The 117,454-nt window shown below is 34.2% G+C and overlaps 4 protein-coding genes and 1 long non-coding RNA gene across 8 annotated transcripts; 1 reads left to right on the top strand and 4 right to left on the bottom strand.

Annotated features, from left to right (window-relative positions):
* Positions 1-993: 993 nt before the first annotated feature.
* Positions 994-9,144, bottom strand: dgcr6 (DiGeorge syndrome critical region gene 6). The gene is made up of 6 exons (XM_058785916.1): positions 8,968-9,144; positions 7,896-8,008; positions 6,617-6,777; positions 6,401-6,501; positions 1,496-1,636; positions 994-1,419 (listed from the first exon to the last, which is right to left on the bottom strand). Exons 2-6 carry the CDS (start codon positions 7,994-7,996, stop codon positions 1,339-1,341), a joined length of 585 nt encoding a protein of 194 aa, XP_058641899.1. The 5' UTR covers positions 7,997-8,008; positions 8,968-9,144; the 3' UTR covers positions 994-1,338.
* A 1,075-nt stretch (positions 9,145-10,219) lies between these two features.
* LOC131546368 (rasGAP-activating-like protein 1) lies at positions 10,220-48,259 on the top strand. 2 transcript variants are annotated; one of them, XM_058785922.1, is made up of 22 exons: positions 10,220-10,395; positions 10,503-10,686; positions 11,961-12,017; positions 13,626-13,739; positions 15,523-15,584; positions 22,164-22,293; positions 22,480-22,561; positions 23,636-23,776; positions 24,492-24,583; positions 25,546-25,663; positions 27,074-27,227; positions 34,330-34,394; positions 34,473-34,585; positions 38,099-38,291; positions 38,362-38,499; positions 39,801-39,945; positions 41,642-41,814; positions 42,008-42,145; positions 43,706-43,841; positions 44,105-44,225; positions 45,449-45,525; positions 45,610-48,259. In XM_058785922.1, exons 2-22 carry the CDS (start codon positions 10,610-10,612, stop codon positions 45,747-45,749), a joined length of 2,466 nt encoding a protein of 821 aa, XP_058641905.1. In that variant the 5' UTR covers positions 10,220-10,395; positions 10,503-10,609; the 3' UTR covers positions 45,750-48,259. The 2 variants fall into 2 exon arrangements, with proteins under 2 accessions (XP_058641905.1, XP_058641903.1); XM_058785920.1 differs by having other exon boundaries at positions 10,220-10,686.
* On the bottom strand, positions 43,870-45,500 carry LOC131546369 (uncharacterized). Its single transcript, XR_009272667.1, has 3 exons — positions 45,377-45,500; positions 44,246-44,303; positions 43,870-44,173 (listed from the first exon to the last, which is right to left on the bottom strand). It is a non-coding gene; the product is annotated as an uncharacterized LOC131546369 (long non-coding RNA).
* A 3,348-nt stretch (positions 48,260-51,607) lies between the features above and the next one.
* Positions 51,608-96,988, bottom strand: dtx1 (deltex 1, E3 ubiquitin ligase). 3 transcript variants are annotated; one of them, XM_058784527.1, is made up of 10 exons: positions 95,845-96,988; positions 93,658-94,374; positions 78,362-79,088; positions 72,559-72,620; positions 71,452-71,613; positions 70,154-70,215; positions 69,885-70,043; positions 65,319-65,480; positions 62,835-62,924; positions 51,608-60,221 (listed from the first exon to the last, which is right to left on the bottom strand). In XM_058784527.1, the coding sequence occupies exons 2-10, from the start codon at positions 93,911-93,913 to the stop codon at positions 59,997-59,999; spliced, it is 1,905 nt and encodes a 634-aa protein (XP_058640510.1). In that variant the 5' UTR covers positions 93,914-94,374; positions 95,845-96,988; the 3' UTR covers positions 51,608-59,996. The 3 variants fall into 3 exon arrangements, with proteins under 3 accessions (XP_058640510.1, XP_058640509.1, XP_058640511.1); XM_058784526.1 differs by lacking the exon at positions 95,845-96,988 and adding an exon at positions 95,589-95,789; XM_058784528.1 differs by lacking the exon at positions 95,845-96,988 and adding an exon at positions 79,757-79,780 and having other exon boundaries at positions 93,658-93,770.
* Positions 96,989-106,187: 9,199 nt separating this feature from the next.
* On the bottom strand, positions 106,188-109,346 carry LOC131545987 (thyrotropin-releasing hormone receptor). The gene is made up of 3 exons (XM_058785246.1): positions 109,273-109,346; positions 107,769-108,593; positions 106,188-106,588 (listed from the first exon to the last, which is right to left on the bottom strand). Exons 2-3 carry the CDS (start codon positions 108,543-108,545, stop codon positions 106,232-106,234), a joined length of 1,134 nt encoding a protein of 377 aa, XP_058641229.1. The 5' UTR covers positions 108,546-108,593; positions 109,273-109,346; the 3' UTR covers positions 106,188-106,231.
* Positions 109,347-117,454: the final 8,108 nt, after the last annotated feature.

The raw sequence follows: 117,454 nt of genomic DNA, 5'->3' as shown, positions 1-117,454 counted from the left end.
CATTGACTGACATTATATGACTGACAGAGTGCAACGGTTTGAGTTAAAAATCTACGTTTGTGTTCTACTGAAGAAACAAAGTCAACTACATCTTGGATGTCCGGGGGGTAAGCAGATAAACATCAAATTTTCATTTTTGGGTGAACTATCCCTTTAAAGCTGAATAAAAGAATTATATAGCCAATAATACATTTATGTAGCTCTAGAGCTGTATTGATACAGGTGACACTTATACTGTGGTAGTACCATAGTACTCTACTCCAAGGTATTTCATTATTGAGGTGTGTCAAAACCTTTGCCTTATATAAGCAGCTTGTTCTTTGAATTCAGAGAATTTTTTTTTTTTAAATTTAAAGTACATGTGTCTTATGTTTTCATTACTTAATTTTAGTAGGCAGAGTGACAAAGCACATGCACATTAAAACGTTTTAAATTAAACTTCTCAAGCAAATATATAAATATAAAGAGGCACAGTGGAGTTTCAAATGTGTTTTAATATAAAATGTGTTTTAAACTCCTTTCAACACATCCTGTCATCACCATATAAACTAGAGCGCAAACAACTTACTAACCACTAGATGGCATAATAAGAAAATCTTGGGGGGAAATGGGCCTGATTAAATATCTTTAATACTTATATAGTTTTATTTAAAAAAAATAATAATATATATATATATATATATATATATATATATATAAAATTGATTGTATTTATTTTACTAACCACATAATATATGAAAATCTGATTTAATTAAATATTTTAAATACTGTATATATAAATTAATACTTTTAAATACTTGTATACAAATTAGACCCTATATACAGTATTTACTTTGTATATAATTATTAAAAACACTAATGTAAATTGAATTTACACTAAACTGCACACAAATATTTACATACTCTCTGAACATTCAATAAGGCAAACCTGACACTAAGTTTTTGTGATTTAATGATGCAAATCACATTCAAAGAAATGAACGAGCCGATAAATGCGTTAAATGTCGTTTTTAGTAATTATTCAAGAATAAACAAATATGGTTCCTTGACAAATCATAACATATCATAACAGCGCATTAATGTGTGCAAACAAGCTTAGTTGTAAATTTTACATATATTTACAAAACAATATTTAATGTCAAAAGAAAAGCGGTGGGCACGTCTTCAGTGTCGTCCATTGTCATGTTATAGACATTTCCAGTGCATTGTCATCAACTAAAAGAGATTCTTATAAAACTTCCAAAGGTCCAACGTCCTGCTGCAGTCAAAACAGGTCATTCACACTTATTTCATGTTGAAACTGAGAAGCTGGACTGGTGTCCGGTTCTTTCACCGTCTTCAGGGCAGAGATCCAGACACCGTCTCTTTCTGCTGCAGCTTCAGGACCAGTTCCAGCAAATTCATCTGCATCATCACCTCCTGTGACGGACAGAGCAAACAACGTTTGAAAGAATCAAAGCAGACGACGCTGAGTGTGAGAAAGAGCGAGAGTGACCTGTGGGTTGGTGGTGATGTAGAAACCCGGCACGCCTGCTTTCTCCAGCATGTTCTGCTGATCCAGAACCTTCTGATCCATCTCAGCCACAACCTTCTCATCCATCATCCTCTGCTCTTCTTTCACCCGCTGATCAAGAGCCTGAAATAGTGACGGAGAGTGTTTGCTGAGGGACTAGTGCAAAAAAACACACTAGAGTGGCCATTTTGTCCTAACAATGCTCATAAATGTGACCCTGCAGCACAAAAGCAGTCAGGTATATTTGTAGCAATAACCAAAAATACATTGTATGAGTCAAAATTAAACATTTTTCTTTTATGCCAAAAATCATTAGGACATTAAGTAAAGATCATGTTCCATGAAGATATTTTGTAAATTTCCTACCATAAATATATCAAAACATAATTTTTGATTAGTGATATGCATTGCTAAGAACTTCATTTGGACAAATTTAAAGGCGATTTTCTCAATATTTTGATTTTTTTGCACCCTCAGATTCCAGATTTTCAAATAGTTGTATCTCAGACAAATATTGTCCTATACACCATACATCAACAGAAAGCTTATTTATTCAGCTTTCAGAAAATTGACCCTAATGACTGCTTTTGTGCTCCAGGGTCACATATGTCTGGGTTTTGGCTTTGTTTTCCTAATGCATTATGTGTGTATTTGCATTGCTTTGACCGTTCTCTGTAGATCCCACCTTCTGACATGCCATGATTTTGGTATACTGTGTACATTTCTGAACATTTCACTGCATTATAGATGGATATGTTGCCTTGGCACTGAGTAACTGAAAATTACTAAAAGTAAAACTGAAATAAATACAAATTAAAGTTTATAAAATAAAAAAAAGATTCAAAAAAATACAAATGACAATATTAATATGACCAACATGACATAAAACACAAAAATATAAAACGAAACCTAACAAAATATGAATCAATACTATAACAGTGTATAAATACCACCAAAATAACAATTGTCACTAGTAACACCTAAATTACGCATTAATGTGCCCATCAACTGTAAACACTCTACATGTTGCGCGGTAGTGGGACATGCTTTTACATCACAGATGTAACAGTGTTAAAGAAGATGTGCTGTTCCGATCTAGAAGTGCTCTTCATTAACTGTAAGCCTTTCTACTCGCCGCGGGAGTTTTGCTCGTTCATTCTCGTGAGTGTTTACATTCCACTCCAAGCGCACGTGAGCTCAGCTTTACAGAAACACGCTGATCAGATCACAGACACAGAACAACAACACCCAGACTCTGTTTTAATCATTCTCGGGGACTTTAATAAAGCCAATCTCTCCCGTGAACTGCCAAAATAAAGACAGCACATCACATGCCCCACCAGAGACAGTAATATATTGGATCACTGTTACACAGCAATAAAAGATGCATATCACTCTGTCCCACGGGCAGCTTTAGGACTCTCTGTTCACTGTTTGGTTCATCTTATACCGACCTACAGGCAGAAACTGAAATCAGCTAAACCTGTTTTAAGGATTGTTAAAAGATGGACTAATGAAGCAGAGTGGGATTTACAAGCCTGTTTCAACCTCACTGATTGGAGTGTTTTTGAAGCTGCTGCCACTGATCTGGATGAGCTCACAGAGACTGTAACATCTTATATCAGTTTCTGTGAGGATATGTGCATTCCTACCAGGACTCATTTAACCTACAACAACGACAAACCGTGGTTCACTGCAAAACTCAGACAGCTCCGTCAGCTTTGCGAAGTCCCTTCATGCTTCAAACGCTCCACCATCATCCCCATCCCAAAGAAATCCAAAATTACAGAACTTAATGACTACAGGCCTGTGGCTCTAACGTCTGTTAGTACTGGGCGGTATGACCAAAAATTTATATCACGGTATTTTTCAAAATTATACCGGTTTCACGGTATATGACGGTATTTTTTTTTTCATGCATGACCGGGTGTTAACCACATTTTCTACTGATTGAGGGAGGAAAAACTGCAGTAGATTGACTTAGAATGCCCTATTTTACTGTCATGATGAGCAAATATTTGGATGGCCCATTAATACATGTTAACCAGGAGTCACTCTCATTTATAATTGCGACATCGTCTGATAAAATCAACATGCATCTAACGTTACACTAAAGAGCGGCTATGCAGCGCACTGCCTGCGTCTGAGTAACAAACTAAAAAATAAACAAACAAAAAAAGTGCATAATATTAACAGACAAACTATGCTCATATTTATAATTCCAAACAGTCAGTTAGCAGCAAGTGCTTGGAAAAGCTGTTTTGTACTTATTTACTGACGAGTCTGCGGCGGTACGACTGCTGAATGCGGTGCTTCTCAGCCGCTTGATGCACAGAACAGACGCAGAGAGAGGCGACACTGCGCCGGGAGAGTCAGACCTCACGCTCGCGGGGCAGCACTGGCGATATCTTCCAACTGAACCATAGCTAAGGTTTATCCAAAAATGTCGCTAGGTTTGTCAGTTTGTATATTCTATGGAAAAAAAGCCGCTAAAAGGGTCTAAAAATTGCTAAATATAGTGGTAAAGTCGCGCTCGTGTGTGTGAGATGTGGGAGCTGATGGCAGCGGGCGGTGGATATTGTGGATGAGGTCTTTTGAAAAACTGGTTCTGGCTTATCTGAAGGACATCACTGGACCCCCTGCAGTTTGCCTACAGAGCAAACAGGTCTGTGGATGATGCAGTCAACATGGGACTGCATTATGTTCTGCAACATCTAGACAGACCAGGGACTTATGTGAGGATCCTGTTTGTGGACTTCAGCTCGGCCTTTAACACGATCATCTCAAACCTCCTCCTGCCCAAACTAACTCAGCTCTCCGTGCCCACCTCCGTCTGTTAGTGGATCACCAGCTTTCTGACAGACAGGTAGCAGCTAGTGAGGCTGGGAAAATACACATCCAGCACCCGTACGATCAGCACTGGTGTCCCCCAGGGTTGCGTCCTCTCACCACTGCTCTTCTCCCTCTACACCAGGCATCCTCAAATCTGGCCCACTCCTGCAGAGTTTAGCTCTAACCCTAATCAAACACACCTGAGCATGCTAATCAGAGTCTTCAAGATCATTAGAAAATCACAGGTAGGTGAGTTTGATCAGGGTTGGAGCTAAACTCTGCCGCAGATTGGCCCTCCAGGGAAAGACTTGAGGAACCCTGCTCTACACCAATGACTGCACATCTAAAGACCCCTCTATCAAGCTCCTGAAGTTTGCAGACGACACCACACTTATTGGCCTCATTCAGGACGGTGACGAGTCTGCTTACAGACAGGAGGAGCTGGCTGTCTGGTACAGTCTTAACAACTTGAAGCTCAACACTCAAAACTGTGGAGATGAACGTGGACTTCAGGAGAAACCCCCTGCTCTCCCTCCACTCACCATCATGAACAGCACTGTGACTGCAGTGGAGTCATTCAGAAGGCAGCACCATCTCTCAGGACCTGAAGTGGGACACTCACATTGACTCCATTGTTAAAAAGGCCCAGCAGAGGTTGTACTTCCTTCGCCAGCTGAGGAAGTTCAACCTGCCACAGGAGCTGCTGAAACAGTTCTACTCCGCCATCATTGAATCCGTCCTCTGCACTTCAATAACTGTCTGGTTCAGCTCAGCTACCAGATCTGACCTCAGAAGACTACAGAGGGTAGTCCGGACTGCTGAGCGAATCATTGGTACAACCCTCCCCGCTCTCCAAGAACTGTACTCATCCAGAGTGAGCAAAAGGGCTGAAATCACTCTGGACCCTCACATCCAGCACACTCCCTCTGAACTGCTGCCGTCTGGTCGACGCTACAGAGCTCTGAGCACCAGAACGACCAGCACAGGGACAGTTTCTTCCCTCACGCAATCCATCTCATGAACACTTGACAATAATTGTGGAACACACACTACTTATACACTTATTTATCTAACACACATACTTAGTCTACATTTAAATTTGCACATAATATACCTGTACATACAACTGTCTATTGTTATATACCTGTACATACAATTGTCAATTTTATTTATTAAAACACCTTTTATTTATTAATTTTTTTTTTAATTCTTCTTTTCATTATCTGTTTTTTTTGTTCTGTCGCTGTCATTCTGTTGCTCTGTGGAAGCTTCTGTCACGAAAACAAATTCCTCATATGTGTAAACATACCTGGCAATAAAAGCTCATTCTGATTCTGATTTAGGATAATAAACAATGTTACTTATTATGATTGTGGTAATTATAAGTCAAATTATTAATCAAAAATAATTAATGTGTCAAATTAGTATTCGTCAAAAATAATTCATATAACAAATTCAATATATTACCAACATGTACTAAAATAAACAAATCAATAGAGAAATATCACTATAATATAATTTCACAAGTATTTAATAATAATAATTTTAATTTATATAATAATAATGTTTTATTTATTATTATTATTAGTAGTAGTAGTAGTAGTATTAATGTAGTAAAATTACAATAATATTTTTGATTGTTTTTTCTTTTTTATTCAAAAAGTAAACGATAGAGCTTTTATTTTGGCGGAAAACAGCAGGGAAACTTCTCTTTTGATGACAACAGGTTTATAAACCATTCTCATTACAAACTTGAGAAGATGTTTGGCTCATGTAGCATTTTCAAATGCATGCTATAAGTGACTCAAACTCACAGCGTTTGCAGATTTGATAATCACTCGAACCATATTGTGTTTTCAGGCATCGTCAGAATTAATTAAAAAAATAACAAACGGTTTCACACACTCACCAATGCTGATTTTTACTTGCATTTGGGGCATTCATTTTCGCACTCGCATTCATTTTAGGCCCAGTCTGCACACTATTGGTCAAAATTACTTTTTAGTCATCACCTTCAACAAGTATGAAAACAAAGCCCAAGCACAGACATCGTACCTCAGTTTCTGCTCTCTGGTTGGTTTTCAGAACGGCCAGATTGTGAGACTTGCACGTCTGCAGAGCCTGTTTGTGTTTCCGAACCAAATCCTGCTTGAGAGCTGAAACACACACACACACACACACACACACACACACACACACACAGTCAACATCTTACAGTGTTCAGCGTGGTCTGAAACCCTCACACACACACACACACACACACACACACACCTCTGTGCTCGCTGTGCAGTTTCTGTCTCTGGTTGTAGAGGTTTTTCTCCGTCAGGTGTTGAATGTCCAGCAGCCCTTGAACTATTTCATACACCGTCCCGTCGATGAGCGCTTGAGCCAGATCACTGAGCGTGGTGTAGGACAGACGCTGCTGAAACGAGCTGAAACAAACCTTTATCACTCACAAAACCCATCCAATTACATTTAGTGGATGCTTTTATACAAAGCGACTTACAAATGAGGACAACAGAAGCCATCAAAACCAACAAAAGAGCAACAACATGCAAGTGCTATGACAAGTCTCAGTTAGCCTAACGCAGTACACGTAGCAAGGGTTTTTTATTATTATATTTATAATAAATAAAAAGAAAACAAGTAGAATAGAAATAGATTGAATAGAAAAAGAGTAGAGAACACTTGTGTTACAGGCTGTATTTTTAAATAAAAAGAAAACAAGTTTTGTAAAGTGTGCAAGTGTTAAAGGATCAAGTCTTTTTCATATATAAATAAATAAAAAGAAAACGAGAGAACAGAAACAGAATAGAGATCACTAGTACTAGAATTAATTACAAGTACATCAGCAAAGAACGTGGATTTGAAAGGGAACTACCAAATCTGTTAATGAACTAGGTGGAAAATAGAACGTAAAAATGAATCAGATGTTTTCTATACACTGTTTGACATTGTAATGCATTTTTATATTTTATTAAATTTCTATACTTTTCTTGAATTGTTGAACCTGTACACGGTTCCTGCAGGGTTTTTGAAGGTAATTTTAAGACTTTTTATTTTAACAACAATTAGAGAAAAATGTAGGGAATAAATTGAATGGAACACAATACATCAATATGGTCTCTAAAGGTATTGTGGTCTCTTGTATTAGTGACACTTCGCAGTTTGAAAATACAACTGAATTCAACATAATTCAGAAAAACCAACTTAAGTTAAGTTTTCATAGCCATTGACAGATATTTGTTCTTGTTTTAATCACAAACTCACTCCATTTAGTTCGATTTGCATCTCAAGTAAACGTATCTTGATGATATATATTTATTTTTTGCAATGCATGTAATATTTAATGCCACGGCTTCATGAATTTAAGACTTTCTGCTCTGATTTGAGAGCGTTTCAAGGCCTTAATTTGTGGAAATAAGACTTTTTAAGACCCACAGAAACCCTGCAGTAACTTATAACTTTCTATTTTTTGAGCGTGCTTCAATAACATTTCTTTGGCGTTAATCACTGCTTCATGATGTATTCTGTGATGTGATGTGTGCACCTGGGCAGGTCCTTGACGAGCGCCTGCAGCTCTGAAAGCAGGTAATAGTGTCTCTCCTGTTGTCTGGCAGCATCAGACTGATCGTCGATGTACGTGTCCATCCCACATTCAGCCTGCACATCATGGAGAAAACAGCTCACAATTAAACAAATAATTCCCCTTTAAAGTCTGAGTGGATGATGTATTAAAAAGAGTTTTTGTTGATTGAAATGTTTGTTTATTTTCCTCTTATCACCTTTCCAGCATCTATAGCTATATTCATGGAGAGAACCATATACAAGTCTGTTATACACACAATTTTGTTGATTGAAATAAAGCTGAAATGAAATAAAATGCAAATATTAGATGAAAAAGTAACTTAGAAATTAGAAATGTTGCTTTGGCAACTGACTAAAATAAAACATTTTTTTAAATCTAATACTTAAAATAAATATAAATTAAATAAAAAAATATTTAAAAAAATTAAATGACAATATTAATATGACCAATTTTGACATAACATACAAAAAAAAAAAAAAAGGAAAATATAGATGTAAAACCTAATTTAAAATATTAATAAATACTATAACAGCATAGGAATAACGCTAAAATAACACTGGTCATGCTCACCTGCGCCAAGTAACTGTAAACACTCTACATTTATGATAATAACTAATGTTATTTATTAATTATTATGATTATGGATATTATAACTCAACAAAACATTAGTCAAAAATCATTTAAAATAGTAAAAAATATATATTCATATGATTATTAAAGATAGGTGTGGAATGTAGACTTTTTTTTCTAAAGAAAAGAAAGATTAACATCCAACTAAATATAATCCCAACATGTACAAATAAATAATAAACTGCTGTAAACTAGTAGAAACTGATATAAAGTCATAAGCTATGCAATAATAATGAGAATACCTGTACATAGATAGTTCTGCATATGTACTGACTGCAAGAGAAAATACGTAATCGATATGAATTCTTTATTGATCGTTAGTGTCTTTTCAGCTTTTAAGGTGGTAAATATTTGGTCGAAGAACAGCACTAAAAACAGAGATTCAACTGAACCAAACTCTCACCTGCTTTATATTTCATCTTCCGGAGAGGAAAAGATTGATGCTTAAGGCGTCTCGAGTTTAAATACGAACTTTCGTTTGATGTTTATGATGTAAATATCACAGACTCGAGTAACAATTGTTTTGAACAGTGCGTGCAAGTTCGCGCATGCGCATGAGCGGCGTCCTGAGGTCCTTCAGCACGCTGGGCTGCCCTTTCATATGCCTAGAAGTTTTCTTGTAGTTTAAATCATACACATAATTTACTTCTACTGTTAACCAAATTTCACATTCATAAGTGTAAATTTACCAATAAGAAACCCAATGATATGGTTTTGTTGACTGAGATATGTGCATATATATATATATATATATATATATGAAGAGTTCAGATGCAAAAGCCTCTAAGTGCCATCTGAAAATTTCATCTGAAATGAGCATTTTTTTTTCAGGCTCCCATGTGTAGGTTCAGTAATTTTACTCTAATGACAGTGTATAGGTCCTTTTCTATGCAATTAAAGTGAAATAACTGAACATAAATATAGGAGCTTGATAAAAATGCTCATTTTAGAAGAATATTTCAGATGGCACTTATAGGCTTTTGCATCTGAACTCTTCATATATACACACATATAGATAGATAGATAGATAAGGATATAGATATAGGCTAGATATACCGAGAAAGCTGTAAGAACATTGAATTATAATTGAATTATTATCTTGTCTTTGTCTTTTATAATTACCTCCCCTGGCGACTGTTTTATCTGTTGTCATTTATTTTTCTATCTTTTTCCTTTTTCCTTTCCTTTTCCTCTTTTTGATGTTATTTCTTGATACGACATTGTATGTTATTGTTTTTGCATAAAAAGTAATAGACATAATAGATTATTGTGTGCATGTTTTAAGTAATAGGCCTATTAATCATCTGTATTTTAGTCGAAATTATTGTTGATTTATCATTGTTTTATTGCATTAATCATTTTCTTTCTGTTACCTACAAAAACAATTCCTCTTAATGTTGTCTTTAATTCCATTTAATAGTTCAGAGATAAAATAATAAGATGTTGTAATCCTTGTCTATTACCTACAATAATAATAAAACATATATGTACTCTGCGTTAGTTTTTATTGAATATTGTGTACATAAACATTATTTTTCCATAAATATATATTTTTGGGGTTGTGATGCACTGCGCGTCGCTCACCAGCAGATGTCGCCGTTCACTCAGTTTCTCATCAGCATCACTCATCATCATCATCTCATCATCACCTGAGAACAGACACAGCGGCATCACGACTAATGCATTTACATCATATAATGACTACAGGAAATATAGCCTAATTAACGCCATACAGCAACTGATCAGATGGATCGATGGACACCCGGATCCGAAGCCGGTGGGAAACTCCAGAGTGGATCTGATCACATCCTCACCTGAACATCATGATACAGTTATTCTGCTGTTTTTTCTCTTTATGCTATCATAGCTTCTTTTTGGATCTTGGAGGCGACGTTATCATTTCATGAATGCCAGTTAATTTGGGAACTGCTCTTTTAGATGAGGTTTTCATCTCAGTGTCTTCAGTCCTCCTCCTGACCTGAGCTCCAGTTTTCTGATCATGATGTTTCTCGGAGCAGCTCCAGATCTTGAAGATCTTCAGTGACATGAGGCTGATCATGGCCAGAAACACTTCTCTCTACTTTCGCATCGTCGAGGGACGAAATCTGCCTGCAAAAGACGTGTAAGTTGACGCTGAACAAAATTACTTTCTGTTATGATATTCATTATGTCCCCAGCTAACACAAAATATGTTCTAAGAACGTTTTGCTTGAACGTTATTTCTAACTGTTCACTGAACGTCCAGTTTTTTTTGTTGTTGTTGTTGTTGTTGTTTTTTTTAGAGACAACATTCCATTTTACAGAACGTTCCATTTTATAATTTTGCAAACATTATGGGAACGTTACTTTTTAATGTCCTCCTAGCGTTACAAAACAAGTAACGTTTAATACGTTACTATTTTGAGAATGTTATTTAAATCCAGAAAACATTGAATGAACGTTATGTTTATGTTACTGGAAAACCATTTGTACATGACAGAATGTTCTGATAGGCTAATCTTCCCTTTGAGTTATTAAAGGTTGTTTTTTTTTTTTTTTTTTCAGAGAAACATTCCCTTTTACGGAACGTTCCATTTGATAAAATTTGCAATATGGGAACGTTACGCTTTGATGTCTTCTGAACGTTACAAAATAACTAACGTTTAAAAACCGTTACTATTTCGAGATTGTTATTAAAGAACATAACACTGAATAAACGTTCTATTAATGTTAACCTTTTGTACAAAACTATGACGGAATGTTCTGATAATCTATGAAAATGTTATTTCTGACTGTTCTCTGAACATTCAAAATATTACAGTTTTGTTAATGATTAACAAACATTAGAGGAACGTCCCACTAAAACGTTTCATGAATAACGTTTTTGTGCTAAAATTTTGAGAAAGTTATTAAAGACCAGACAGCTTTCTATTCAAGTTAAACCTTGTTCATAACTTTTAGACAACCTTGTTATGAAAATGTTATTTCTGAACATTCAAATTGTTAAAATGTTTTTTTTTTTTTCTTGGTTTAGCGAACATTACATTTTATGCTTGTGAAAACATTACAACAACGTTATTTTTGAATGTCCAGTGAACATTCTGAAACAATTAGTAAGTACGCAAGTAACATTTTTAAAACGTTAGACGAACATCCAACTAAACGTTCAAAAAAAAAATAATAATATATTTTTTTTTTATTTAATCATTGTATAAGTAATGTTTTTCTGCTAACATTTCAAGAGCATTTTTAAAATAACTTTAAACAAATGTTCTGTTAAAGTTTCTGGAAAACCGTATGTTTATAACTTTGAGAGAACCTTGCAGAACGTTCTGAGAACGTTCTCTAGTGTTTGATCTAGTACTCTGGAGTCATAATGCTGTTGACATGAAGATGATGTTGTGTGTTTTTGTCAAGTTCTGGGGCCAGTGATCCGTACTGCATCGTCAAAGTTGACAATGAAGTCGTGGCCAGGTGAGTGTCACATTCTCACCTGTGTGTGTGTGTGTGTGTGTGTGTGTGTTTACTTAAGAGAACACAATTCTCCCCAAAAGTTAGAGATACAATCTGACTTTCCTTACAAAAGCATACATATTTTGTTAAATATTTTTTATATAATTATGAAATAAATAAAGTCTGACAAAACTTTCCTTAAAAACAATACGTTTTTAAATAAAATAATCTGACAAAACTTTCCGTAAAAAGGTAAAAATGTTTTTTGTTTTTTTAAAATAATTTTTTGCAATTGTGAAATAGGTCAAATCTGACAAAATTTTCTTAAAATATATATATATATTTTTAAATAAAGTAAATATATATATATATATATTTTTTTTTTGCAATTGTGAAATAGGTCAAATCTGACAAAATTTTCCTTAAAATATATATATATATATATATTTAAATAAAGTAAATATATATAATATTTTTTTCTTTTTGCAATTGTGAAATAGGTCAAATCTGACAAAATTTTCCTTAAAATATATATATTTTTTTAAATAAAGTAAAAATATATACGTTTTTTTTTTTTTTTTGGCAATTGTGAAATAGGTCAAATCTGACAAAACATTCCTTAAAAATTTAAAAATGTTAAGTAAAGTAAATAGTTTTTGTAATTGGGAAAGTAAAATGTTTTTTTTTTTTTTGAATGAAGTAAATATATATATATATATTTTATAATTTTGAAATAAAATAAAAATAATCAGCTAAATCATTTTACATTAAATCAACTGACACCAGCAGGTTTGTGTGAGGTGGCAGTGTTAATACAATTCTTGAAATGAAATATAAAATCTCACTAATTTGGCTTCAAGTATCTGTGCATCTCTGAATAATTTAGTTTATAATTTGGGCACATAAATGTCTCCAGAAGTCAATTAAATCTGGCAACACATGCCAGCATTAATGGCCTGGTTTCTGTAATTCTAAAGATGCAAAAAGTTTTCTTTTACAGTTAATTTATTGCCAGTTAGTCTGAAAAATAAATAAATAAATAAATAAACAGCTGTATGTAAATGTGCACAAAAGCCATGTCTCTAAACAAATAGGTAATTTATTGCATTTGTTTATGTTTTGAAAGCTTAATAATAGTCGCTGATTTATTGATTGCATGCATGATGATTAATGGTGCTGTATTGGTTATTGATGGAACTGATCTGTTTGCCACTGACGCTGTGATGATGGGATGCACCATTGCACTTAACAACATCAGCTGGTTACCATGGAGAACAACTAACTAATCACAAGCCCCTCGCAGAAATGATGCTGTGTGTGTGAAGGAGTCAGTGTTGCTTTCAGATGCTGTATTGTGATAGTTTGATGAACAGCACACCTGGTGTGGTGCATATTTAAAAAGCGTTGTGTCTTTTGAAATGGAAATGATCAGGCCTCCCTTTGAGAAATTGGGTGAATTGATTGATTGTTTTCCATCCTCGTCACTTATGGCCGTTTAAATTGTTCTCTGTATCCAGGCAGATTCTAATTCAGGCTCGAACGCATGTATTAAACGTACGCAAATTGGCTCCGTGCCACATGAAGCTCAGTGAAGTGTTCATTAAATCATGCGTTCTGTGTCCCGTCCAGAACCGCCACCGTCTGGAAGAACCTGAACCCGTTCTGGGGCGAGGAATACACCCTTCACCTGCCGATGGGCTTCCATACGCTCACCTTTTACGTCATGGATGAAGACACCATCGGGTAACAAACGTGCCGTGATCTCAGATTCATGATAAACATCTCAGAAGTGAAAAATGCATGAGGTTAGATGAGAAAACCGACAGCAATGTAGCTTATAAAAAAATAAACATTAAAATTATTTTCACCTAAAATTGAACTTTATATGAACGTTCATTTTTTTTCAATATTCAAAGAACACTTATATGTCCAATTTTCCCGTCGCTATAATAATGTTATTTAAAGGTTATAAAAAATGCTTCTTACAACATTCTACTATTTTCACCCAAAAATATAACATAATAGTATAATAATACGTTATTTGAACATTTATTTTTAATAGTTTAAGAATGTTAAAATGTCCAGTTTCTTGTCGTGATTAGAACGTTATTTAAAGGTTCTTTCTTAAAATGTTCTTCCAACTTTATTTTCATCCAAAATATTATTTTTAAGAACATTAAAATTTCTAGCTTTCTTGTTATGATTCGAATTTTATTTAAAGGTCACAAAAATATTTCTTTACAATGCTCTGCTAAACGTATTGTCACCCAAAATATATTATTTGAACGTTTATTTTTATTATTCTAATAACGTTAACATTTCTAGGTTTCTTGTTGTGATTATAGCGTTATTTAAAGGTTACTAAAACGTTTCTTAAATGTTCCAATCATTTTTTTACCCAAAATATAACATTATTTGAACATTTATCTTTAATATTCTAAAAACTGGTGGGTTTTTTGTCGCGATTATATGTTTCTTTACAATGCTCTACTAACTTTATTTTTACCCAAAATATACAGTTATTTGAAAGTTTATTTATAATATGTGACCCTGGATGACAAAACCACTCTTAAGTGTCAATTTTTCAAAATTGAGATTTATACATCATCTGAAAGCTGAATAAATAATATATAATAATAAATAATATTTGGCTGAAATACAACTATTTGAAAATCTGGAATCTGAGGGTGCAAAAAAAAATCAAAATATTGAGAAAATCGCTTTTAAAGTTGTCCAAATGAAGTTCTTAGCAATACATTTATGGTAAGAAATTTACAAAATATCTTCATGGAACATGATCTTTACTTAATATCCTAATGATTTTTGGCATAAAAGAAAAATCTATAATTTTGACCCATACAGTGTATTTTTGGCTATTGCTACAAATATACCCCAGCGACTTAAGACTGGTTTTGTGCTCCAGGGTCACATATTCGAAGAACATTAAAATATCCAGTTTCCTTGTCATGATTAGAATGTTGACAGTTACAAAAAAATGTTCTATTCATTTTTTTTTACCCAAAATATAACATTATTTGCACAATTATTTGTAATATTCGAAAAACTTTAAAGTGTTCAATTTTTTTTAGAATGTTCATCGAGTACAAATAACATCATAAGGACATTTTGAGAATGTTGTTTGAAAAATAACAAACGTTATGAGAAGGTATATCAATAAGGTTATAAGAATGTTTTTTGTGCTCACATTATTAGCATTGGTTCTGGTCTTCTGCTGGTGTTTGTGTTGTGGAGCCCGTCATGTGATGAACTCACGCAGTGTTTGTAAATGAACACATTCACATTCACACAGCAGAACATTTGCACACACAAACACACAGATGGTGTGATGACCACGTCTGTGATTCACTCGTTTCTCCTCTTTGTTTCTTCCGCTTGACTGTAGATCTGTTTGTTTATCTGTGTTTCATAATGCCTGTAAATGTAGAGTTGAGCTCATGCTGGTGGTTTAATGTGGAAATCTTCATGAAAATTAACATGAATCTGGTGTTGTTTCTTTATGCCGCAGTCATGATGATGTGATTGGTAAAATCTCCCTGAGTAAAGACGTGATCGCCGCTCAACACAAAGGTAATAACTTTTCTACTTTTCAAGAATAACAAGTGTGCAGAAAACAGACCCATTCAGCACAAATTAAAATAGCACAGGATTATCTAATTAGCAGAACCAATAAAGCAGTAAAATTACATTTAAATTGAAATAAAACAATTAAAATGTATAGAACAAAATTACTAAACATATTTCTAATATATAATACAAATATTTATATAAAATAATAATTGTTATTATATTTTAACAGATAATTGATATATCATTTGAAATTAATATAAAGTAATAATTTATATATATTACATATAATATGTAATACTTTAAATATTACAAAGTCTAGAAACATAAAATATCAATAAAAAATTAAAATAGAAAATATACAGTAGCTGACAGTAGATTTGTATCAAATGTAATGTCAAAGGCGTCCTGCAGTGTTTGAAATATTTCAGTCTATATATCGATTTAGACATTTTCACAGCCTATGCATGACGATTTTTTTTATTATCAAACCCTTGTATTCTGTGAAAACAGATTGTTGTTATCAGAAACACCAGATACAGATTTATTTGTACTGATTTGCATTCATCCTCCAAACAAACAAGATAAAATACACAAAGCCTTTAATACTTTTAATCTCACTTTCTGTTACTTTAAATATAAATCATTTTAACATCCCTAAGAAACTTACTGTACAAGGTATTCTTCTTAAGATTTCAGAGCTCACAGAACCAGCTGTCTTTGCACAAAAAAAAATATATACATATATATACATACATTTCTTAAAGATAGAAGAGAAATGAAGACCCATCAGCATGACATGCTGAACAGCTAAAGAATAATAGAAATCAATCAGTTAAATTAAAAAAAAAAAAAATCATGAAATTATTGCATAATACATAAAGTCATGGATTCAAATCAGTGTTATTTTAGTATTATTGAGGTCACTTTTATATTACTGTTATGCCACTTTTGTTTTTATTTATTTATTTTTATGTGCATTTATTTATTTACTATTTATTTTACTGTTATAATCACTTTTATATTACTATTATGCCACTTTATTTATTTATTATAGTCACTTTTATTATGCCAGTTTTATTTTATTTTTTAAATTAATTTGTTTATTTATTTATTTTACTAGTTAGTCACATTACTATTATGCCACTTTTGTTTTTATTTATTTGTAGTTTATTTATTTATATATTATAATCACTTTTATATTACTATTATGCCACTTTAGTTTTTATATATATTTTTATTTGTTTATTTACTATTTATTTTACTATTACAGCCACATTTTCTTCAGGTAATGTTTATTTCAAGTAACAAAATTAACTACAGTAATCCTGATCACCATGGCAACAGGAACAGTAGAATAAGCCAGAATCAGAGGAATATGTTGAGTTAAAACTACAGAAAGTGAAATGACTTGGCACAGTCTTTGTGCTAAACCATAAAACATTAACTATTAAATTGAACACAGTGTTTAAAATCACCCGGGGAGCAGAGCAATGATTATTTTCATCCTAAAGTAATTCCCTCCGCTGAAAGGCAGGAGTTATGGGTTATTACGAGCACATGCGTGATGTATGAGCGACCGCGCCGCCCTGCAGTGGGTTTCATGTTCTCCCAGCATGCACTTGCCCTGCATGATTCACTGCAGCCTGTCAGGACTGACTCACCCCTCACCCACGGGATCATGGGAAGCGTTGGGCTCTGTGAAACTCTCCGATGAGAGATGATTTACTGTAATTGCATCCTCCTGCTGTACCTGCTCTGCTTTAAAATCATGCTGCATGGCCCCGTTCACATTTCTCTGCAGGATTATGTGAATTTTATGCATGCACATTTACAAAAACCAAATACACCATCATTTTGTGTATAAACGCAGCCAGAGCATAAGCATACATCTATGCATTAGATACTGTATCCCACAATGCACCATGCACGACTTGACTTTCCATTTCCATTTCCAGTCTGACAAATGAACTGCAAATCATAGCACTATTTTTGACATCACCTTTGTTGACAAATTTTTTTGATCATGCTGTCAAAGTCTCTGAAATGTGACAAAAACAGATTTACAATGCAAAACATTTTTAGAGCCGCTGCATTTAGCATGCAATAAATCTAAATACGGTTTCTATATAATATGTAAAAAGTATGCACTGATAAACATTTAAACAGTATTATGCTGTATTAAACCTACGACACTGCATGCTTGTTTCAGTGTGTGGCATCCAGTTATCATCTCAGAAATATTGAATATTAAAAATTAAATGAAATATTTTGTATTTTTAATTCAATATAAAATAATGAGTCAAGATGATGTTAAGATTGACACCAGGTTTATTAAAGTTAACAAAAACAGAAACTAAAACCATTAAAAACAAATCTTTATGAAATGAAATAAAAAAGGTAAACTGTCAAAGTCAAGTCAAGTCAAGTCACCTTTATTTATATAGCGCTTTTACAATACAGATTGTGTCAAAGCACTTAACAGTATCAAATTGGAGGATAGAGTGTCAGTAATGTATAATGATAAGATTAAACACTCAATTTTCAATTTTCAGTTAAAGGCATTTCATTATTGAATTCAGAGATGTCATTGTCTAGCTCAGTTTAGTTTAAATAGTATCTGTGCAATCAAATCGGCGATAATCGCTAGAAATGAAGTGTCCCCAACTGAGCAAGCCAGAGGCGACAGCGACAAGGAACCAAAACTCCCTCTGTGACAGAATGGAGAAAAAAACCTTGGGAGAAACCAGGCTCAGTCGGGGGTCAGTTCTCCTCTGACCAGACGAAACCCGCAGTTCAAAAGTTTATATTTCTATTTTAATTTTGTTGCAATTTCTAACAATAGTAGTATTATGTAGTTAGGTATTTTATTATATTTTTGTTATTTTGTTATTTTTGGTTGATATATCTGGGGATATATCTCTGGGGGTCATCTGGGTGTCCTGGTCTCCGCCGACGATCAGGGCCGCAGACATCACCTCCCGGCGCCGACCCACCATCTGATCGGATACGGACTGAGAAACAGACTAGGAAAGAAACAGACAAATATTAGCGTAGATGCCATTCAACTTACGATGTAACGAGTACATCGTGTGTTATGGGGAGTGTTCCCGGTTCCGGTTGATCTAATTAATGCAGCCTAACAATCCTTTAATGGATTTGAATAATAGAAGCGTATTAATGTGTTATGTGTAAGCCAGGCTAAAGAGATGTGTCTTTAATCTAGATTTGAACTGACAGAGTGTGTCTGAACAGTGTTAGGTAGACTGTTCCAGAGTTTGGGTGCTAAATAGGAAAAGGATCTGCCGTCCGCAGTCGATTTTGATATTCTAGGTATTATCAAACGGCCGGAGTTTTGAGAACGCAGCGGACGTGGAGGACTGTAGTGTGATAAGAGCTCGCTCAAGTACTGAGGAGCTAAACCATTCAGGGCTTTATAAGTAATTAACAAGATTTTTAAATCTATCCGATGTTTGATAGGGAGCCAGTGCAGTGTTGACAGAACCGGGCTAATATGATCATATTTCCTGGTTCTAGTAAGGACTCTAGCTGCTGCATTTTGGACTAACTGTAGTTTGTTGATCAAGCGTGCAGAACAACCACCCAATAAAGCATTACAATAGTCTAACCTTGAGGTCATAAACGCATGAATTAACATTTCTGCATTTGACGTTGAGAGCATTGGTCGCAATTTAGATATGCTTTTGAGATGAAAAAATGCAGTTTTACAGATGCTAGAAACATGGCTTTCAAATGAAAGATTGCTATCGAACAGCACACCTAGGTTCCTGACTGATGAAGAAGAATTGACAGAGCAGCCGTCAAGTGTTAGATAATGTTCTAGGTTATTACATGTGGGGTTTTAGGTCCGATAATTAACACCTCTGTTTTTCAGAATTTAGCAGTAAAAATTACTCGTCATCCAGTTTTTATATCGACTATGCATTCCGTTAGTTTCTCAATTTGGTGTGTTTCACCGGTCGCGAAGAAATATAGAGCTGAGTATCATCAGCATAACAGTGAAAGCTAACACCATGTCTCCTGATAATATCTCCCAAGGGTAACATATAAAGCGTGAAAAGTAACGGCCCTAGTACTGAGCCTTGAGGTACTCCATACTGCAAAGCAACATGTTTCATTTTTTTATTGAGTTTAACTTGATGAACTAATATAAATAAAGCTGCAATAAAAACATTAATAAAAATATTAAAAACTATATAAACATGACAAAATAAAAATGCAAATAAACATGACAAAAACACACAACTAAAAATGTAACTAAAATTAAAATAAAAACTTAATATATAAAAATAAAAACTTAATATATAAAAATAAAAACTATCAAAGTAAAAAAAAACTCTTAATAATAATAATAATAATAATAGTAGTATGCAAATGATACTCAAATAACATTGATTCACAGCTGATGTTACTTTATATTTGTCACACTGGAAATGAAAGGTTTGCATTGCATTGCATTGTGGGATACAGTCTCTTCAACTTCAACTTTTATTTATTTGTATAGCACATTTTAACGCAATTTTATTGCCCAAAGTGCTTCACAATTTAAAAGAAAGCATATACAAAGATTAAAACAATGACATCTGACATAATTAGTAAGAATAAACCACTTGATGAACCAACCCACATGTGACAAATACCCTTTATCGGGTGTTGTTCCTCTATGAAAGAACTCTACGAAGGTCTTTTCTCTACGAAAGCTAATGTAAAAAGATGAGTTTTCAACTGAGACTTAAAAACTTCTAAGGATGGAGCCTGGCGAATATGAAGTGGAAGACTATTCCACAATTTGGGAGCCACAACCATAAATGCTCTATCACCTTTAGACTTTTTTTTAGAACGAGGAACCGACAGTAACAGTTTATCTGCTGATCTCAGTGTCCTAGCTGATGTGTGGTACTCTAAAAGATTAGTGATATAACTTGGGGACATGTTATGAAGTGCTTTAAAAACCATCAATAAAATCTTAAAATCGATCCTGTACTGAACTGGTAGCCAATGGAGAGAGGATAATATTGGAGTAATATGATCTCTTTTCTTCGTGCCTGTCAAAAGTCTGGCTGCAGCATTCTGTACAATTTGCAGACGAGATAGTTGTCGCTGACAGATCCCAACATAAAGAGAATTGCAATAGTCCAATCTCGAGGTAATAAATGCATGGACTACGGTCTCTAAATCTTTAAAACTAAGAATGGGTTTTAACCTGAAATCATTCTAAGTTGGTAAAACTACTTTTACTACCGATTTTATTTGATTGTCAAAGCTAAGAGTTGAGTCGATTATGACACCCAGGTTTCTTACACTGTTTTTTACAATTATTTCTAAAGGAGCAATAGTACTAGAAATCATCTCTTTAAATTTTGGTTGACCAAAAATAATTATCTCTGATTTCTTTTCATTTAGCTGAAGAAAATTTTTAGACAACCAAATTTTGACCTCTTCCAGACAGAGTATCAGGGACTGTAGCGAGTGCTCGTTCCCGACTTTAAGTGGTAAATATATCTGAGTGTCATCGGCATACATATGATATGAAATGTCGTGGCGATGACATATAGATCCAAGTGGGCACATGTACAATGAAAATAATGTAGGGCCCAGAATAAAACCTTGAGGAAGACCATATTTTAAAGGAGCCACAGAAGATGAAGTATTTGCGAAGTTAACAAAACATTTTCTATCATGCAAATATGAGTGAAACCATTTTAAAGCTGTTCCTTTGATGCCTACATCACACTCCAAACGTTTTAAAAGGATCGAGTGATCAACAGTGTCGAATGCTGCACTGAGATCCAGCATAATTAAAACAACCCCCAACCCAGAGTCAACTGCCATCAGTAAATCGTTCACAACTTTTACCAAAGCGGTCTCTGTACTATGACCAGCTCTAAATCCAGATTGGAATTTATCCAGAATATCATTTTCAGTTAAAAAAGGAGTAATTTGAGAAAGAACAACCTTTTCTAAAACTTTAGATAAACATGGTAATTTAGAAATTGGGCGGAAATTATTCAGCTCTGTAGGGTCAAGGCCTGATTTTTTAAGTAAGGGAGAGACCACTGCTTGCTTAAGACAGGGTGGAACAACACCATTAATTAAAGAGCTATTCACAATAGATAATATACAAGGACCCATAATTTCGAACAGATCCTTTAAAAAGTGAGGAGGAATGGGATCTAAAGGAGTATGTGACAGTTTCATATGTTTAACAATGCCCTCCAGAGCTGGAAGAGAGACAAGATCAAAGCAATCAAATATACAAGAACTTGGCATAGAGGCTGCTAGAACACTATGAGAGGATACAATATCTTCTCTGACTGACTCAATCTTTCTTATAAAAAAGTGCAAAAAATCCTCACAGGTATGTGAAACTCTGCAGTGCATGCTGGCTGTATACTGCACACTTTGGCAAATGCAAACTGTATATGGTTTACAGTATAAATACTGTATACTGCAAAACCAAAAAAATAATATGCATGCTATTCTGAACACATCCAACGACTCTTTTGTAATCTGTTGAAATAAGTGAAGTTTCAGCCCTGTTATATGTGTGTTTTCCTGCAGGTTTGGATAACTGGCTGAATCTGACGCGTGTGGATCCAGATGAAGATGTTCAGGGTGAGATTCATTTGGCTCTGGAGCTGCACAGAGACGCTCAGAGAACCAGTCTGCACTGTCACGTCATCGAGGCCCGGTGAGGACCACATCCAGCCTTCTGATAAACTTACATTATTACAAATATTATATGTTCTGTAACAGACTGCTTTTCTTCCTCTATTGTAAGTTGCTTTGGATAAAAGTGCATAAATGTTAAATCTATGCATCAGCTGTTTCTCAGTCAGTCTGAATCGTGAAGCGTTGTGTGTTTGTGTGGTTACAGTGATTTGGCTCCACGTGATATTTCCGGTACCTCTGATCCGTTCACCAGAATCATCTACAACAACCTCAGCACTGAGACATCGGTGAGATCTTCTGTCTCCATCCTTACTGTTACCAGAGTCTCTCAGGCTACAAAACACGCCATTAAAGCACGCTTCTGCATGTTCAAAACATTGACAGTACACGCCAGAACCAGCCGTTTGGGTGCAGTTTTCACTTCCCTCCTTCTTCTTATATTGGAGCAGCATGATTTGGAAAAAAAAACAAAATCTTGTGATTTTTTGGATAAAAATGAGCTCCATGCTCCTTGTTTGCTGTGCTTGTTTGTAGCGATGCAAAATTTGTGCTTATATATTAATATGATTATAAAATAATAATAACAATCATCATCATTATTTTTGTATTATTATTACTAAATAAAATATTAAGCAATATAAGAAATATTGTAATATTTCATTGAAAAATAAAAAATTAGCATTTAAGTAAAATATAATAATAATAATAATTATATTTTTTTCTTTTACAGTACAACTGTAAAATTACAATACTAATATTTATGACTTAATATGTTGTGCTTGTTTGTAGATCTCCACAATTCGGCCCAAAATTGTGTGAATATATATGAGTATGGCTTAATAATAATAGTTATTATTTTTATTATTATTATTACAACGTAAATAAAAATATTAAACAAAATAACAACTATTGCTATTGTAATATTTCACTGTAAAAAACTGAGTATTGAAGAAAAGTTTTATAATAATAATGATTTTATTTTACAGTACAACTGAAGGATTATAATACTAATATTTCTGACTTAATATATTTTCTTGTGCTTGTTTGGTTGGCTCCACAATTTGACCCGAAATGTTATGATCAATAATAATTATAATAATTATTTTATTTTATAGCACAACTGTAAAATTACAATATTAATACTTCTGACTTAATATCTTTTCTTCTTCTTCTTCTTCTTGTTAGCATTGCTAAATAAATATGAAACAATATAAGAAATATCACTATTAAAAAGAAAACACTGAGCATTTTAGCAAAATAAAGTTCAACAAAGTTCTTGCATGATCAGTATGCGGTATTAAAATGAATTCCTGATGAGCGTGTTCTGCTGTAAGTGTCATAATACCAGGCTGTTTCATCAGATCATAAAGAAGACGCGCTTCCCGCACTGGGATGAGACGCTGGAGTTGAGTTTGGATGAAGGTGACGATGATGATGGTGGAAGCGTGACGGTGGAGGTCTGGGACTGGGACATGGTGGGCAAGAACGACTTCCTGGGAAAGGTGAGCCGACAGTCGTCGATTGTTTAAACTATTAATTTAAATCATTTTAAATAACTAGCTGACATTCACTGCAGCAATGAAGTGTCACTATGTTTTCCATGCATGCATTTTTATGTGAAATTTGGGATATTGCATTAAAAAAATGCTGTGTGGAAATGCTAAGATGTGCATACAATCTTAAGATTTGCATAAAATAATCGATTTTTGTGCATATAAACGTCAAACTAAATATGATGGAAGCAATCTGTGTTTCCATCCATGCATCTTAGTATACATATGCGAAATAGAACATATTGCATTAAAAAAAACACTGTGTGGAAATGCCAAGATGCGCATAAAATAAACAGTTGCAAAAAAAAAAAATAAGTGCTCAACTGAGGCAGATCATTTTTTGTGCATAAACATAAAACAAAATATTATGGAAGCAATCTATGTTTCCATCCATGCATCTTTGGATACATATGCAAAATTTGGGATATTGCATTAAAAAAAAAGATGTGCATAAAATCTTAAGATGAGAAAAAATGGGTATAAACTGAAATACATTAGAAACACATAGGGCATTGTTCCCCTAAAAATGATCTTTTACTCACCCTCATGTTGCTTGAATCCAGTATGTGTGGTTGTTTCTTCTGCACGTGTACATGATGATTATGATGGTAGCACTGGTGTTTTTGGGTGAACTGTATTGATTGTGTGTTTGTGGGTTGTACAGGTGGAGATCCCTCTGTCGTGTCTGCACAGATCTCCTTCGCTGCAGGGCTGGTTTCGCTTGCTGCCGCTGGGAAACACGGAGGACGACGCTGGGTGTGTGTGTGTTATACAGTCACATTCATTAGTCACATTGTGTGTGTGTGTGTGTGTGATGGCAATTTAATTTAATGACAAGCTGTTTTCACGTCACATTAAGGAAGAGAATTGACCAGGGTCAGAAATTAACTTTCCATTAAAGGGCAACATTTCCCCCCTGATATTGATTTCCAGGGACATTTATTTCATTCAAAAGGGCAGTTTTGTAATTACCTTATTAATTGTATATGTGTTGTCTTTCATGTCAAATACGTAAACTTAACCAATTACTTCAATCAATCAGCTTAAACTGTTACCAATAGCAACAATCTGTTTAAAATTGTATATAAATGATATATTTAAAAAACAGGAACTCATTATAGGGTAGGTCTGTTGTCCAAATGAAGTTCTTAGTAATGCAAATTACTAATCAAAAATTAAGTTTTGATACATTTACAAAATATCTTCATGGAACATGATTTTTACTTAATATACTAATGATTTTTGGCATAAAAGAAAAATTGATAATTTTTGGCTATTGCTACAAATATACCCCAGCGACTTAAGACTGGTTTTGTGCACCAGGGTCACATTTTATTTGAATCACGACAGCAGTAACAGATTTAATTTAATTGTGCAGGGGCAATTTTTGCCCATTTATCTTTATTTTTTGCCTCTTTATCCTTAAATTTGTGGGGCATTTTGTTCATTTTGGGGGTTTGATATTTGTACTGGAAAATGGCAAGTTTTTCATTGTGATAGCTTTTTCTCAACACTAGTTTGTGTTTGTGAAACTCTAGTTTAAAGGGATTGGTAATGATGCAAACACACCCCAAAAAATACTTGTTGCACACCACAGTTTCCCATCTTACAGATCGGTTCTATTTTAGGCTGAAGAGAATGAAACCCAAACAGTGAAAGCACTATTCTAAAGCACACAGTCAGACGCATGACTGACCGTCTCTCTGTCTGTTTCTCAGAGGTAAACTGGGTGCTCTGCGTCTGAAGGTGCGTTTGGCCGAGGAGAGGATCCTTCCGTCTGTGTATTATCAGCCTCTGATGGAGCTGCTGGTGGAAGCCGTCCTCTCGCCGTCTGAGGTGCATCACACACCTGAACAATCGCACACAGAGACTGTTTAACTATACATTCAGTTCTGGTGCTTCAGCTATTCCTCATTAACAGATGAAACCTAGAACCAAAAATACTGGCACTAAAACACTGACGATGAACCACAGTGATGTCACGTTTGTCAAATTTAGTTCCAAATCAACTAGTTCCTCTTCTATCTGCCAAACAAGGTTGTGCTACATTGTAATTAAGAGTGTCCGTTAAATTCCTCGCCTTGAACAGAATGTGAATTGGCGGCGGCAAACAAAATGCAGAATTTTAATTTAAATTTGAATTTCATTTAAAATACTGCTATAGTGTAGTTTAATAATACATTTCATATAAATGTTCTCACATACACAACATATAGACTAGCTCAGAAAATATTTCCGTTTTTTATTTGAATTTTTAAGATATATAGTTGTGTTAGTTTTTTTTTTTTTGTGATGCCTATATAGTTTTTATTCATTTTATTTCAGTTCATTTTAGTACATCAAGTTAAATTAAATGAAAATGAGAAATGCATGAATGTATTATTAAATGCATGCATATTTAATAATACATGAAAAATCAATGCTTCAAATGACTAGAGGCATTTACGTGTAATTTAAACACTTTGTTTCACTATTTTTAATAAATTTACTTTAAATTTACACACAGCACACTGCATTTTCTAGAAATCTGTAATTTTCTGTTTTCTTTTTAATTTCACTTCAAATTTTAGTAATTTAGTTGTTCTTCTTTTTTAATGTAAATAGTTCTTATTTCAGTTCTAGTTATTTTAATACGTCAACTAAATTAAAATGAGAAACGTTTCCACAAAAAAACATAATGCAGGCAAGTGTTATTCTAGTATCATTGAGTTACAATTAAAATTGTATTAATATTTTAAATTAGTTTTTATTTTTATTTTTATTTTAATATTTTAATATTTTAAACTATTTTTTTTTGTGCGTCATTTTAGAACTAAATAAAAATGAGAAATGTTGCATTGGCGACTAAATGAATTTTTTTTATTTCAGTTAACATTTATTTTATTTCAGTTAATGAAAAATAATAACAGGTTTTGTTATTTATGTTTGCACTATTATGCACATTGAGCATTGGGCTCGGAGAAACGCAGTTTCGTTCTGCTGGACACTTGTAAGGCTAGAATGACAATAAAGTATTTGAACTTTGAACTAATGGAAATGCTTTTTTATGGTTTTGGTTTAGTTTCAATTACACATAATAACCCTGATGCAGGCCCAAAAACAGAAACCTTTAACATAACATCTAAGACGTAACTTGTTCTTGTCCATTCTTGTCCCAAAATCGATTGAATTCCTCTTCATCATTCCAAATCATCCTCCTGCGTGAATTGCACGTTCTCACGTAGTGAATTGTTCCTCTGCTGTCAGGTGGATGAGCCCACGCCGCTGACTCTGCTGGAGGAGGTGACGACGGTGGAGAGCAGGCAAGACGTGGCCATGACGCTGGTCAAGATCTATCTGGGTCAGGGTCTGGTGGTGCCCTTCCTGGACTACCTCAACACCAGAGAGGTCCACAGCACCAGTACGTGAATGTGTGTGTGTGTGTGTGTGTGCATGGATCGCGGAGCGAACCTAAAGATGGGGGGCAAAATAATATGTATGCTAATTTACTTGAGTTTCTAACAAAATGTTTTATGTAATGTTATAAACGAGTCTATTTAAAAATATTAAAACGTTATGTAAAAAATCATTTGAAATAAACGAATGAAGATTTTTACATTTTAACAGTCACTGGTCACCACTTAAAGGAGACCTATTATGCCCCTTTTTTACAAGATGTAAGTCTCTGATGTCCCCAGAGTGTGTATGTGAAGTTTTAGCTCAGAATACCCCACAGATACATTTTTAGAGCTTATTAAAATTGCCACTTTTAGGGTATGTGCCAAAACGCGCTGATTTTGAGTATGTTGCTTTAAATGCGAATGAGCTGTTGCTCTGGAGAAGAGGGCGGAGCTTCAAGAGCTAAAGCTTCGCCATTAGCAGTGCTAGCCTTTGCAAATAAACATCCCACTATTAGGGGTGGGCGGATCGATCCTAATATCGATAGTATCGATACCAACGTTGGTATCGGTATTGGATCGATACTAGCCTGATTAGATCGGTACTTTAGGTTAATTTTCTCTCTTCTACACTTAATATATTGCTTAATACATTCAACAAAGAATAGACATGTCTGTGTGTTTATATTCCGCTCTTTTCATGTCTTGTATGCAGACATTACTGCTCCTCCACTTCTTTAGTGTTTTGTTATGCCATCACGTGACTCAGCGGCTCCAAGCGCAAGCGGATATTATTGGCTACAGCGAGAGATGGAACTGTAGAAATTCGCTACTGTGGCAACAGCACCAAATTTATTCACCTTTTTCAATGTGGAAGTAAGCTTTTTTCATAGACTGAATGTGCGAGACTTCCACTTCATTAGGCACGGTATTGAAATCATGAGAAAAATAACAGTGCAATAAACGGTAAAATAGTTTGTGCTATCCACCATGTGTGTTTATAATTAAGACAATTCATTTAAATAATACGGTAAGAAACACCAGTTTGCAATACCAAGGAAGCAGCAAAACAAGCTGTTTTGTACAGTTAAAAATTGCTGGAAGTGGATGAGACTGGAAGCCAGACCCATTAAATTTACCGAATTTGGCCTTTTTATACAGTATTACTGTCTTCCACCATTAAGCCACGTTGTTGTTGTTTTTTTGTTTTTTCTTTATAAAGGTTTTCTATCAGAGGAAAACACTTAACATGCATGCACTTTGCGTTCATATCCTGGGCTGCTTGCCTGCATATAGTTTGCATCATCAGTATACTGAGTTGGCCTTTCAATATTACTTTCTTAATGCATTAGGCCACGTTATGTTTTTTTTTTTCTTTATAACTCTTTTCTATGGGAGGAAAATGCTTTACACGAAACTTCATATTCTGGGCTCCTCTGCTTGCACACTCCTTTCAGAAAGGCAAATAATATCCAAATAGCTTTAAGGTGAATGTAATATTTTAGTCATATCACCATAAGTTATTGTTAATTTTCAAAGTGTAATTGGTCATTTAAATGTATGTTATTAAAAAGGAAAAAGTATCGGTATCAGTATCAGTATCGGCGATACTTGCCCTGTATTTACTTGGTATCGGATCAATACCAATATTTGCAGTATCGCACACCCCTACCCACTATTAGTACAAGCCTGTTATCTTTACAGAAAACATACTCTTGTTTCAAAGTCATCTGATCATACTGTGCATAATAAATTCGCGTTTATGAATTACACAGACGGGGAGCGTGGCGGGATAAAAATAACAACATAGCTGGTCTCAAGCAATCACAAACTTTATAAGTCCCACTTCTGATTATGAGCTTGACAACTTCAAGCGATCGACTCACATTGCTTTCATATGCAACTTTTAACTACCATATTCCTATTTAAGATCATTCTGGCAGCACTTGAAGGCAGCATCAGTGAAAACAATGATAGCTTTAGCAATTAACCTTACAGAGTGCCAAGAAGCTTTCAGAAAGGCAATTTGGAAAACAAATGCGTGATATTTACTTTGTCTGGAGCTGATGTTCGCGCACGAAGCGTTGGTATTGATTCCTAAACATTTAGGGGACGTTACAGATTTTTTTCCGGGATATTTCCTTCGAAAATTTAATTTAACCACAGTGTCCTCGGCTCAGATGGGGGAGATTATGGCGACTCCTATGTTCATTAGTGCATCCCAAAACACAACACTTGTAAAGCCTCTTTGGTGCTGACATTGTATATAACTCCAGTGATGGTGGACCGCAGGTTCTCACTCAGGCCTCGGTGATGTGAACAGAGGGAGAATCTGAAACAGCTCGTTTGGGGAGATTGTTCACGATTTATTGGTTTTATAAAAAAAAAAATTAGTTGGTGGATTTTTTACATTATAGGCTCGTTGTTTTCACACACTGCAGCTGTGATTTTTGCATAATAGGTCCCCTTTAATGGCATAATTGTAAAATAATATTTGAAGTGTAACATTAGTTCCAAAGGTCATTTACTCATTTTGATCATCAGAGCTTGTGTCCGGACTATAAAATTTTATCCCAATACTTTTGTTATTATTTAATGTTTGCAATACAGAAATGTAGCCTGCTGAGTAGACTGATTCAAACATGAGCGCTGTTCTCTCTGGATCAGCAGCTGTGCGAAAGCAGGTTTAAATATTCCGATGTGATTGTAATTTGAAAGGTTTAATTAACAGCGGAATCATCATTTAGAAATAAGATTGCGTGTGTTTGAATCCAGATCGCGATCATGATTTCTCGTGAACACTTATGAGCCTATATAGCCTATGTATTTTTGTAGCCTTTGTCATATATGACCATGGACCACAAAACCAGTCATAAGCTGAATAAATAAGCTTTCCATTGATGTATGGTTTGTTAGGATAGGACAATAATTGGCTGAGATTTCAACTCTGGAATCTCAAAAAATCTGGAATCTGAGGGTGCAAAAAATCTAAATATTGAGAAAATTGCCTTTAAAGTTGTCCAAATGAAGTTCATAGCAATTGTAGCAAATCAGCTCAAAAGGGAAATGTATATAAATAATTACAATTAATTATGATTAATTGCAATTATTTATATTGGCTGACAGTAATAACTGTAGCAGAATTCAATTGCCATCAACTGATCTGTTCATCCAGCGAACATTCAGTGTAAGTTCATATCAACTCTAAGAAAGGATATTTCTGTGGCCACAGAAAATACTTTCCTATTAATGCATTAGAGCATGTAGCTAGAGTCCTGCATTTCAGCCCGGGCCCTATGGGCCCTGACTTTTTTAAGCCTCTAGGGCCGGGCTTCGGGACAATTTTCACGTCATAGTTCTGATGCGGGCCGGGCCTCGGGCCTGTTTTAGGCTTCTCCTTATTTTTGTATTTTAGACATCCATCAATTAGTGATGAAAACAATTGTTGCGATGGTGGAAACAACACGAGACAGTCAACAGTGTTTGTCCCGCCAGCAGCAGCATGTTTGGTGCGTGCCATCAGCGCAGCTGAAGAGTTCTGTGTTCAAATACACGCAATAGGCTTAAGCTTGTCGCAAAGCCCCAGCAAAAGTAGTTACTATGAATGTGTCCGGGGGGAATAGTAAGGAGATATTTGAATTATTTACTAATAAACTTGTGTTTTCTGAGTCCGTTTCGCAAGGATGAAGTTGCCGATCCTGACTCGCCGTCTCCTCATTAGACATGCCTTTAGAGAAATGCATCTTTATGGATTGTGATTATAATGAAAACATTTTTGTTTTCTATTTGTTTTATTTCGTTAAGTATTTAAAGCTTTCTATAGATATATGTATCATGTCTGTGAGGCATGTATTCGCTGAGGCATGTAGGCTATTCATTTTTGTGAAGCGATCCTGTTCAAGACGAGACGGCAGAAAGCGCATCATGTTTGTTTTCTTTATTTTAGAAAAGCACAACGATTTATCGATATTGTGAGTGCACACAAATAAAAGTAGACCTTTTACAGTTCCGAATGATGTATTACTCTTACCTTTATGAGCAAAAATGACGGCATAACTATCCACTGAAAACAATGCAAGTGATCGCGCTGGCACCTCCATGTCCTGCAAAGCTCGCTTTAGATTCCACTCTCCGCACAAACTATTGGATACAGCGCACATTTATCTAGGTTTAATGTTTAAACATTGTTATGTGCTTGAATTGTTTTATATCTATAGATTATATTTTAGGCAAGTCGTGATGATTTGAGAAGGCTAAATTGATCAAATATAGACTATGATCAGCTTACTGTATGCCGCTGGCCGCTTGGTCGTTACTTTAAAAAAACAAAACCGTATATTTAACGAACAAAAAAATGCTCCAAATGTTTTTCTAAATTAACTTAAAAAAACAAAACGAAATATAATCACTTTGCCATTAGGCTACATACAAAACTGAACTATTGTAATAGCTGAAACGGTAGTATAAGCTGTTTTGAGAGAAGGGAGAAAAAAGACGGGCTCGGGACGGACTCGGGCCGGTAATTCTGATGAGCTGTCGGATGAACTGTGCAGGGCTCTACATGTAGCGAGGGTCAAAATTGCAAGGCCTGGCACAAAAACTTAAGGGTCCAGGAGAGTTCTAGCTCACATCCTCATCTTCTCAGAATCTGAAAGATTTGCAGACTGGACACTGGTCACTGATGTGAGAGCTTTATCTGATATAGAGATCACACCTCTGGGGTGTCAAAGAGCCAATGGTGACTTTCAATTTCGGAGGGAAAGTTTATGACTCTTTGTCTCTGAGCATGGTAATTTGCATATGAACTGGATTGGAAGTTGATATACAAACTATTAAAGATTCTTAGAACACCGCATAGGTATCAACATACACTATATTGCCAAAAGTATTGGGTCACCCCCTTCTAATGAACAGGTTTGACTACTTTAGTCATTTCCATGAGTACAAATCTTAATGCTAAAGCATATAATGATATTCTAGGGAATTGTGTGCTTCTAATTTTGAAGCAACAGTTTGGACAGGACCCTTTTCTATTCTAACATGACAATGCCTCTGTGTATAAGGTAAGGTTCAAAAAGAAATGATTGATTTAGTCGGTGTGGAAGAACTTGACTGGTCTGCAGAAAGCCAAGTCCTAATCCAAGCTGAACACCTCTGGTGTGACTTTAAATGCAGATCTTGAGCCAAAAACTCTTTACCAAACACCAATGACTTGTACATAAGGGTACAGTCATTTTAGACACTTCCAAAACTTGAATTATGAATTATGTTTCCATCTTTGTTGCCACAGTTTTGGAAGTGCCTTTTTCTGTTCTAAAAAGGGGTGTGCCAATACTTTTGTCCATATAGTGTATGTACAAGTCATTGGTGTTTGGTAAAGAGTTTGGTAAAGAGTTTTTGGCTCAAGATCTGCATTTAAAGTTACCTGTGCTACTTATAGCCAGGGTCACATATTTGTACCAGACCTCAAAAGTAACTTCCGCGACTCATGTATATGTGTGTGTGTGTGTGATCAGTGCATCTTCTATGTGTAGGCGACATGACGACTTCAGTCCAGCTATATTTACCCAGAGTCAAGTCATCTGAACTTCTCCTCTCTCATTAATAGTGTTTTGTGTTGGGCAAGCGCGTGGGTTTTCACACTCGGCTGGGGTTTTGTGTTGCGCAGATGACAAACACAGTGCTTGCGTTTCCATAGCAACTCCACAGGAAGCAGCTTCAAAAGGAAACGGAACGATCATAAGATGGGAATGTTCGTCAGCGAGCGACGGAAGATTAAAGAGAGAGAAAACCGGCGCGCAAATTACAGCTCCAGCAGAAAGCATTTTAATGCGTCTGTATCTGTCAGATCAACCATATGGGGTCATGATTATTGACTTAAAGTACCTCTGAGATTGCAATAAAGATGATATTAAATATTAAATATTAAATTGAATTACAAGGCAAGGCAAGACACCACAGCTCAATAAGTTAAAATAATACTAATAGAGAATCAAAATTCTTTCCCTAATTGATTAATTATAGTATATCAAGACAATTGTTTTGGATTACAAGTTTCTGAAATGTTATGTTTGAATATGCAAATTAGGCATTGTATAATTAATTATGCACTAATTTGCTTACATTTCCAGAATAGAAATCTAAACACTCAGCCAAAGTCAAAATTATTTCATTTTGTTGACATATCAGAATTAAAGGTTTTTCCAAAGAGGAGTTTGGAGTTCTCTTTTTATCACTCAATAAAACTGAATATACTGTCAACTGACAGAAAAAAATTACATTTTAATTTTTACTTACTTTTTAATGCAATGTAAATTGGATTAAAGCATCTGCTAAATGTATGAGTGTAAATGTAAAAATACTGTAGTATTGGGGAAAATTTGAGTTATAGATAATAAATAAGTACAGTATAATTTTGATAGATTTAATTTTTCAAATTTATGCATGATTACTCATAAGGTTGCATGATTTAGGAAAAATCTAATTGCGAGTTTTGTAAGAAAAAATGTGATTGCAACTTCAAATATGATTTAAAAAAAATCAAATCCAGTTATAAATGATAAAAAATAATAAAATTACAAAACAAAATAATAATAATAATAATATACTACTATAATATATTAATATTATAATAATAATATTAATAATAAAAATAATGATAATGATCATTTATAAATAAATAGCTGCTATTATTATTATTATTATTATTATTAAATAAAACTCAAAATAAGAAACTACTGACTAGGTCTGCAGTTTGGCAAAGTTATATCAGTATGGCTATAAAATAATAATATTGTTTCATTATTATTATTATTATTATTATTAATAAAATACAAACATTTCTAAAAACTAAATAAGAATGTTACTATTATATAATACTGCATTGTTTAAAAAAGCATTGTCATTATTTCATATAATGATTTTTTTTTTACACTCTAGCTGTAAATTTACAATACAATTTTTTTTATAGCAGTCTTAATTTCTACAGTTTTTACATGTTAAACCATCAAACTTTTATTTTGATGTGAAATATATGCACAGATGACAGACGAAGGCAGATTTCTGGTTGTGGTTTTTTCTGAAGAAACACATGGACAGAACCTGTTTTCTGTTTCTCCCCAACAGCAGATCCAAACACACTCTTCCGGTCCAACTCGCTGGCCTCCAAAGCTATGGAGCAGTTCATGAAGGTGTGTGCAGATCTTCATCTGATCTTCATCATGCGCTTGTGTTTTCAGTGTGTGAAAGAGGGCTCGTGTGTTTCTCAGGCCGTCGGGATGCTGTATCTACACCAGGTTCTGAAGCCCATTATCAACCGCATCTTTGAGGAAAAGAAATACGTCGAGTTGGATCCATGCAAGATAGACCTCAACCGCTCCAGGTGTGTAGAAACACACACACACACACACACACACACACAACAGTAGTTCATTCATGCAGTATATCATTAGTTGAAACAGCCATGATCGGGAAAAATAACTGTGTTGCCAGGCAACAGCAGTGAACTCTCCAAACTTTGGCTTTTAGATCTGTATATAGCCTGAGAAATGTCACTGAGCACCAAATGTCTCCAGGTTTTATATTTGAAATATATCACATACACCACCATTTCAGAAGTTTGGGGTCGGTAAGATGTTTTAATGTTGTTGATAGTCTCTTCTGCTCACCAATATTGCATTTATTTGATCAAAAATACTGTGAAAATGTGTAATATTATTAGAATATTTTTTTTTCCATGTGAATATATTCAATTAAATTTAAGTTTATTTGTAAAGCACTTTTCACAATACCAATCGTTGCAAAGCAGTTTTACAGAAAACTGTAAGTTTCTACATTATATTTAGGTTATTAGTGGCGACTATGGCAGAAATGTACAGTAAGAATCATGCAGTTAGTTACAAATTACACATAATCAAACAGACGGTGAACACTATTAATTGCAATGATTATCTGTTGCGATTAAACTTTACGATTGTGATTTAAATGTTGCAAATATATATTGAAAAATGTAATATATTACTGTGATGCACAGCTGAGTTTTCAGCATCATTTCTTACTAAATTTTAATATTAAAATTAAAACAAAAAAAATTAAAATATTAATATTAAAACTATATAGATATATTTTAATTAAACTAATATAAAATTGCATATATACGAAACTTCACAAATGACAAAAATATTCAAAACTAATTGAACTAAAATTTAAATGAAAACAGAAAATATAAAAAAATAATTTGAAATATGTATAAAACTGTACAGATGTATTTAAATTAAAAAATTCAAAATATTAATAAAAATAGTATAGGACAGTATAAAACAGAATCTGAATATTCTAAATATTTTTTCATTTATTTGTTTATTCTTTAAATTTACAACTCTTCATGCATACACCACTGATTTTTTTAATGTTTTTGAAAGCTGTCTCTTCTGCTCACCAAGGCTGCATTTATTTGATTAAAAATACAGGAAAAAAATTAATAATGTGAAATATTATTATGTTTCAGAATAGCTATTTTATATGTGAATATATTGTAAAATGCAATTTATTGCCGTGATTAAAGCTGAATTTTCAGCATCATTGCTCTGATATCATTACTAACTGTGATACATTTTATTTTTCAGGATGCTTTGATGAATTTTAAAGTTCAAAAGAACAGCATTTGTTTGAAATAGAAATCTTTCATAACATTATAAATGTCTGTACTGCACTTTTGGTCAATTTAATGCATCCTTGATGAATAAAAGTATACTTTCTGACCCCAAACATTTGAACAGTAGTGTATATTCATACATTTTTATGTGAACCCAATAATAACAATAATCACAATACAAGTAAGTGCAAGAATATCTTGTTCACTTGCTAATAAATGTCTCAAACAAGCGGGGAATTCACTAAGAATGATATTTTAGCAAATCAAGTAATGACACAAACATGCTTTCAAAATTAGCGCTGATCGCAATTTGCATGGTGCAGTTGTTTCCTATTTATGGAAACGAGCGAGCGGGATAATTTAGATCATTTAGCACTAGGCTAAAAAAATCTCAAAATTGACCAGTGCATGAAAACACAATTATTTTGCCTGTAGCATTTATCATTCAAAAATATCATTCAAAAAGTCAATTATCATTAAAAAAACCCACCCAGAACACCATAGCAACCGCATAGCAGCATGCTAAACATCAATAGTTGTAAACAGGGTTATTATAGTCAACTAAAACTAAAATCATCAAAAAAGCATTTTCCTTACAGTAACTGAAATAAAATAAAACTTCTTTGTTTCCCAAGGCAACATTTCTCATTTTAGTTAAACTTGATGTACTGAAATAAAACTAAAACTGAAATAAAAAAATAATAAAAAACTATACAGACATATTTAAAAACAACAAAAACTAAAAATAGTTAAAAGCAACAAAATTACTAAAACTTTAACTAAAATTTAACATGAAAGCTAAAACATCTCATTCTTAGTGCATTTTTATTTCAATCCTTTATGCATTTATAATTCATGCAAAAAATTATATTCTGTATTGTTTATTTTACATTTATTTTATATCATTTTAATTTCAGTCATTTACGGTATGCATGTAAAAATTATATTTATTATATTCTACATTGTTTTCTACATTTATTGTTATATAATTTCCCTTTTCAATAATTCACTGTATGCATGCAAAAATCATATTTTTATTACAATGTATTTTGTTTGTTTTTACGTAATTTTCAATTCAGTCATTTATTCATGCATTCATGTTGAAAAAAAATCCCAATTCTTATTACATTCCATATTATTTTACATTGATTGATTTCCATTTCAGTCATTTATGCATGCAATCATGTTGGAAAAATCTTATTTTTTATTATATTTTATATTGTTTATTTTACATTTATTTTATATTATTTTAATTTCAAACATTTATGCATGCATTCATGCTGTAAAAATCATAATATTTATATCCTATATTATTTGCTTTCTATTTTTTATATAATTTTATTATGTTAGAACATAATTATTTTGCATAAAATATAAAACATGAAAAATGAATGATTATCTTTCCAGTTCTTCTTGTCTATAAACTCTTACATACATAATACCTTAATATTATCGCAGTACTGCACATAAAAATCATTCCTTACCATTGACAGCAGACTCGTTGTCACCACGGGTCACATCATCACATCACATGTGTCATCTTCCAGTTGCAGTTCCAGTTGTTTCCAATTGTAAATACGCATAAAGCTGCAACAGTAAGCAGATACTGAGAGAGAAATATGATGTCAATATGTCATCAAAAATTACTACAATTAATACGAAAGCTAAAACATCTCATTCTTAGTGAATCCCTGCTTGTTAATTGCAGCAAATTGCACTGGAGTTTAAATTCTATAAACAGCCTTGTGTTGCATAGAAAGGAGGCGTGTTTGCCGAAAAAAATGCAGCTGGGTAATATTTAAAGGGGTCATGAATTGAGAAATCAAATTTTCCTTGATTAGAGGTCATTGTACTATAAAAACATCCTCAGAACTCAAAACTTCCTTGTTACTCCAAAAACAGCTATTATTGAACCAAGCTCAGAAAACGACTCGTTTCAGATTGTATCACATTATGACATCATAGTGTGACAAAAGCCCGCCTCTGCAGAATCAGATCAACGCCTACTTCTACATCGTCACGCCTTCAGCCCCGCCCACTGGAGCATTATTGAGATGTAATGTAAAGAGCATTTCATATGCAAAGATGTCAGCCAATCAGATCAGTGGGCGTTTCCATTGACGGCTCACAGCAGACACACCCCTTCCAATGGAGCCTTCAAATCAGAGGCTAAATCATTTCTAAATTATGATCATTTTTGATGTAAAATTATACTGACTCTTAAAATGATACTCTCTGCAGGCGTATCTCGTTTAAAGGCTCGGCGTCGGAGGCTGAGGTCAGGGAGAGCAGCGTGGGGCTCCTGCAGACGTATCTGAGCAGCATCATGGAGGCCATCGTCAGCTCTGTCTCCCAGTGTCCTCCTGTGATGAGAGTCGTGTTCAAACAGCTCCATAAACGCGTGGAGGAACAGTTTCCAGAACCTGAGAACGAGGTGAGGACCTGATGATGATGATGATGATGATGATGATGGTGTGGTTTTACTCACGGTTTGTGTCTCGTAGGATGTGAAGTATTTGGCCATCAGCGGCTTTTTCTTCCTGCGTCTGTTTGCTCCTGCGATTCTGACGCCCAAACTCTTCCAGCTGAGAGACCACCACGCAGACACCAGGACCAGCAGAACGCTGCTGCTGCTCGCTAAGGTACGGTGCACATTCACATCGCAAATTCAGCTTCAGAAAATTTATCAAATGTGCAATTGACCATTAAATGCTCTCTTAAATGAAAATGCACCTGGAAAGCTCCTGCTTTTAAGTTGGGCATTCGTTATTACAATATGTCATGCATTCATGTTGGAAAAAAATCATATTTTTAATTTTTTCTATACTGTTTATTTTACATTTCTTTTTCATTTCAATTATTTACGCATGCATTCATTTATATTTATATCCTATATTATTTGCTATCTATTTATTTTTTATATAATTTTCATTTCAGTCATTTATGCATGCATACATGTCAGAAAAATATGTTTTATTATATTCCATATTGTTTATTTTCATTTATTTTATAGAATTTTTATTTCAGTAATTTATGCATGCATTACTGTTAGTAAAAACATGAGTTTTATTATATTCCATATTTTTTGAAGCGCTATATAAATGCCTCATTCATTCATTCATTCATTCATTCATTTTTATTTACTTATTTTTAGATTATTTTCATTTCCGTCACTTATTTATGCATGCAATTTTTTTGGAAAAATCATAATTTTGATTATGTTCTATATTGTTTATTTTTCTACTCATTTTATATCATTTTCATTTCAGTAACTTATTATTTTATATCATTTCATTGCAATCATTCATGTTGGGGGAATAAAAACATGATTTTTATTATATTATATATATATATATATATATATATATATATATTTAGATAATTTTAATTATCTGTTACTTATTTATGCATGCATTTATTTTGGAAAAAATCATAGATTTACTATATTCTATATTGCTTATTTAACATTTATATCATTTTAATTTCAATCATTTATGCACACATTCATGTTGGAAAAATCATACTGTTTAATTATTTTGACTATATTTACCTTTTTATTTCAGACATTTATGTATGCATTCATTTATGCAATCATAATTTTTATCATTTGTTATTTTGATTTTCAACATGCCCTGTTTCTACAGAAAATACATAAACTCCGGAAAATTAACATGCATTTATCAGTGCATTTTCTGGGATGTTCAAGGAATTAGTTTAGGAATCAATATTGTCATAGTTTGCCTTTAAAATAAAGGGTGGTTGTTGAATTTGAAATGCAGACACATGACAGAACTTTGAATGCACTTTAAAAACACAAGAGGAGCTGACTGAATGCTGTGACTGCTGTGAGCGTCACAGAACGAGGGTTACTATCTGCACACGATCAGATCTGAAGCACTAGGATGTTCAAACAGACAGTGATCTTCACTCACACCTCTCTCAGGCTCTGCAGAGCGTGGGGAACCTGGGCCTTCAGCTGGGGCATGGGAAGGAGCAGTGGATGACCCCTCTGCATCCCATCATACTTTGCAGCGTGGTGTCCGTCAAAGATTTCCTGGACAAACTCATAGACATCGATCATGACAACGGTGAGTCGCCATGACGACTGGCCACAAATATCACAGCAACTTATTACCATGATGTCAGACCAAGAGAGACTGTTAATTATAGACTGTTTGCTAAAAATACTGAACCATGGTTATCATCATGAGCTTAAAGCATTTTCACAACATGAAATACAATAAAATCCAAACATATTTTGTAATTGTTTTTTTTTTTTATTTGTTCTCTAAGGATGTATATAGTTTTTCTTTGTATTATATGTGCAAATATGTTGGTATGTTATGGTGCATATATCAAAACTTTACAAATTTAATAAAAAAGTTGATCGCAAAAAAAAAAAAAAAAAGCAAAAATAATGCAAAAGGCGATGATTAAGAGCAGGTGTGTGTGTGTGTGAAGGTTGACTGAGAGATCACATAGCCATATCTACTCTGACACCGCGCAGAACACGTTCTGTCAAACACCGCTTTAATATTTAATGCATGTGTGAATACATTACACACGGAGTATAATAACAGTCACACCTGCAGCTCTTACACTCTTAACTCCTTCACTCCGCAGCGTCTGTGTGTGTTTGATCTGTTAAACGCGTGAGAGACAAACATCAGTTCAGTACATCCAGACTCTGGAGCTTTACTGTAGTCTGTTTGACTGTGTGAGTGAAATATGAGCCTCTGTGTGTCTGACTGTAGTCCAGAGCGCCACCTGCTGTCCTCACTGCAGCGCTGCACAACAAGCTCCAACCACTGCATTCAGTGCGCTCTATCTGATATTAAATTAATAGACTGAGATGGATTTTAGATAGAAATTATTACTGTAATAATATAGTTTCTCATTGTCTCTCTGTGCATTTTTATTATATTCTATATTGTTTATTTTTTATATAATATTCATTTCAATCATTTATGCATGCATTCATTTAAGAAAAATTTCCATTTTTTATTATATACTATATTTTTTATTTATTTTTATTGTTTTCATTTCAATCATTTATGCATGCATTTATGTTGGAAAAATCCTAACTTATTATATTCTATACTGTTTATTTTAATATTTATTTTGATATAATTTTCATTTCAATCATTTATGCATTCATTCACATTAGAAGAAACATAACTTTTATTATATTTAATCTATTGTTTATTTTAATATTTATTTTAATATAATTTTAATTTCAACCATTTATGCATGCATTCGCATTGGAAAAATCATAACTTTTATTATATTCTATATTGTTTATTTACATTTATTTTATATCATTTTCATTTCAGTCATTTATGCATGAATTCATGTTGGACAAATCATAATTAAAACCTAAACCACAAGGATTTTAAATATAAATGATTACTGTAATTTAATTTGTCGTTGTTTCTGTTTCTTATATTACATTCTCTTTTTATTTTTCTTTATTACTCTTCTTTATTTTTTATTTTATTTATCTTTCATTTCAATCATTTATGCATGCATTCACGCTTGCACATGTGCTTTTTATTTATTTTATATTTATCTGTATATAATTTTCATTTCAATCATCAAAATTTTTGGAAAAATTCTAGATTTTTATTATATTCTGTATTATTTACAGTGTTTATTTTTTAAATAATTTCAATCTTTTATGCATGCATTTACTTAGGAAAAATCATGATTCAAACCTAAAGCACATGTATTTTAGATTTAAATGATTACTGTAATAATCTGGTTTCTGGTTTTGTCTCTCTGCAGTGTGTGAAGCTCCTCAGCGCGCTGTGTTTCTGCCGTCAGTCATTGTGAAGGAAGGTTTTCTGCAGAAACACAAAGCTGAAGGACCTCAGCTGCTCAAACGCTTCGCTTTTAAGAAACGATATTTCTGGCTGAGTTCAGAGTCGCTGTCATACGCCAAGAGCCCCGACTGGCAGGTCCAACACACTTTCCTTCCCTCTGTGTGTGTGTGTGTGTGTGTGTGTGTGCGAGCGACTCTTTCTTACTTTTGTGTCAGTCTGAATAAAGAGATGCTTAATATAGAGCACATGCACTATAGGAAACAATATAACTGTCTGTCTAACCCTGGAGTTCACAGACACATTCAGACTGTAGTGTGTGTGTGTGTAGGTTCGCTCCCCTATTCCCATAGCGTGTGTGTGTGCGGTGGAGCGCGTGGATGAAAACGCCTTTCAGCTCCAGAATGTCATGCAGGTCATTACACAGGACACGGACGGACAACTACACACCACATACCTGCAATGCAAGGTGACACACACACACACACACACACAGTATCCGATCACACACACGTACAGTATGACATCACCTGATACTGATGGACAGATGCTGTAGTAGTTCAGTGTAACACACATTAACACACACTACAAACTATACTGACTCGAGGAAGATCCTCTTTATGAACTGAGAACATTTACTGCTCTACTGCACCATATTTACAGAGTTTAGCATTTACACAATGATAATGCATCATCCAATCCAATATACTGAATCATTTAGCTGCTATTGCATGAAATAGAAAATCATGAACTATTTTGTAGTAATAACTGGTATATAATATTAAACATAAAATGATTTTACATTGTTCACGTTCAGTAAAATATGTGGTGAGATTTAGTAATGGTTGCATGTATTTGATAAAAAATACAGTAAAAATGTGAAATATTATTAGAAATTAAAATAGCTGTTTTCAATGTGATAAAATAAAATGTATTCCTGTAGGGGTGTAACGATGCAAGAATCGCGGTTGAACGATTCACAGGCATTTTCCAAATGGAAGTGGTCATCTCTATCCCCTTGGAGTGGGGACTTGGGAGTGAGCAGGGCACGTGCGTGTCATTATGTAGTCGTTTGGAACGCACGGTGAAGGAGCGTAATTTCCTCATTATCTTCAGCTGGGATGTTCCCGTGACAACGCAGCACGGTGTGCGTCAGCAGATTCGCTGACGGACAACCGCATAAAAGAAAAATACATTTCATAATTTAAAAAGTTGTATATATATTATTTTTTTTATATATTATATAGCATATTTTAAAAACTTTTTAAAATATAAAATGTATGTTTATTTGCAACAGTTATGCTAACAACAATAAAAAGACTATTGACATTTAAACAGCGACATCTGCTGACGCACACCGTGCTGCGTTGTCACGGGAACATCCCAGCTGAAGATAATGAGGAAATTACGCTCCTTCACCAAGTGCATTCCAAACGACTACATAATGACACGCACGTGCCCTGCTCACTCCCAAGTCCCCACTCCAAGGGGATAGGGATGATCACTTCCATTTGGAAAAATGCCCGTGAATCGTTCAACCGCGATTCTTGCATCGTTACACCCCTATATTCCTGTGATAAAGGCTGTATTTTCAGCATCATTACTGCAGTCTTCAGTGTCACATGATCTTCAGAAATCATTCTAATATGCTGATCTGCTGCTCAAGAAACATTTCTGATTATTATCAATGTTGAAAACAGTTGTGCTGCACAATATTTTTGTGGAAACTGTGATACATTTTGTTTTTCAGGATTCACAGATGAATAGAAATTTCAAAAGAACAGCATTTGTTTGAAATAGAAACCTTTTGTAACATTATAAATGTGTTTACTGTCACTTTTGATCAATTTAATGCATCCTTTATCTTGATAAACAAAAGTGTTCATATACTGTATATATATATATGTATATATATATATATATATATATATATATATATATATATATAAAGAGTAAATAGAAAGTATATATAGTTTCCATTAAATTTCACTGAAATAATAATGTGTGTGTGTGTGTGTGTGTGTTTCAGAATGTAAATGAGCTCAATCAGTGGCTGTCGGCCATCAGGAAGGTCAGTATTTATAATGAACACATGCTGCCATCGTTTCACCCCGGAGCTCATCGAGGAAACAAATGGACCTGCTGCCTTCAGCCCGACCGCACAGGTGTGTGTGTGTGTGTGTGTGTGTGATACGGTACTTAACAGTGACCTCAGACTGATTAGATCACAGTGGACTGTTAGGAGTTCATGGATGTTTTCAGTTGCAGTGCTTCATTATTTCTCATGACCGTAAAGCACATTAAAATAATGCTGCATGTATTTTATCATTGCACAGTCAAGATCAATAATATTAGATGTGATGGGGAGAGAGAGTGGAGGATGTGTTACTCACGGTGGTCTGTGTGTGTGTGTGTGTGTGTGTGTCAGCGTTGGGCTGCAGTCGGACTCATTCGGCCGTGACTCTGGGCGACTGGAGCGACCCGTTAGATCCTGATGCTGAAACACAGATCATTTATAAAGAGCTGCTGCAGGGCCGAGACAAACTCAGGTGTGTGTGAGCTTCTTTACCTGATCGCTGCGACTCCTGTGACGCTGTAATACTCTGAACGCCCAGCAGATGACGCTGCTGTATGACAGAAATCAAGGAGTACTGTCATTATTAAAACACTATTATTATTATTATTATACATTCAATGCAGTCTAAGTGACTTTGGATAAAAACATCTCCCAAATGCATATATATATAAAAATGTACTTAATATTCTAATTGCTACAATGCAAATGCAATGCTTACTTTTTCTAAAAATTAGGTTTCCTTTTCTTTAATGCCAAATATAATTTTATTTATTTATTTTTATATTTATTTAATTAATTGTATTATTTATTTCTAATTCTATTTACTCTTTATTATTATTATTAATGTACCTTGAATGCAATGTAAATCTCTTTAGATAAAAGCATCTGCCAAAAGCATAAATGTAAATGTGTTTTACTATAATTTCTCCTTTATATGCTGGGTGAATGTCGTGAAGAAATGTCTGTCGTATTTATTTCACATTAAAGTAATTAGAATTTGAGGATTAAATATTTTTGATAATTAATATTATTATTATTTGTTACAAAGCAAATGCAATGCAATCTTAATTGTTATAAAATCAGTATTATTTTAGTATTATTCATATGTTATAGTATTTTAAAAAATATTTTGAATTAGTTTTGTATTTTTATATTTTATTTTTAGTTAAAGTTTTAATAATTTTGTTGTTTTGTCATTTTTAAATTTTTTATTTTTAAAGATGTCTATATAGTTTTTATTCATTTTTATTTCCATTATCGTAATTTTAGTACTTAAAGATAAATTAAATAAAAATGAGAATTTAACGCCCTGGCAACTAGTTAAAATAAAACACGATTCAAATATTTTTTTCTATTAAACATTAAAAATTGTATTCTATCTCAGTTTACACTTCAAGTATACCTAAAATAATTTTTCATGGTTTTAGTTTTTGATAATGACAATAACCTTGTCTAAAATTAGATATGCAAAATATGTATTTATTTATTTATCACCCATGTTTTGGACAATCATCATAACATTCACTATGTTGCATGAACCACCACCAATAATCAAACAACCATTTTAATTATGATTTCACAGTATGAACAATAACTGCAGTAACTCAGGTACTTCATAGTTACCATGGTAAATGTCTATAAGGAAGAAATCCACACTGTGCTCCATTTCTGACACCGCTGATGTTTGCGAAACAGGAAGCAGTATCTGGAGACACAGGAAGTGGAGGCAGTGGAACAGGAAGAGCCGCTGAAGGCCAGTCAGCCGTCATCAGGTCAGAAACACACTCATCTGTAGATCAGATCTGACAGCCAGAACACGTGTTAAAGCGTCTCCTCTCTCTCTCTGTGTGTGTCAGTGTCTGCGCAGGGCCGATCTGAGCGCACTCGTGCCCTCGCCGCTCGTCTGCTGGACGTCGTGCTGGATCTAGAACGAGCGCATTCGTCCTTCCAGAGCCGAGAACCAGACGAGAGCCGCCCGCTCATCCTGAGCTCATAGAGACGACCAGCTTCAGGAACTCAGTCCAGCTGTAAAATCAGATTATGCAATGTTTTCCAATCAAACTCGAGTTATTGATGAATGTCTGTGGAAACATTTTTACGTATTTGTACTTTGAAGTGTTTTTATTATCTTGATGCTCTGGGGTGATTTTTATGGAGGGCCAAATTACTCAAAATTAAATCATTAAATAAATGTTAAAATATAGAAATAAATAATTAAATACATAAATAAATATTTATTTATTCATTCATGTATTTATACATTTAATCTTCAGGGTTTCGAGACATGCTGACAACCATAACCCTCAAAATGAAATGTGGAGGAAATAAATGAATGAATGAATTTATATATATATATATATATATATATATATTAATTAATATGTATATGTATATATAGATGAATGAATGAATAAATATTTATTTATTTATGTATTTAACGATTTATTTTGTTCAACATTTATTTAATGATTAATTTTGAGCAGTTTGGCCCTCCATAGATTTTTATCACATTTGCCCGACTGTAGCTTCTGAAATCAGCCGCGTGTGTGACAGTCCTGCAGTCTGCATGGCATTACTGTACACTAAACAGCATTAACACATTCACACAGCAGGGTTATTACAGTCATCTACAGTTAAAACCATAAAAAACATTATTACTTGAAGTCAAATAAACGTTAACGCAAATAAAATATTAAAAAACATTTTATTTCAGCTAGTTGCCAAAGCAACTTTTCTAATTTTCATTTAGTTTGTAAAATATTACAAAATATTTTTTTAGTTTTACAAAATATAAAAATATTGTGAAATATTTTTACAATTTAAAATAACTGCTTTCTATTGTGATGTATTTTAAAATGTAATTTATTTATGTGATGCAAAGATTAATTTTGCTCAAGAAACATTTCTGATTATTATCAATGTTCATATTTTTGTGGATACATTATCATGCAAAATGTGGGGTCAGTACAACTAAAAAAAATTAGAAATTAATACTTTTTTTCATCAAGGATGCATTAAATTGATCAAAAGTGACAGTAAAGGCATTTATAATGTTACAAAAGATTTCTATTATTATTATTTTTTTAATGCTGTTCTTTTGAACTTTCTATTCATCTGTGAATCCTGAAAAATAAAATGCATCACGGTTTCCACAAAAATATTGTGCAGCACAACTGTTTTCAACATTGATAATAATCAGAAATGTTTCTTGAGCAGCAAATCAGCATATTAGAATGATTTCTGAAGAATCATGTGACACTGAAGACTGCAGTAATGATGCTGAAAATTCAGATTTGGTCATAGAAATAAATTACATTTCAACATATATTCACATAAAAATAGCTATTTTGAATAGTAATGATATTTCTCTATTTTTACCGTATTTTTGATCAAATAAATGCAGCTTTGGTGAGCAGAAAAGACTTCTTTCAAAAACATTTAAAAACTGAATTATTCCAAACTTGTGGCCTACAGTGTATAGACATACTTTAAATAATAACAAAAATGACAGAAACACACAACATAATAACAAACTATTAATATGAAAGTGGAAAATACAAAAAAACACTGACACGCATTATAAAAACAATGGCTTTTATGCTCACTGGACACCAGAATCTTTTTCGTGCAATTTGTTTTCATGCAGGTGAACTAGTTCTTGACCAAATGTACTTGATTAACAGTGATTGTAATATTTTTATATTTGCACACAAATGATTCCATAACTTACTCACATAAGGATTGTAAATTGCTTTTCTGCATTTAAACAGCTATTTTATAAACCTCAGCCAGCCGTGTTCTAGAAGTGCCACTGCTGTGGACAGAAGCAGGTTAGCAGTGTACAACTGAAACGAGGGCAGCCGCGTCAGACTGACATCAGCCGGTGTGTGTGCTTTAAATGTTTTTTTTATCAGTTCTCTGGGTGGTATTTGGTTCATTTTGACTGATTCTGGTGGTTTGATTTATTTGTGGGAACAGAAGAGGCTTTGCATTGTGCCAAACAGTGTTTTTGGGTTGTGTGAGCATGTGTGCGCTGGAAAACAGCTGAACAGAGTTGATTTGTTTTTGGCCAAATATGTATTTAAAACATTTGCTTTCTTGTGCAGAAATTGGTTTAACGCTCATTTTATTTGGACGGAGAGCATCTGCTGTGCCTGTTGACTATAAAACACATTTCCATCAAACTGCAGCAAACTCTGTGTTTCTTTCTCTCAATCCAGTCTGACCTCAAATAATTCATACTGCATTACATTTATGACTGCATAAATCCGGCGTGTAACGTTTGCACGAGCTCTGTGCTGTTCATTAAATTTCTCCAGAGCGGGATGACAAAATCAATTTTGATTTGACAGGAAATATTATTATTACCTGCTAATACTGTGCCGCTAGGAGTGAGAATGAAAAACGAAAGGAATCAGATGCAAAAGGTTCATAACCAGCGCCGACACAAGCTTCCAGCGACGAGTTATTTGTCCATGTGATTGAAAATGCTGCATGACACAATCACAAACAATCAGAGCAGATTTCATGTGGAATACACAGCTGCCATATTAACCTGTGAGTGACCATACAGGTGCTGGTCATATAATTAGAGTATCATCAAAAAGTTGATTTATTTCACTAATTCCATTCAAAAAGTGAAACTTGTATATTATATTCATTCATTACACACAGACTGATATATTTCAAATGTTTATTTCTTTTAATTTTGATGATTATAACTGACAACTAAGGAAAATCCCAAATTCAGTATCTCAGAAAATTAGAATATTACTTAAGACCAATACAAAGAAAGGATTTTTAGAAATCTTGGCCAACTGAAAAGTATGAACATGAAAAGTATGAGCATGTACAGCACTCAATAATTAGTTGGGGCTCCTTTTGCCTGAATTACTGCAGCAATGCGGCGTGGCATGGAGTCGATCAGTCTGTGGCACTGCTCAGGTGTTATGAGAGCCCAGGTTGCTCTGATAGTGGCCTTCAGCTCATCTGCATTGTTGGTTCTGGCATATCGCATCTTCCTCTTCACAATACCCCATAGATTTTCTATGGGGTTAAGGTCAGTCGAGTTTGCTGGCCAATTAAGAACAGGGATACCATGGTCCTTAAACCAGATACTGGTTGCTTTGGCACTGTGTGCAGGTGCCAAGTCCTGTTGGAAAATGAAATCTGCATCTCCATAAAGTTGGTCAGCAGCAGGAAGCATGAAGTGCTCTAAAACTTCCTGGTATACGGCTGCGTTGACCTTGGACCTCAGAAGTGGACCAACACGAGCAGATGACATGGCACCCCAAACCATCACTGACTGTGGAAACTTTACACTGGACCTCAAGCAACGTGGATTGTGTGCCTCTCCTCTCTTCCTTCAGACTCTGGGACCCTGATTTCCAAAGGAAATGCAAAATTTACTTTCATCAGAGAACATAACTTTGGACCACTCAGCAGCAGTCCAGTCCTTTTAGTCTTTAGCCCAGGCGAGACGCTTCTGACGCTGTCTGTTGTTCAAGATTGGCTTGACACAAGGAATGCGACAGCTGAAACCCATGTATTGCATACGTCTGTGCGTAGTGGTTCTTGAAGCACTGACTCCAGCTGCAGTCCAATCTTTGTGAATCTCCCCCACATTTTTGAATGGGTTTTGTTTCACAATCCTCTCCAGGGTGCGGTTATCCCTATTGCTTGTACACTTTTTTCTACCACATCTTTTCCTTCCCTTCGCCTCTCTATTAATGTGCTTGGACACAGAGCTCTGTAACAGCCAGCCTCTTTTGCAATGACCTTTTGTGTCTTGCCCTCCTTGTGCAACGTGTCAGTGGTCGTCTTTCGGACAACTGTCAAGTCAGCAGTCTTCCCCATGATTGTGTAGCCTACAGAACTAGACTGAGAGACCATTTAAAGGCCTTTGCAGGTGTTTTGAGTTAATTAGCTGATTAGAGTGTGGCACCAGGTGTCTTCAATATTGAACCTTTTCACAATATTCTAATTTTCTGAGATACTGAATTTGGGATTTTCCTTAGTTGTCAGTTATAATCATCAAAATTAAAAGAAATAAACATTTGAAATATATCAGTGTGTGTAATGAATGAATATAATATACAAGTTTCACTTTTTGAATGGAATTAGTGAAATAAATCAACTTTTTGATGATATTCTAATTATATGACCAGCACCTGTAAATCAAACAAACCTGAATACATAAATATTTTTCACAAATTTTATATATAGATCAGGTAACATTTTACAATAAGGTTCAATTTCTTAACTACATTATTTAACAATGAAAAAATACTTCTAAAGCAATTCTTGATCTTAGTTAGTGTTAATTTGTATGTGTTAATATTTTTAATGGACCTGAGATAACATGACCTAACAATGAACAGTCGACAAAAATGAATAAATACTGTAATAAACAAATGTATTGTAACTGATTTTTAAACACATTTACTTATATATATATATATATATATATATATATATATATATATATATATATATATATATATTTTTTTTTTTTTTTTTTTTTCTGAGACTCTTACATTTATGATTACTGGATAGTTGTTAAAATCAGACTGGTTCTCAAAGTAATCTTTCAGGATAATTTGGGAGCTGATTTGACTGAATCATTGAAAAGAAGCAATTCAACAGAATGATTCGGTCAAATCAGACGTCACTGCAGCGTGTGAGCAGTTTTTACTCTATAGAAAAGCAAAATTAGGTCTAGGAAATGTTTTAGGTAGGAAAATAACTTGAAAATGTACATACAGTGCTAGCCAAAATTATTAGAACACTAGTATTTTCACCAAAAAAAAAAAAAAAAAAAAAGTGTTAAGTTAGTTATTTGTATCTTTTGCTGTAGTGTGTCAGTCGGAAATATCAGTTTACATTTCAAAACATTCATTTTGTCATTAATTATAATAATCCAGTGAGATTTCTGTTTGCTCCACACAGAGATCTGATCTGATCATCATCCAGTCTGTCTGTGATTACATGAAGAAATTCAAAAGTTTGGGGTCAGTAAGATTTATTTATTTACTTTTTTAATGTACTTGTTTATTTGATTAAAATGCAGTAAAAATAGTAATATGGTGAAATATTATTACAATTTCAAATAAGTGTTTTCTGTGAATATCTGTTAAACTGTAATTTATTTCTGTGATGCGCAGCTGTATTTCCAGCATCATTACTGCAGTCTTCAGTGTCACATGATCTTCAGAAATCATTCTAATATGCTGATTTGCTGCTCAAGAAACATTTCTGATTATTATCATAATTATCAGTTATTATGATGTTGTGCTGCATGATATTTTTGTGGAAACTGTGATGCATTTTATTTTTCAGGATTCACAGATGAATAGAAAGTTCTAAAGAACAGCATTTATATGAAACAGAAATCTTTTGTAACATGATAAATGTCTTTACTGTCACTTTTGAACAGTTTAATGCATCCATACTGAATAAAAGCACTATTGTCTTTAACAAAAAAAGAAATCTTGCTGACCCAGCAAATGCATTTATCCAAAGAAACTTATATTCCATTCACATTGCATTCATTTTATCGGCTCATACTCACATCCTCAGCTCTATTCCTTGAGCTAGATAATTTGTTTTCTTCATAATGATAATGATCACTTCCAACAGGTCAATATTCATTCATCGGCTCGGCTCTATTTTAAGCTTTGGAACAATTAACCGCTGACGAAACAGGAGAAATAAAGAGGCACTTAATTAAGTCTAATGAATTAAATCTGCTGCATCAGCAGCTCAGAGCTTCACACAATCACTGGACATTAATAATGCCGCCAATAGCAATACATCCCAGACAAAAGAGAAGAAATACAAACAGAAAGACCAAAGTCAAATCAGTCTCCCTTTGCTGAAGGAGAGGGTTTATTGAGGGTTTCTTTCAGAGGAAACATTTATTTCAGACATGCAACAAGATCATAACAGATTCATTAAGACACGTATCATAAAAGCCCTTGTATTGTTTCATCGAACAACAATTCGTCTGATATTTGAAATCGATTCTCTTAATGTACATGTTAATTCTATTGCCTGTAAGAGTCTATGATATGAGGAACAAATCCATGCACTTTTATTTCACTTCAGTTGTTCATATGAGAGGCCTAATGAAAAAAAAAAAAACACAACTCATTACAAATCTGCCCCCAGAAACCACTTCACTACATTTACCAATATCCTCTACATATATATTCAGAAAGATCTTCGAGAAGAGCAGGTTTGAGGTTGTGACACACTTAAATGTGTGCCAGCTACAAAATTATTCTCCTCAGAAAGCGTATTTCCTTCTGGGAAACAGCTCTTCTCGATCCTGCTATTTCAGTTCCATCAAATGCATTTCATTATAAAACGCTAATGAATCTGGGATGACGGATTTGGCTCGGATCAGCTCGTCAGTGGCTCTTTTTAGGTGCCATATGGTCTAAAATCACCTGACTAATCCGCCGTCTCCACGTGATACTCTCACCTTCCGCTGCGATTCGCCAATGAAGCCAAAAGCCGCAATAAACACACCAAAAACAGATATGCATCTATTATGGCAAGCCATTTTAACATTTAATCCGTAAAACATCTTTTCTCACGCTACCAGTACCTTTTTTTAGCTACTAGTATCTATTCCATTAGGTACCTTTTTAAAAGATACTGGTACTTATTCATTTAGTACTAGCTCTTATTTATTAGATACTGGATCTCATTAATTAGATACTACTACCAATAATGCAAGGCGTTTTAACATTTAATCTATAAAACATACTAGTATCTATTTTCATGATACTAGTACCTTTTTTTAGCTACTAGTATCCATTTCATTAGCTAATAGTACTTATTCTTTAGGAACTAGTACCTTTTTAAAAGATACTAGTACTTATTCATTTGGTACTTATTTATTAGATACTGATACTCATTAATTAGATACTAACATACTAGTATCTATTTGACTGCTATTAGTACCTATTTTGTTAGCTACTACTATATATTCCATTAAGTAATAGTACTTTTTAATTAGATACTAGTTCTTATGTATTAGATACTAATACTTATTTCATCAGTGACTAGTAACTGTTCTTCTGTAACTAGTGACACATTTCAAATTTTTACAATTGGCTTCTATGGGAATCTTCTCTTCAGATATTAACTATTCAGTTCTGACTAGTATGTGTAGAGTATTAATAAATATTCATTAGATTATTATTAGGTATTCATTAAAGTATTATTAAATATTATTATTTTTCTTTAGGTACTAGTACCCTTTCAATAGATACCAGTCTCGATTAATTAGGTATTAGTACTTATTTATTAGACACTAGTATCTTTTGTAATTATTACTAGCAACAACTCTTATTATACTAGTCACAACTGATTTTTACTTGTCATATATTATGACTAGTACTACTATCTAATAATAAGTACTAGTATATATTTAATTGGTACAAGTACCAAAAAAATAAGTTGGCTACTAGTACCTGATGAATAATTTCTAGTATATAAAAAATATGTACTAGTCACAATTGGAATACATACTAGACTAAACAGAACTGAACATTTGATATCTGAATGACAGATCCCCACAGAATTTAATGTAAAAATCCAAAATGCGTTACTAGAAACAATAGAAAAGTTACTAGTCACTACTGAAACAAGTACTAATATCTAATGAATAAGTACTACTATAAGTGCCTAAAGGATAAGCACTAGTAGCTAATGAATAACTACTACTACTACCTCATGGAATAGATACTAGTAGCTAAAAAAATAAGTACTAGTAGCATGAAAATAGATATTAGTACATTTTAAGGATTAAATATTAAAATGGCTTGTCAGTGGTCATTCTGACAAGTCATAACATACAACGAGTAAAAAAAGCAGTTGTGACTAATGAGAAACTAGAGTTTAATGAGTACTAGTACTTAATAAATAACTACTAGTATATAAAAAAATATGTACTAGTCACAACTGGAATACATACTAGTCAGAACCGAATAGTTGATATCTGAATGACAGATCCCCATAGAAGTGAATGGCAATCATTTGAAATGTGTTACTAGTGAGAACAGAACAGTTACTAGTCACTACTAAAATAAGTACTAGTAACTATTCAATAGGTACTACTATCTAATAAGTATTAAATAGTACCTAATGGAATAGACACCACATGTACTAAAATAGGTACTAGTACAATTAAACATTAAATTGGCTTGCCGTATTGGTACTAGTATCTAATGAATAAATTCTAGTATATTTTAAAAAGATAATAGTATCTAAAGAATAAGCACTAGTAGCTAATGAATAATGAAGGGATTTAATAGATAATGATATCTAAAAACTAAGTACTCATAGCATGACAATAGACACTTTATAAGGATTAAATGTTAAAATAGCTTGCCATACAACTATTTCAAATCAATCTTACACCTGAAAGCATCTCTAATGTCCTAAAAGCTCATAATCAACATGCAGCTGAGAGGACGATGCTCCGCCTCACTATAAAACGGCCCATTGGCAGAACTATTGCGCATATAGTCAAACTGCTAAAAATGATGAGTTATTTTGGGATGAACCATATGGACAGGTGATAAATGATCTAATTAGGTCTAATGAGGGGGGTCTAATTAGTCACCTTTGAAAAGAGCGCACAAAGCATGCTGGGTAAAAACACAACATCTGCTTGGATGAAAACAACGTTCAACACGCGTCTCTTACAGAATTGCATAATCGGTCCAAGTCTCTCATAAAACTCTCGTAAATTCTCTCGCAGGATATTTTCAACTCAGATCCATTTTATCCTTTTTCTTTTTATCGTATCTTTCAGAAACTACACATAGACTACGAGAAAGATGAACAACAAGGCATTAAAGCTACAGTGCCTATACAAACCCAGTTCAAATGCATATCTAAAACATGCCATTCAGTTTACCTTCACAAAAGTTTCTTAAAGTCTGGTAGTATTTTGGTTGTTGACATGTCAAACAGTGACCGCAGTGTCATAAAACACTCCAAAACTATTTAAAATGACACTAATTCTTGTATAATTACTATGAGTGTCATTCGTTTGAGCTTTATAATTGAGAGACTACATGGATCATTCATTTCTTACGCTACAAAATGATTGAAGTGAACTGTAAAAAAGCTCAAATGTGATTATATATGTTATTAAATTTGGTCAAAAAAAAAAAAAAAGTAACCTAAAAAGCCATTATAGTCCAAATTTATTTTTGATACAAATAGCTTTAGAACTGTACTGATGGTTTATTAACCAAACACACGTTTGAGGGTTATTATTTAGTAACTAAAACTACTGAAAAACATTTTTGTTCATTAAAATAAAATAAATATGAACTAAAATAAAATATTATATTTTATTTCAGCTAGTTGCCAAAGCAACATTTACAATTTTCGTTTAGTTTAACTGAAAAATTTAAAACTACAAAGACATTAATAATAAGGTTAAATGTAAATGTTAAATTTGGTTAAAATGGTTACAAAAAGTGATGAAATGAAATGAAAACTATACAGACATTTAAATAATGACAAGTAATAAAAATACACAATACAATTACTAAAACTTTAATCAAAATAACAGAAAATTTCAAAATAAAAAAGAATTCAAAATATTAATAAAAATGTTCATGACACTAAAATAACACTTTCATTCTCCAATCTCAAAGTTACACTGAAATTCAACACAAAAATGCAGTTTGTACAGGCTCAAAGCATTTTTAAGGAACGATCTCCAGTGATATCAGACAGTGCATATAGAGCAGTGCTTCTATGAATGACGAATGAAATATTCCCTGCAGATATATAAAGGTACACGACCCATTTGGGTGGGCAAGTTAAAGTCGCGCAAACAAACCCTTCCCACCGACATCATCGACAGCAACGGCGATCATTGCTTGAACTGCACGGCTAATATAAGACGCTCAGAACACGGTAACAGTCCCTGACGTTACTGACAAACTGTCAGATTTGACAAAAAAGCATGTATCAAATATGTACACGTGTATATGTGTGTGTGTGTGTGTCTGTGTTTAGATATATGTGCGTCACGTGTAAGTATAAAAATACTTTAAACACTTCAAAGATATATCACACTCTTAAATGTATGTGTTTATATGCTGACCTCTATATATTGTACTCTATTGAGTTCTTCTAAGCATTACAAGACACGAGAGTAACTAAAGATGCATACAGACATTTCAAGACACAATCAGAGAGATTCTGCGTTTCTGGATGGAGGAAGACTGCAGATCTGTGGGCTGTTCAATCATCCACAGCGTTAAAAACAGCATCATCCGTGAGTCTTAAGAGCCGTTCACACTGACGCAGCTAAAATGGCATGAAATACACTACTGTTCAAATGTTGTTGTTTTTGTTTTGAAATTAATATATTTATTCACTAAGAACACATGAAATTGATCAAAAGCATTTATAATGCTTCAAAAGATTTCTGTTCTTTTGAACTTTCTATTCATCAACGAAGCCTAAAAATGTCAGCTTCCGTAAAAATATATCTGTTTTCAACAGAAATGTTTCTTGAGCAGCAAATCAGCATATTAGAATGATTTCTGAAGAATCATGTGACACTGAAGACTGGAGTAATGATGCTGAAAATTCAGCTGCGCATCACAGAAAAACTATATATTCAGAGAAAACTAAATTACAATAATATTTCACAATTTTACTGTTTTTACTGAAATTTAAAAAAAAAAAAAAAAAAAAAGATTCAGAACGCACAGATACTTCTGAATGGCTGTAAACAGAGGAATGCAAATGTTATGCAAAGAAAAGCTTGGTTTGTTGCTGTAAAACGCTGTCAGTGTGAACGGCCCTTCAGAGACTGTATGATGGCGTCACGATCTTTGGCTTCCAGATGACACACAAACATGTATCAGAGTCCCCGCAGAAATAAATCACAGTTCACAGACCCAGAGGGAATCGCTTGCTCTGGGAAACGTCTCTGAACATCACAAACCGGCATCAGATCCGCAAAGAAAGCAATAACACACACCGCCCAGGCCGTGATGGATAACAGCGCTGTGCTCACGTCTCCACGGACGGCATAATGAGTGTGTGTTTATCACAGCTCTCTGGAAACGCCTTTAACCTTGAGAGGAGTTTGAGTCGTGATTTATCTGCTCCGGGCTCAGAAACACTCTGTCACCAAACATGAGGGCTGTGTTCAGAACAGAGCAGAACATACTACTATTTCTACAGTATCTAGTATGTTTACATGCACACTGTGTCAATTTCCTGTGCATGGCCCAATGCATTTGATAAAATATGCAACTGGAGCACACTCTATGAAATACTGTAATTGCACTATGCCAATGCTTCTCAACCTTTTTGACTCTAAGGGACCTCATTGTCCACTACCATATTTAAAAAGCTTAAAGCCCTAGTTTTGTTTTACCAAATGCATTTTAATTTATGTGAACTCCTGGTTTCTAAAAATAAAAAAAGCACCTAAAATAATCATAATTAAAGTTTTCAATAATTACATTTCAGGATTGCAGATGTTTTAGGGGCTGAAGTGTCCTGCTCCTTTTAACCCATGAATTTGCATGACTTTTCCGGTCTTTCCTGATGTGCTGGATAAAAATTAAGCATAAGCATAAGCATAATTTTTACTCAGAATTTCTACCCGATAAAATATTTTAGAGCTTGTCATAGCTAGTAAAATGTATATTGATTATAAAAGTGCCTAAGGAGGTTTTAAGATTTTATCCAATTATATGATTTTTCAAGATACAGAAATCACACTTTCAAAATGAGGATTTCTCATCCAGGTTTTCAAAGACTGTGGGAACCCCGGTTCGGTGTTAATTTAGTGTAATTTTATTTAGTTAATTGATATAATTATTTGCGGCCCCTGATAAAGGGAGCAAGCCGAAGGAGAGAGAGAATTGATATAATGAATTGATCGTTTATATTATTTTAGTCTATATAGTTTTCTTCATTTTTACTTCAGTTTTTGTTTTAGTTATTTTAGTACTTCAAGTTAAACTAAATGAAATTGAGAGATTCTGTTTAGGCAATATGCTGAAATAAAATCTCTCTCTCTCTTTTTTTTATTTTATTTTAGTATTTAAAAAAAAAAAAATTATTCCAATTAACAATGTTTTGTTACTTTTGGTTTGAGATTAAGTTAGTCAAAATGAGAAATATCTTTTTTTATTTATTTATTTTATTTTTAATTTTTTTGCTTTAGCTTATTTAAATGCTTGTTTTGTCTTTATAAATTATATTTTAAATCATTTCAGGAATTTTGAGGCCCCAGGCCCCTGGTTGAGAACCACTGCAAAATGCTCAACTTTATTTCCAGTGTGACAAATGAACTAGAAATGTCAGCCACAAAAATTTGACTATTTTGATTCATTATTTGAACACTGCCTTAAATTCACAAAAATTGGCAACAGTCGTATTTATTCAACATCATAACTGGACGCCACTCACATGCAATTCAAAAGGACAATTATTTAAAACATTCATCATGGAATAACGCCTGCATTTTAAAAATAGTACTGTATACTGTGTGCAGTGTTCTAGTAACGTAGTATGACTGTATTCCAATCCAAACACAGCACAGATAAACCCGTCTGGAGCCAGAAAGCCGCACTCTCAGATCAATGACATAAAAGAGAAACAAAGCAAGATAGGATATGAATCATTGCATATTTCAAGAAGACATCCTATTCATCTTATTCATTCTAAAAGTTAAAACGCACACAGGAGGATCCTCAAATTTCAGTGTTCGCTCTGAGCTCCGCTAATTGCTCTGAAGTTCAAAAGTAGCACACGAGCCGGAGAGCTGAATGTTTTGAAATGCAGATATTTTATGCAGCGCTTGCACAAACATCAAAAACAGCCCCGAAAATCTGCTTACGGATCCATCTACACCAATTTCCCAACAACTACAGGCTTCCTCCTTTAATCGGTTACATATACGGAGGCCAAACTGATGCTGTTTCAGGCAGAAAACATCAGGAAAGTGATGCAGTTTAAAAAAATCAACATGGAAAGAAAACGTCTCCATGTTATCCAATGGAATGCACAGATATTGGATGCAGTGGTAGACCGATATATCAAGAAATGGAATGAATGATCTGATATTTGGTGATTTTGAGATCATCAGCATCAGCTACTAATTGGCAGATTAACAGAGGTGTTCATTTAGCTTACATTTTCTAGTAAATAATGGGTAAAATAGTTTTTATTTTTTTATTTTATGAAGACTCTTTTGCATTAAGCACAGCAAGCAACACAGTGGTGTGTTGTTACTGAATGAATCCACGTTTTTGAACGAACCGAGTGAGCCAATGATTCAGTGACTGATTCATGAAGACAGTCGCTAGCTTCATTACTGAATGAATCAGGCGTTTGATTGAATTGAGTGAGCCGATGATTCAGTGACTCGTTCGTTTAAACAGTCACTTGCTTCGTTACTGACTGAATCAGCCATTTGAACAAATCGAGTGAATTAATTAAGACAGTCGCTAGCTTTATTTCTCAATGAATCAGCCATCTGAATGAATCATTTCAATGAGACTTTTCTGACTGAATCATCTGCTTGAATAAATCGGTTGGATGAATAATTCAACGACTCACTCATAGGCCGCCGCCTACTAGAGGTTTTACTTTCAAAATTCATTTCATTTTTTAAAAACCATTTAATATTCCAATACTCATTTATCAATATTTACGCAATGCTGAATCAAAATATTTATTTCTAAAGCTACTTTTCTGTAATGTTTTATTCAAAGCTTTTTCTCATATACCACAATAAACAATCTTTTGGGGGAAATTTCTCAGCCAAAACTGATGATTAATCTGCAGATCATGTAATTAATTAGATTAAAACATTTGAATCATTTGACAGCCCTGGATATGACATATTACATCTGTAGCGGTATCGCCACTGAAAATCCCGTATCGGTCAACCACTAATGTGTGTGTATATACAACTACCACATGCACCGGTCTGAGCCCAGATGCATTCTGGGTAGCCTTGAAAAAGAGCGTCGCGAGAGATAGAGAGAGAAAGAGAGCTGTGACGGTGAATGAGGAACAGATTAGAGTAATTTGTATTGATTTGATCACTCCATCATCCACATCTCCTCGTCTCTCACTCAGGGTCAGCGAGGACCGTTGTTCCCAGAGAGGTCAAAGGTATCTCTGGCGGTCAGGAACTCCTCGGCATGAGGTGTGTGTGTGTGCGGACCGAGCCTCAGTCCTTCAGGTTGTCCTCTCCGACGCCCTGGGCAGCCAGTTCTCTCATCACGTTGTCCAGATAGTTGGTGTCGGGGTAGCCGTGGCCCGTGAGGTTGGAGCCGAACTCTGTCTTGTGGTGAATCTCGTTCCACACGACCGTGTCCATCTCTCCCGTGGTGCTGGACGTCCCGATGGTGAAGATCAAACGACGGTCCCACGCCATGATTAGCAACTTCAACACCTGAAATGAGCAATAAAAACGTGAACCGGCATTCACAGCGCGCACAAATATAGATTAATATTATATATAATTATGATTGTGATTAATAATCATATAATATTATTTATGATTAATAGACAGATACTATTAATTTATAAATATTATATTAATAAATATATATTAATTTTTTATTTCAACATTTTTATTGATGTGTGAGTGTGTATACAAATATTATATATATATATATATATATATATATATATATATATATTAAATATTTTATTTGAATATAAATTTGTAATGATACCTTTCAGTATTGAAATAATTATAATGAAGAATGAAGAAAATTAATGTTTTTAGTATCATTGATATACTGTTATAGTATTTCTTATTTTATATACATATACAGTGGGTACGGAAAGTATTCAGACCCCTTAAATTTTTCACTCTTTGTTATATTGCAGCCATTTGCTAAAATCATTTAAGTTTTTTAATCATTTCCTCATTAATGTACACACAACACCCCATATTGACAGAAAAACACAGAATTGTTGACATTTTGCAGATTTATTAAAAAGAAAACTGAAATATCACATGGTCCTAAGTATTCAGACCCTTTGCTCAGTATTTAGTAGAAGCACCCTTTGATCTAATACAGCCATGAGTCTTTTGGGAAAGATGCAACAAGTTTTTCACACCTGGATTTGGGGATCCTCTCCAGTTCTGTCAGGTTGATGGTAAACGTTGGTGGACAGCCATTTTAGGTCTCTCCAGAGATGCTCAATTGGGTTTAAGTCAGGGCTCTGGCTGGGCCATTCAAGAACAGTCACGGAGTTGTTGTGAAGCCACTCCTTCGTTATTTTAGCTGTGTGCTTAGGGTCATTGTCTTGTTGGAAGGTAAACCTTCGCCCAGTCTGAGGTCCTGAGCACTCTGGAGAAGGTTTTGTCCAGGATATCCCTGTACTTGGCCGCATTCATCTTTCCCTCGATTGCAACCAGTCGTCCTGTCCCTGCAGCTGAAAAACACCCCACAGCATGATGCTGCCACCACCATGCTTCACTGTTGGGACTGTATTGGACAGGTGATGAGCAGTGCCTGGTTTTCTCCACACATACCGCTTAGAATTAAGGCCAAAAAGTTCTATCTTGGTCTCATCAGACCAGAGAATCTTATTTCTCACCATCTTGGAGTCCTCCATGCGGGCTTTCATGTGTCTTGCACTGAGGAGAGGCTTCCGTCGGGCCACTCTGCCATAAAGCCCCGACTGGTGGAGGGCTGCAGTGATGGTTGACTTTCTACAACTTTCTCCCATCTCCCGACTGCATCTCTGGAGCTCAGCCACAGTGATCTTTGGGTTCTTCTTTACCTCTCTCACCAAGGCTCTTCTCCCCCGATAGCTCAGTTTGGCCGGACGGCCAGCTCTAGGAAGGGTTCTGGTCGTCCCAAATGTCTTCCATTTAAGGATTATGGAGGCCACTGTGCTCTTAGGAACCTTACGTGCAGCTGAAATATTCCTTTGGCAGTTCCTTTGACCTCATGATTCTCATTTGCTCTGACATGCACTGTGAGCTGTAAGGTCTTATATCGACAGGTGTGTGGCTTTCCTAATCAAGTCCAATCAGTATAATCAAACACAGCTGGACTCAAATGAAGGTGTAGAACCATCTCAAGGATGATCAGAAGAAATGGACAGCACCTGAGTTAAATATATGAGTGTCACAGCAAAGGGGCTGAATACTTAGGACCATGTGATATTTCAGGTTTTCTTTTTTAATAAATCTGCAAAAATGTCAACAATTCTTTGTTTTTCTGTCAATATGGGGTGCTGTGTGTACATTAATGAGGAAAAAAAAAGAAATTAAATGATTTTAGCAAATGGCTGCAATATAACAAAGAGTGAAAAATTTAAAGGGGTCTGAATACTTTACATACCCACTGTATATATTTGTTTTGATTTGATTTGTTTCATATTTCATTTTGTATTTGTGTTTTCATTAGCTAAAGGTTTTAAGCATCATTGATATACTGTTGTAATATTTAAATTTTTTAAATATATTTTGTTATATATTATATTTATTATCTATTTTAATTTTTGAATTATATATATATATATATATATATATATATATATATACACATACCATATTTCATTTTGGTGTTTTCATTTTAATTAAAGTTTTAGTATTTTTATGTTATTATTATTATTATTTTAAATGTGTCTATAATATCATGTCTAATTTTAACTTCTAGTTTATTAATTGTAACAGCATGTTAAAATTAATGAAAATGAGAAATGTTGCTTTGCCGGCATACTGTAATAGATGAAACATTGTAACATATGTTACTTCAGTTAACATTTATTTTATTTTAAATAACAATTTTTTTATATATAGTTTTAGTTTTCTATAATAACCCTGGTATATTCAATATTTAATTTAATCCATCCAACATTTAGATTTTTTGTGTTGAAAATACACATGTAATGCCTTACGATGCTGTTGAGTTTGGCGACTCACTATGATGTTGGAATTAAATAAATGAACAATAAATAAATTAATTAAAATGTCAGTTTTATATATCAACACTAGATGAACACTTTAACCTGTAAAAATAATGAAAATTATGATTCTCACCTTCCGGCCTTTCTCGTTGTCCGGTAAGTAGCAGTGTCGAGGAAATCCGCGTGCGCTGTACTTTTTCCCAGGATTCGGGTGCTCTGTGGTCTGGACAAAACACACACAAAACACACGCGGTCACACTTCACACACCGCTTGCTCAATTAGCACACAGCGGAGAGGAAACACTAACGATGGCCTGAGGCCTGCTGTTATTCAGAGCCGTGAACACGAGATCCATCCCGCTGATCACATCACAGCTTCACACACACAGATCAAAGCCAGACGAACAGAACAGCATTACTGCAGTGAATGAAGCTTTAGACTCAATCCCTCTCATCTCATAAAACACACGCACACACACACACACACACACACACAGCCTGCGCTGGGAATATTAATGAGCAGATATCATGGGGAAAAGGATTTTCTTGCTCCTTTGAATTAGTTTGATGCAATATGTGACATATTTAAGCACTCAAAACCTCATATTTATTAGTGTCATTATAGCTGTCAGTAGATCATTCACATATAGAAGTCTAAAAAGTACAATAACAAAAACAGGACTTTTAATTGTCACTGTCAGAAAGACGGTGGAAAATGATCATGCAAAGTTAAACTGCAACTGTTTTTGTGCAAGAATCCTTTCTTAATATGGTTATTATAGTTAACTAAAACTAAAACAATAAAAACATTTTTGTTACTTGAAATAACTGAACTAAAATAAAATATGAAAAAAAAAACTTTAAACTTTATTTCAGCTAGTTGCCAATGCAACTTTTCTCATTTTCATTTAGTTTAACTTGATGTAGTGAAATAACTCAAACTGAAATATAAAATAATAAAAACTATAGACATATTTCATGACAAACTAAAATGAAAACTGAAAAAAATAAAATAAAATAAAATATTACAAAAACTATATTATCTCAGTGATTCTAAAATAAGATTGAACTATATTTCTATATCCATAAATACAAAAATGTATTTCTAAAATGTATTAAAATTAATATTCTGAACTTAAATATATCTTTAATATATAAAAATAATTGTATATAAAATATAAATAAAATATAATGTATATACACTACTAATATTTAGTTTTTAATATTATCACTATTAAATAAATATTAATAATGTTTGTATGTCACTAACTACTCACTAAATTACAGTTACATTACTAGAACTTTAATCGCATCCAAAATAAAAGTTTTTGTTTTCATAATATATGAGTGTGTACTGATGATAGATACTTTATTAATCCCCAAGGGGAAATTCAGAAATTACTGTGTGTGTGTGTCACTGTAAAAAGTGATAAGTTAACTTAACTTAAAAAAATTGAGAAAACCTGTTGCCTTAAAATTATTAAGTACATACTATTTTTTTTTTTTTTTAAAGTTAAGTGAACTTGACAATTCACTTAACTTATTTTTTAAATTATCATTTACTTTTATTTATCTTTTACTTTTAATTTTAAGGCAATGGGTTTCCTAAATTTTTTAAAGTTAAGTCAACTTATCACTTTTTACAGTAAAGAAATACATTTCTTGCCATGTTGAGGGTGTTAGTGGTGGGATATTTTTTATCAAGTTAATCTTATGATGTCTGAGCCCAGAAAGTGAGTGGGTGGCCAACTGTGCAAAACTAGTGTGCAAGCACATGAGAGACAATGACCCAGAATGAGCTGCGCCACTGCCCCCATTGAGCAGGAAATCCCCACGCAGCCACTTCCTGTCTCATGGATGGTAAAACACGGTGAAAACAAAGTGACCAGAAGCCACAAGCCCACGGGTCATTCTGCAGAAACAGACTGACATATTAAATATGGGTGTAAAGCATTTCTCTATGAAAACTGGGCCGCCTGAAGTGAAGAACAAACGCTCCAGTTCATACACCTCTTCCTACAAACAACCTTTTGTGTCCCTCATTAACATCTGTGTAAATCATGATAGTAATATTCAACACCAACCTTTAGTATATATTATAGACACATTTTTAATGATAAAAAATAATAATCCAGTAACTATTGCACTGTTTTTTTCTTTCTTTATGGCAGCATCTTTTTTAGCCTGTTGTTTCCAACGCCTCCTAGCTGTATTGCAAGCACACACAATGAAAATAAAATAAAAAATATAGAAAATAAAAAATTATACACCTTTGTACAGTTAGTATAGGAGTTAAGGTATTTACTTGCATGTAAAAATCTATTCATTTCTGTACAGAGTTAAGCTGTTTACTTTAAAATAAAATAAAATAAAAAATATTTAAATAAAATGAATAAAAAACTTTGTACAGAGTAAAACTATGAATATGATTTTATCATGGCTTATATGGTGAAAATTAAGTTATCTTAAAAATATTAAAAGTTCAAGACATTCAAGAAAGTTTATATTTAATTATTATTTAGAAATGTATTTCTAATCATTTCTGAAGAAGTGTTAAAAATTTATTTTTTTATAAACTTTTATATTAATTTAGAATAATCAGTTGAATTGAATATACCTGTATCCCAGCGGGAATGTCATAGACGATCCGTATAGTCTTGGTGTCTGAGTATCCAGGTAGAGAATGAGGAATCACGTGGTACTCCATCTTCCCAGGAGGCTGCGTGCCGGTTTTCTCCCCGTAGATGGCCTTACAGGTGGGACACTGCAGACTGCCGTCCTGAGAGCAACATCAGCCACATTAAACACAACAACAACACACGAGGAAACTCAGGAGAGCTCAGGATGGATCAGCTGGGACATTCAGAGGCATCGGAGACGTGCAGTACAATCGCATCAATATTTGTGTTTATGTTTCATGCTTTGATGCATTTCATTAAAGATGAGCAGTACTGACACACTGTGTGGATGCAGCTTCACACAAAAGCAAACATTTTCAGTTACCAACATCATTATTGAACTCTATTCACAGGTATATTTGTCACCCATGATTCATTTATAATAGAGGGTTTTTTTCCCTTGTAGCTCAAACATAACACCATGGTGCTTTCAACGCCAAAGTCATGGGATCAATTCCAAAAGCAAGAATTAATTAAAAAATGTAAATGTGCATCTTGAATGCAATGGATAAAAGCATCTGCCAGATGGATAAATGTAAATGTGTTCAGGTCAACTTGACCAACGTTCAACATTCAAACTGATTGAAACACTGGTTAAACTATTTATTTATTCTTGAAATTTGGTGCATATTTCTCATTTAGGGTCATGCATGTGCATGCAAAGTTTCGACACATAGATGTGTATTGGAAAGGCTGAACACATTTTTCTATGACTTTTGTGTTGCAGCTCAAATCGAACCCCATTGGTTTCCATGCAATTCAACAAAAATCAACACTTTGAAAAAATTTTAAAAAACACTGTAGCTCGTCAACACTAAAATATGAAATACATGAAAACTTAAGAAATTTAAAACTTGGCGTTTACTCAAAATTGAAGCCTCGTCTTCTGAATCATCCAAGGAAAATTCACTGCTTTTTTATCAAGAAGTATGACAAAGCCTGTTTTTGGTTGTTGTATTTTTTAATGTAAATTACTAGATTGTTGCAGCACTGAAAATAAGTGTGAGAAACCCATTTCACACCCCAAGCAAAACTGCAACTGGGTCATTCTTCAATTGGGGTGGCAAATGAGAGGCAGAATTTGTAAAAATGCTTGTTTGTTTTTTTCTAATAAAATATATTGCTATGCATTTAAAATTTGTTTAATATGCTATATCTATTCAAATCAAAGCTTAAGAACATTTTGATTTTTAAATAATTTCAGTCAAACACTGGTGACAAAGCCACTTATGTCTATGTCATTTTGAAGTAACACCACAGACGTAATATAACACCACAGACTTTATGTTGCAAGTTACTATAAGCTCTGTGGTGTTACCAGAAAAGACAGTAACACCACAGACAAATCGGCATAAATCTAGACTTTTCTAAAATGGAGGCTGCCATCATGATGATTTCAAGATCAGGGGACAATTTGGAAATAAGTATTAATAAGCATGTATTTATAAAAATTTTGAATAAAATATGTCAAATCTGCAAGTTATCAACATAACAACACAGACACAAATAAAGTGTGACACATGAAATTTAGCTAAACTTAAGAAAGTGAATAAGAAAGAATGTACTCCCCATGCACCCCTCAGATCAACCAGCACCTGCAGTGACCTTTACACACAGGAAGTAGTCCAAATAGCATTCCCCCTTTTCTTAAAGAGGCAAAATCCATTGTGGTAACACCACAGACATGAATTTGGGGGACACAACTTTTTTCTTAAATATAACAAAATATGTATTTTTTAAAACAATTAAATAAAATTGTACATGTTAAATAAAATCTGTTCACAATATAACCACTTTATTTGTGTTAAAATATTAGATTGTTGCGATTACATTCCATGATACCTCGCTAAGGTATCATCCATATTTGTATATCCATACATCCATATTTTCTCTCAAACTCAATTAAATATGTATTTTAAAACAAAAATGTAACTATTAATAGTGCACAAATTGTGTTTACCCTACAGAATACAAACATGCAAACGTTTTATAATTTATTGGTATTTAAAGTTTATTTCAACTGTAGTAAAGTAGAGGGACACCACTTGCCACCGCAAATGAAGAATGACCCAACTGGCAAAATGGCACGGCGAACTGTGTTCACAAACAATGATTTCTCGAGCTGTTTCTGAGCCCATGTAGAGATTTCCATTAGAGAGTCAAGACTGATTTTAACGCAGTGCCGCCTGACGGCCCAAAGATCACGAGTATCCCGTGTTGATTTTCACCCTTGTTCCGGAGATTTCTCCAGATTCTCGGAATCTTTTGATGATATTATGTACTAGTGATGTCTAGATTCTTTTAACAAATCGTTCTTTTGATCCGGTTCTCAACCGGTTGAGCCAGTTTACAAATCAAAATGAATCAAACTTTTGTTCCAGGCTGATGATGCAAGACTCACAGCCGAAGTAGCACGTTCAACTCAAAAAGAACCAAATGAGCCAGTTCAAACAACTGCTGAAGTTTGTCAAAGAACAAATTAAGTGATGTATAATAAGATGGAATGACACAGGGGAAAAAGTATTGAACTACTGAAATTGATTTAATACTTTGTACAAAAGCCTTTGTTGGTAATGACAGCTTCAAGACGCCTCCTGCAGGAGAAACTAGTGGCATGTATTGCTCAGGTGTGATTTTGTCTTCAAATCTTGAAGGTTCTGTGGGTCTCTTCTATGAACTCTGATCTTTAGTTCTTATTTTCTATTGGATTCAAGTCAGGTGATTGGCTGGCCATTCTAGCAGCTTTATTTTCTTTCTCTGAAACCAATTGAGCGTTTCCTTGGCTGTGTTTGGGATCATTGTCACCCTTGTTTCATCTTCATCATCCTGGTACTGTAGGTGTTGGGACTGAAGCAGGTAATATTAATTTCCACTGACGAGGGGCAGGATTGCTTTCTAATTACTGATAGATTTCAGGTTGGCTTTCCATGTCTATTTGCACCTCCCTTTCCTCATGGGTTCAATACTTTTTCCCATTTTTTTACACATAACTTAATTTCTTTAAAATTAACGTATTTGTTTTTTTGTTTGTTTTTTCTTTGTACGTATGGATTACTTGGGTTGTTATCGACATCTGGTGAAAATTTCATGTCAACAGCATCTTTAGAAATATATTTACTGAGAAAAATGGTGACATGTTCAATACTTATTTTACCCGCTGTATGCTTTGTGTCTCTGGAACATCTGTGTCGGCGAGAGTTATTGTTATCAGACTGAGGAACAAACTTTCACCTGAGCATGTAGATATTATTGTTTTTCTCAACATTAACATGTGAAACAATACAAACACGATAAGCGTTGATGACTCAAGTGCATGTACGTTCTGTACCGTAATTGGCATGGTCTGCTTTTTTTTTTTTTTTTCGCTTTGCTTGAGCTTGAATGATTTTGTTCTTTATGTATATGATATAAGGGAGAGTAATTAATTACATAATTTTTATTTTTGGGTGAGCTGTCCCTTTAAGGAACCAATGGAACGGTTTTCTGAACGGTTCATTGAACCGAAATGTCCAAAAGAACCGACTTTGCATCATTATTATGTAGTGTTGATGGTGAGATATTCAGTCTGCACAATTTTACGTTGAAGGACATTATTATGAAATCATTCCACAATTAGCAGACGCACAGGCCCGGGCGGCTGATTCTCAGTAGAAAATGATAGAGTAAAGAGACAGAACAACAACAAAATAAAGACAGCAACAACAACAGATGCTCACATTGACAAGCGCTTGCATGAGAGGGTTATGAGATTGCAGCAACTTGAGTTTAAAAGAGACATTTTGTATCTGTCATAACTTCTGAAAATGAATACAGCAGATGCTGGACAAAGATGAAGCTTTCTAGAGCTATATCTTGAAAGGCTAGCATAAATGTACAAAACCAAAGTATACTCTATTTATACCCAATCATGTTACTGACCTGCTGCCAATTAACCTTATCAGCTGCAAAATGTTCCTCCAGCTGTTTTATTTATTTTTTTGTTGCCCCGTCCCAACTTTTTTGAGAAGAGCCATCAAATTAAAAAAAGTTTTTCCTTAAAATGGTACATGTCCTCAGTTTATATATTTAATATGTTTTACTATGTTCTACTGTTAATATAATATGGATTTATGAGATTTGCAAATCATCACATTGTGCTTTTATTTACATTTTACACTGCGTATTTTTATATTTTTTATGGTTTTAGTTTTAGTTAACTATAATAACCCTTGCAGAGGTTTTCTTCAGTGTTTTCTGTAGCGTAGATTTTTAATAAACTGCATGGAACTGCTTAAATGCACTTCTGTTATGTAATTTGTAATGCTTCGTAGGATGCATAGTTTGTTCAAATGCACAAGGTTTTCCAATGCTTTCTGGCTGCAAACAAAATAAAATTGTCATAAAATTATGATAAATCTTGAAACTGGTTGGTTTGGTTAAATACTATAAAGAAAATGAAGAAAATCCCCCCTATTGTACAATAAAACACTGATATGACCATGTCCTTGATGTGCCTGTGTCCTGACCTTATTGCCGTTGCTGTACATGGCCACCAGACACAGAAGATGGTACATGTGTCCGCACTTTCCCAGTTTGCCGACCAGCTCAGGCTTGATGCCTTTGTAGCTCAGCACTCCCTCGTATCCGGATGCGGTGGCCAGTCGCTCCATGCAGATGGTGCAGTCCTGACGGATATCAACAGTGAGTAACACTGACAGACATCTGCTGCCTCACTCATTAGCTCTGCTAGTAAACAACACAACGCTCGGCTGGTCACATGACCATCATTAATCACCTCATCGGGAGCCGTCTTGATCTTCTCTGTGTAGCGCCGAACCACGTCCTCTGGGCTTTTACCTGAAATAAGAGACAAAACCAACACTGAGTTAGATCCGAATCAGACAGTGAGCTTTAGTCATGCGTTCATGTGCCACTTCATTTTAATATTTGAACTCTTCCTTAAACCATTAATTAATTAATGTGCATTCCTACTTAGCTTACTTGCATGCTAAAAATAATTTAACCATTTCTATATACACACTTTTATAGAGTTAAGCTGGTCACTTGAATGGTAAAATAAAAAAAAAAAGAAAACATTCAAAAAAATAGAATTAAATGAAATATATATATACAAATAACATTCCTATACACCTCTGTACAGAGTAAAGCTGTTTACTTGAAAGTTAAAATAAAAATAAACTATACAAAAAATAAAATTAAATATACAAAAATAAAGTAAAATACAAAACAAATAACATTTCTGTACACCTTGAGTTAAGCTATTTACTTGAATAAAAATAAAAGAAAGTAAAATATATAAAAATAAAAAATACAATAAAATATACAAAAATATAAAATTTGAAGAAAAGAACAAATTCTATACATCTTTGTAAATAGATAAGCTGTTTACTTGAATGGAAATAAAATAAAATATACAAAATACACCTCATAGAATTAGTCTGTTTACGCAAAATATAAAATAAAATAAAATGAGAGCAAGAATAAAATAAAAGAATAAAATGAAAGCAATATAGATATATGCCCCTAAAAAAACCTAATAAATATAAGATTGCAGACAGAAGCTGGTGTGTTTATTAGGCTCCATATGACTGGAAAACCACATAAGACAAATCCCAGATTTTAAAGCTCTTCATTTTCTACACCACTAGCATTAATGCTTTATTTGTAAATCCTTTTTGCACTGAATGACGTTAAAGAGAGGATCTGTCAAATTTAGCTGACAAATGTAGTCTTCAGAACACAGAGCTTCAGTGTTTATATCTCAAAGCGTCTTTCCTCTGGTGACCTTTAGCGCATGAACACACACCTGCTGTCTGGACTTTCAATACACTATTGATTCCTGCCACTTGATTTGTGCAGGAACGGAGGCACAAAAACAAATCTATAAGCACGACGTTAAGCAGATCTATGGTAACACGGTTCAGGTGCTGTAATGTAAAGAGGAACCTTGTCACTTTCCGTTGTTGCTCGATTCACACAAAGTCTGCTCTGCTCAGATCAGCAAAAAAGTCAGGCAGAGAATCAATCGCTAGACAAACACACACACACACACACACACACACACACGCTCACCTTTGCGGAGGTGCTTTTTCTTGGTCTTGCGTCGGATGCTGTTGATCCCCGGCACGGGTTTCAGGTCGCTCTTGTTGATCGGCGGTGGATGCAGGATCGGTTTAGGAGCCCGAGTCAAACACACGGGGAGCCCAGCAGCACACATGAGGATGCCAGTCATTCCTGACACAAACACACAAATATAAGCTTAAGCTGTAGACCATGGCACTATAAGGACAAGGTCATGGGTTTGATTCTCGGGAAATGCATGAACTGATAAACTGTATACGCAACGCAAGTCGCTTTGGATAAAAAGCATCTGTCAAATGCATTAATGTAAATAGCATAACTGTTTCTTAATTAATGTCTTTTTGTTCAAATCTTTCATTGATACTTCATATGTTCAACAAAATAATTGCTACACATTTATACACAGTTAAACTGTTTACTTGCATGTTAAAGTAAAACAAAATAAAACCATTTCTGTACTCCTACACACAGAGCTTACTTGCATGTTAAAATAAAAAATAAAAAATTCTATACATTTTTGTACAGAGTTAAGCTGTTTACCTGCAAAATAAAATTTACGTTAATTCTTCATCCTAAATTCTTTATTTATGTCTTTTTGTTAAAATCATTCGTTGGTTCATAGTTTACTGGTCTTTGCATGAAAATTTAATTAAATTAAATTAAATTTAAAAATCACTGATATACATCTTTGGACACAGTTAAGCTGTTTACTTGCATGTTAAAATAACACAATTAAAACATGATTTCTATACACCTTTGTACAAAGTTAAGCTATTTACTTGCAAAATAAAACTTACATTAATTCTTAATCCTAATTTGTCTTTTTGTTAAAATTTTTTGTTGGTATTTAGTTTACTTGCATATAAAAATAAAATATAAACATCATAAATAAAAAAATTACTTGCAAAATAAAATATATGTTAATTCTTAATTCTAAATTATTAACTTAAGAACTTTCATTATTACCTGTAGTTTACTTGTATATTAAAATAAAATAAAACATTTCTATAAACCTTTGTACAGAATTAAGCTGTGAACACAAAATAAATGTAGTTTCTGTCATGCCAATAAAGTGAATTTGATTTTGTGGTGTAGTACCTGCTAATGCAGGATGGACCGGTCCTGACCCAGTGAGATTCTTCACAGGAAGTGCAGGAACCCTACAGATGACAGGAAACAGACAATGATCCATATGAACGTAATCATTCACAGCTTATGATCTGTAAGAGACCATCCAAACCTCTGATGATGAGAAATAAATGTCCCAAAACAGTTCATCGAAACTCACAACCTTCTTCATCTGCTAATGCCAGTGGAACCGTCCAATCAAATGAAGCTCTTATCTGACCAATCAGCATCCAGTGACAAACATTAAAGCCTGATCACACGCATAAACGAAGCTGAAGTTACAACAGCGAGTGTCATTAAAGCTTATCAGATCACATGAGGAACAAAAGCTAATTAATAAAGGACAGAAAATGAGACTCTTCATCCCCGAGGAGAGAAGATCAGCCTCTCCAGCATGTGAACATGCATTAATCTCACGTCTGGAGAATCACATTGTTCACTTAAAAGCCCTGCTTAATTCAGACCTGAGCGCTTCAGACACAGATCCTATCAGTGTGGACAAGAGAAATGAAACCAGATGATGCATTGTAATACATGATTAGAAAGTGAAACTTTTTTTTTTTAATTAGTTTTTTTTATTATTGCCTAAAGAAAATGAGGATGTGGGGTTATTTATTATAGTATTATAATTAATTGAAACTAAAACCATAAAAAAAACACCTTTTGTTACTTGAAATAATCTTAACTGAAATAAAATATAAACATAAAATATAAAAGCTAGTTGCCAAGGCAACATTTGCAATTTTTACTAGTTTAACTTGTATAAAATAACTAAAACTGAAATAAAAATGTATTTTAAAAAAGTAATAAAAATAACAACAACAACAACAAAAAAAAAATGACAAAAATATTACATAAAATGAAAATGAACACACCAAAAAAAACCCACATAAAAACAAAAACAACATATTAATAAAAACTATAATGGAATGTCAATGATACTAACATAGCACCTCTAAGAGGATGTTGTTGGTTGCCAAGGTGTTGTTATGTGGTTGCTATGTGCATTAGTATGATAAAATTAAATATAAAAATAAACATTTAATTAAAACTAAAATTAATAATAAATAAATAAATAAATAATAAGAACAAATAAATAAATAGAAAGAATCAAGGGAAAAAAGAATAAAAAAATTATATCATACAAAATAAAAATATAAAAATTAATAAATAATAATAAAGCTAATAAATAAAAAATGAGTAAATATAAAAAAAATAATAAACCCAATCAATCAATCAATCAATCAATCAAGGAGACAGAATGCTACAATAAAATCAATAAAAAAATATTTGTAAATAAAGAATCAAATAATAATAATTCTTTTAAATTAAAAATAATGTACAAAATAAATTCTATACAACTTTGCACATTTAATCTGTTTACTTGCATGTTAAAATGAAACAAAATAAAAGCATTTCCATACACCTGCACACAGAGTTAAGCTGTTTTGCATGGAGTAAAACAGAGCGTCTCGCATCGAAACAGATCAGGAAACGCTTGCGCTTGGCTCGTATCATGTTTTAGCTCATATTTCTCATGCAGCGAGTCAAAGCCCTGCTGCTGGTGGAGCCACGAAAGCTACCGATCCTACCGTATGTCCTCGTCTGAGTCGCCATCCGTCTCCATCATCTTTCCTGATCTCAATAAACACCAAACACACACAACACAAACTTCCTCCTCTGATCACACACACACACTCACACCAGCTGCGACAGGAAGTCAAACAGGAAGTCAGAGTCAGTTTTAGAGATGATTTGAACTCTGTTTTCAGTGACTTCAGACTCATGTTTACATGCGTTTACTGAATGAAACGAGCCAAAAACAAGACACTACTGAATCTGCCTCACATACCGTTATAAAAGTACCGTACCATGGTACAGTAAGACATCACATGGTAATATATCATTATTCTGGCCAGCATGTTTTTAAATGGTTATCACAGAGATATATTTGAACTACACCACAAAACTCATAAATCATACGCAGGTCTATATTCGTAATTAAAGAGATGTCATGATAGCAATAAACTACAAATCCAAATTTAATCATACTGCTCAAAAAATAAAATAATTCTGGTCAACTGACCTATTGATTATGATTAATCTGATTTATAGAATTGTGACATAATTCAATGAATTGTAAAAAATAAAATAATAAAATAAAAGACTCTGCTCAATTGGCCTATAGGTTATGACGAATAATGAAGATGCTTGAAATGTACATCTGATTTATAGAATTACAACATAATTCAATTAATTGTAGAAATAAAATAAAATAAAATAAATGACTCTGCTCAATTGGCCTATGTTATGACCAATAATGAAGATGTTTGAAATGTACATCTGATTTATAGAAAATGAATGGCAAAAAATAAAAAATAAAAATAATGATTTTGCTTAATTGGCCTATAGGTTATAATGAATAATAAACAAGTTATGTAATGTACATCTGATTTATAGACTTATGACAAAATTCAATGAATTGTAAAATTAAAATAAAATAATGATTCTGCTTAATTGGCCTATAGGTTATAATGACTAATAAAGATGTTTGCAATGTTTATCTAATTTATGGAATTATTACACAATTCAATAAATTATAATAATTTTAAAACAAATATAATGACAGATTTTGTCATTTTGAAGGGTATTTTTCTCTTCAAAAAAAAAAGATCAGTGACAAAAATAATAGTAATTTAACCTCAAAAGTGTTCAGATGGATTAAATCTCACAAATGTTAATGTTCAGATGAAAAGTGAAGGTTAATAAGAGCATAACTATTGAATAAATGAGTTCCAGTGAGATTAAACTATGGGATTATGGGGTAAACTGCAGATACTGTACCACAGGCCTGTGTGGGGCATCAGAATCTGTCAGACTCTGCCCTCTAGTGGTGGTGCTAAAATCACATGTAATGTGATCAGACTTTAGTGGAGAAATACAAGCCCCTTCTGTATTGACAACAAAAACAAAAATTATATTTTTCTTATGATACTTCTATGGATATAGGATATAAATTGTCTTTACCTGCTGTAAATAAAGATCTGCTTTATCAATGCATGAGTGAACTATCCGAAGGAATCAAACTGAATCACAAATCAAATAAAAATAAATAAATAAATCAAATATTTAAAAATATAAAATAAAAATAAAAATACAATCTAAAATAAAAAAAACGAAAAAAATGTTTTAAAAAATAAATTAAAATAAAAATAAAAAAGGAAATAAATAGCCCATGGCCCAGTAAAAAGGGTCAAAACTGTTTTATACAGATATTTAAACTTGTTAACCAGCCAATTGTTAGCTGAAACTCACTATATAAGTGGTAGGGAATAAAAAATTCATTGCATTAATATGAAAACCACAGCGTCTATGACAGATCTTCGCTGAAGCTGTTCTCACTTTCTAGTCTGTTCACGTCATAATTCATGTGATAACACTGCTGTTTTGTGCATGTATGATGATTGTTTATATCACGCTATCTGCTGGAGTGTGTTTGTGTTTATGCACATGCATAGGTAGTGTGATACACGTGTGTGTGTGTGTGCATGTTAACCACACTCATCCTGTGTGTGTGTGAACCGCTCGCCTGGGAACAAAGCGAACTCATCTGTCTTCACAATCTCTCTCTTTCTGTCTCTGTTCATCTCTGCTCTCTGTGTTTCTGCTGAAGTGTGTTTGTGGTTTCAGAAAACATCTCCACTTCACGACACATTTACTAGGATTTACACCCCTTCATTAAGTGCTTTACTTTGTGTGTGTGTGTGTGTGTGTGTGTCTGCTGAGGCTCCGTTTTGCCTTGATCCATTATTCATCTTTTCCCCTGTGTATCACAGGCTGGACGGCAAACAATTCACACACACACACACACACACACACACACTCGCATGCGGTTAAACTCAAACAGACACTCTCAAACAATGATTTTCACACGCTCACAGGAAAGGACAAGATTTATAGATGCATTACACCATCACCATGTGTGTGTGTGAGTGTGTGTGTGTGTGTGAGTGTGTGAGTGTTTGTGTGTGTGTTTGACTGATTCAGTGTCACAGCGCAAAAGGACACTATTGATTATTTCCCTGTTCAAGCTGATCAATCTCTACAAAACTGAAAGGATCAATAAACAAAGATGAGAATGATGCAATGAAGTGCAAATGGGTCAAAATAAAGGTCAATCCTATATACAGTGTATATATAACAATAGACAGAACGACAGAACAATAGATAGATAGATAGATAGATAGATAGACAGACAGACAGACAGACAGACAGACAGATAGATAGATAGATAGATAGATAGATAGATAGATAGATAGATAGATAGATAGATAGATAGTCTCAGAAAACAGGAATTATATTGTATATTTTGCATCTCCAGTGCACTTATCTTGATGTAAGGTGGCTTCGATATTTGTACTGGAAAAAATATTGATGAAGAATTTTATTTTTTCAAACAAACTACAGTATTTTTATTTATTTTTTGCTCGAAAATAGAATAAATTAACAATGAATGAAGAATTATTAAAAGAAGCTGACCGGGAGTTATGAATGTTAAAGTTTCTTTTTTACGGATCCAGTATCAAACCATGAACTAATATACCGTTTTAATAAAACTGTATGATACCAGAATGGGATTTTTTTTTTTTAATCAATGGGGAACCAGTTTATTGAATCAGTTCAAAGAACTGAACCATTCAAACGAACCGATACACTCAAATGAATCAGAGTTCTCAACACTACTTAAAGGGACAGTTCACCCAGAAATGACCATTCTGTCATCATTAACTCGCCCTCGAGTTGTTACAAACCTTTCTTCTGCTGCACATAGATATTTTAAAGAATGTGAGTAACCAAACAATTTCTAGTGAGTTCAGGGGAAACATATGATGGAAGTCAATGGCTACCACCAACTGTTTGGTAACCCACATTTTTCAAAATATCTCCTTTTGTGTTGAACAGAAGAAGGAAAGTCAATCATACTTTGATACATACCATGATACTTAATGATTACAATGGTATTTATATGACAACTCCAAAGTATCCCAAGAATACCGTGATACTACAATAGTACATATCCAAAACATGTTGAAAACAGGAGAGAAAGAATCATAGAGACAGATAAAATATAATATAATATATAATTATAATTAACAAAAATAAAACAAATAAGAAAAAGAAATAAGAATCAAGGAGAAATAATAAAAAAATATATTAATAATTAATAACTAATAAAACAAAAAATAATCATTTAAAAATAAAATAGTAAAATTATATATGTATATATAAAAATATAAAAATATATATATATATATAAAAACATATATAAAATAAAAACCCAAACAGTTTCTGGTGCCCACTGACTTCCATAGTTTTTGGGTGAACTATTCCTTTAACCGTTAAATGCATGAATGTTTCGCCACTCATTATTACATATTCAGGTCTTTAGCGACCCAGACCTATATATCCAGCACGGATGGATCTCTAACTGCTGCAACAGCAAAAAACTCTCTTGGTATTTTAAGAACAATTACAGAAGAATAAAGCCTATTTCGTTACCTTTTGAAACTTAGAAGGGTTCAATTTGACCATCAATACTAAGAAAGCTGATGTCTAACTTTAAAAAATGAAGGAGCGAGAAGGTAGTGAATGATGTCCAGGGTCGCTAAAGACCCGAGGTATGCATTTAAGGGTTAAGAAAGAGAAAAGATGTTCTGGAACACATTTGGAAAACAGCAGAAACAGTGTCACATGATCTCAAATCATCTCTTACCCAGGAGGGACGGATCCTCGGCTGGCCGTCACCGTGATCCGCTGTGTTCCCGGCCGGTTCAGATTGTTCTGTCCGTTAATAGTAAGCGCGTGATTGGACGGCAGCGTCACGATCGCAGGAGCGCACCGGAAATTCACACCATTCATCTCAACCTTCCCGCCACCTCCTCCTCCTCCACCTCCGCCTCCCACCGATATGTTGTTATGGTGTCCCCTGGCAACGGTCGTCGCGGGCGACCAGAGGGAGGAGCCAGCGAAGGTGTTGCTCTGCCTGACGACGGCGTTGGCTCCGCCCTCCGTCCCGTACAGCTTCCTCCTCTGCTGCAGCGCCAGGATAGCGTTGGATGCGGCCCTTGTGCTGTGGACCAGCATACACTGCTGACAGGTGCAAGGTGTTCCCGAGCTGGTGCCCACCGGCCAGGACTGGGATTTGGGGATGGATCCGGCGATGAGAGGGTAAGCCAGGTCCATCCGTCGGCGGATGCGCCGCTTCCTCTGGCTCTGCCGGTTGGTTTGGGACATCCCGTCGAAGTCCACCACATAGCTGAAGCCCAGAGAGCTCAGGTCCAGCCAGGGGTGCTGCTTCTCGTAGGCGTTCTGGATGCTGACGCACAGCTCCATGTCATACGCTGTCCAGGAGCCGCAGTCGTTCTCCCATTCCCACACGATGCCCTTGCCTGGAGCCGAGGACGGGTCATAGAAATTGCGCTGCACGGGACGCATTGTGCCTGTAGCAAGAGAGAGAGAGGACTAATAAAAAACTAAAACACAGCAAAAAATGATTTTCTTTGGGGGTTTTTTTTTTCATTTCTGAAAAGCTATGCATGGTGCAAAACTAAGTAACGTTCATTTACATTTTTATGCATTTGGTGCATCATGCTTTTATCTAAAGTGACTTACGTTGCATTAAATTTAAAAGAAAAGTTGCATGGTGCAAAACTAAGAAACATTCATTTACATTTTTATGCATTTGGTGCATCGTGCTTTTATCCAAAGTGACTTAGTTGCATTAAAGTTATGCTTCTGACTCAGTATTTCTGTCTTGTTTTCCAGTACAAATACCTAAACATTCTTAAATCAAGATGCATTTTCTTGAGATGCAAAATGGCCTAAGATATTAAATCTCGTTTTCTGAAAAAAAATCATCAAAGCAACCAAAAGTTGCCAAAGCATTTTCAGTTAGTTTAACTTGCACTAAAATAACTAAAACTGTAATAATAATAAAAAACACTAATAAAAATTACAAAAACACAACAAATTACTAAAACTTTAAAATAAAATGTTTAATAAGAAAACAATGTTAGATAACAATATTGAAATGAAAACAATATTAATAAAAATATAATATATATAATATATATACATATATATATTTTTTTTTTCAATATAACACTACCTCATCAAATCCATTCCCATTTACCTGGAGAAATAGGGAACAAGAGAAATATATTTCAGGCTGTAACCTAATATTTTCATTATTATTTAAAACAATATTTCCAATAAAATGGATTCCATTTTAAGCATTTCAACTAGAGAGAAAAAAAAAATCTGCATTTTTCTTAAAAAAATACTTCAAAAAAAGACAAAAGCATTAAGTAGTTTTTTTTTTTATAATCCACCTATTCATTTAAATATTGTGATGAAAGAACTAATTGCATTTACATCTTTACAAATGTGAGTTTATTATTACTGTATATCTAACAAATTAGGCTCAGAAAAATAAACTTGAAGGGAAACCCAGACTCTTTTTCTGACCCCACTGGCAGATATTTTTTCCATGTTTTAAAAAACTCACTTCATTTTGATCATTTTTCAGAAAACAAAACAAAACTTAATATCTTCAGTCATTTTGCTTTTCAAGTAAATGTGTATTGATTTAGAAATGTTCTGATATTTGGAAAACAAGAAAAAATAATTGTACAATACAAAAATAAGATGCATCACTTTAATGCAACATAAGTCACTTTGGATAAAAGTGTAATGTGCCAAATGCATAAAAACGTAAAGATCTTGTTCATGCAGCATGACACACTGCAGATTCAAAGCGAGAATCACCCAAAGTTTGTACAATTAAAAACTGAAATAATAGTTCCACTGAATCCTAAGATAATAGATGGTGGCTTTCTCAGATGAGCATTCGATGTGAAGCTCTGGGACGTGATGAGAGGAAGATGGATGGAAGAAGAGGAAGAGGAGAGGTGAAGGAGAGCAGCACTGCTCTGTTTTACGGCTCATTAAAGAACAATTACAGTCACACACATGAGCTCATCCACACACACACAGCCCAGCCCTGACTTCCCCAGCTGAGGCGGCTCATAACTACATTACTGACCCCAGTTCTGACCACAAAGTGTCACATCCTTAAACTCAGTCTGAAGCGTTTCGTTAAAGCGGCCAATCTTTAACCAACAACCTGCCATATTCTCCCAGTTCCTCAAAGTATTGCTGCTAGTTAGGTTACAGGTGAAGTTTCGTACGCTTGTTCTCTACTGCATGAACATTTTCTACAAAATCAATGTGTTTGTATGACTAAAGATCAATTACTGCTCCATTACAAGCTCTTAATGCAGTTTTCCATGTGAGATTACCGGAGCATAACTATAAAAGCATAATATATTCTGATCAAACTCTTCAAAACATTAATTCTGATTATTTACACAGTGACAAATGAACAGGATGGAAATAAAAGAGTTCAAATTAGTTGTGATAAATTGTGAATATATTATTATATATTATTGAATTTATCAAATTTATTGCTAACAATATACCTGGAGAGATGAGGAGAAATAAGAGTATGTTACAAGCTGTTAAAAATACTTTGATTATCAGGAAATTAAACAATATTTCTGAGAAAAAAAAAAAAAAAGATTTCGTTTGAAGCATTTCAAATAAACAGAGAAAAAAAATAAGAATATTTATCAAATTATTTATATTAAAAAAATCCATCAAAATAACCTGTATAAAATGATTTAAAAATCCATCAGTTTATTGTGATGTGTGATCAGTTATTTACATCTTTAAAAATGTGAGTTTATTATTTTATTGTATAAATTAATCCATAATTAGATTCTGTTTAAAGAATTTCAATTCACAGAGAAAAAAGATCAGAATATTTCTTTAAAAAAAAAAATCTTTAAAAAATAAGTGAAATTAACATCCTGTCAAATCAACGTATAAAATCATTTAAAATCCATCCATTTTTTGTGATATTGTGATAAAAGACAACCAACTAATGTGACTAACATCTTTAAAAAAAAGTGAGTTCATTATTATATTTTATAAATTGTCCCATTATTAGATCCCGTTTGAAGCATTTCAATTAGAGAGAAAAAAACACCAGAATTTTTCTATATATATATTTTTTTTCCAAAATGAGCATCATATCAAATCAAGGTAGTAAAACTATTTAAAATCCACCCATTCATTGTGATATTATGATAACTAATGTTTAAATGTTTAAAAAATGATAAGCCATAAATGATGGGAGATGAAAATGTGCTGTATTACACGAATTACAGTCGATGGCTCTGGAGATTTGGCTCTTTGCTCATTTCCTGGATCTGCATGATAATATCTGCCCTCAGGCCTGATGGAGATGACCAGCCAGTCTGACTTTGCTGAGGCTCAGTGTGACGTACAGCAAGGACATGTGTGTCAAAACACACTAAAATGTGCAAAACATACAAAAAGATGCAAAGAAGTGTAAATCTGACGAGGTTTTACACTATTAAGAATATATAGTGATACACACACACATACTGTATATATATATATATATATATATATAAAACTACAACAGTATGTTCTGTTCCCAGACTTTCACTGAGATCAACACTTGAACACAGAGTTAAGGAAAACACACACACACACACACACACACAGTTTCTCCATGTCCTTCCTGTCTGCGCTGGTCACATCCTGCTGGATCCTCCGATGATTTTCTCCTCATCTGTCCTCTTCCCTGAACCCAAACCTCACACTTTCCCTCACACTGGTTTCCGCTCTCTCTTCCTGTCAGTCTGTCTGGACCGCGGTCGTTTTCTCTCAAAGCATCAGACCTTTGAAAAACAACATGACGTCTGGACCAGTTAGCAGCTTATTCTGGTCATTTACACAGAAAGAGACCAGGGGCCGGTTGCATAAAAGGTTTAGTCTTGAAAGTTAGTCATCTAATTTTGTTCATACGACTGGTCAAAATTTTTAAAATTCGGTTACATTAAAACATAGATTAATCTAAGCTGAATGCAAAATATAAGAATGATTACCCCTTGGTTAACTGCTAGTTGGTCAAACTAGTTCTTAAGACACTGTCTTAACATAGAGGCTAAGTTTTTGCAACTGGCCCCAGCTGACTGATTATATCATATTATAAAATATTAATTATATATTAAAGCTATCTCTTATTTTAATTCACCCCTTCAAAATTGAAAATCTGGATATATGAGGTAGTATAATTTTATTGTAATTTGTAGACCTGGAAAAGTCATGTAAATTAATAAAATCGCAAAGCGCTATAGATATTTTTAAATATTTTTCTATTTATCCTAAGCTCTAAAATATTTTATTGAGTAGAATTTTTTTTAAATATATATTTATTTAATATATATATATATATATATATATATATATATATATATATATTTATTTAAAGAAACATATATATATATATATATATATATATATATATATATATATATATATATTTAAAGAAACATACCCGATTTTTGGGGGATTGAAATAACTAGAAAAATGTATTAATGTATAAACATATATATGTATATATATGTATGTTTCTTTAAATTTATATATATTTTTAATACATTAATTAATACATTTTTTAATACATTTTTCTAGTTATTTCAATCCCCAAACAAATCCGGTAAAAAATTTAGAGTGAAAAATATATTTTTTAGAATCCTTATAAATCACTGGACTGACTGGAATATTGTTGTGAACAATGGTGGGCCTTCAGAAAGGTTTAGAACAACTGCTGTTTTATCCTAATACAGACACAGACACAGATACGTGTCATTTTGCCATTGCAACAGATACACACACTGGCTCCACTGCACTAGTGTGAATCTTGAGAGGCTGCTAGTTAGCAGAGAGTTACTGCAGAGCTTGCAGTTTAGCTGCAACACAAAAAGACTTAAAAGACTGTCGCTGTAAGCCATAACAGCAGAACACACACACACACACACACACACACACACAGACGCATCGTGACCGTCTGTGCCAAAGGAAGCTGGTACAACAAAGTGTCCGCTGCCCCTGTGAACACCCAGCATGTGAGCGTCAGCGCCTGTTATGCCCACTTCACTAAACACACACACACACACACACGCTGTATGATGTACTACAGTAACGTCAGATATACAGTAGATGCTTTGCAGTGTTTCAGATAAGACCACTGTATTTCCTGCAAGAGAAAACCAAAATGCACTATCTCTCACGCTCATGCACGTATTCGGTGGAAAACCCCGTCATAAACCAGAGCATTTCAACACCTCCACTTTTCTCACACGCTATCTGTGGGCGGTGCCTCCAATCAAACTATCTGGGGGCGGAGCTTGTCATTTAGCTGCCTTCAAAACATGTCAGAAGGATTTTTATTTAAGATGAGCACCTGAATACGGAGCATACTTTATTTTACTTTACTTTACTATCCACGTTGTAGAAAATTGTCTCTGGCTTCACAGTACATCACAAACACACACACACACACACACACACACACACACACACACACACACACATATATATATATATCAAATACATCAGTACTTTAAAATTTTGACAGCACTGGGCACGAAATATAATTGGTAAACTTTCCTTGTCGCTCGTGGCATGCCTACAGCATGTCAAAGAATTATGTGAAAGAGGGGTAAAATAGTTAGCTAAAACTAAAAAAAATGCCTGAACTAGTTGCAATGGAATCATTTCTTATTTTCATTTAGTTTGACTTTAAGTAAAAAAAAAAAAATTAAAACTGAAATAAACATGAATAAAAACTATATAGACTTTAAAAACAAAAACAAAATGTTAAAAATGACAAAATGACTAAAACTTTAACTAAAATTAATTAATTAATTAAAATTAAAACAAACTAATTCAAACTGTTTTAACCAGATTTATTTTATCATCATTAATATAAGTACAGATATATAATAAAATGCATATAATAAAATAAAATTGAGTTTTTAATAATATTTTGAATTATATTTCATTTTAATTTTAGTAAGTTTTGTTTTTGTCGTTTTTATTGATTTTTCATAATAAAATATCATAAAAATATCATACACTCAGTGTTTCTTAATATTTAAAATGACTTTTTCTTTATATTTTCCATTTTCTTTTTGATTTTAATAAAAGTTTTGTGTTTTTGTCATTTTTATTCATTTTTTTTTATATATCTGTCATTTTTATTCATTTTTATTTCAGTTTAAGTAACAAAAGACTTTTTAGATTTTATTTAACAATAATAATCCTGTTTAAAACTTTTCTGTCAGAAAGTAAAATACTGTAAGCGTACAACTAAAGGACATGGCATGTTCTGCCTGATTAAAATTCACCTTGAGACTGCAGTTCTTTCTAAGAGCACCTTTGGCTGTCATTCCTAATGAGCAAAGTGGAAACTGTGGTCGTACGTTACTCCATTCTGGATCGGCCGCATGGGGAGCTGCTGCCAAAAAGCATCTGGCTGATATTATTCATCTCACCAGTCAAGACAAGACAAGTGCTGACCGGACACACACAGAGAGAGAGAGAGAGAGAGAGAGAGAGACGAGGTGTCTTGGCTCTCCTACATCACCTTTACAGGTTAATTGTTTTAAAATGCTTCAGTGTGCAAACTTTAAGCGTGATATTAATACAGAAAAGGTTGCAGTAATGAACTGCCCTGCAAGTTCAACAGCTCATCTGTCAGACGGTCGGTAAACACACACATGACACCTAAAGCTGCTGTGTGCGATGTTTAAATAGTTTCTGGTGTGTTCAAACTCAACCAATGATGTGAGTTTGGGGGCGGGGCTATCTGTGTGCCTGACGAATAGAAGATGAGGGGAGGAGCACAAGGAAACCTGTTTGGAAACAATCATCATTTTTTACTATAGGGTGTGTTTCATTAATGGTGCAGAAATTAACTAGTATCTCCAACATAAACTAGTATTCAAAAATGTTGGTGTTTTTGAAATAAGTCTCTTCTGCTCTTTATTTGATCAGAAATGCTGTAAAAATGTGAAATATTATTAGAATGTAAACTAGCTATTTTCTATGTGAATATATGTTAAACTGAAATTTATTTCTGTGATGCACAGCTGTATTTTCAGCATCATTACTCCAGTTTTCAGTGTCACATGATCTTCAGAAATCATTCTAATATGCAAGAGACATTTATGATTATTATCAATGTTGAAAACAGTTGTGCTGCCCAATATTTATGTGGAAACCATGATGCATTTTATTTTTCAGGATTTTTTGATAAATAGAAAGCTGAAAAGAACAGAATTTATTTGAAATAGAAAACTTTTGTGACATTATAAATGACTTTACTGTCACTTTTCATCAATTTAACGCATCCTTGATGAATAAAAGTATTCATTTCTATAAAAAGACCCCAAACTTTTTAACTCTTGTTTTGTTTTCTGGGAAACTGCTCTCTACACGCTACCTGTTCACACAGTCACGCTCGTAAGTTTCATTCTCAGTAAGAACACGCAGGTATGAGGCTCTATGCACGTAAACATCCTACAAAAAAAACACTTAGACAACACAAACCTGTATTCAAAGAAGACACTCACACATTCGTGACCACACACCGCATACATCATAGTTCACACATCAGTTTCTCACGGTCAAAGCAGATCTGTGAAAATCTTAACATGTCAGCTATCCGTCTCTGAGGTAAACCGAAACATCACAACCGATCACACTCACACAAAACAAATCAATCATGACCTGACCCCTCACCTCTAGAAACACGTCCCATCTTCTTTCTGGCAGATGAACTATTTGACAGCAGCATGAAGGGCAAAAAGTAGCCAGATGCATAAAACGAACTTTAAGACCAAGCAGAAACACCTGCCAACCATCTGCTTTGGCACTGGACTGAAATAAAGCTCTATGCTCTTGGCAAGAGCTCACAGCCAATCAGATATCATATAGCCAAATTAATATTCATGACCCAAGAGTGGCTGGCCAACCAGGGACCACAGGCTATTAGAGTCACAAAAAATTAGTCACACTATTAGTCACACTAATTTTCAGTATGTTTGCCATGGCATATTATTTTATTGCATTTGTTATGAAATATAAGTAAATTCTGAATTTATCTCTGCCACCGTTGATTGACAATCATAAATTTCATGACATCATGGTTTGTCAGGTCAGTTTATAAAGATTTTCAGCAATTTGAGTGACAGCGATTGTCCTGATGAAAATAATTATGCAAATTAGCAGCTTTGTGACACATACTGCAGTTACAAACTCGTTATCCAGCAAAATATTTAGCCTATTTTTAGCAGCAAGAAAACTGATAAACAGATTCTTAAAAAATCTTTTGAAATTGTTTTTCAATCCTATTTGTAATCTGATTTGCTTTTTTTAATCTGAAGTGTTTTTAAGAACTGAGATTATGATTCTTGTATTATAAACCTTTATAATAGGTTCTTCTTTTTTAAGAATTATAAAGGTCAACATGTTTTCTTAAAATATGCTGAATAAGAAATGAGCTGCCAATCCAAAATTAAATTAATCCTTAAAAATGCTGAAATTACTTAGCAAGGTTAAAAGAAAATAAATAAATAAACAAATAAATGATACAATTAAAATGAATGATAAAAATATAAATACAAATAAACAATCTTAATAACAAAAATAACCTGGTTTATAATTAATGATATTAAAATAATGATGAAAATGTAAATCAGACAGACACTGATTTAAAGTAAAAAGAAAAAAAAAGAAAAATAAATATTTAAATAAAAATAAATTAATAAAATTAATTAATAAATCCGCTATAAAATAATAATAATAATTGATTTTCTACAGTTATTACCAGTTATGCAGCCCATTGTTAATGTTACATGTTGTATGGTATGCAACTACTGTTTTTTTATATTGATCGGCTGATATTTAACTTTAATATTAATATTGATTTAATATTTTACTGGCGGATCCTGCACACCCTTCAGTAATGCATATTTCTAGTCTGCTGTAAAGTACACACTTCACATCAGTCAACCGAACAAAACAAATGATTGCAGAGTCACTTTTCAAATCTGTGTGAGACGTGTAAGAGAAGACGTCTACAGCACTGCAGAAAACCACAGACTCTCTCCTGAGACAAACAGATCAATTCAGTCTGGCCAGAGATCAAACCCCATTCAAACACACACAATCACATCTCACACTGCCATTCATCACACACACACACACACACACACACACACACACACACACACACACACACACACACACAGAGCAGTCATTCCTTATCAGAGATGTGATGAAACCTCTAACACTGAGTAATAAAGTTCAGTTTGTTCATCATCCGGCTCCAGACGCAAATGATTCCTCAAATCAAGAGAGCTGTGCTGCTACTTTACTATTTCCAGATGCTGGACCAGAAAACAGCTGAAGAAAAACCATAGCAACGCCCTGGCAACCACACACAGCAACTTAGCAACACCCTGGTAAAAAATAAGAACACCCTTGCTACTGCATAGTAACATGCTAAAAATACATGCTAAAAAATTAGAAATCCCTAGCAACTACATAAAAACATGCTAAAAAACATTTAAGAAACCGCATATCAATGCCCTGGAAACCATTTACAGCACCATAGCAACTGCATAACAACACCCTGGCAACCACCAAGGACACACTTGCTACTTAATAGCATCATGCTAAAAAAAACTTAGAAAACCCTAGCAACTACATAAAGCATGCTTAAAACACCTTAAAACAAGTCAAGTCACCTTTATTTATATAGCGCTTTTAACAATACAGATTGTGTCAAAGCACTTAACAGTATCAAATTGGAGGATAGAGTGTCAGTAATGTATAATGATAAGATTAAACACTCAATTTTCAGTTAAAGGCATTTCATTATTGAATTCAGAGATGTCATTGTCTAGCTCAGTTTAGTTTAAATAGTATCTGTGCAATCTAATCGGCAATAATCACTAGAAATTAAGTGTCCCCAACACAGCAACACCCTGGAAACAATTCACAGCACCATAGCAACTGCATAGCGACACTCTGGTAACCAATCTAAACCCCTTAGTGACTACATAACAAAATAAAAAAAATAAAAAATAAATAAAAACATTCACAAAGCCCTAGCAACTGTATAAATACATGGTTAAAAACACATTAGAAACAACACAGCAACGCCGTGGCAACAATCCACAGCACTACAGCAACTGCATAGCAACACCCCAACAACCAGTCAGAATACACTACTAGATACTGTTCTACATAGTAACATGTAAAAAAAAAAATTAAAACCATAGCAACAGCATTAAAAATGACAAAAACGTCCTTAGCAACCACATAGCAACACCATGGCAACCATACGCACCACCATAGCAACACCCTGCTAAACAATAAGAATACTGCATAGTAATATGCTATAAATACATGCTAAGAAAAATCCCTAGTAACTGCATAAAAACATGAGTAAAAAATGTAGAAAACCCTGGCAACTACATAAAACATGCTTCAAAACACCTTAGAAACAACATAGGAACACCCTGGAAACAATCCACAGCACCATAGCAACTGCATAGCAACACTCTGGTAACCAATTTAAACACCTTAGAGACTACATAACGAAATGCTAAAAATTTTTTTAGAAAGCCCTAGCAACTGCATAAATACATGGTTAAAACACCTTAGAAACAACATAGCAACTCCCTGGAAACAATTTACAGCACCATAGGAACTGCATAGCGACACTCTGGTATGAATGAAACAAGGCGGAGGAAACGAGGAATTCTGGTCTTGTAATTTTCTCTGCAGGGCTGAGTGATGTCAGTATGACCTTAGCGACCAGCTGCTGTTTACTAGACTCCATCCCATACTGCATACTTACTGCACATGAGGAAACCTCAAAGAAAATCACTCATATCCAAGCAGTAAGGAAGGGACACCGGCACCACACACACACACACACTCACTGACGGATAAATCTCAGAACTCTACAGTCTATTAAGAGAGCTCCATCTGGAAGAACCAGGACACCTAAAATAAGCATGCGTACATACGTATAATCCAGAAAATTACACAAGCGCTCCAAACTTTTACACACACAAACACATGTGAGCCTATAAAGGCTATATACAGTACACTCTCAGAAAAAAGGTACAAAAGCTGTCATTGGAGCAGTATCTTTTCAAAAAGTACTATTATGTACCATTTTAGGTACTAAAATATGTATGCTTTCTGTACAAATATGCACCCTTTAGGGCTAAATAAGGTCCAAAGGGGTATCTTTTGAAAGGGTCCCATCCCAGTGACAACTTTTGTACCTTTTTTTCTGAGAGTGTAGCTACAATTAGTCTAAGAGAAATCTATGTCTTTGCTATACATTATGTGCAGAAAGAGTCATAAAGCACAGTTTAAATGGAGTTTAAGTAGACAAATGGACAAAGGACAGTTTAAAATAGAAATGCTTTATTCAGTGGTATAATTTGACACGACTGGTGGAAGTTTTCAGTGCACGGTGGGCAGATGCGACTAATCGATAATGATATTCGTTGTCGATATTATTATCGATTATTTGTTGCAGCCCTATACTCATAACTCAATTTTGACAAAAAGTAGTTACTGATTTTCAAATACTGATTTCGATAAGCATCTCTATATAAGATAAAATTCCAAGTACAACCAAAACATCTATTCTACACACACCCCTAAATAGTCTGAATGATCTGTTTTTTTAACGGTTCTAGAAAAGTGTTTTCTGTGACGGAGAATATCTCCTTTCAGTGTGAACTTTGAGCTTTGTAACCTTGCAGATGTTTTTATGCTCAAACAGCAACATTACACACTAACTAAAGTTGAAAAGAGAAAAACCATTATAGGACCCTTATTGAAATGCACTTAAATGAAGACTTAAAATAGTATTGTACTGTTTATAGATAATGCACATTAAAATGACTTCTGACTAACCACCATTAAAGAAAACATTCTGCATGGTTAGAATTTTAAAAAGTCCCAAAGGGAGGTTCTGTCAGATTTAGCTCATGTTGGGGGAAAATTTATGTCTCGCAAGTGTAACCAGTGAGTAAACCCACACACACACACACACACACACAGTCATCTGGAAGTTGGTGGAGCTTTAAAACCACAGAGTCAGGGGTCATAATACAATGAGAGACGTTGATTTCTCATTTTAGGCTTAGCCTGGTTTTACGGATTACCCAGAAGGCCAAAAAATCCAGAAGAGTCAGAAAGAGTTTCTCTTTTAAATTCACAGAGGAAGTACTTCCATTTAAACAACCTTCCAGCTGAAAAGTGCAGTTTTGAACAGTTTTGAATTTACATGCTGGTCTAAGCTGGTTTATGCTACTTAGTTCTAGCACTATGTTGTTTTCCAGCAAAATGTAATGATACTGTCTGATCAAGTCTTGCTGGTTAAATGAACTGATAAAATGTACACCTCAATGTAACAGATAAAAGTGTCTGCCAAAGGCTTAAATGCAAATGAAATTGTCTAATAATATATTCCATTAAAATTCAAGACCTTAAACTAGTTTAAAAGCCTACGCTGCAAAAAAAAAAAAAAAGAAAAAGATTACTACAAAATTACTAAAACCTTAGCTAAAATTAACATGAAAGCAGAAAATATATAAAGTCTAATAAAAAAACTACAATAGTATCTGAACATTTATTAATCAAAAAACATTTATTTGAGGTAATAAGTCTTTTTTTTTTTTTTTTTTTTGGAAAAAGACCAATGCAGTCAGAAAAATAAACTTAATTCAAAGGGAAAACTAGTTTTGTTTTTCTTACCCCACTGTCAGATATCTGTTACTGTTTTAAGCATAAAGTCACATAATTTGAATCTTGTTTCCCTTTTTTTTAATCATATGGGATTTTGCTTCTTAATTCCCAAGTATCTTGATTTAAGAATGTTTAGATAATTTGCAGTGCAATATTGTGGTTTCAAAGCAACCAGCATCCAGATCACATGGCAGTGACATCAAAGCTAACATGTGCCATCTTTACAGTGCTTTCTCTTTGATCTAGTTTGATACAGGAACGTTTACTCAACCCATGCAAGTTTGAGGTCGGGACTATCTGTTTGTCTGACCAAACTCTGAAGGAAAACATCAATTTTGCAGTACTTTTTAGTGATGTTATTGCCATAAAAATTTACATTTTCACGCTCAATAGTTGTGCTGTAATGAACAAAAACATGCACCAAAATAACACACAGTTTGGTTTTCCACGGAGCATCCCATGTGTCCTAATTTAACCCTGAACCGTTCTACTTTAGGTCATTTGTTCCCTCATGAGGGAAAACAGTGGCCTGCGGCAATGGCATCATGCGAACAGAGAGCCCTGGGGACGCTACGATCTATGTGTGTGTGTGTGTGTGTGTGTGTGTGCGCACGGAGAGAGTCTTCAGAGAGTATCTGCTCTTGGTAGGAACTGCACAGATTTTCAAAACAGTCCAAAAACCCTCCAGCTGTCTTTGTTCATCTAGTTGACTTCAAATGCAACATACCGCAAACACACACATGCATTCATGCACTATCACACGAGTGCGTCTCTCAAACAATCCATTCGGTTTCTCCTCCGATGCACTTTTGCTGAACGTTTAACCTTGAAAGGTGTGCTTTTGATGTGTGGGAACTGTAGCAAGTGGTTATATAGCAGTCTACACATTCACTGTGCTCAAGTACTCTTGGGAAGTTCATATTTACAAATTGGGATGTCGTAATTATGACATCAGATGCGAGTCACTTTAATCAGAAGAAGATGGCAATGTAACATTTCTACAAAAAATTCAGAACAAATAATTTGTAGACTACTTCTACAATAAAGAATGCACACTAGGTGTATTTTTGCTTTTTATTCTATATCTGAAGGTGCTGTAAATTTAATCATATATTTTATCATAACTGCATTGTCCTAAGATATTTTGCATATGCAATTTTAGCTAGTTTTATTGCAAATAAAAAATGCATTTATTTGGAAGCGTCTCAGTTAGAAAAAATGATGCATGCAATAGATGCAGCATTGTTGAAATCAACATTATTATTATTATTTTCAATTACAATAAAGCTAAGTTGCATGCATAAAATACATGCACAATTATTACAATAAAATATGCGTAAATTTTAACAATAACCGAGAAACCTACAAAGACAGGTGGTTAATCGATTGTCCACGCTTTTGTTCAACTCATCTGTTCGCGTTAATTCAGCTTTTTAAAATGAATGTGTTAAATAGCAAAAATTTGTGGTGAAAAACCACATTACCCATGATGCTGTGCAGAAAATTCCACCAATCAGACAGCTGCATTAAGCAAAGTGCAATAGATATCTTTAGCTCCGCCCACTCCCATGAAACACTGTGAATGTAATTGAGTCAATGTGTTCTCAAAATAATTAAATATTTCTATAGCTATGCATATTTTGCAGAAGAACTTAAAATATATATCTATAAATACAACCAAAATCTTTAAATTAATAGTTTTAATTTTCTCCGTCGTATTAAATTCAATTATATCATTCGCAGTGCTTCAGATTGTAGTTCTTTCCCTCGTTTCAGTTAAGTACACAGTCTTGCACCTTTGCCTTTTTTGTCTGCTTTTCAAATACTTTTTTGCTTCATATCAAAGTTTATAATGTTGTGACTCTCCTCGTAGCTGGTTGGTTTGGTTCACAGAGTATAATGCTTTAAAGAAGACTTTTTTTAAATCCCCATAGGAAAAATAATTTCAGAACTGCAGCGCCACTGAAAAAGTGGGCTGGCACTAATGCAGTCTATTGGCGATGGGCTCTTTATTTAGAAGGCGGGGCTTATTCTGTGTTGCAATTTCTCCCATTCATAGGAAAAGCACACTTGTCTTAGTATAGCTCAAGACTTTGCTTGAATGCACCTGACATGATAATTACGAACTTCCCAGGAAGACTTGAATGCACTGAATTTGTGGAGGCTGTCAAGTGCATTCATCTCATAAGTTTGCAACATGACTTGAATGCACCGATTCGCATTTCCAGTTTCACATTTCACAATTCAAATCCACTTTACACAAGCAAACAACATGTTTCTGTGACTCACCTGTGTCTTGTCTGAACTGATGCATGGACTGCAGGTCTATGACGTAGGGTGCGAGCTGCGGATCCACCTGCCCCAGTATGACGGTCCCTCGTGCGTCTCCCTTCAGGACGTTTTCGATGTGATGACAAACGGCGGCGCTGTATGGCCTCCAGCGGCCGTGTTCATTCAGCCATTCCCAAACCACTACCCTAGCCATGCTCTGAGACGAGTATCCGCCTCCCAGCGACACCAGAACCCCAGAGCCGGGTCGAGCCATTTGATTCAACTCCACACCAACAACAAACAGAATGGATTTCGTCCCAATATATGCGTTCCAAGAGAATGTTCCTATTGAAAACACATTGTGAAGATTCAAAACTCTTGATTTTGCTTAAGAACGAGTGCACAAACTGCAGAAGTCAATGCACGTCCTGCAGCAAAACGAATTAGACGCTGCTCTGTTCACATGAGGGATTCGCTGCTGTAATTGAGTTTGCCCACATAAACTAGATTAGTCTCTAGTATTCCAGCTCTGGAAGTAATCATGCTCTCCGAAGTAACTCCTCCTCAGCAGAATAATCCAAAATAGATGATCTGAGACGGAGTCCAGTCACTGCTAGTGATGCTCATATAATCCTGCAGTCCTGAAGTCCAGCTTTCTGGTCTAGATCCAGTTGAAGGAGAACACGCTGCTCTTGGAAAGGACTGCCAGGTTTTGCATCCACATGGTCTGCAATACTATTGCGTATGTAATGAAACAGACAGAAAAAGAGAGTGAAAATCAGCCCAAAAATATACAATCAAACTTCATTTATTTGGAGGTCCCACTAGTTGTAGAATTATCATTACAAATAATTAATTTATCATTGGCTGCTGTGCTGTTTCATCAGTGGTGTCAAACCTACAGTAGATAAATCTGTGACATTAAAATCTGTGATTGCTTTCATGTGGAAAAATCTTTATTTTTTTATTAAATCTAATTTATAATATTTAAAAAAATAAAAATGGGAAAATTATGCATTATGAAACATTTGCATGCATATCAATAATTTTTAAATATTAATTATAAGATCATATATTATTTCAAGTAGCCTAGCAGGTTTTTTTTTAAACACAATAGTTTTAACAGGAATTGTTTTCATCGCAGTTTGACTTTTGCCAGCAGTAGGTATTACTGTGAACTGCATCTACTGATGCCACAAGCAAAACCTGTAGCAAATCATGTCAGACATATGCATGCGAACACGATATACTCAAAACACACATATGCATACAAAAAGAGAGAGAGTAGAGAGATCCCTCTCCTCCTGGTACCCATGAGCCCTTTAACAAACCCAAAGGAAAGATCCTGTATCAGTGATCAATAACTGCAGACCTCTGATGATTTACATAACAAACTCATCATAAATCCAAAGCAAACCCGTGTTCTTCTCAGCGCATAACCCAATCCCGAAAGAATCGCATGTGGCCTCAAATCTGCTCTATTATAAGCCAGTTCCAGCCAAACATCTGTCTGGGGTCCGTTTAAACGGGCATGCGTGTGGAAGAGCCGGTTCTGCTCATAAATCCGCTCTCGATTCATCTTCATTTACGAACAAATGAGCTCGTTCTTCTCCATATGGGCTCCAGCTCCGCGTCTCCTCCGGATTTGATCGGATCCGTTCATCAGAATCTCATCAGTGCATCACACCGAATCAAACAGGACGATTTTCTCCACTAAAGCGTTTCGCAAAGCGAGAATTCATTATTAGATATGAAATAAGGGAATATGCGCGCTTACGGAGCTCGAGGAATAAACGGGACGCACATAAGCCATGATGTCTTTGATCATTCATCCAGGCTCATTCTGAATACGACATCTCACATGGAAACGAATTCGTGTTATTTCGCATCAGGTAGAGCGTGTTTTACCTCAGCACAGACGCAGAAATGAGAAAAAATGAATCAGTCACCTGTGATGTGAAGCGTCTCCGCCGAACCGAGACGATGGACCGGAGATCTGGTCCAGAATAATGAAAGACTGAATAAGCGAAGTGTTTCTAGATCACATTCCCGACGCTAAACGAGCAGAAGAGAGTCGGAATTCACCGTGTTCTGCTGTCTGTGAGCTCTATTGGCTGTTGCTCATGTTGTGCGCATCCTCCGCCGCCTGACTGTTGCTTGCTTTTGTGTGTGTGTGTGTGTGTGTGTGTGTGTGGCTCTATTTACCTCAGCCTGGAAAGAAGCAGCGGTTTCAGCATGAGAAAATCAGATTTTCCTTCCAGATGACCTCGTGTGTTACTTCCACCGCTCAGAAATCCCATAAAGACAAGCGTATCATGCTTATATAGAAATATAGGATATGGATAATAATGTGTAATAAACTATAAAACATCACAAAAAATAATACATTATAAAACATAATTTTTAATGTTACCCTGGATCACAAAACCAGTCATAAGGGACAATTTTTTTGAAAATTAGATTTATACATGCATCTGAAAGCTGAATAAATCAGCTTTTCAGTGATGTATGGTTGTTATGATATAATATTTGACTGAGATACAACTATATGGATATCTGGAATCTGAGGGTGAAAAAAAAATCAAAATATTTAGAAAATCACGTTCATAGCAATGCTACTAATCAAAAATTAAGTTTTGATGTATTTACAGCAGGAAATCTACAAAATATCTTCATGGAACATGATCTTTACTTAATATCCTAATGATTTTTGGCATAAAAGAAAATTTGATCATTTTGACCCATACAATGTATTGTTGGCTATTGCTCCAAATATACCTGTGCTGCTTATGACTGCTTTTGTGCTGCAGGGTCACATATTAGTAAACATGAATTAACAATGAATATTGCGTCTATTGCACTCAATGTTAGTTTCAAAATTTATGAATGCATTTTTTAAATAAAACATAGTATCTGTTAACATTAATGCGAACTAACATGAATAAAGTTGCATTTTTATCAACTAACATTAACTGAAATTAATAAATGCTTGTAAACATAATTTGAAATTAAATGAGACCTAAATATAAAGTGTTTTATTTTTTTAATGACGATTATTTTATTTTTAAGCAATATGACACTAGCAACCGATGTGTTCGGAACAATATCATGCTTGTTAGTGTGATATTGCATTATATTAGAAGTTGTTAATGGTCAAAGGTTAAGAAGATAGCTTACTTTTCTGTCAAAAATGGCTGGTTAGATTCAAAATTTCTTCTACGCCAATGAAAATGCAGAAGCATCAAGCTTTGTGTCTGAAAGCCGTACTGGAACAGTGCATGTGAGTGGTTTTCCATTTTCCACTCTCTGGTAAGAGAAACACTGACGTTCAGCATCGCTCACACACTGATCTGAATCACCGTATGAGTGAACTGATACAACAGAGAAACATCCCAGCGCTGTTATACGGTACCCTCCTCCTCCTCTAAGAACCTTCAAGGTTTGTTTAAAGACATTATGCGGCAGGATCCCAACAGAGTGACAAGAGGACTTTACATTTGCCTGGATGCCTCATGCTAATGGTCAACATGTTCTCCATTAGATATTCATATAACTGGAGTGTGCTATCAAAAAAAAATCTTAAAATGTATATTTGATGATAGATCAATCAATCAATCCAGAGATTAATGTGTAAAGATGTGTAAAGAGCATCTACAACATATAAAATGTAACATTACTGCAATTTCAAGCATTATTGAACCCTCACAACTGGACTAAACCTCTGACAGTGTTGTTTTCTAGTCAAGTCAACATTATTTGTACAGCACTTTTACAATACTTCAAAGCAGCTGTACAGAAAGTCATACTGTAATGTCTAATTCCTTCAGCATAAAGCAAGTTGTATGACTGGGTGATATGATGATACTGTATATTACAATGATATAAGTGATTCTCCTTTCAGATATAACTCACTCATGCACACATCAGAGCGTTGCGTGAACTTTATAGTTGTGCTCTTAAACTGAATCAGTTCACTGACTTCACCATCAAAGATCATAATTTCCACTCTGAATGATTTCAGTGGACATTAAAAATCTCACTCTGACTCAAGCTTTAAATTATTGACTGAACATTCAGAGATCAAATTAAATGTTCGTCTTAAATAAATACATGTTGAATTGAATAAATGTTAAATAAAAGGTGAATTATATGAAATAGTATCAGATATGCATCGCTGACAACACTAAAAATACAATATTATTACAGCCATCACTGATGGTTATGATTTGACTGGTTTCATCCACTAGCTGAAGTTGTGTGTGTGTGTGTGAATACAGTATAAACAGTCACAGCGTCCTCTAGTGTCTGTGGATATTTATTGTACTTCTAAAACACACAGACACTTTAATGTGCAAATAAATAAACAGATCTGTGTCTGTGCGAACGACCTTTGAACTCTGTGAATTTAAGTTCAGTTTTAAAGAAGCATTTAATTACACTATTACAGCACTATTAAACACTAATTGCTGACAGATTACTTCCTGATTGTACCACTGAAACACTTTTTGTGAAGCTGCTTTGAAACAATATGCATTGTGAAAAGAGCTATACAAATCAATCTGAATCAGATTAAAGCACATTACTTAAGACTTTCAGCAGTATACACTGGTCAGACTCAGACACTTACTTACGTGTTGGTGCTGTTGTTTTCCCACCAAAAACATGTAGCTTCTGGAGACAAAATGAACATCCACTCACACCAAGGGACAGAAATTCTGATGCTGCATATTTGTAAGAAACAAATCCATTGTTTTCAACTTGAAAACGGTTGCTTCCGGCTAAGTGTGTGTGTGTGTTTAAAAGCTACATTGCCTAAGAGGCTTTATAAAAAAAAAAAAAATTAAAAAAAAAGCCAAGTATAGGCCTAATTAAACATGCAGGGCTCTATCAACTTTTTTTATTTTTTTTATTTCTAGCATGGATATTGCATGCATGTTTTTATTTCATGCATGCATTTCTAGCATTGCACATGCATGTATACTGCACTTACAAACTGCATGAATAATGTAATGTTATTTATATATAGATATAAATATAAAAACTGGAATCTAGAAATACTAAAAAAAAAATAGAATGATACTTTTAAATCTGAAAAAAAAAAAATTGCCAGAAGATGTCGGCAAGCCACTCTCTTAATAAGTGAGTAATTTATTCAATCCATTCTTTCAAAACAAATGATTCATTCAGGAAGGAAGAAAGTGTGTTTTTATGAATGGATCAGTGAATCACTGACTCACCCGATATTTATTTATTATAAGATATTTATATCTTGTTTATTGAATTGTTGCCCTGACACAAAGAAAAATCTGCCATAGACCATGCTAACCAAAACATTCATATAAAATATAACATAAGTAACAAATTAACAAACAAGCTTAAAGTGAGATTAAAGATAAACAAACAGAACAAATAATTTGATTAAAAAAAAGTTAAAGATCTTTAAAAAGATTTTTAAAACATGTCCTATTTTCATTACAGTTACAGAGTAAAATCAATACAAAACATGTATAAACAAATCAATAAACATTTAAAGGGAGATTAAGAACAGACACACCAGACATTTAATTTACATTAAAAAACATTATGATGCAAAAATGATGATTATGATCCACATAGGATCATTGATTTACATATTGAAAAATAAAATAATTCGATGAAAAAAAAAAAGATTAAAAAAATTGTTATTTTGATTTATTTGTTATTAAATTTGTTTATTTTTGACTTATTTTTTTAAATCAATAACATCAACTTTAAAAAATAAGAACATAAATAAATTAATAAACATATTAAAAGTATGAATAAAATAATTTACATACCAAAATACATTTTTAAATTGCACTTCCGAAACAATTCTAGACGTTTTCCCACTTTACTAAACATGTCCTTTAAAAAAAACTTTCTGAATAAAACCCCTGTCTGACCACCCAAGTCATTCTGACATGATTTCCATGTTTAGGTGAACTGCTCAGTGTTAGTACAGATGCCTGTTCAAAAACCGAGTCTGTGGACTGAATCGATGGCCATCAGCATCTCGGCCAGGCAGAACTTGGCCTCCGGGATCCATGAGCAGATCCTGCGGAGCAGAAGAGGAGAAACACTCCTCAATGAGAACCAGCAGGCAGCACTGTACATCTGACAAACACAAGATCACTGATTCATGAGCACTGGAACACAACTGAATCATTCTCAAGGAATCCTTTCAACACATTTCATCTGTTTTGCATCTATTTGCTCTTTTTACATTTACTAACTCTATAATTCCATACAACAATTATTTCTCAAATGTTTATTGCATATACTGATAAATTTAGCATTCACTTCAGTAGTGACTGCATGGTTTCAACTTATTTCCTTGAACTGTCACCAACTGAATTGTGGTCAAACTATTTAAATGATAGTGAATTAAGCTAAGAACTCGATCATGCACAATTTTCCATCTAACATGCATTTTGGGGTGTAGCTCGTCATATTAATGGAGCGTAACTTTTGAGCATGCAGTTAACTCACCTAAATATGTTCGTAGATTTGTGTTGAATGTCTTCAACATGTAGCTAAAGCATCTTCGGGATGGAAATATATAAACGTCATAATTTTTGCACTTATTTCAGAATATTTTATAAAACTATCGAGCTAAGCCAGTAGAAGTACTGAGAATGTCGTGTAAACATGGCTGAAGACGTGAAAAGCAGAGGAAAAGACAAACAATTGAGTTCAGTTGAGTGAGTCATTTACACTGGAACCGCTCCGATTGATTCAAACTCATGAGCAAAAACAGTTCAAAAGAGCCAATCATTTTTTATTTTTTTGAGATAAAAAACAGTATGAACATTAAAGCAAAAAGCAGTAGTCTATTTACACATAGACAAAAAAGAAAAGAAAGGGGGAAAAAAAAACAAAAATATACAGAGACAGATGTATTGCCAGGGTAACAACAACAACAAAAAACAGCAAAGTAAACAAATTACATCTCAAAAGGAGACAAAGGATGAATAAAGAGATACAGTTTGCATTGCTTTCAGATTAATTGAATTTTGGATGGTTTCTATATATTTCTCGAAATCAACTTTGCACTGTAAAAAAAAAAAAAAAAAAAGTTGAGCGAATTTTTTTTTTTTTTTAATTTTTGTTGTATAAAGTTAAAACGACAAGTTGAGAAAACTCAAAAATCTGCTGAAGCTGGTTGCCTTAAAATTTTAAGCTGGCTCAACTTTTTCTTTTTTTTACAGTGTGTAGGCTATAGATAAAGAAATGAGATGTTTGGAGCCAAATTTTAGTTTGTGTATATGAAATTTGCCTAATAGGAAACACAAATTAATTATATAATATTTTCCTGTACGGTCTTCTTTTAAGTAAAAAAATCCAAAGAAACCATCTTTGAAACAAAAAGAGAAGTCACTTACAAAATAAAATCGATGAACATTAAGAAATCTGACCAAACTTTTTGAGTGTGGGTACATTGCCAAAACAGATGAATGAAGTCTTCCTCACAAGAGTGACAAACACTGCAACTTACTTCAATGTCCGACTTTATCTGGGTAACATTTGTAAATCAGTTTAAAAGTTATTTATTTTACTTTGTTGGTATAGGCAGATAGCCTATCTATGAGGCAAAGAAAGAAAGAAAGAAAGAAAGAAAGAAAAAGATACAAATGTATTGTCAGGTTAACAAAAACAAATAATAAATATTATAATAATAAATGTACACCTTAAGAGGACACATAGCTGCAGTTTTCACTGCTTATAGGCTATTTACAGAACTTTACATAGTTTCCATACTCGTCTCTAGAACAACTTTGAATAAAGAAAAGATTTAGAGTGAGTCATTTTTGTTTATGTGAAATTTAGCTATCAGGAAACACAAAGTAAGTTATATTAAAGTCCCTTTAAGGGTATTCTATAGTGCTTGGTTATATTTTCCTACACTCTGAAAAACGTTGGGTTGTTTATTGTACCCAAATCTGAGTTAAAACATATTTGATCTCTTGTTGCGCTATTCTTAAAGTATACTGGGTCTCAAGACATTAACTGATGGACTGGAATGGTGTGGGTTATTGTGATGTTTTTATGGTTTGGTTTTATTGTTTGGACTCTCATTCTGACGGCACCCATTCACTGAGAGGAGTCATTGGTGAGCAAGTGATGGAATGACACATTTCTCCAAATCTGATGAAGAAGCTATGTCATCTACATCTTGGGTGGTCTGAAGATGAAGACATTTTCATCTTCTCCACACTGCACAGGTCATGTTTTTAAACGCAGTAACTTCATCCAGCCACTAGAGGCCGCCATATCACCGCTTTAACGAAAGACTGAATGAGCAAAAACGAACTGATCCAACATGATGATGAGTCAACGTCCTTATTTTTGGTTAAGTATTAATTTATGTGTTTTCAAATATAAATTAGTGTACGTTATTACGCTAAATTAATAAACTGGACTTTTCGCAGCATGTAAAGGCTACTTAAAATACCCAATCAGCAGAGAGAATAAGTCTGTAATTTAAAGTTTACCTTATGGTACCTTATGGGGACGATAAATTGCTTCAGTTGAAAAGGAGATAAAAGACTTTATTTAATAATGCATTTTTGTTGGTTTTAGTGTATTTTGGCTATAGGAAACTGATTCCTGTGATTAAACGCATTGATGTTGAAGTTGCAACATAATGTGGATCATTTAACATCCATGACATTTCACTCAAATCAAAAACAAGGGAAATAGCAGGTCAGGAGATGATCCTACGAATGAAAGCACCACATATATAAGGAACATCGCATTAGAAGCAAAATACATCGAGATGAATGCATCTCAAAGCCATTGAGATCTATTTATCCACCAAGACCAGACTGTGATCTCTAATAGAGATGAGTGACACAGAGAATATCATAGATCTGCTTATAAAACTACAGCTGAAGCCTTGAAATAAAATAATGTGTAAAAATATTGACATTAATTGCCCAAAAATTGCATTAACTGTCCATCAATTGTCTAAAAAGTTAATCAGAAAAAAACTGAAAAAGTAGATCTACTACTAAACAGTAATCTTTTTAGCATTCAAGCCATTTTAATTAAAGTTAATTTTGTTTTAACATGTATTTTAGAAGCAGTTTAACTTAGGCAGGACATTACAGTTGCTAAACACGTTCATTTATTTTAATGAACTAACTATTTTCTAGTTTTAATATGTGGAACAGCAGAATAATGCAGGTGTTTTAATGCTCTCTAATTTGTTCGGTTTGACTCCAGGATATAGTTACAGAATCATTTTCATTAGCATCTTGTGCTTAATTGTTGTCCTCCATTAACATCCTGGTGTCTTTCTATGCAGCTCCTCTGAGTTTCTGTTTTGGTCTCTTTGTTTCGCTCTTTAATGGTTCCATCATAATGGCGTGAGGATGCGGTTGCTATGAGACGGCTGGCAGGACCGAGCTTTATTAGTGCTCTTCTGCAGGTGTATCGTGTGCTGATTGTCAAACTGACACATGAAACATCTCTCTCTCTCACACACACACACACACACACACACACACACAGAGAGAGAGAGACTCTGAGTGCTTAACTGGAAGGTTGCAGGTTCAATCAGCCATCAAACCAGCCTCGAACAGTAATTTCAGAGAAGGAGCAAATCATTTGATTTTGATTAAAGACTCTAAAGACAAACTTTTTAAAAAGAACTGCATTAAAGCAAACGGGGTCAGTTTTGACTACATGTGGACTTTAAACTAAGTAGCTCTCTCTCGCTCTCTCTCTCTCTCTCTGTGTGTGTGTGTGTGTGTGTGTGGTACGAATTGCTTTTGATTCTCTTTTGTAAGACACTTTAAATAAACGCATCTGCTTAATGTATAAATGTAAAATATAAACAAACCAAAATGAAGCATGCATGTACTGAGTATCTACACTAAGTTATCTGTTTAGGATCAGTAAGATTTTTTTTCTTTTTTAATTAATACTTGTATTATTCATCAAGGATGCATTAAATTGGTCAAAAGTTACAATAAAGACATCTAGAATTCTATTTCAAATAAATGATGTTCTTTTGAACCTAATCTGTGAATCCTGAAAAATAAAATTGCGGTTCATCACAAAAATTTCATTCCAGTTCATCACGGTTTCCACAAAAATATTGTGCAGCACAACTGTTTTCAACATTGATAATAATCAGAAATGTTTGTTGAGCAGCAAATCAGCATATTAGAATGATTTCTGAAGATCATGTGACACTGAAGACTGCAGTAATGATGCTGAAAATACAGCTGCACATCACAGAAATAAATTACTTCTTAAAATATATTCAAATAGAAAAGTTTTTTTTTCTGTGTTTACCAGGCTTAAGTTTGAGTGTTGCAACCTTTGAAATATTTAGTGCAAGTAAAAAATGACAGGTGAATTCTGGGTAAATAAAAGTGTGATTTATGGATAACCATTCCTGATATCAAGAGCATGACAGAATCTGAAACAGTGAGAAAAATGAAAGCATAAAACTAAAATAGCTAAAAATCAAGTGAACAAAACAACTAAAAACAGCACAGAAGAAGGTGGTGAGTCAAAGTGGAAATAACAGACACTGACGGAGGTTCGGTTCAGAGAAATGTGACCCGTAGATGTGTTTGATCAGAAACGGTGGACGGTGAGTATTCCCACTGGAACTGATGAAACGGCTATTTTTACCTGGTGACTGTCAAGAATGAAAACCTACAATGAAGCAGAATGACAGATGAAAGCAGGCAGAGGACGCAAGCCGATATGAAACAGGCTAAATTTATTTTCTCAACAAAAGATTTTTTTTTTATATCAGTACATTTAGATGAAAATTACAGTGTTCAATAACTGTTTCCCATCAGATACAACAAAAGAGAATAAAAAGATTCAATAAACAGCCGATTATCAGAGACTTATTTGAGTAACCCTGAGATACTGTTATAGGTTGTTATTAATAGTTTGAATTAGAATTTATTTTTATATTATCAGTTTTTATTTTAGTAATTTTGTTGTATGCTTTTATCATTTTTATTAGTTTGTTTTTTAATCTCTCTATATAGTTTTTATTCATTTTTATGTCAGTTGAAATGTAGTTTTATTTCCTTAACATCTAGCTGAAATAATTTTAAATTGTATTTCATTTAACGTTTATTTAAACGTTTTTTTTTTTTTAAGTTTTAACAACCCAGATTATATCTTGGTCTCTTTTAGCTTGTCAGGTTCATAATAATAAGTGATAAAAGGTTCATTTCATGAGGGATTAAAAGTTTCTTAAAGTTTATTAGAGCATTACAAAATTTAAAGTTTACAACATTTCTTAACTCAACACATCCTCCTCACAATTCAAAAACATAATTTACTGTACAACCAGGTATGACCTTCTATAACTTCACTGTGAGAACCATAAAAGGACTTATGACACTTAAGAGAAAAAAAAACCTTTAAGGTTTTATTTTTTGGTCTGGAGACAGCTTTGAGTTCTGAACGTTACAGTATGTTTTTTACAGTTTCACAATTATTCTTTTAGAAGTTGAATGAAAGTTTGGTCCCTTTTTATACGGTCCCTTTGAGCATTTTATTCCTACTTACACTTTATTTAACATAACATAGGCATGCGGACACACAAAGTGTTAAATAATTGAATTATTTCTCACAGTCAAAATTGACAGTTTCTATGGATCTACTCAGTAGTGAACATCATTTATATGCCAAAAACAAGTATTAAACTGTAATATTATCGTGAAACCATCAGTCTTTATACAGAAATATATACACAGTAAAAATTATTTTTCAAATTTGTAAAGAAAACAAAGGTTATTGGAGTTGTTGTTTTTTCCTCAAAATGTAACATTTCAATGTGTTACTTGCTGTTTCTTTGCAATTACTTGCAAATTTACTAACAATTTCTGAGTGAAATTAAAGTACATTTCTGAGTAAACAGTTCAGCTCACTTTTAGCCAAATCATTCAAGAACTGCGTCACTTATCACTTTTTTCATTAATTAGAGACTCCTGATATTAAAGGAATAGTTCACCAATAACTGAAAATGTCCTCGCCTTCAGGTCATCTAAGATTAGGATGAGTTTGGAGAAATGCATCGCTGCATCAGTGTCTCAGCAATGGATGCTCTGCAGTGAATGGGTGCCGTCAGAATGAGAGTCCAAACAGCTGATAAAAACATCACGATAATCCACATCACTCCAGTCCATCAGTTAACATCTGGAGAAGACAAAAGCTGAAACAAGACATTTTTAAGGTTTAGTGATAAAGTGGTTTGGTCTGAATCAGGAAAGTTTACAAGCCAAAACAGTTCTAAACAAATCTGTGGCTGGATTTTGATTTGAGAGACAACAGCAGATGCACTTTTTCACTTGAGGTTTATTATAGATAATGGATTTGTTTTTAGAAGCAATGGTTTGAAGTTATTGTGGTGTTTTTATCAGCTGTTTGGACTCTCATTCTGACGGCACCCATTCACTGCAGAGCATCCATTGCTGAGGAAGTGATGTAATGCTACATTTCTCCAAATCTGATGAAGAAACAAACTCACCTACATCTTGGATGACCTGAGGTTGAGCACGTTCAGCAAATTTACTATACCTTTAATGTTTCCAGATCAAGCAGGGCTAAACGTGTCTGTTTTCATACTGCAGCGTTTCTTCACACTGTTTTCACCAGAGAAGTCTTTTATGACGCTGTAGTAAACACTTACAGTGCTTTTGCCCGCTCGGCTCTGATCTGACCTGCGTTTACAGTCGCAGAGCCTCTTAAAAGCAGCGCGAAACTTCTGCGACATGGCGTTGTAGATGATGGGGTTGACGGCGCTGTTGGTGTAAATGCACATGCGGCAGAAGAGCAGGAACCAGGTGTTGAGATACGGCGGATCCATGAAGGAATTCACAACCACTAGAGTCCGATACGGCATCCAGAGGAGAGCGAACAGAACCACCACCACCGCCAGCATCTTTGTGACCTGCAATACAAGTCGAGTCAGCTTTATTTCTATAATGCATTATACAATAGAGATTGTTTCAATACAGACAGAAGTTGCTACTTAGAGAAAAACAGAAATATGAGCTGCTTTTCTTTTTTTGTGTGTATTTACATTCATAGGCAGAGCACATTGCACATGATTGCATAATATTTACACTTTCTGAAGAAATGCTTTGATACTCAAAACATGTTAATTGCACCATGATGCTAGAAAGTTCTTGATGGTTGTTTGGAGACTCTGTGATATTCTGGCCTCGTAAAAAAAAAAAAAAGGCTCAGATCCCTCCTCTAATATCCTTCTTTGGATATTGGCCTATTTATATTATCTGTCAGGCAAAAACAAGTCTACATGTCACTGTCTCAGAAACACTCCTGCTCACACATTATATTACTGATTGTAATTGATATATGATGATACAGAACACATCTCACACACACACACACACAAAACAGTTTGTACTGTAATTATGGATCATAAACATAATCACAAACAACAAATTCAGGATCTGTTTCCTACAGACAATTAAAGGTTAGCATTGAGAATTAAATAAATTTGTGTTTTCTGGTTATATTTGTATTAGATAAATACATAAATATACATAAATATTTTTAAAAAATATTTTCTATGAATTACATGCATTATTAGAGTTAACTAAAACCATTAAATTTTTTTTTACTTGAAATAAAATATAAAAAACGTAAACGTATTTTAATTCAACTAGTTCCCAAAGAAACATTTTTTTTCTCAATTTTTATTTAGTTTAACTAAAATAAATGTGAAATAGAAAAATATTAAAACTAATAAAAATGACTAAAAAATAAAAAATAAATAAAAAAACTAAACATTTAACAAAAATGTAATTCAAATAAAAAATAAGAAATATGAAAATAAAACAATGTAAACTCTTATCTAAAACTACATGAACCTAAATAAAGCTGATATATCTGTATGAATATATATTTTTCTTTCTTCACTATAAGGTTTTTCACTATTGGAAGACAAACAAATAAATACATAAATATATTATTTTTTCTTTCTTCATAAATTAGGCTAAATAAATAAATAATACATAAATAAATAAATACATTTTCTTTATATTTTTAAATAAAAAAAAAAAACATATTTTCTAGAATGTACATGATTGACAGACAGAGCGCACCTGTTTTCTGGATGCCGCTGCTCTACAGGACACTTTCACAGAGCTGTGCCGCCGGCCCTGATGGACAGAGAGCCTCTGCTCGGACAGATTCGACAGCAGCGGGTCTCGAAACAAGATCCTGGCGATCAGACTGTACAGAACCAAAGCCACGACGAGAGGAACCACGTAAAACAGCGTGAAGTCCAGGAAGTAGATGGGCATGTAGAGGTTCCTGGACACACGATAACCGCAGCGGACCACGACGCCGTTAGAATAAACCGTCTCATTAGTGTCCACGAGGAAGAACCACATGATGCAGTAGAGAGAGGTGAAGATCCAGACGCAGCCGATGATCTTCTTGGCTCTGGATACGGTGCAGATGAGCTGGGCTTTGATGGAGTGGCAGATGGCGATGTAGCGCTCGACGGTGAAGGCCGTGATGGAGCAGGAGGAGACGTTGATGCCCAGGTACTGCAGGTAAGTGATGCAAACGCAGCCAGCGTAGCCGTAGATCCACGAAGCCACGACTTCGGAGATGTTCGGTAAACCTGCAGCCAAAAGCACAGTCAGATCGGCCATGGCTAAACTCACCAGGTAGCAGTTGGTGGCGGTCATCATGTGTTTGCTGCGGATCACCACCAGAACCACCATGACGTTCCCAGCGATCCCCACGCCGCAGATGAGCAGCGACAGAGAGATGGTGACCACCTGGATCTCCAGAGAGTTCTCCGGCATCGTGCTCAGAGTCTGACCGTCGCTGGAGTTTCTGTCCGGATGCATTGAGGTGCTGTTATCCATCGTGGTGTTTCTCAAGATATGCCCATTATAGCCATCTCAACAAACAGCCTGGAGAAAGATTGAGAAAAATGAAGAAAAATGCACACCATCATCATCATCATCGTCGTCATCAAGATTTCTTGAAGAGTTTTTATTAATATGATTAATATTTGGAATAATTAGTTTTTTTTTTTAATTATGACTTTTTTTTAATTGTCTTTTGTTTTTTTTAAATATCTATATATTGTTTATAAATTTTTATTTTAGTTTTGGTCATTTTAGCACATGAAGTTAAACTAAATAAAAATGAGAAATAAAATAGCGGAAATATATATTTATATATATATATATATATATATATATATATATATATATATATATATATATATATATATATATATTTATTTATTTATTTATTTATTTATTTATTATTTTTTTAATTAATGTTTTATTTTGTTTGAGTATTTCAAGTGAAAAAGTTTTTCTTTTTGTTTGTTTTTAGTCAACTATAACAAACCTGATACACAATTCTATGATATTTATAGATCTGAAGGCTTATGTTTTACCTACCCATTTTTCATAAGCAACATCCATTCCACTACTAAATTTAATTTATGCAAAAGATAAAACCTTTATATACAATTGAAAATGTCACTATTAAGATACGAATACAATTGTTTCATATATTTAATGTACAAATGAATGCATGTGCTCTCAGATGTGATCAGAAGCATGAAATGTCACTCACCGTGAAGCTGAATGATCTTTCGGATGATGGATCTTGAATTGTAGATCACTAACGGGAGGCGATTTCTTCTCCAGAGAGCTGCAGCATCTACTGAGGGAATCAGCATCAGTCCTCCTCTTCTTCTCTTCTGTCTCCTCCTCTTTCACTCACTGCCAATGAATATCTCTCCTCTCTTTCTCTTCATTCTTGTCTAAAGCGCCATGTTCAGTTATTAGAAGTTCATTAAAAGCATATTTAAAGGCTCTTTTGGGTCGATGGCCATCGTCAACTGATAAACCTTCACTACCAACAAATCTCTCTTCTCTCTCTATGATTTCTCTCCCTTTTCCTTAATTACTGTCTATGCTTGGTGTTTAGTTAAGAATTAGTTCAGTAAAGCTATATTTAAGGATCTTTTTTCTGTAAAGGTCATGAACTGATGAAGCTGCTTTGGTGCGTCCTTAAACAGCAAGTGTCCAGATAACAAAACAAATCTACAATACTATTCTAATCTGTTTTATTTATATAGCACATTTAAAAACAACAGACTTTGGCCAAAGTGCTTTACAAATCAAACATAACACATACAGTCTAAAATTATAAAACACAGCAAGCAAAGCCAAAATTTAATCACCCAATCAGAGAAACTGTTTGTGTTTGAAAATGTTTGCACACAGAAATCATCACCTACCAAAACATTTGCAGTTACATTTGGGATAACCACATAAATCACATGTATGAAATAAATAGATGAATATTCACTTGTTTGTTTAAAGAAATATAACAGATTGCTGGTCTGTGAGAGGTAAAAACTAGTTTATTAAACTTTTATTTAAAATTAATATAAATATATAAAGATAATATGCAATATAAATAGAACCAACAGCTTTAAACATGATTACATATGTGCTTTTCAACCCGATCTAATGAAAGTGCGTATAAATAGTATGTCAAATAAAAACAAAAACTCATGGTATTGATACGCAAAAATGAACTTTAGTGTGTATATGCTACACAATGGGTAGGATTAGGGTTGTGGGGTAGATGCATATCATATGTACGCAAAAACTGAGTATGTGCACGCCAACAAATTTCGTATTATATGAACGCCAAACATGTGCGTATCATATGCACGCCAAAGTCCATTTTTGCGTATCAATACCATGAGTTTTCGTTTTTATTTGGCGTACTATTTATATGCATTTTTTTTTTTTTTTTAAATGCTTTTTTCCAGCATTTAAGGCAATAAGGAATTAAACTAAGCAAGAGTTGTAAGAACTAATACAGACAAGTCTAGTAATAGTAATGCTCAGAACTGCAGGGAAAAGCCAAAACTTCACAAAGGTTAATTATGAATGTTAGCCTATAAATACTGTGATATGACACACAGAAAACAGCTCTGATGAGCAATTCTGGACAGTAGCAGCTCCACACTGCAGGATGAGCAGTATGCTCTTAAATGCAGTAACTTCACTGAGCCACTAGAGGATCTCACTGCCATCTCACTGCTTCTGCTAAGAAATCTTGTTTAGCAAAAAAAATCTACAGCTACGCAACCAAAATTAAGCGTAGCGTTAGTTCTGGCAGGTCACGTGAGTCAAGCTTGCATCAGCTGACTCTCAGCTGATCACATCTACCTATAAGGATATGACACCCATCGCGGCATTCCTATATAAGCGCTATTCAGTATTATTCAGCAGCTTGCTTGCTCGGGAGCAAATTACCCTCCTCCATCCCCAACTCCTCCTTTCGCCACAGTCAGGACTTGGCTTCTGACATTCCTGTTGAGTCAGATTCCCTAATCTTGAATAATGTGTTACACTAAATGTAATTAAGTACATTAATGATATCTGCTTGGTTCTGTTCTGTTAACCCTTGGGGGGTTATTATTGCTGCTCTCCCTGCTCATTCATGACAGGCTGCATGGATGGGCAGGGAGTTTTTGCCCAGAACAGAACCATACCGCCAAACCAAACTGTATGCTAAGTGTCTATCATTGACGATAGTGGTCCTGATAGAATTATGGAATGGTTTTAAGAACAATGTATAGGCTATTAAAAGTTATAAGAAGTCTTGAGATTAAATCTGTGACACTTAAAGTATTGTGTTCATTGCTCATATAGTTTACTGGATGAATACAGCAACTAACCAGAGAACATGACATTGAAAGTGTAGCATCATATTAAATTTTTGAGAGAAATGGACATGCTGTGAAAATGCACTTGAAGATGTTTTGTGTAGTGTTGGGTTGTTAGCCATTTATACAGCTCCTGGAAAGTTTCCCAGAAAAAAAAAGTGCCTCGTCACTGAAAAAGCGTTACTTTACTGTAATCGTGATTAGCTTGAATGTGATATAATAGGGTAGAGTAGGGGAAAACGCACAGTTTTTAAATGCCTGATACACAATTCTATGATATTTATAGATCTGAAGGCTTATGTTTTACCTACCCATTTTTCATAAGCAACATCCATTCCACTACTAAATTTAATTTATGCAAAAGATAAAACCTTTATATACAATTGAAAATGTCACTATTAAGATACGAATACAATTGTTTCATATATTTAATGTACAAATGAATGCATGTGCTCTCAGATGTGATCAGATGCATGAAATGTCACTCACCGTGAAGCTGAATGATCTTTCGGATGATGGATCTTGAATTGTAGATCACTAACGGGAGGCGATTTCTTCTCCAGAGAGCTGCAGCATCTACTGAGGGAATCAGCATCAGTCCTCCTCTTCTTCTCTTCTGTCTCCTCCTCTTTCACTCACTGCCAATGAATATCTCTCCTCTCTTTCTCTTCATTCTTGTCTAAAGCGCCATGTTCAGTTATTAGAAGTTCATTAAAAGCATATTTAAAGGCTCTTTTGGGTCGATGGCCATCGTCAACTGATAAACCTTCACTACCAACAAATCTCTCTTCTCTCTCTATGATTTCTCTCCCTTTTCCTTAATTACTGTCTATGCTTGGTGTTTAGTTAAGAATTAGTTCAGTAAAGCTATATTTAAGGATCTTTTTTCTGTAAAGGTCATGAACTGATGAAGCCACAATGGGTAGGATTAGGGTTGTGGGGTAGATGCATATCATATGTACGCAAAAACTGAGTATGTGCACGCCAACAAATTTCGTATTATATGAACGCCAAACATGTGCGTATCATATGCACGCCAAAGTCCATTTTTGCGTATCAATACCATGAGTTTTCGTTTTTATTTGGCGTACTATTTATATGCATTTTTTTTTTTTTTTTAAATGCTTTTTTCCAGCATTTAAGGCAATAAGGAATTAAACTAAGCAAGAGTTGTAAGAACTAATACAGACAAGTCTAGTAATAGTAATGCTCAGAACTGCAGGGAAAAGCCAAAACTTCACAAAGGTTAATTATGAATGTTAGCCTATAAATACTGTGATATGACACACAGAAAACAGCTCTGATGAGCAATTCTGGACAGTAGCAGCTCCACACTGCAGGATGAGCAGTATGCTCTTAAATGCAGTAACTTCACTGAGCCACTAGAGGATCTCACTGCCATCTCACTGCTTCTGCTAAGAAATCTTGTTTAGCAAAAAAAATCTACAGCTACGCAACCAAAATTAAGCGTAGCGTTAGTTCTGGCAGGTCACGTGAGTCAAGCTTGCATCAGCTGACTCTCAGCTGATCACATCTACCTATAAGGATATGACACCCATCGCGGCATTCCTATATAAGCGCTATTCAGTATTATTCAGCAGCTTGCTTGCTCGGGAGCAAATTACCCTCCTCCATCCCCAACTCCTCCTTTCGCCACAGTCAGGACTTGGCTTCTGACATTCCTGTTGAGTCAGATTCCTAATCTTGAATAATGTGTTACACTAAATGTAATTAAGTACATTAATGATATCTGCTTGGTTCTGTTCTGTTAACCCTTGGGGGTTATTATTGCTGCTCTCCTGCTCATTCATGACAGGCTGCATGGATGGGCAGGAGTTTTGCCCAGAACAGAACCATACCGCCAAACCAAACTGTATGCTAAGTGTCTATCATTGACGATAGTGGTCCTGATAGAATTATGGAATGGTTTTAAGAACAATGTATAGGCTATTAAAAGTTATAAGAAGTCTTGAGATTAAATCTGTGACACTTAAAGTATTGTGTTCATTGTTCATATAGTTTACTGGATGAATACAGCAACTAACCAGAGAACATGACATTGAAAGTGTAGCATCATATTAAATTTTTGAGAGAAATGGACATGCTGTGAAAATGCACTTGAAGATGTTTTGTGTAGTGTTGGGTTGTTAGCCATTTATACAGCTCCTGGAAAGTTTCCCAGAAAAAAAAAGTGCCTCGTCACTGAAAAAGCGTTACTTTACTGTAATCGTGATTAGCTTGAATGTGATATAATAGGGTAGAGTAGGGGAAAACGCACAGTTTTTAAATGCCCCCCAGTCTGACAAAGCAATTTGCTTTAAACATTCACAGCAAAATCAGAGTACAGGCAGTTTTAGCTAAAAACTATATTCTTAAAAAAGAATATAATTAATAATTATGAATTACAAAATTATAATAGCCTAGCCTATTTGAAACATTTTGTTAGCTAATGCTAACTGACAAGCTAACTAGCTACCTGATGCTAACTTGAGGTCATTTTTAAATATAAAATCCAAATATTTTTATTCTACCAACTATTTAGAATACATTTGATGGAAAAACAAAGGATTCGATGTTCAGAACAGAGTCTATATTCTGAAAATATAATTATATTTTTATTAAATAACACGCACTCCCTATATACAAGCCCCACTGTTCTCATATCATATATAACTGTGATGTTCTACAAATCAACAAGCTTTAAAACACTTTTTTTCTTACTGCTGAAAATTAGATCATTTACTGTGAAATCCGTTTTCTCTCAGGTACATCAGTAAGTGTTGAGTACTCGAGACTCGGACTCAGTCTTGAACTTGGTCTCGAGACCATATTTTAATGGTCTTGGTCTTGTCATGGACTTGTGTGCATTTTGACTTGGTATTGACTTGTACTCGAATGAATGAATGCATTTTATATTTCATGATTATTACTGCACGTTAATATTTCTTTAAATTGATGTTTGATTGGCGTCCAATGATTAGTGATTTTCTTGTGCGCAACTGCGCATGACTTGAGACTAACGTTAGTGCGAAGGCAGCAGGACTCAGGTCGGGATGTCATGTGGAGCTTCTTAACTATGTGTTGAAAATGTCTGTTACATCATCTATTATTCAGTTTGCATATAAGAGCCACAAAGAGATCATATGCAGTAAGATGTTTTTAGACAAGAGCACTTAAGCTTAAAGGTTAAAAGTTATGTAAAAGTTGTTACAGTTGAACATGTATAGTGGTACAACGATGTTATGTGGACAAGAGCACTAAATACTGACAAGTAAAATGACCTTTACACTATGTGGCTTTTTTACCCTTAACTGATCATTTTTTTTTTTTAAACCAATATCATTCTGAATAAATAAAATACAGTGTACATGCCATGGTATATTTGATGTACTGTTTGAGTATGGTGCCGATTTTATTGTTTCCACCAAACAATTGACATATTCTTGAAGATTTCTTTAGGTCTCGTCTCAGACTTGGACTTGTCTTGGATTCCAGCCTCTCTGAATTCGGTCTTGACTCAGACTCGAATGAGCTGGTCTCATCTACAACACTGTCACCAGTGTAAGCTTCATTGTGAAAACTTCTACATCACTCTCTTCAATGTAGTCCATAGTTACAATAAAAATGTATCTTGATTTTATCTTGTGGTTATTTTGGGAAAAACAGTAGTGGGGGGCGTTTTCCCTCACTCTACCCTAATTTACATATGTATACTGAATGATTAAAACACTATATAGAAAAGAAGAGATTCAGAAAACATATACAGTATTATCATTTATGTCAAGTTTATTGTACAACACTTTTTACAATACAACTTGTTTCAACACAGCTTTACAGCACTAAAAAGAAAACAACAAAACAAGACAGATTAATGGACCACCTTATATACCTTGATAAGCAGTTTTAATATAATATTATCTGATATTAGGAATGATTAAGTTGAGTATAAAACATTACAACACTCGATCCAGAGGTTGGGTTAAACATTTAACCCATTTTTTAGAGTTTTTCCCACTCTAAAAAATGCTATGTTAAACATTTAACCCAACTGTTGGCTGAAAACAACCCAATCACTGGGTTTGTCCATATTTTACCCAACACTGGGTTGTATTTAACATAGCATTTTTTAGAGTGGGAAAAACTCGGAAATCATATCAGTTGTCAAGTTTGAACAGCACTTTTTATAATACAAACTGCTTAAGAATATTCAGTGACCTGATTCAGAGGTATCAAACAGCCTGGTCAATGTATTCATTTTGGTACTTTTATTTTTACTTTTGTTGGTTGAGATTGTTGAAACTGAAAGCAGTTCCTACTCCTTGGAGGTATTGAGAGAACATTAATCATCTTTTTAATAGGAGGATTTGGAGGACTGATGCATTTTGGTCAGATCCAGTAGTCTTGTGGCTGATTTGAAGTTGAAGTCTTGTGTCGCGATTCTTTTTAAAAGGTGCAGACGTTGTCGCCCTGTGATTTCATTGCATGGAGTAAACAAGAAGGGACATATTTGAAGTAAACCAACGTGTGAAATAACCAATCAACATTTCTGCGGAAACACTGCACAAATTCAGAGACTCTGAACCTCACTTCAAATTTATATAACTGCAGTGCTCTATGTCTGGAAAACTGCAATATAGCATATTTAAAGAACAGGAGAACAAGAATATGATTTGGCCTACACATACATAATTTACAACAACAACAAAATTGCAAATAACTGTAAAATTGTAAAAACAGTTTTATGGATCTTCTTCTCTTCTGTTTTATTAAGTCATTTTTCAACAGTTGTAGTTTCTGACTCTGTTTCAAGTCCCTTTTAAGTTGGCACTCAGAGAAATTATATACAACCACTGCAAACTAGATTGCATTGCACCAGAGAAGTGTCACACACATAATCATTCAAATAAATAAAAACACACAACAATGTTACTTTTTAAATTTTTTATTTTTAGACTGCCAAGAAGTTACAGCCACAGATAGGTTCCAGGAAGTTATAAGTTTGAAACCTGAAAGTCAAGTCACCTTTATTTATATAGCGCTTTTAACAATACAGATTGTGTCAAAGCACTTAACAGTATCAAATTGGAGGACAGAGTGTCAGTAATGTATAATGATAAGATTAAACACTCAATTTTCAGTTAAAGGCATTTCATTATTGAATTCAGAGATGTCATTGTCTAGCTCAGTTTAGTTTAAATAGTATCTGTGCAATCAAATCGGCGATAATCGCTAGAAATTAAGTGTCCCCAACTGAGCAAGCCAGAGGCGACAGCAGCAAGGAACCAAAACTCCCTCTGTGACAGAATGGAGAAAAAAACCTTGGGAGAAACCAGGCTCAGTCGGGGGGTCAGTTCTCCTCTGACCAGACCAAACCTGCAGTTCAAAAGTTTATATTTCTATTTTTATTTTGTTGCAATTTCTAACAATAATAGTATTATGTAGTTAGGTATTTTATTATATTATTAGGACCCACCGCCTGCTTGAAAGAAGGCAATGAATTGGATTATACAAATCGAAATTGGTCGATTCCTCACGCCTTAGTGTAATTGAGCCACTCTTGTGATCTCCATTATGCATTTTTGTGTTGAGCCATTTTTTCCATCATCATCTTGAGCTAGCATATCATCACTTTGCCGTATTGATTTGTCGTAATATTTTAACGTCATGCTTATACTGTTATCAAATTGCTACGTCCTTGTGTTACTGAGCCATTGAATGGCTGACAATTAAATTCCCTGATTATATGAACAAAGCTTTTTACAGCTGAAAATATTTGAAACGCAGTTGAAACTAGTTTTATCCAGCTGAAAACTGTAGAGCATAGCTTAACTATAGCTAACTCAATCTTGTATGTAGATAAAATAAGCATGACGGCATTATAAATATGCATTAGTGTACCTTCACGAGTAAATTGCTGCTGGATTCTTGAGAAAGACAAAGCCAGTGGGTTTTCTGTGGTGGCTGATAAGGCCGATATCTCACATTGACCCATCATTTGAGCTTCGTCGAGAACGTTAAACACATGGTCTGTCGTAGTAGTTGTGTGCATCCTTGTTTTGTCGATGT

The sequence above is a fragment of the Onychostoma macrolepis genome, chromosome 08 (genome assembly GCF_012432095.1).
Source record: "Onychostoma macrolepis isolate SWU-2019 chromosome 08, ASM1243209v1, whole genome shotgun sequence".
NCBI classification, from domain to species: Eukaryota; Metazoa; Chordata; class Actinopteri; order Cypriniformes; family Cyprinidae; genus Onychostoma; species Onychostoma macrolepis.
Note: the sequence above shows the minus strand (reverse complement) of the source record. Positions and strands in the feature narration are given on the sequence as shown.

What these genes read in the sequence shown, in the direction of transcription:
- dgcr6 (XM_058785916.1), bottom strand. Translation starts at nt 7,996, where the DNA reads ATGGACACGTACATCGACGATCAGTCTGATGCTGCCAGACAACAGGAG. An exon ending in ACTGCACAGCGAGCACAGAG is followed by an intron (nt 6,502 to 6,616) that starts GTGTGTGTGTGT and finishes TGTGTGTTTCAG; the next exon opens with CTCTCAAGCAGGATTTGGTT. An exon ending in ACCAGAGAGCAGAAACTGAG is followed by an intron (nt 1,637 to 6,400) that starts GTACGATGTCTG and finishes TCACTATTTCAG; the next exon opens with GCTCTTGATCAGCGGGTGAA.
- LOC131546368 (XM_058785922.1), top strand. Translation starts at nt 10,610, where the DNA reads ATGAGGCTGATCATGGCCAGAAACACTTCTCTCTACTTTCGCATCGTC. An exon ending in AATCTGCCTGCAAAAGACGT is followed by an intron (nt 10,687 to 11,960) that starts GTAAGTTGACGC and finishes GTTTTTGTCAAG; the next exon opens with TTCTGGGGCCAGTGATCCGT. An exon ending in AGAACGACTTCCTGGGAAAG is followed by an intron (nt 23,777 to 24,491) that starts GTGAGCCGACAG and finishes TGGGTTGTACAG; the next exon opens with GTGGAGATCCCTCTGTCGTG.
- dtx1 (XM_058784527.1), bottom strand. Translation starts at nt 93,913, where the DNA reads ATGGCTCGACCCGGCTCTGGGGTTCTGGTGTCGCTGGGAGGCGGATAC. An exon ending in ACATTCCCGCTGGGATACAG is followed by an intron (nt 62,925 to 65,318) that starts GTATATTCAATT and finishes TGTTTTGTCCAG; the next exon opens with ACCACAGAGCACCCGAATCC. An exon ending in ACAACGAGAAAGGCCGGAAG is followed by an intron (nt 60,222 to 62,834) that starts GTGAGAATCATA and finishes TGCTCATTTCAG; the next exon opens with GTGTTGAAGTTGCTAATCAT.
- LOC131545987 (XM_058785246.1), bottom strand. Translation starts at nt 108,545, where the DNA reads ATGGATAACAGCACCTCAATGCATCCGGACAGAAACTCCAGCGACGGT. An exon ending in CAGCGGCATCCAGAAAACAG is followed by an intron (nt 106,589 to 107,768) that starts GTGCGCTCTGTC and finishes CTTGTATTGCAG; the next exon opens with GTCACAAAGATGCTGGCGGT.